The 144,179-nt window shown below is 39.4% G+C and overlaps 2 protein-coding genes across 4 annotated transcripts; both read left to right on the top strand.

Annotated features, from left to right (window-relative positions):
• The first annotated feature begins 777 nt into the window (after positions 1–777).
• LOC104607727 (cytochrome P450 94C1-like) lies at positions 778–3,138 on the top strand. Its single transcript, XM_010273429.3, has one exon. The coding sequence runs from the start codon at positions 986–988 to the stop codon at positions 2,495–2,497; it is 1,512 nt and encodes a 503-aa protein (XP_010271731.1). The 5' UTR covers positions 778–985; the 3' UTR covers positions 2,498–3,138.
• Positions 3,139–77,676: 74,538 nt separating this feature from the next.
• Positions 77,677–131,484, top strand: LOC104586906 (Transducin/WD40 repeat-like superfamily protein). Of its 3 annotated transcripts, XM_088898100.1 has the most exons (16): positions 77,677–78,393; positions 78,590–78,916; positions 80,933–81,059; positions 81,392–81,432; positions 98,038–98,158; positions 108,774–109,579; positions 112,200–112,331; positions 112,543–112,615; positions 113,003–113,042; positions 113,155–113,228; positions 117,306–117,370; positions 121,178–121,255; positions 121,391–121,563; positions 130,373–130,419; positions 130,683–130,908; positions 131,001–131,484. In XM_088898100.1, the coding sequence occupies exons 2-16, from the start codon at positions 78,606–78,608 to the stop codon at positions 131,360–131,362; spliced, it is 2,676 nt and encodes an 891-aa protein (XP_088754226.1). In that variant the 5' UTR covers positions 77,677–78,393; positions 78,590–78,605; the 3' UTR covers positions 131,363–131,484. The 3 variants fall into 3 exon arrangements, 2 of the variants coding, with proteins under 2 accessions (XP_088754226.1, XP_088754227.1); XM_088898101.1 differs by having other exon boundaries at positions 77,815–78,916; positions 98,065–98,158; XR_016082522.1 differs by lacking the exon at positions 130,373–130,419 and having other exon boundaries at positions 77,677–78,916.
• The last annotated feature ends 12,695 nt before the right edge of the window (positions 131,485–144,179 follow it).

Below are 144,179 nucleotides of genomic sequence, written 5' to 3'. Positions count from 1 at the left end.
TATCATCTCTAACTGGTTGTAATAGAGACTTAGAATCTAATCTCACTTTCATCAAGATTGAAGGGTTATGGATTTGGAAGATGGGCTATCCCGTCGTACGCATTGCCCCATAAACATAGGTTACATGAATCCTGTTTCACCATTCTGTTCTATTTAATGTCCCTACAAGGTTAATAATATATTTAATTATCTATATTGTTTTCCTTATCTAAATTCGTTTATCCTGTCACTTTCAAATATGAACGGCTTCGCCTAATACAATCACAGCCCCACTTCGTTACTATAGATGTATTTGAGCCACATGGATGTGGGGCCCACTAGCACAACTTATTTCATAAAATATATATTTAACATAAAACAAAATAAAAAACAAGGAACCTCAAGACAAACCACTACAATGAACATAAATTCTAATCAAAATCAATTAATCCAATCATAACAAAAAAAAAACAAAATTAGTAAAATATTAATCGGATGTGTTCCCTACCTTCCAGCCTATAACCTAAATCACATTCACCACAGGCCTCCTTCTTTCACACAAAACGAACAGACAATAGAGGACAAGGAGGAGAAAGGGGAGAAGAGAAGGAAAATAAAGAAAAACAAAAGAAAAGAAAAAAGAGACTCCTTGTTCAATACATTTCGAAAATAGCAGCACGTGAACAAATGTTGCCCTTGACGAATGGCAGAGACTTAAAAAGAGGAGTCAGATGACCGACCCTCGGTATTTAGCGCACGAGTTATCCGTGTTCTATTTATTTTTCTCTTCTGCTTTTTTTTTTTTTTCTACATTTGTTTTCTTCTTTTGCTTTCTATGTTTTTTATGTGTGGTTCTGAAATTTTCAGTTTGGGTGGAAAGTAAGAAAGAAAAAAAAATACTTAATAATATGTCAGACAAAGCAGAAATCGGAAACAATATAAAAGGACTCTTTCCTGCCTCCTTCCACTTGTGATTTTTTTTCATCGATCATCGTCATAACCATCAATGGAGTCCGAAAGTTCCTTCTCCTTACAGTCCCTCCAGACCTCTTTCTGCTATTTCTTCTTCTCCTTCGCCCTCTCCTTCTCTCTCTTCTCTCTCTTGCTCTTCGTACTGAGACTGAAGCTCTGGTGTAACTGTGACGTCTGTCGTAGTTATCTCACCGCGAGCTGGTCGATTGAATTCGACAATCTCTGCGACTGGTATACCCATCTCCTCAAGAAGTCTCCCAGCAAGACCATCCATGTCCATGTGCTCAGAAACACGATTACAGCCAATCCGGATAACGTCGAGTATATGCTGAAGACGAGGTTTGAAAATTACCCAAAAGGGAAGCCTTTCTCCGTGATCCTGGGTGACCTCTTGGGTCGTGGCATCTTCAACGTCGACGGAGATACATGGAAGTTTCAGCGGAAACTGGCGAGTCTGGAGCTGGGTAGCGTCTCGATAAGATCATTCGCCTTCGAGATAGTCACCACCGAGATCAAGCGTCGGCTTGTCCCGCTCTTATCGTCGGCTGCCGGCGAAGGACGCGTGCTAGATTTACAGGACGTGTTTCGAAGATTCACGTTCGATAACATTTGTCGATTTTCGTTCGGACTAGACCCCGGTTGCCTGGAGCTATCGCTTCCCATCTCGGAGTTCGCAATGGCCTTTGATTTGGCGTCCAGATTATCAGCTCAGCGAGCGTTGTCGCTATCTCCGCTTATCTGGAAGATAAAGCGGCTGTTGAATTTGGGGTCGGAGAAAAAGCTGAAGAAGGCTATCCGATTAATCAACGTCCTCGCAAAAGAGGTTATAAGACAGCGGCGTAAGATGGGATTCTCCGCCAGTCAAGACCTTCTCTCTAGGTTCATGGGCACCATCAACGACGACAAGTACCTGAGAGATATCGTGATAAGTTTTCTGTTAGCCGGACGTGACACAGTTGCTTCTGCGTTGACCAGCTTTTTCTGGCTATTGGCAAAGCACCCAGAAGTAGCGGCGACAATCCTCAACGAATCAGACCGAGTCATGGGACCAACTCAGGAACTCGCAAGTTTTGAACAAATCCGAGAGATGCATTATTTGCACTCGGCCGTTTACGAGAGCTTGCGGCTGTACCCACCCGTCCAATTTGACTCCAAATTCTCCCAGGAAGACGACGTACTCCCTGACGGCACGGCGGTGAAGAGAGGAACGAGGGTGACCTATCACCCTTACGCAATGGGCCGGATGGAAGAATTATGGGGTCCAGACTGCCTCGAATTCAAGCCAGAGAGATGGTTGAAGAACGGCATTTTTTCGCCTGAAAATCCATTCAAATACCCGGTGTTTCAGGCCGGACTCAGGGTCTGTCTCGGCAAGGAAATGTCACTGGTGGAGATTAAAAGCGTGGTACTAGCTGTGGTACGAAGTTTCGAAATCCAAGTAGTGGAAGACAACGATTCGCCGAGGTTCGCTCCGGGACTCACCGCAACCGTGAGCGGTGGTCTCCCCGCCCTGGTTCGTGAAAGAAGGCGGAGCTCGTCCTCATAAATCCCCATTGCCCATGCACGAGACAGTGGGCGCATGTTAGTCGGGACCCCTGACTGATGACACGAACGACCTCCAACCATGTGGGCGACGATAACGAGGAAGTGTGACGATCATTGATCCAACGGCTCACAGTGGATCTCGCATTTTGTTGCATGTCCGTCTCGTGTCAGTGGGGGTGGATTGATATATTTATCGTGGTGTACAGAAAAGATGGGCAACAGTACTTTTATATTGTCTGTTAGGAGTTTGAGAAAGAACATGAATCTAGAATTTGTACTTTCCCACTTCTCCTGCAGTCCTCCTTCAATGTTATTATGGCTTTTTCTTCTGGTTTTTCCCTCTAACCTGGCTCCATCTCTGAGACGACGACTGTGGAAGAAAAATCTGGGCCATCTATCTCTCGCTCTCTGTTTCTCTTTTTAATTTTTAGTTTTTTTACTCTCTGCAAGTAATTAGATGGTTAATGGCCGGACCCCCAGAGCACAGAGGTCATTGGCCTGATCACCCAGACTTTGTATTTAATTAATTAGCTAGCTTTCTTCTTTATCTCGAGCAAGATTCCGATAGAATGTGGTGTTACAGTGTGCTGAAGGATAAATAATCAGAAACTATTTCAATTGAATGGTACCCCAGAAAAGAAATGAGAATCCTGACTCCTGAGTAATAATAAAATATATTTAAACTATTGTATTCAACCTGCGATGATTGAGTAAAGAAAGCAGGAGGCGGTGTCCTTCACTGAGGGACCCGGTCTACTCACGGTAATCTACTAATCTGTTATGGATTAGTTTATGGGTGGGTATTGGCACGCTATTGGGTTTATGTTGCAAACAGAGGTTCTGTTTGGCACGGATGCGTTTTTCGGAGCATTCTCTTGCATCAATTTGTCACATCAAAAACTGGAAACACTATTCAATCACTTTTGGAAAACCATTGTAATGATTATGTCTTGGGTTTTGTGAGAGAGGGGATTCCTGGATCATAAAAACGGCATTTTGTTGAATCATCGATGTAACGTTGCGTATTGAAATTTGATACTGTTGAGAGATTTTGTGATATGAGTCAGATGAGGCTCTTATTTTATAATGAAAATACTTTTAAATGAAAGGGGAATTTTTATTGGTTTATAAAGTTGGAAACAATTATAATATGGGCTCCCCACATATTATCCATCCCACGTTCCATCCGAACTGGATTTTTCACGAGAGATGTTCCTAATACATGATAGGATGTGTGTAAGGCGTCCTGTGTGAGGAGTAGATTTGGTTTCAGTTTCATCCCTCCTATGTGAATTGAGAACATGTCCCTATGACAAGTCCAAATGGGGAATATCCCGTCTTGAATCTGAGTGTTGCATTTCAAATCTGATTTCTTGCTCACCATTCTCTATTCACACTCTATTCATCTTCTTGAATTGCAGTTATGCATCCCCATGTTATACTGTGAGATGTGCAGTTGCAGTGTATTGTAGTTAGAGAGTAGGTAGAGAAAGGGCTTGTTTGGCATGTCTTTTTACACAGTCTTTCGACTGTTTACAAGTCGAGTAGACCGATTTTCAGTCTATTTTCATTTGGTTCGAGGAAGATCTAGTCATTAAAAGCCAAAGCACCGAAAAGATGTAAGAAATCCATTTTGGGCTAATGAAACTTTTCGTATCTTTCACATTTTATTCTCACGTGGAAAGATGCACGGAAAGACGTGCATTGTATTGGGGATATCTCTGTACTTATACTTTTTTCATGAAAAAATATTCCAAATATAAGGGTGCAAGAGACTGTAGGGTGTAAGAAATCTTGTATGTGGCAGGATTGAAATTAATAGTGGGTTTGACTATGATATGAGAAAGAGATGATAGGGGAAAAACTTACATCCAATATAGACTAACTAATAACCACCCAAAGGAGGTTAGATGGTTAATATCAGTCCTACAGTTGTATCTCAGACACTGTAAAGTCATATGTTTTTGGTGGTAGTTAATATAGTTATTTTATTCACAAAAGAAAAGGATAATTGGGGAATCAATGTAAGACAGTAGTTGAACTGCTGCTAATTAATCAAGTTTCTCTCACATGGGCGAATTAAAACAATTCACATCAGACATTACTCGTAAGCTAACTGAGGGTGCAATTGGCTTAATGTGACTTCTGTTGGGAGAAGCGTCTCCATCAAAGGCACCCATAAACCTACCCTAATCACTCTCACTACCTAATTCTCCAATTTGTATGCATGTCTAACAGTCAAATACGAGTCCCAGTCCCAGTCCGAATCTGTTTCTCACAGAGCACGCTTCTCATACCGATCTCATGTATCTATCACACATAGGGAACGTCTCCTGTGCTTTTATATTATTATTCATGGGAAATGTTTTTATTACACGGTAGAATGTAGCTACTGTGAGGTTGGTATGATAAATGCTGTGAGGAACATATCCTAATTCGTTAAATACATACACACACAAAAAGAACTTCATTAGCTTCATTTGGAGCCCCTGAAATTCCCTCTGATCTGTCAACAATTGATGGTGAAACTTTCATGCCATCAACTTTAGAAAATTGGTGAAGCTTTAATGCCATCAACTTTTGAAAATTAAGGCACACACACAATAATGTCTGTGGGTTCTTTGGTTTTAAATTTCTCCAAGAATGTGTACTTACACCAACCTGGAGTGAGGGACCATCTTTCTGGGTTTTCTGTAGTTTTCCCCATAAGAGTTGAGTTCACCTACTCCACTTAATTAATTTTAAAAAGAGAAAAGGTGGGTCTCCAAAATTGATATTGAAAGCCTGTTGAAATGCTTCCCAAGCCATGGATGTGATCTACAAATTGTTGGATCAAAACAAGTAGGTGTTAAATAGCAGTGTCTCAACTCTCAAGTAGTGTTTGGTAGATGCATGTGCTAATGAAATGGAATTCACATCAGCACCCCAAAGCCCATCCCAGCCTCCTTACAGAGCGCTCCTCACAGGCACATCCCACTTCATGTATTGGAAACATCTCCCATACTTAAATGTTATTATTTATGGGAGATGTGTCTGTGAGGTTGGTTTGAAATGTGCTGTGTGAGGAGCAGATCCCAATTCATTCCAGTCATGTAATGAAAATACTTCTCGATGACAAATATGAGAGATGTTCTCAATGCACGATGAGATGTGTATTTGGGCATGAATCTGAACTTGTTGAAGTGCTGTAAAGTGTTATAGTTTTTGCCATTAAAAGATTGGGCTGCAATAAGAATGTGTCGATTCAGAAAAATCTTTTGCTTTTTCATTTTTTTTTAAATTTGCCACATCATACGAGTACAAAAACAAGAAAAAAAAAGTGTTTTGATGATCGTTCCATGCACAGACCCTTGCGTTGGTGGCTTTGTAGAAACAGGCATCAATAAATCTATGTTAAAAGGCAGGTTTGTTTTTGTTTTGTCATTTGCCAATGCAAAATTCTCTCATCTATATTTCTCCTACATATATGTTAAATTCAAAGGGGAGATGTTCCTAATTTGCTAACCCACATTTGCTATTGAAACAAGTAAATCAAAGCATTTGATTTGCTGTCATGACCCCACCTTGAATTAGATGAAATGACTTTTTGATGGGGCCACTGCAGTAGTTCCAAGGCCATGATTTTCTGTTTTAGCCCTGGGCTACAACTGTGTCGTAGCAAAAGTGAACAAATGCCACATTATTAAAAATATATCATTTTGCTGGTGTGGCCATTGTTTTGCTTTTAAAAAGGAAACAAATCATGTAACGGCCAAGAACTGCATTAATACCAAACACCCCCTTAAATTAATGACTATTGAAACACCAGAACAGGACTACATTAACCCTCCAACTACAACATGATTGAATTTGAAGTATGAAGATAAAGTTATTGATATAGCTCTTTTCAATATTCCCAAAGCAATTTGGACCGGAATATACTGTTTTAATGGAAAAGTTTGTGTGACGGTGGAATCTTGTATTGACAATAAAACAAAAAAACAAAAAAAAAAACAAACCTGCGGCAATATTATATGAATAAATGTTTCTTTGATTAAGAGTTAAAGACAATTTGAATTGATTTGTAAAGCCCAAGATTTCATCCTTATCAAGTAGATATATACATCATCTCCTGCTATTGATGTACAGGCACAAATATCTCATCACAAACTGAAGGATCAAAGTAGGGTCCAAATCATTTTAGAACAATGGTCAAGGTTGTATTCTCTTAATTAACTCTCTACCCACTTGATTTAAGCTGTTCTATGTTGATTAGCATCTGATAGGAGGTTAATTATATGCTTTATAATTGAAATTATTTATATATTCTTAATTAAGTCTTTACTGTGCAGGTGATACTATGCATATACTATGGTGCAATTAAATTTAAACAAAATATTAAATTGGTTTCCTAGATTTAAGATCTATTGATTTGATTGAAAAGTTGCTTGTGTTTCCTAACACTAAATTCTATAATCAATGTATGCTACCTTTTAAACTGGGGGGTCAGGGCCTTTATTTTTTAATAAAAATTTGTTACTAACTTTAATGAGGATGAAAGAATGTACATATTCTGTTGATCAAAGTTGATAGAAAGTTGGTTTCTGATTAATGCCATAATAAATGTTTAAAAATTCAAGAATTCCATGTGGTGTAATGTGTTAGGTAAGAGACTAATAATATGTTTATGTCGTTTTGTCTTAAGCTTTTGCTGGTATAGGCTGATAATTCTAACTTCTGCATTAATATGGTTTTCTGATAACTGTAGTACATGTGAGTAGAAAAGGAGAAGGATAGAAAAGATGAAAGTTTCTGCTTTTTCCAAATAATTAACAACGGTTGTTCATTTGTAATAAGCATCTGCATTCAACTAACTGATAGCCACTAGGATAGTATCAATTCATTGTTTATGAAAAGTTAGAGAGAGAGGAGAATCTAGACACCTTTATGAGTTAAGTGAGTAGAACAGTAGAAAAGGATGATTGGCATCAAGTGAAAGGATTTTAACTGGCAATGGTGCATGAACCCAAGTACAGAAGTTAAGTTGGTACTATAATTTGTTGTAGCGAGCTTAATTAATTTCTAGGCCTCCTGTAAGTTTGTCCCTTGTGTAGCTAGTATTGCATGTGGGTCGTCCACCAAAAGCTTTACATGCACATAGGCTCTATGTTCCTAATTCAGCTCTTTTTCTCAATGGATACATCTTTCATTCTCACTGTCATTTCCAACACTCAAGCACTATGTAATGGGTTGTTGCAAATGAACCTAGTTGCTTCACGTCTCTGTCCCTGTCCAGTGCTTTGTCTATGGAGGTTTGTTCTTGTCTTGAAGCCCTTACTAATTTTTGCTCAGGACCTAACCTCTCAGGGTATTGAATTTCAAGCTCTTTGGACTATTCACATTTCACACAGTGATTATTGATTACAGAAGCAGTTTTAGACACCTTTCTATTACCTCAGTTTCTTTTGTTCCTAAGACTCAGTTTGGGAGGGATATAAATACAAATATGTATACTGCAAAACCTTGTATTTTTGTATGTACATATTTGAATTGTAATTTTTCCAAAACTGAGCTTAAATGAAATTGCCTTATAAAAGCCATTACTGAATGTTGGTCCCAGTCCCAGTTATCTGGGTCTCGGGAAGCATATAGACTGGATGCAGTTCTAAACATTGGCTTTTGTTTCGCTTTTTGCATAAAGTGACCACGCTCATACTTGAACCCATAATTTCACTTTTACCATTTCACCAAGTTTACTTGACCTATAATGAAATTGCATTAATATGGCTTAATTTCAAGAAAAAGGGTCATACACATAAGAATACTTTAATTTATAGCTTAGCTAGATATTTCTCTTAGTGGGCTTTCTTTATTGGGCTTCAAAAGTAGTTCAATAGTCAGAGCATCAATCCTGGGCTTTGCGTTGGAGCTAGAACAGTGGAATCCATGAGGCCCACCATAATTCCAAAGAAAATTCCCTGACAAATTTAAGTGCGCCAATGAATATATGATATGGTTATACTAAAAGTTGTAAACAAATTAAAATAATTCATGTACCAACCAGGAAAATGATGGGAGAGGATAGGGTGACATTGTATTCGGTCAGGAGCTATATTGTTTCTGTTGGTGCAAGTTGTTAGATTCCTGCTCTTATACAATGAAGCCACCTGAACTGATCCTATCCAAATGAACATAGTGCCAAAAAGCTGCTCGTCCGGATTTGCAGTCTACCGTCGCAAATGGGCAGATGCTTGTGAATTATGATGATATTATTGTTTTTCGGTAATACTGTTCAACTGAAAATACTTGTCTCCTACTAGGTTGGACATACGCCCTAACCACATCAATTTGGCATCAATTCATGGTCACATGCATTTTCCCTGTACTTTGGGGCTATAAAATTCTGATTCAAATGATTTGATCGCCTAAATCAACAGTTTGCTGACCAAATCAACGGTTTTTGACAAAATAACGGTTTGGGGGTAAAATGGAATCAGCCACCTGACCGGTTCCTAGTTTTTCCGGTCCAACCATCTGGTTTTGAAAACCATGCTTTTGAGTGTCTATATACCTTCCATACTAAACCACATTGAAATGGATTTTGGTTTTAGTATAATTAAAATAAGAAATAAGAAAAGTTTGTTAATATTTATTTGATCAGAATATGCATTTGAATAAAATACATTTTTGAAACTTGAAATTCAAGAATATTACTCTCTATCTCTCTCTCTCAGTTTTGAAAACAATAAAAATCAATAACATGTTTCCTCACACCAACCTTACATCGTGTCTCAGACGAACATAGAGAACATCTTCTGTTCTTTATATTATTATTCATGAAGAGGTGTTTCAAATACACGGTGAAATGGGGCTGTGAGGTCGGTGTGAGATGCGGTCTGTGAGGAGCAAATCCCGATTCACTTCTTTTCCTTCATGTGAAGGTCACTAATTAGGTACAGTAGAAAATTTTCCCTGTATGACTCCATATTTTTGCCACTAGGAGGGATGATGTAACATATCTAAACTGTGCACCAAGTTGGGGGACTTTTTGGATTGATAACCTGTTAAATCATCCACTCAATATCAGTCCTACTCCACCTTTTGTTAGTATTCTTGGCAAGTTACATGGGCCATATAATAAGTTTTAATTAAATCATCCATTCAATATCAGTCCTAACTCTCCACCTTTTGTTAGTATTCTTGACAAGTTACATGGACCATATAATAAGTTATAATTTAATATGTTAATATCAAAATTGCCTAAAATGTACACTATATAGATTGGGATGACAAGGTTTTCTGTGGTCAAAAGTTCCCAATTGGTAGAACATAACAAGGTGAACCTTTAAAGCCATTTTGAGCACTAAACCAATTAGCCACATGTAATCTTTTGCTAAGGATATATTTGGTTCAAAGGAAAAGGTAGGGAAAGGAAGGGAAAGACAAAAAAACCAATATAAGGGATGTAAAGGTTTCTCTACCTTTCCCTATATTTTCCTTCAAACCAAACATAACCTAAATGATTCAACTAGCAATTTCATCCCTATATCGGAAAAGGGCCACTTAGGTACAGGTACCCACTTATTTCTAGATGGAAATTTGTGGCCAATTCAAACCATCCATAAGATCAAGAACCCTTTGATTAGGTGTGGATTGACAAATATAATGGATAATATCTGATTTGAATTTGAATACAAATGAATTAAATTTGAATCTACCTATATCCAATTTGATTCAATCTATTTACAGCCCTATCTTGAGTGCAATGCCATGTAAGTTTTTTAAATCAGGTATCCGTCTTCCACCCTTGGTCTTCATGAAATAACAGATGTATACCTTCCAAGGTGGGTGAGGGGCCCTTTTTAACTTAAACTCTATTCTTGTTAACACGAAAAGACGTAAGAGGCTTCGAGTGATTCCAGGGGTTCTGCGGGCTCTTGGCTCTTATTTATAGGCAATGCCATATCGAGGACTGCATTATGGGCTTCCTTGTAACGGCTTCGCATGATGTTAGGCTACAATAAAGGCGGAGCTCATTAAGAGGGAGACCATGTGGTCGAGTGTTACTGGCATTAATGAATCCAAGAGTTTGTGGTTTGGCCTAATACCTCCAAAGGGGTTCACCATTAAGGCCAGGGGTGAGATACGAAAAAATGTCCCAAGGCCTATGAAGTGGCGAAGTTGCCCTCCAAGTCTACCACATTTTCAGCGTGGACTGGATGGGTAATTTCTGCCATATCAAAAACATACAAGCAACATCCATCATCATGTCATTAAAATTATTTAGGTTGCCTTTGGATAAAGATCTAGGATTTGATTTTGTGTTATTAAGGCTCAGTTTGAAGGAGTATAAATACAAATATGTATAGAATAAATACATATAAAATAATGCAACATACAAGGTTTTCCACTTTACATATTTGTATTTGTATTTGTATTCCTTCCAAATGGACCCTAAAGCTCAAGAATACAAAGCCTAATTTTAGGCTTCGTGCTTTGCAGTTTAAAGCCCAAACACTTTGGGTCATTTTTGTTTTGTCTTTAAGTAGTTTTATTTTGGGAAAATTCCTGATTAGTACCCTGTATTTTTGTGCCTAGTGCTACTTTGGTCCCGAATTTTAAAATGCAATAATTCAACATCCGAACTTTCAAAACGTAACAATTCAATACTCGCCATTAATCGTAGTTAACCTACTGTTAAGCAACATTTGAAAAGGACACAAATGCCTTTTGAGTGTCATTCAATTTTCTTTATCAACCATCTAAATGTTGACAAAAAATTAACAGTTCCAAATCCTTACTTCTTCCATTTAAGAAAGTTGGGATTACCTTTGAGTGGACCTTATGGTGACTCAGCTTTCTTGAATAGAAGATACAAGTATTTGAGACCATTAATTTTTTTTTTTTATCAATGTTTAGATAGTTGATAAAGAAAATTAAATGACACTCGAAGGGCATTTGTATCTTTTAAAATGTCACTTATCAGATGATTAATAATTAGTTAATTGCAAATACTGGATTGTCACATTTTAAAAGTTTGAGTTCTGAATTGTTGCATTTTAAAGTTCGAGAACTAAAATAACACTAGGCCCAAAGTACCTGTGAAAAAAAAGAAAAAACGAAAGGTAGAGTAAGTTTTTTTTTCCTTTATTTTAAATATAATTAGAGAGGGCCAGTTAATTTGAGTAACATGGAAAATACCTTTTCACCTGTATGTTTAGAAACCACCGTATGAATTTGCTAGAACAGTCATTTAATGTGCTTCCCTAAACCACCAACGAATGATGCATATACAGTGGGCAAAGTAATTTTGAGTTTGGAGTTAAAAGGAGTATTTGAGTTCCTCTCTATACCATATATTCATGAAAAATATAAAAATTCATGGCATGGGTGCAAAATAAGTCCAGCCAATTTATAAGTTTATATTAAAAGTTAAAACATTGAATAATTTGTGTTAGCCGTAAAAATCACTATTACGCAGTTTTACATTTATCTATATTAGCAAGTGTGCACTTTTATGATGATGAATTGATGATAGTAAATAATATTTATTCATATTTTTTTATTCTTTTTTTGTATTTTTTACACTTTTGTGTATTTTCATTTTTTTAATTTTTATTATTATTTAATTATGACATCAAGGGTTAAGTTATACATTTGACTCCAAAAGTTGAATTGTTGATTTGCCGTTAAATATGAAAACAAATCCATTTTTGGATTGGTTTTAAATTTGTATTTTATTTAAGGCTGATTATTCTTGGCCTGACCCAGAAACCCAGCCCAGCCCAGCCCGCAAATTTCTAGGCTTGGGCCCAGATTTTTGTGTACAGCTCAGCCCGGGCCCAGCCATAAATAAACATTTATGAATTCAAATGTATTAACACATATGTCAACAATTGAGTCAAGTAAGAGTATTGTCCTCCTAAGTAAGCCTTATATAGGTGAAGGTAAAGCATTCATGTTTATTTGCACTAGTACAAATGCATAGGAGTGCAAAATGTAAAAAATGCAAATTCTTGTTTAATTTTATTTTGGATTTTACTTATTCTGTTTCATGTTTTAATTTAATTCATTTGTACTGCAATCAAACAAAATAAGCTAAAATTTGAAACAAAAATAAGTTAGAATTTACACTCAAATCATTTGCACTGCCATGATTTTGCACCAATGCAAATTTATTTGCATTGCAACCAAACGCAACCTAAGCAATGTGGGACTTGAAAAAACACTCAATAGCTGCAATGGTTATTTAGTGTTGTTCCAAGTCCCACATTGCTCAAGAATGAGAATGAAGGCCTTGCCTTCCCTTATAAAAGAATAAATAACCCAAGCCAAACACAGCCTTGTTTTTTGTGCCATAAGTCTAAAGCCTAGCCAACCCAAATTTTATTGTTTCTCTTTTGACTACAGACTTAAATGTTCAGAACTCCCTATACCTATGATTTACTATTGAAATCTCCTCTCATTTCTCACATATGATTATTTATTTTTAAATTATCAAAACTACAACAAGTCACAACAAAAACAACTTCTCATTCTATATACCCTTTGGTCCATGAGATACGTGTACCGACCAATAGAGTTTTGCCACGTTATCTTAATTTTTCAATTCAAAGTTATTGGGAGTCTAGACTTAGAGATAACTTTGGCGGTTGGGGACCAACAGCTTATACTGTTGAGAGCGTTTTTAGGGTGGACACTTCTCCTATTCACGCCCATGTCTTTTGATGTAACCGTTTCTGGTCACATACCAATTTTTTTGGCTAAGTACCTCGTTATTTGACCCGGTAGTGATGTGCCTTGGTGATGAGCTACTTGGTGACGAACTCCCTGGTGGAGAACTGCCTGGTGGCGAGCTACCTGGTCGCGAACTGCCTGGTGGCGAGCTACCTGGTGGCGAACTGCCTGGTGGCGAGCTACCTGGTGGCGAACTGCCTGGTGGCGAGCTCCTGGTGGCGAACTGCCTGGTGGCGAACTCCCTGGTGGAGAACTGCCTGGTGGCGAGCTCCCTGGTGGTGAACTACCTGGTGCCGAACTCCCTGGTGGCGTGCTCCCTGGTGGCGAACTGCCTGGTGGCGAACTCCCTGGTGGAGAACTGCCTGGTGGCGAGCTCCCTGGTGGCGAACTCCCTGGTGACAAACTCCCTGGTGGCGAATTGCCTGGTGGCGAGCTCCCTGGTGGCGAACTCCCTGTGGCGAGCTCCCTGGTGGTGAACTGCCTGGTGGAGAGCTACTTGGTGGCGAACTCCCTGGGGGAGAACTGCCTGGTGGACTCGTCATTTGACCTGCTCCTAGGCAGCCTACAACTCAGAGAATGGTGGAGCTCCCTGGTGCAACGCAACTCGACTGCCCTCTGCATGAGGTGATTTCCTCTCCTTTGTAGGCGGCGGGAGCTGAGGAACCTGTGAGAACTGAATCAGAGGACCCGGGGGTATTTTCCCGGCGAGGACTCTCCGATGCCTAAGTTAGCATTCTGATTACAGAGAGCTTGGGGAGAAATGAGAGAGCTAGAGAGCAGGGATTACCATCCTTTTTCCCTCCCCCTTGGCTTTGGGGGTCAGAGTCCTTATATAGTGGTGTCCTCGCGGGTTAGGTGGGTGAAAAGCCTTCAAACGGTAAGACTCGTCACATCCCGTCAGAACCGAGGTACGGTGGTGAACTCCTCGAGGTTGTCAGTCTGGCGCTTGTGTCAGGCGGCCAGGTCGGCGCCTGGGCCAGGTTGTCAGGTCGGCGTCTGTGTCAGTCGGCGGGTCGGTGTCTGGGTCAGGTTGTCAGGTCGGCACCTGTGTCAGTCAGCGGGTCGGTGTCTGGGCCAGGTTGTCAGGCAGGAGATCTTCCTGCGATACGCCAAACTACTCTTCTATACCGAGCTACCCTACAAGTAGCGAGCTGCCCGAAGGAGCTATGCCGAGCTCCTTGGGCTATGCCGAGATGCATGTGGCGTGCTTTGCCGAGCTGCCTGGCTCCTTGGTGGCGAGCTCCTTGGAGAGCTGCCTAGCTCCTTGGCGAGCTCTTTGGTGAGCTACCGAGCTCCTTAGTGAGCTACCGAGCTCGCGGGGTATGCCGTTATGGTTCATCGGTGGGCATCTTATGGGTTGCCAGGTCGGCCAGGTCGGATCATGTGCCGGGCTGATCCAGGTCAGCCAGGTCGCGCACAGGCCGCGCGCCAGGCCAGCCAGGTCGGTGCCCCAATGGGACACCGACTTGGTAAGTTGTTGCCTGGGTGTCGCCTAGTTGTCACGAGGTGCCACGTGTCGCAATTTCACTGGAGGACCAAATCTGCCCTCATCATCTTTCATTTTGGTCAAAATAAAATAGAAGGTAATTACTAATTTACCCACTCTCATGGTAATGTGGCATCCCCAGGAACGCTCTCAACAACATAGGTTGTTTTCCCCCAACAGGCAAAGTTTTTCCCTAGACTTCATGACAGTTGGACTCCAAAAAAAATCTTTAATTTTTAAAACTCTTTCCTTCTTTCTCACTCTTCATTTCTTTTCTCCTTTCTCCTACTACCACAGCAAGAACTGAATTAGAGGCCTTACCTTGAAGTATGAAACCAATTATGTGATCCAGAAGCAGAGAGTGAGTGATGATCAAGATGAGGAGGAGGCAAGCTTTCGTCTAGAAAAATGAAAGAAAAGGAAAAAGAAATGGAGAGTGAGAGACAATCAAACACGCAAAAGCTTGGTGCAAACAAAATCTAGATCCATCAAATTAAAGTTACTAAGGCTGCATTTGGCATTCCTTATTTTAAGGACTTATCTCCTTTTTTGCAATTAAAAATTCAGTGCTCATAGGGGCAAAAGGAGATAAGTTCTTAAAATAAGAAATGCTCCTTAATTAAAATAAGGAATGCCAAATGCAGCCTAAGAAAGAAAGGAAAAACAAAGGGGAAAAAAGAAGCTAATGAGTATTTTCCAATTCTCGTTTTGAGCTTTTGTGTTTGGAACAATGGTCATGTTCACTAGAAGCCACTTCTGCAAGTAAACAATCCAAGGCACTCATTAATTCTAGAAAAATAATACATTTGGTTGGCTTCACATTTCATTTTCGTATATCTAAGGACTCAATAAGCTTGCAAGACATGGTCAGATATAATAAAAAAGACAAAGGATCTCCAATTGAATGTTCTTCTTCTTCAAATGAGAAGTTAATGTGAGAATAATCTAATGCAAAGAAGCTGGAAATTAGATTAAATGATTTGATTAAGATATTAAATTAAGGGGGTGTTCGTTTTTTGGATTTTGAGAGAGGGAAAGTTGATCAATGGGATTCATTCATTGACCAATTCATATTCTTTTCTCATTTTAGAAAGAGTACAAATACAAATATGTACAGTATAAATATATACAAAATAATACAAAATACAAGGTTTTACACTCTATATATTTGCATTTGTACTCCTTCCAAACGACCTCAGCTTCTAGATAATGCATACATAATGGGAAAGAAAGATTTCCTTTTCTCTTATTGGTGCCACCTTTCAATATGCTGGAGGCACTTGTAAATGAGTTGAAAGTTTGGAAAGTTGTTTTCCTTTAGGTTATGTTTGGTTTGAAGGAAAAAAGTAGAGAAAGGAAAGGAAAGGCAAAGAAACCTTTACAAATTAACTTTAATTTGTATAGGTTTTCACACCTTTTTCTACATTTTCCTTCAAACCAAACATAGCTTTAGGAGAGGGGCTGGAGAGTTAGGGTTATTAATTACATATATGTAGGATGGATGTGCGGATTACATATATGTTGGTCCAAGTTGTGGTCATACCAATTCTAACCCATAGATCTGAACCCCAAACAACACTTGGTTTACCCCATGGAAAAGGTAGGGTGTCATGAAAAACTGATGCATATCAAGAACTGATGCAAAAGTTGCATGCACCACCTTCCACCTACCTCAATTCTCCCTTATACAATGTGGAGACCAAATTATCTAGCTTCCTACATCACTACTAAGCTTCTATCAAAAGAAAAATATCTCACTGCTAAACAAATAACCCCCTTCTACCTTTGTTCTCTTGCATATAAGGTGGGGACAACATCATCTTACTTCATAATTTACTTCTCACAAGCAAATAATACAAAGTCAAATCTGAAATAAAAGTAAACCAGAATTTTTACTTGTTAGAAAATATAAACCTATTCGGGGACCTCATCTAACAACTTAAGTTGTTAGATCAAATCGTTCTTTGAGATGATCAGAGTCTATTTGACCAAATGGTCTTGTGTTCAGTTCTCATTATCCTCATTTTCATTTATAAATTTTAGCATAAGGTATGGGTGGATCTATGCTTACTCACACTTGAAGTCCAATGGAATTTTGCATGAGGGCATGTTAGAGAATAAAACCTATTCCAAGCCCTCACCTAACAGCTTAAGCTTTTAGGTTGAACAGATCCTTGAAAACACTAATGTTGCAACCAAAATTAGCCTATGAGTTAACCCATGCCTTCACATAAATTCTAGTATCCATGTGTCCTCCATATGCAACTACCTTCTCATTTTTGTCTTCTTAATATATAGAGTACTTTTATTTATTGTTTGTCCTTGTATTTGCAATTTTGTATTTTTGTTGATCTCTTCCTGCTATTAGTCCATTGATAGCATGGTATGAATTTTGTCAACTTGTGCAAGAGATACTATATGTAGTTTTTAGACTATGAATTTTGTCAACTCGATAGCCTGGTATGAATCTTGGAGAGGCACGAGCTAACCTAATAGGGATATTCACATTAAATGTCAAACCAACCAAACCGACCTGACCTAACCTGAGTTGATCGGTTTTTCAAAACCACCGGTTGGTTTTGGTTTTTATACATGAAAACCGAAATCGAATGGATCTTGTATGTTTAAGTAATTATTAATTAGTCCCTATCCTATATGTTAAATATTGATATATTTTATTTGTGTTTTATTTAAACTTTGAAAAAATGGTTATTTATGATAAAAACTAAAAATGCAAAACCAATACAAATATAATATAATGGTACAATATTTAATTCAATTTTGTATAAATTTAAATATACATTGAAAAAAATCAGTTTTGCATAAAAAAACTAATCAATTTAAATATATGTATTATGGTTTTGCGTAAAAACTAAAAAGAAATAAATTTAAATATAAATAGATATTTAGATAAGATATTTCAGTTTAAAATATATATAAAAACTGACTAAAACCGATAAACTGACCCTTCATGTTTGGGTTGGTTTTGCTTCAGGATCATTCGGTTTCGATTTAGTTAATAAATAAACCAACTAGGTTGGATCGGTTGAAGAAAATGACTCAAACCGACCCAACCCAACCTGTGAACACCCCTAGACTATGCATTTTGACTATTTATGATTATTTTGAGTTCACTTTGAATTTGACTAGTTGGATGTATTTTGGATCTAAATCAGATTTTGGTATTATCATTTCTGGGTAAAATCAAGTAAAAATAGGTGATAGTGTTTACTTCAAACCTTTTTGGATGAGTGCAGCACCTGTTAACATACAATTCTAATAATGTTACACAAAAATACATAGCAAAAATATTAATCAATTGGTTATAGGAGGTCCAAATTATCTCTGGAAACCATTTCAGGTGATGAAGATATGGGTTTAAGTACCATTTTAGGGCATCATCATATTATAGTCCCTCAAAAATTACTAATAGCAGGACTATTTATAGCTTTGCATGGTTAGAATTTGGATATTCTTGTTTTTTCTCTTGACTAAACATGTGCCATTTTTGTATGAAATTGAAAAGAAATCTTTTTTATGAAGCCTCTCTACGAAAATATGCCTCTCCAATGACTTAATTGTGTATTGCAGGTTTAATGATTACACAATTTGCTTGAAGGTCTGATGACTTATCCTGATAACCTTCTATACTTAAATGAAATAATTTGTTCACTTGATTTGCATACATTTTTAATTTATACTTTTCTATTTAATTTTTATATATTCTAGTTTCATTTTTTTTCTTTTGAATGCATCCACTTTGTTCAAAAAAGTGCCAAAGTTTAGGTTCACATCTGGTCAACAACCTTTGTAGAAGCATCTCAGAAGGCTGGTAGGAGTGGTTGCATCTTCTCCTTTTCCTTCTTAGTTCCATGATTGGTGTAACCCTAGTATCTTGTGTTGGCTTAACTATAAGTTAGGAGATTTGAGGTTGATATACATATGTTTTGTTTATAATGACCTTTTATTGATTATTTTGAATCAATTAAGCAATTAGGATTGATCCAACACAGAATTTGTAATTCAAGGTTGTTCCAAATAGTCTTTAGAGAATTCTCTCAATGTTGTGATAGCAAATAGGCTGATTTGCCTTGCTGTTAATATATAGTTGTTGTTTTCATCCAAGTGGCTATCAAGGTATTTGTTTGGTTTGTAATAAAATAAATCCAAAGTTGAATACCCAAAAGGAAGACAACTATCATTACCAGTGGCTTGTATTGAACAATTTGTTTTGGATTTTTTAATATAATTAATTTTTAAATAATTGCGTTTTTTATTTATCAAAGATTTCATGTATGAATTGCCATAGGATTTCATAGGTATATTAAAATTCTGAATCATTAGAAAAATTTAGGTATTAAAATTGTTGAAATTAAGTAGACATATAATATTTTTTTTTTAAAAAAAAGGTCTATGCCAGCAGTCCATATCCACCAGCTTAGCGATGAACGAGATCGATGTTCGCATAACTTAGAACCCAAGGCGATGGTCATTGTCCGTCGGCTTATCTATTAACAAAACCAAAGGCGGCGGTCCACGCCACCGCCATAAGAAGGTTGAAATGTTTTACAATCTCTGAGTCGGTGGTCTGGACTGGCAGCTTAATCAGGCTAAGCCGGAGGTCTTGGAAAAACTGCCATTTTAGAAAACTTTGAACCACTTTGGACCAAGAAGCAAAGGCAGCAGTCTTGATCTAAGCAAAGGCATTAGAACATTTTTCTTGTAATGCAATGTGCAGCCATAATGGAGACAACAAAGTAAAAAAGAAAAAATCCTTATCCATCCTCCACTCTCTAAATGAACCAAACAAAATCTTTGAGGGGACAAAGAACATTATTGAAGTCCTCAATATTACATAATAAAATTGTTGAACACTTGCATGTACTGAGCAATATCTCGTAGAAATTACAAAGTATGACAACACCTAAAGTGACAAGTTGTTCTTTGTAGTGAATAAATCATGATGAAGATTGTGACCTCTTTTAATATGGTCATAGCTGAAGTTGGATCATCGATCACTAAATCCTTGAATATTTTGTCCACTAAAAAGCAAAACAATATAATTCATTAAGCTGAGCACTTCAGTCATTATCAAATGACCCCTACCCCTGAGACAAATAAAACAATATGAATTATCTATACATAAGAAACTAAGCAAGCCATAGCTTTTGTGTCCTGTCGCTCCATCTCCGCTCCAAACTAATTGTCATAAATCATAATGACTTAGATTTCACACGTCGAAGGATTTAGGAAGAAAACGTCATATCTGTTCGAGTCTTCTATCAGTAAAAAAATCAAATCAAATCAAGCGGGCCTTGTACAGTACCTAGCAGTAGCAAGCAAGTTGTATAAAAGAAATTGCCAAATTACAAAACTAATCAAGTATAGTTAGTGGGTGTCATGTCACTTGTCACACAGCCCAACACCATTAATGGTTTTCATTCGTCCAGGTAAACATTAATTGTCTAGACATTGGCCTGAATCAAGATCTCTCATTGGTGCAAATTTCAGGTCAAAATGTCTACTCGGGTGAAATAATGGGTCAAGCTGTTTGATTCTTCCCTTCCCTGTTTCATTATTTTATATTTATTGATAATGAAAACAAACAGGGAGGGAGCCATGAAACATGATCCCTCTAAAAGAAACATAAATAATGACTCTAAAATATATCAGGTGTCAAAAATGACTCATATATTAAGATGATAAATTGTTTTTAACTTTTCATTAACACCTAACGCCCTTGCTTAAGGAGTATAAATAAGGATATTTTTGTCCATTTAATATACAAAATGGTAACAAGGAATCTATTACTATATTCTAAAATACAGTTGTTTAATTATATCAGCCTATTCTCTCTTTCTTTCTTATTTCCTTAAAATTTTTAATTTTTTTCTTAAATATAAAGTAAATAAGGCATGCTCTAGTCACAACTGGTTTAATTTCCTTTTTATATTGGACCATGTAATATCACTCCCATATATATAGACCTGGCAAAAACATAGGAATGGAAACGAGGTGGGGCACCCTCTCCTTATCGTTACCTCATAGCCAAGATACCATACATATGATTTAAGATTAGTAATTTCATGGATGGATGACAACAATCCAGGAGCACAAAGGGATCAACTATTCTGGGAAAACTTGGGATAATCTCTATAAATTGGAAAAATGTTGTAGTTTTATTTTATCAAATCTATTATGAATTTGTAATATCTTTTTCTCTTAATGAAATGAAATACCTTTGATTACTAATAAAAAATGGTGGGGTTACTGCCCCTTCCGCTTTGAAGCTGCCTAGACCACTCGAATCTGGATCACTTGTCAACAAAAAAACATTCCAACATATATAATCTGACATCACAAATTTCAGCATGAAATGGGACTCACCATATATATATATATAAGATGTACAGTGTCAAATCATGTTGGGAGGGTGTGGGAACATCTTCTATTGGTAAGTGATCCCAACTCAGACCACTCACCCTCATTGTGAATTTGCAATTAAGGATACCCTAGGAGAATACCCAAGGTTTGAGCCAGTTGGATCACGAAGACTCGGTAGTTGCTTACGAATGCTAAAAATTTAGGACAAGAATGTCTTTGGATATATCTGGGTCAAAATCCAAAAGCTGAAGGTTGAGATGCAACAATTCCAATACACATAATAATCCAATGCTTTATGGCTGAGGAGCAAAGACTTTTCAATGAGCTTAAATTGGTTAGAGCGTAAAGAAATCATGTTGAAGCAAAAAGCCCCTATCACTTGGCTAAATGAAGGCAACTTTGATACTAAGGCATAGTTCGGAAAGAGTACAAATACAAAATAATACTAAATATAAGGTTTTGTACTGTACACATTCCAAACCAAGCCTCGGTGGTTTTTTCATCAGTTTGTAATCATGAAAAGACAAGCAAATAGAATTCTATGTATAAAAAATGATCAACAAATAATATGGGTAAACTCTTGAAAAAGGAAATTGAAGATGCTATTATTAGCTACTTAAGGGAGCTGCTTTCCTCTAGTTATCATAACATTCTAAATGGTAGTCTTGGTCCCCCTTGTCCTCCTTGGATCTCACTAGTAAGTGAAGACCTGAGCTATCCTCTTTCAAGAGAAGATGTTGAGTGTGCAATGTTTAAAATCGGTGCGTGCGTCCAAAGCTCTGAGACTTAATAGCTTCTCAGGCTTTTTCTTTCAAAAGTTGTGGGCTTTCTTTTTTGTTTTTGGTAAAACCGTAAAACGATGATTTCATTAATACAGACTAAGGAGGATAAGTTACATCATACCCAGACTAGTAAACGGACGGACCCAACTGACCCAGTCCATAAACTCAAAGAACTCCTCGACGAGAGATGACTTCTCCAGCCAACAGATGAGCTATATAATTTGCTTCGCGGTGAACAAAGGAATTAGAAACCGCTCTTCTTCACCTAGCAAGACACCTAATATCTGAAATTACATTAAAATGAGGGGAGAAACCAGAGGCCTTCAGCCCATTTATGAGATCAATTTCTCGCTTAGAATCCGACTCCACCACTACCTCCAATTGGTGGAGAACCTTGAGCACCTCCACCAAGCGAATGGCTCAGAGCTCTGGGTCTAAGCTTGACAAGCAGACAAATTTACTCCCATTTGTTGACACCATGACACTAGAATTTGATCGAGTGACACATGCTGACCCAACACCCGACGTACCTAGAGTTAAAACTAGCATCACAATTTATTTTGATCACCGATTCCGAGAGGGCTCTACATGTTCATTGTCGTTCAGCTGTCGAGGGGGGAGGGGCACATTAGCATTGGTGTCCTGCATCTCCTACCACATCTTGGCACTCTTTCATACCACCACCATTGGATCCGGAGATCGGCCTTGGAAGTGCATCTCATTCCTATCTCACTAGATTTCCCAACAGATAATTGCTAGAAGATCTCCCCAATCTGACTGGTGCTCTGAAAGAATGGTAGGATCCATCTAATGGACGCCATAAAGGTTGCGGAATGGGTGGGCGAATTTCAAAAATTTCCTACATTTTCCCAACTGGGAATCATATTCCCTAAATTTAGAATACAATATTCAAGGATTCACTTGAACCCTAATCAAACCAGATCTATACCAAAAGATAAATGGGAGGATTGTACCTGATCCGGAGAAACAGTATCTCCCAAAGTTGGTGTTCACGCCCAAAGAATGCTCCAAGATCTGTCCCTGCTGAAGATGACACAGCTGTGGATGGAACAGAACCAGCAGGGTGCGTCCTACACACTGGATCCTTCACAAGAATCCCTGGATGTACTAAACACTGAATTCTTTCAGTCTTTCTTGCAAAACTGTTGTCAAGAACTGATTTCTTGACTCTCTTTTCTGCAAAGATCGAATCTTGCAATGTTGCAGATGGCGGCAGCAGGGGGAGATCTCCAGAAAACGAAAAAGGCTGAACTGTTTTTCTTTTCTGGAGAGTATGAGATCTAATCTCAAATCGCAGGAACCCTTCTTGCGATCTTGCTTGGTTCGAAAACTCATATTTCTCCCTCTTAGTTGGTTCGAAATGTCCTCCTTTCTTCTTGATTAAGAAATCTCCTCCTTAGGAGTTATCCCAATCCAAATCAGTATTTGGATAGGGGATGATCTTAATCCCTTTCCCAGATAGAGTTAGCTTACTCCTGATCTTATCAGGAGGTTACCAAATTCAAATCTGATTTGAATTTGGTCTCTAAGAGTGGATAGAGCTAAGAGCCCAATCCTTTTACTAACTTCAATCTAAAATTCGCCCCCTGGATGGGTGATCATATCAGCCCACCTCGAAATGGGCTTTTGGCCCATTAAGTGTTCAGTGTTTAATTAGCTTCCAATCTGCTGCCTAGTTGGGCTTCTTTGTATGGCGTGGGACCCAAGCATTGATCTACACACCAGCCACATGGGTTCGGCCTAGCCTTTAATACAAGGCCCAGCCGAATTCACTGAAAAACTCAATGAACCCCTTGAGTCCATCGTATGGACCCTATGGGCCCAACACTTACATTAAGTGGTCCTTGGGCCAAGCCATCTTATAAAAACCCAGGGCCTGTGGGCAGGTGCAAGATTAGCCCATCAGGTATTATCCTAAATGGTCTTACACTTAACCTCTCAGCCCTTAATGATCAAGCACTGCCCGACAAGAGAGGACCTCTCCCTCGGCTACAAGGAACAGTGCCGCACTCTCCTCTCACATGGATCCCGGGAATTAAAACCATTTGCAAACATTTTGAAACCGTACATATATATGTAAATATATTAATTTTGCAAAACAAAATTCCAACGATTGAAATCAACTGCCGGCAGTTTGGTTTCCATCAGAGAGAGTGCATTCCCGATCATTACCCTTTGTCCGACAAAGTGGCTGATTCTGTCACTATGACCACCCATTCAGATGAATTCTCAAACTGCCCCAACATACCCAGGTTTTGATCCCCACTAAGGATCTCACTGATTGGCATATCAAAGGCAGCCTGATCCAGCACCTAGTGAAGTGTCATAATCGAGACTAGGGGTCAGGTGTAACTTTCCAGTTTTGCCCATCTATCTCCAAGGTCCAGGGCAAGACTGGAAATCTGGTCCGGTTCAAGGATTCAAGTAACCCATACTGCATGTGCCTCGGGTCTTACCCTGATGGCTGAGACAGGCCATCCCAACACTTGGTGGCACACCAACATCAGCCTTGGCAGGATAAATCTCCCCAGACTTATCCATCGGCTGTGAACATTTAAAACTAGCATGAGTCTCTACAAATGTCCAGTTTTAGGGTTTTACACAGAATTAAACCAAACAACATGAATCAAACATGCACTTTATTTATTTCCACTAAATAACAAAAGTACATCAAATTAGATTGAAGCTAAGGGCATACATAAACTGTCTAACAGCTCCCACTTGCACTTAGGTCCAATCTGGTACAAGCCGGAGTCCCATACTTTCCACGTGTTTCTCAAACACCTTCTGTGTCAGTGGCTTAGTCAATGGGTCTGCCACATTGTCCGCTGATGCTACCTTCTGAATTAGGACGTCCCCTCTACCAACGATCTCCCGTAGTACATGGTACTTCCTCTTGATGTGCTTTGACTTCGAGTGGGCCCGAGGCTCTTTAGCCTGGGCAATCGCTCCATTGTTGTCACACAACAACGGGATGGGTGATGTGCTGGATGGAATCGCTCCCAATTCGTGTATGAACTTCTTCATCCACACAGCTTCCTTGGCAGCTTCACTTGCGGCAATGTACTCGGCCTCGGTTGTGGAGTCTGCAATGGACCCCTGTTTGCTGCTTTTCCAGCAAACAGCACACGATCCTATCGTGAAAACATACCCAGATGTAGACTTTCTATCATCTGGATCCGACTGGAAATCGGCATCGGTATACCCTAGAACTTGCAGTGAACTACCATCGAATACCAGACAAAACTCTTTCGTCCTTCGAAGGTATTTGAGTATGTTCTTCACAGCAGTCCAATGCTCCTGTCCTGGGTTTGCCTGGAATCTGCTTACCACACTCACCGCCTGAGCTATGTCCGGGCGAGTGCACAACATGGCATACATGATGCTCCCTACGGCTGAGGCATAGGGAACGTCTCTCATGCTCTCAATCTCCTTAGAAGTCTTGGGAGACATCTTCTTGGAGAGAGTGACTCCGTGCCTGAAAGGAACGTTTCCTTTCTTGGAGTTTTCCATGCTGTATCTTTTGACAATCTTGTCAATATAAGCAGCCTGGGATAATCCAATTATCCGCTTCGATCTATCTCTATAGAGTCGAAGACCCAGTATGTATGAAACTTCTCCAAGATCTTTCATGGAGAACTACTGTGATAGCCATACCTTGACCGATGTCAACATTCCTACATCATTCCCAATGAGTAGGATATCGTCCACATACAAGACCAAAAAGGTGATCTTATCCCCACTGGATTTCCTGTAAACACAGGGCTCATCCGGATTCTGCTCAAAGTCAAACGTTTTGACTGCAGAATCAAAACGGATGTTCCAACTCCTAGAAGCCTGCTTAAGTCCATATATAGATCTATTAAGTTTACATACCATGTGTTCCTGACCAGCAGCAATGAAGCCTTGCGGCTGCTGCATGTAGATATCTTCACTAAGATCTCCATTCAGGAACGCTGTTTTGACATCCATTTGCCAAATCTCGTAATCATGGTACGCTGCTACAGCTAGCAGGATCCTAATGGATTTAAGCACGGCCACCGGCGAAAAGGTTTCCTCATAGTCGATGCCTTCTTTCTGAGTATACCCTTTCGCCACCAAACGAGCTTTAAAGGTCTCAATCCTACCATCGGGGCCCTTCTTCCTCTTGTAGATCCATTTGCAACCAATTGCTTTTACCCCGGAGGGCGGATCCACCAGAGTCCAGACTCCATTGGTCTCCATTGAATCCATTTCAGCTCTCATGGCCTCCACCCACTTCTAGGAGTCTATGTCTAACATAGCTTCCGCGTAAGTCACGGGATCATCTTCACTAGTCAAGGCTTCCACCAAGTAACTATCCTGGTCATAACCATATCGGACTGGTGGTCTGGATACCCGGGTGGACCTTCTAGGTTGGTCATTACCTGGAACTTGTGGGACATCTCCCACTGCTCCTGAGCTCTTCTCATCAAGAACTATTTCCTGACGATGGGTGTCCAGGATGTAATCAGTTTCTAAGAATTGGGCGTTTCGACTGCAGAACACTTTCTCCTCACTTGGGTCATAGAATAGATAACCCACCGAATCCTTTGGGTAGCCTATAAACAGGCAACGGCTGGTTTTAGATTCCAACTTGTCCGCACTTGTTCTTTTAACGTGTGCAGGACAACCCCAAATCTTCAAGTGTCTTACACTTGGCTTCCTTCCGGTCCAAAGCTCATATGGAGTTCTCGGAACTGATTTGGTTGGAACCCGATTCAGCACGTAGATAGCAGTCTCTAATGCGTATCCCCAAAAGGATGTGGGTAGTTCTGAGCGTACGAGAAGTGACCGGACCATGTCCAACAAGGTCCTATTCCTCCTCTCTGAAACACCGTTGAGTTGAGGTGTAGCAGGAGGAGCTAGTTGTGACACTATCCCATTGGCCTTTAAGTAGTCCCTGAATTCGTCAGAGAGATACTCGCCACCTCGATCTAATCGAAGGGCCTTAATTTCTCTCCCTAACTGTTTCTCGACTTCCTGTCTGAATTCTTTGAACTTTTCAAATGATTCAGACTTATGTCTCATTAGGTACACGTAACCATATCGTGAAAAATCATCTGTAAAGGTGATGAAGTACACGTGTTGATTCCGTGTCCTAACACTCAGGGAACCACATACATCAGTATGTATTAGGTCAAGTGTGCCTGCAGATCTTTCAGGCTTACCGTCAAATGGCCGCTTAGTCATCTTACCTTGGAGGCAAGGTTCACAAGTGGGAAGATTTTCTACGGTTAGAAAATCCAAAGGACCATCCTTTACCAGCCTTGTGATTCGGCCAATACCGATATGGCCAAGTCGGTAATGCCAGAGGCACGTGGGACTTACTGTATTACGATTCCTTTTCTTGGGATTTTCGACCGACGTAGTTTCGGTTAAGTTAGTTTCCAAAGAAGGATGCAGAACATAGAGACCGTTCTCTAGTTTCCCGCATGCGATGAATTTATTATTCCGTTTACAGTAATCATATTACTAAAGTAACAGTATATCCATCAGCACACAATTTTGAAACAGAAATTAAATTCCTTCTCAAGTTCTGTACATAAAGACAATCTTTAAGTACAAGGACTCCTTCTTTAAAAACTAATTCTACGGTTCCTATTGCCGCAGCTGCAACACTTGCAGTCGTTCCCAAGAAGAGTGTCACTTCACCTTCACTCAATCTTCTGCTAACTTTGAACCCCTGCAGTGAGTTACATGCATGAGTTGAAGCCCCGGAGTCAACACACCAGGACACAGAAGTAACTAACATATTAGTTTCTATGACACAAGTTTCGATATTACCTTTCTTAGATTCCAGGTAGGCAGGACAGTTCCTCTTCCAGTGGCCGGTCTGTTTGCAGAAGTGACAGACATCAGATGCCTTGTTCTTCTTCTGCTTCTTAGGTTTGGCAGCCTTCTTCTGAGGCTTCTTTGCCATTCTCTTTCTCTTGCCCGATTTGTTAGCTTCAGCAAGCATAACCACAGGCTCATCCTTCTTGAGTAAATCCTCGGCCCTCTGCAACATATTGCTGAGTTCCTGGACGCTGACATTCAGCTTATTCATATTGTAGTTCATAGTGAACGCATTGAAGGAAGAGGGCAAAGAATTTAGGATGGCATCCACTTGCGTGCCAAGATCTAGCCCGGATCCAAGAGCTTCAAGTTCGTTAATGTATCCCATCATTCGAAGACAATGGTCATGAACTTTCTGCCCTTTGGTCATCTGTGCGGTCATGAACAATTTCAGGACCTTCTGTCGAGTAGAACGGTTCTGCTCTTCATACATTGTCCTTAGACTGTCCAATATGTCCTTGGCTAGTTCGATCTGATCGAACTGCCTCTGTATTGAGTTGTCTAATGAGGCAATGACAAAGCAGCGGGCTAGGGAGTTCTTATCCTCCCAATCTTGGTAGTCCCTCCTACGAGCCTCAGAAGCCCTATCACCCGGACGTTCCGGGGCAGGATTTTTCACTACCTTGTCTAACTTTTCAGAAGTTAGGACCAGCATAAGATTTCTGTACCAGTCGGCATAGTTTGAGCCCTTAAGCTTGTTATCGTCTAGAAGCTTTGCAAATTGACCGTTTGCCATTTTCTGATAAAACAGCAAAATCATTAGTCCACAACCTTAGTTTGATTCATGTTTACCTACATAGATATGGCTTTTAATCTATGTTCCATTCCCATTTGCTCATCTCTGAGATTTCCCTCCTATCTCAGTGACGGAGATGACGAAATGTCTCTGGAAATGTGGGAAATCACATGGGGTGCGTGAAGCCAACTGTTTCAGCTGCATAACCCCACCACCTTTCTGTGACGGATCATATCCACTCATCAAATGAGTTTCCCTTTGGCCTCTGTCAGACAAGGTTCAGAGCCGTTTTCAGGTAAACCCTTCTGTCCAGTGAGTGCACACCCATCATATTCAGGTTACGCCAAGGTACCGTGAGAGAGTTCCCATTTTCTGGTGAAGCCCCTCCCACATCGGTCTATGACGCCCCTATCATCTTATGAAACACTCTAACAGATCCAACAGCAAATGGATAGCCCAATTTTATGGTGCGTTTCCTCATTACTGATGGACCCATCATTGTGCTAATGACGGAAGGCCTTTAGAGAGTCCATCATATGGATCTCCCTATCACTTGCATTCATATTTGCTGGAGGGAACAAAAATACGCCCTAGTTCTAATTTATGTCAAACCAAAGTGGCTCCCACTGACTTTCATAAAGTCAGATTTCTGGTGGGCCTTAATCGGCTAGGGGTTCCGTACGCATCCCTTTTTCAGGGTTGCGGGGCCCACCAGGCAAAGAGGGGGTCATCCAATGACCTTCAGGGACACCATGGCAATGATGTGCATTCAGCCATGGTGTGCGCAAGAGCCACTAACGAGTCATCACGGGCCAAGTACTTATGGCCCATAGTCGCAGCACATCAAACATCCAAACATCACATGTAAAGGAGGAATTGATCCAATCAATTAATTGCTGTAAAGCCCATTCAACGGCCCATTTAAAAAAAAACAAGTCATTAACGATTAATGTCCACTAGGTGTATGGGCTGAATCGCAGATAGCAGTTCGGCCCATACAGCTTATCTCACAATAATGGGCTTTTGCAGTTTTAACCCTTTAAAACTGGGCTTTACAGGTGGGCCGAATTAATCCCTGTAATTGAACATCAGATTTGGAACAAAAGGTGTGAGACAATTGGACTGAAAACAGCCCCCTTCGAACCCCAGATTCGGTCCAATCTAGTCCGAAGTGGTCCAAAACTGATTTTCAATTCAAGAATTAATTATTGAAAGATCTGAAATTAATAGTTTTGATTTCAAACACAAAACAATTATGGACTGTTCGCACCACCTGCAAAACAGAGGTTAATCACAAGGGTTGCAGTTTCACAAACTGCAAATCCTAGAAAGCGATTTCTCCAATTGCAAATCTCCTGCCGCCGCCTTCTTCTTTCTTCTTCTTTAATCAAGAAAAATAAAACAGAAAACCTATTTCTATTAATTACATCCTTGATCGAATCCTATACATTCAGTCTAAAATAAAAAAAAAATTATTTACAGACCGAATTAAATGAAATAAATAAAAAGAAAAGAAAAAAGGGTGCGCAGACCATCTGCGCTAAATCTGCACTGCGATCTCCAGGTTCGAACAGTCCATTAAATCAAAATATATAAAGAACAATTCTAAATAAATTTTGGATTTAATAAAAATTAATTTCAGATCAATCGCCCTAAACAAGAAACAATTTCTTGAAAAAAGAAAACAATCTGTGCAAATCTTGAAAGAACACCTTCTATCCATCTGCGCAGGGTCAGATCTGATTTTCTTTTGGTTCAAGATTCGAACCTGTGGCTCTGATACCACTGAAAGAATGGTAGGATCCATCTAATGGACGCCATAAAGGTTGCGGAATGGGTGGGCGAATTTCAAAAATTTCCTACCTTCTCCCAACTGGGAATCATATTCCCTAAATTTAGAATACAATATTCAAGGATCCACTTGAACCCTAATCAAACCAGATCTGTACCAAAAGATAAATGGGAGGATTGTACCTGATCCGGAGAAGTAGTATCTCCCAAAGTTGGTGTTCACGCCCAAAGAATGCTCCAAGATCTGTCCCTGCTGAAGATGACACAGCTGTCGATGGAACAGAACCAGCAGGGTGCGTCCTACACACTGAATCCTTCACAAGAATCCCCTGGATGTACTAAACACTGAATTCTTTTCAGTCTTTCTTGCAAGACTGTTGTCAAGAACTGATTTCTTGACTCTCTTTTCTGCAAAGATCGAATCTTGCAATGTTGCAGATGGCGGCAGCAGGGGGAGATCTCCAAAAAACGAAAAAGGCTGAATTGTTTTTCTTTTCTGGAGAGTATGAGATCTAATCTCAAATCGCAGGAACCCTTCTTGCGATCTTGCTTGGTTCGAAAACTGATATTTCTCCCTCTTAGTTGGTTAGAAATCTCCTCCTTTCTTCTTGATTAAGAAATCTCCTCCTTAGGAGTTATCCCAATCCAAATCAGTATTTGGATAGGGGATGATCTTAATCCCTTTCCCAGATAGAGTTAGCTTACTCCTGATCTTATCAGGAGGTTACCAGATTCAAATCTGATTTGAATTTGGTCTCTAAGAGTGGATAGAGCTAAGAGCCCAATCCTTTTACTAACTTCAATCTAAAATTCGCCCCCTGGATGGGTGATCATATCAGCCCACCTCGAAATGGGCTTTTGGCCCATTAAGTGTTCAGTGTTTAATTAGCTTCCAATCTGCTGCCCAGTTGGGCTTCTTTGTATGGCGTGGGACCCAAGCATTGATCTACACACCAGCCACATAGGTTCGGCCTAGCCTTTAATACAAGGCCCAGCCGAATTCACTGAAAAACTCAATGAACCCCTTGAGTCCATCGTATGGACCCTATGGGCCCAACACTTACATTAAGTGGTCCTTGGGCCAAGCCATCTTATAAAAACCCAGGGACTGTGGGCAGGTGCAAGATTAGCCCATCAGGTATTATCCTAAATGGTCTTACACTTAACCTCTCAGCCCTTAATGATCAAGCACTGCCCGACAAGAGAGGACCTCTCCCTCGGCTGCAAGGAACAGTGCCGCACTCTCCTCTCACATGGATCCCGGGAATTAAAACCATTTGCAAACATTTTGAAACCATACATATATATGTAAATATATTAATTTTGCAAAACAAAATTCCAACGATTGAAATCAACTGCCGGCAGTTTGGTTTCCATCAGAGAGAGTGCATTCCCGATCATTACCCTTTGTCCGACAAAGTGGCTGATTCTGTCACTATGACCACCCACTCAGATGAATTCTCAAACTGCCCCAACATACCCAGGTTTTGATCCCCACTAAGGATCTCACTGATTGGCATATCAAAGGCAGCCTGATCCAGCACCTAGTGAAGTGTCATAATCGAGTCTAGGGGTTAGGTGTAACTTTTCAGTTTTGCCCATCTATCTCCAAGGTCCAGGGCAAGACTGGAAATCTGGTCCGGTTCAAGGATTCAAGTAATCCCATACTGCATGTGCCTCGGGTCTTACCCTGATGGCTGAGACAGGCCATCCCAACACTTGGTGGCACACCAGCATCAGCCTTGGCAGGATAAATCTCCCCAGACTTATCCATCGGCTGTGAACATTTAAAACTAACATGAGTCTCTACAAATGTTCAGTTTTAGGGTTTTACACAGAATTAAACCAAACAAAATGAATCAAACATGCACTTTATTTATTTCCACTAAATAACAAAAGTACATCAAATTAGATTGAAGCTAAGGGCATACATAAACTGTCTGACATGCTCAATATTGGAAGGAAAAGACATCCCCCAAGAAGCTAGCCAATTTGAGATGCTTCTGACCTCCACGGTCCACGCTTTGGGGCTGCAAAGCTACACTGCTCTAGCGAAATGACAGTTAAATTAAAAACATGTGCTACAAGTCCTCCGGACACTCTTTGCATCTTGGGCAGTTCCCCCCACAAGGAATACCTCGAGCCTTAGGGAGAGAATTCACTGAGATTGCATTGGAGAAAACCCGCAACATAAAGAACTTAAATCTTTGGAGGTATATTTAAGTTCCAAATTTTCTTCCACACATTCTGGTTTGAGCCCTGATTATGGTCCATCAGCTGTCTGGCAGGCTCTTCATATAGAATAGAAAAAGCCAAGTGGTAAGCTTACTTGATCGTAAATTCCCCTGAGTTCGTCAACCCCAAAATGAGTTTGTCTTCTTGGTGGAAAATACTTAACGGAATGCCTTGAATTGTTGTACATTTAGAAGGTGAGAAGACCGATCTCAACTTAATCACATCCCAACATTTTGGGTTCAACAATATTAAGTCCTACACTTTAACCCACATGCAATTTTTTCGGGCTTCTGAGTTTGAACTCTATGTCTTGGAAGGTTAGGGACCCAAGGGTCTTTCTAGATGTCAATCGACACCCCATCCCCAACTCTTCAAACAATACCTTTAACAATTAAGGATATTCCATAATGAATACTCTTCCAACCCCACGAGGGGTTGGACCCAATATCAGCTTCCAACAAAGTTGAGTGAGGAAAGTACTTATGTTTAAGGACTTTAGCCCAATAACCGGATGGGTTTTGCAAGAGGTGACATGCCAAATTACCCAGTAAAACCCAATTGAAAGTTTTTTAGGTCTTAAAACCGAGCCACCCAGACCATTAGCAGTGCACTTTTTCCCTTAGCTGATCCACTTCATTCTATTTTGTATTTTCATCTCTTTTTTGACCCCCAAAAGAAGTTAGAGAAATCTGCATTGAGCTGGTTACAGAGTCTCACCAATATTTTAAAATGGCTCTTGTAGAAGGAAGGGATTGCAGTTTCTACAAGTTTAATCAAAGCCTTCCTTCCGGCTTGTGTTAGACACTTCATCTTTCAGCCCTGGACCTTGTTTGTTGACCTCTCCTTCATCTCCTGAAAAGTTGTCTCCTTATTCGGCCCAATAATTGTAGGAACGCCCAAATATTTGGCTTGGCCCGTGCTTTCTTTCATCTTGAGAATTTTGCATATCATCTGTTTGACTCTTTTCATATGGAAAGGCTCTAGCTTGCCATTTGATATTGCACTATCTATAAGAGCCGACAGAGTCTGGCTCGCCATTATGAAGAGGTAAGTGGAGAGGGGATCTCCTTGTCTGAGTCCCCTCGAAAATTTGATGCATAACTCCCTTCCCATTAAGTCTCCCTCACAAAGATGACTTCACGTGTTTGATTTAATTTCAAATATATCCAAAATACCCTTTTTGGCTTGCCCTACTCAAGAGTTCTGAATAAAAGTCTACAACCTGTGGAGGTAGCAGAAGTGGTGATTTTGCACGATTGAAAAACAGACAGAGGAGAATGGGGGCAGAGGAAGGAGGACCACCGCCATGAGAATTTCACGGTGTAGGAAGGAAGTTGGAGAGGAGAGAGAGAGAGAGAATGATGGAGAGAAATCGTTGTTTCAAATGACTGCAAATGTTGTTACTTGGCCCCCTCCACCTTAATATGTTCAAGAAATTGCCATTTCAATTTGGGCAACATGATGGGTTCTGTTCTCTATTAAGTGCATGTTGGTATAGTAGCCATAGGTCCTCGTTTTGATCCTCAACATGTTGGAACATCCAATGGCCATGTGACAAGCCACATGTTGATGGAAGATGATTATTTTATGGTTATCTCTATGCAACACTTTCACACACAATCATTCACTTGTTTTTCTCAAATTATTATCTATTTATTTATTTTCTATAAAAAGAAATTTATTTGATTGTTTACTTGAAAATGTTTTATGCATAGAGATACCAATATTGTTGGATTACTTGGATCCATATTCCAGCTCTTATTGGGTCAATGGATATCCATTTGACCCAGTGTAGACTGGATAACCAAGTGGTTATATCCTTGGTCAATATGAGACACTTGTCTCAAATCTGATGGAGCATGGATTCTAATGTTAAGGAACACTTATCTCAATTGGTTATGCTGCTAACAATTTGTTCCTAATGTCAAGGAACTTAACGTTGGAGAAGCAACCATATAAGGAATCTCTCCCAAGTGCTTCAACAACGGAATGAGACAGGCTCTTTACTGAGAAAGGAAATTTATCCTCTCAGCCTTAGCTCTAATCAGATTAAGCTATTCTCTCTTACACATTGTTTGAGAGTTGGTGTCTCGGATCCTATACTGTGAAGCTGTTATTATTCTCTTTGCATGTAGGTAAGACAGACAGAGATCTCAGTCGTTCGATTCTACATGCACTTGGACCAACACTGGTATCAAAGCGAGGTTACGAATGGCACAGTGCTTAAAGGATAGTCGCGCCTGATCGAATCGAGTCTCATCTTTTAAAATTCAAAAGAGAGGAGAGAAAACAAACCCGGTTCGAGGGTTTCCTCTCAACATCTCTGTCTCTCCCACTTGCTCGTCTCTCCCATCTGCTCGTCTCTCCCGTCTGCGCACTCTTCATGGCAAGAGCAAAACGGCAATGAGGGTTCCGTCTGATCTTCGAAAACACTGTTCGACTGCCCATCTCCAGCGGCTCCGGCAACTCCGAGACAACAGAACCCTCGGCTTCGATCCTGCGTTACTGCAACCTCCGAAGCAACTATTCGAATTTTTTCTTGAATGAACACGGGATCCAGTGACATCTTTTTGTGGCGGCAAACTCTTATTCCAAGTTTTCTCCAGCGAATCTACTGCTCAAAGAACTGCTGAAGCTTCATCCTCTCTTTTCTTTTTTTTTTGGAACCATCTGCAAGATTTGGATCGAACTCGCAACCTTCAGATTTTTATATCTTCAGAACTTCACAGAGCAGCAACGACCTCTCTCTCGTCGGTAGAAAGGTTACGAGTAAGAGCTCCCCTCATCCATCATTGTCTATCGATTGAGTGCCCAGATCTGAAGTTTGAGGCAAGAAACCCTAAACAAATTTAGGGCTCTTTACTGTTTTCTACCAGTGAGCCAAAAACCAAGCATTTCAAACCGGGTATTAGAATTTCATTTATTTATTTCTTTTTTTTTGTTGTTGTTGATTTTGTATTCATTGATTCTTACTGTCGTTCTTGAGGACATTTTCGAACTCCAAGCCACATAGAAGGATCTTTGCCGAATGCATGATCTACTCCTGAACTAATAGGAGCGGTGAGAGCTGGACAGAAAATCTGATAACTAACCACTTCAGCTGCGGATTGGCAATTTTTGCATATACAGCTAAGTGCTCTATCTTCGTTCATTTATTTTTTTCTCTGAACTTGAATGACAGTCTCGTAAAATACAGCCAACTGATATTGCACTTGCTTTATTTATTTCTGGAATACTGTTGCATTTTTTTTAATCATGCCTGTTACTGCCTTATCCCAAGAACTCAGTAAAACTGTGAAACTGAATGGGACAAATTATGCTCTCTGGAAACGTAGGATTAGCAGAATACTTGATGAGAAAATGTTGATTAATGTTTTAGATAAATCTGTTCCTGTTAAGCCTATTGATGATGATTCATTAACCGTGATTCATTAAATGTTTGTTAAGATACTCAGTAAAGAAGGCCAAATGAACAACTCAAATTAAATTTCGGTATGATTGTGATTAACCAGATTTTTAAGCCTGAAGCTAGTTCTTTAAATGCTTAAGGTTTTGAACTTGTTTTTGATACAATATACTAGGATTTGCTTCCCTGTATCTTCAAGTTGTAATTTAACGAACCAAAAGATGATTTACTTGTTCCATAGCATTTGAAGATAGTAGCCTACCTTTTCTTTTATTTGATAGTCCTAAATTTATGTGTTTTAGTTGGGACTTTGTGTTTAGGTATTGTGCAATTTAATAAGTCATCCTGTAGCAAACTTACCTAAGTTCTTAAGTTTTTCTATAACCACTGTCAAGTGGACTTAGTAGTATTTAATTAAAAATAAATAAATAAATCACTTTATATCGGCGGCTGCATCATACTACTGCTAGTACTTTCAACTTGAAAATTGTTGGATGCATATTTGTTGGAACACAGAATTTTTTTTTGCATCACTTTTAGTGAATAATTGGACTTAGATTGAATGTCTGTTTTATCCACAACATTTAAATGTTCTTTCTGATCACCACAAGTTCCACATTGTATTCTTATTTTTTTGTGATCAAAATAGTTTAAATAAACTATTTTTTTGAAAAGTTTCTTTTAGTGTTACACCTATTTAAAAAATTTGATTCTTGGAACTTTTATTTAATCTGTAAAATTTTTGTAGAGTGCCATATAAAAGAGGCCCAATGAGTTTTTTTTTATCTCTTTCATTGCTGTTTGAAATCAAACTTTTCTTGTTTGATTGATGCTCTATGATAATGTGTATGGCTCACATTCTTAGATTTTTTGAGAATTATGTGATGATTTTTACATCATTAAATTAATAAATAGTCATGTGTCTTTGTGAACCCTTTTTTTTATTACTACATGACTTTATGAACATTTGTTTAGTGATATTCAATTATGCTAAACTACAATACAGTCCCTGAATTGTTCAAACATATTACTGTTTAGTCTTTCTTTTCTTCCTGAAATCACTCTTTACCTTTCTAGATCATATGGAAACATTTTTTTCTTGCTCCCTAGAATTGCAAAATCAGGAGTAAAAGTAAAGCTCCTAAAAGCTTAGAACACAACAAAAATATCCATATTAGTTTAGGATGGACAAGCATAGTGGGAGTAAACCTTTTTTTGTCTATTAATAAAGTAGATGCTCATTGTTTTTGTGATATAGATGAGAATACCTATTGGGGCTCTTACATATAAAGATAAAATTAGAAAGAATGAGGTCTAATAATTGAATGCCCGAAATGGGGATGCATTATTAATTTTGTGAACCATGTCTTGGCGAAAATTAATTAAACTCCTTTTTTTTTTGGAAAGGAAAGATATTAAAGAATCATTAGCTATTATCCTTTCAGATAAATGTGGCCATTTGAATGTGAAAACACATAGGGAAAGGGAATGTGCTATGGATTCTAGACTTGGACATGTGTACTTGGTTAAGAGAAATAGGGGAGAGTGTATCTCCAACTTGTTTAATGACTTTTATATCAAATCAATAAAGAAGCAAGTTGGATAACAATGAGCATTGAGTGTACCTTTTATATACTATTCATATAGTAAAAATGGCAAAGTTTACATATTTATTAGTTATAAATCTGATGGAACTATTGTTTTAATGGAGAGTAAAAGATGTATCCCTGGAAAGCAAAATTCAGGTAGGGTGGACCATTTTTTGAAAGTCCTAGTTATGATCTTTTTCTGTACAAATTCTCATAATACTTAACCTTACACTTTTGAGCCTAATTACTTTACCTCTTCAAAGAAAAGGGTTCCCTTCATTGAGATTAATGGACTATTACATTTAAATAAGCAATCCCTTATGTTGATTTTATTGTTTTTTTATGATCCTACTATCTTTGTTGATGTTATGGAAAACACATGATATGGTGTGAAACCACAAATAAAATCAAATTTTGGAATTGATTGTTCTTATCAAAACAAAAACCTATAGTGTGTAAATAAATATTGAGGGATCCATAGAAAATTATAAAGCAAGTTTTGTATATCAAGAAGATATACTCAAATAGAAGCATTGATTATGAGGAGGTTTATTCTTAATTCCTTTCTTGGGCTTGCTCTTTGAATAGTGGGAGTATGTTTATTGTTCTTCCCTTATGTGTAGAGCACAACCCAATTATTATTAATGATGTGTCCATAATCAATATAATATTTGTTTGAAATCCAATTTGAAAAATGAAAGATGCTTCTCAAAGAGATAAGGGGGACCGGAACTTTATATCTTTTAAGAGCATTATTTAGAAAAGATTCTAAGATAGTTTATATCAAAGACTGCAATGGGAATGGCACTCAAATCTGCTAGATAATATCAAGATATGGCTTCCATAAATGAAGAAATACTGAAGATGAAAAGCAGATCTTGTGCTTAAATCTATAGGTGGCTTGATTTATGCAATATATTATATAAGACCCAATATATAATGTGTTGTTGGTCTTGTAAGTAGATACTTAAGGAGCCCATTGGAAAGCTATTAAAAGAGTGCTTGGATTTTTAAAGTTGGTAAAACACTTCAAACTCAAATTACTTGGAAGTGTTGGATTAGTGTCATGCTATTTTTTTGCAGGTGACCCAAATGATAGAAAAATCACCATTAGGTGTTGATTCCTCTTAGGATGATCAATTGTCTCATCGATGAGCAAGAAAGTAAAGCTATATACCTAAATTTGTCATGCATACTGAGTTCATTACTTGCAGATTTGTGGGTTCAAAAGCAGTGAAAATTCTTGATGTACTGATGAGAACTATGAAGATACTCAGTTATGCCACCATGGCATGCCTTCAAGTGAAACATATTGATGTCCGGTACCAGTACTTAAATGATGTCTACCAACGGAATAGATCCTAGTAGAATATGTGCCTACAAAATAAATGATTTCCGACCCATTGACTAAACCCATTACAATTACAAATTATGTAAGGCATGTCAAAGCAATGGGATTGCTTGGCACTTATTCATCTCGGGCCTAACTGGCCAAGTGGGAGATGTTGATAGAGTGGCCGTAGGCCCTTGTTTTGATCCTCAACATGTTGGAACATCCAATGGCCATGTGACAAGCCACATGTTGATGGAAGATGATTATTTTATGGTTATCTCTATGCAACACTTTCACACACAATCATTCACTTGTTTTTCTCAAATTATTATCTATTTATTTATTTTCTATAAAAAGAAATTTATTTGATTGTTTACTTGAAAATGTTTTATGCATAGAGATACCAATATTGGATTATTTGGATCCATATTCCAGCTCTTATTGGGTCAATGGATATCCATTTGACCCAGTGTAGACTGGATAACCAAGTGGTTATATCCTTAGTCAATATGAGACACTTGTCTTAAATTTGATGGAGCATGGATTCTAATGTTAAGGAACACTTATCTCAATTGGTTATACTACTAACAGATTGTTCCTAATGTCAAGGAACTTAACGTTGGAGAAGCAACCATATAAGGAATCTCTTCCAAGTGCTTCAACAACGGAATGAGATAGGCTCTTTATTGAGAAAGGAAAATTATCCTCTCAGCCTTAGCTCTAATCAGATTAAGCTATTCTCTCTTACACATTGTTTGAGAGTTGGTGTCTCGGATCCTATACTGTGAAGTTGCTATTATTCTCTTTGCACGCAGGTAAGACAGACAGAGATCTCAGCCGTTCGATTCTACATGCACTTGGACCAACAGTGCACAAACCAATTTTTCTATTGAACCAGTCATCGAATGTAGATGATGCTTGACAGAGTAAAGGTTCTCCGCCTCTAACGTCGGTAGTATCCCCTAAACGACCAATTTCAAAGCCCGTCGGGTAGTGGATCCCAAACATACTATTCTTAGCAGAAATCCAAATAGATAGAATTGGTGAAGCATCGATTTCAAAGCTCAACTAGCAAGAGATAAACCTTAGCAATTTCTTGATCTCTAAACTAGATAAGACTAAGTGGGGTAGGTCTCGATACTTGAAATAGCGGCAGCGGCGGAACACCAACAAGAACATCGGATCTTGTGATATTGTTAGATCTGAACTCCATGGTTAGCAACCTCCTGAACTCAATGGTACTCATTGTTGTCGTGTTCTCAAAGGGATTTTCAAGTGCAGAAATGATGGGGATGTAAGTGTCAAGATTGCCTACTTGGTGGTACGGGTGGATTCGAGTCGAGCCGAGCCGAGACGAATAGTACTAGGCTCGAGCTCATCTCGAGACTATTCTACAAGGCTCGAGCATGAGCTCGAGCTCAGTTCGAGCAAGAACCTTGAGCTCAAGCTCGAGCTCGGCTCGAGTCAAGAGTTCATAAGCTTGAGCTTGGCTCAGCTTGGCTCGTTTTATATTTTATAAAAATATTTTATAAAAATATTTTATAAAAATATTTTATAAAAATATTTTATTATATATTTTATTATAAAAATATTTAGAAAAAAATATCTTATAAAAATAAAAGTTATATAAAAAAATACTTTATAGTTAAAAATTAAGAATTATAATAATTAATAATTATAATATTTTTATTATATATATTATTTTCTATAATTTTATTATATATATTATATATTAAATATCAAATATATATATATATACAAGCCAGCTCGCGAGCCTCACGAGCCAAGCTCTAGTAGGCTTAAGCTTGGCTCGTTTAATAATCGCCCACTGAATTGGGCTCGAGCTCGAGCTTAGCTAAAACGGAGCTAAGACGAGCTTTTCACGAGCTGAGCTCGAGCAGCTCATGAAAAGCTCGGCTCGTTGCCACCCCTACTTGGTGGCACATGTTTGGGGGAGTTGGTGGCGCCACCGCTGGGGGAGGAGAGAAGCGTTTGGCCTTGGGGATTAGGCACATGAGGTGGGCCTCCAATTCAACAAAGATCATAGGGGCTATCCTATTGACCAAAAAGGATATGTCGGTCTGGCCTCCTCTCTCTCTCTCTTCTTGTAGCGTCGGCAGCATCGGGACCATCGTTGGTGACCCATTTGTAACTGGTGGTGGCTTTTGGAACTGTAGTGTGGGGGAAGAGAGAGGAGAATGGTGGTGACCCATGGCACTGTAGTGTGGGGAGGAGAGAGGAGAACGGCGGTCACCCATGGCATTGCGGTTTGAATAGATGTAGTCATTGACTGACATCTATTCGACGAAATGCCTAGCAATCCGCCCCTTGCCGCACGCAGCCCACCACCCCTCTACCTGTAAGCCCAGCCCCCCACCTCGCACGCCCAACCCCCCCCCCCCCCCCACCCACACACACACACACACTCAACCCCCACCGCCTCCACCCCGTTTGCCCAGTGACCCTTAAGTGATGTTTAATTTGGTCGTCCAATGATTTCAGGTACACCAATTGTGACCTGTCACCGAGAATGTGGTGTGTCCATGCGGTGGAGACTGCACCATTGTTGTAGCGAGGCATGGAAAGTTTGAGAACGTTGGCCGACAGTTCTATGGGTGCTACTATATATAGGTTAGCAGTTATGTAATTTTTTACATATTTGTTATATGTTAAATAACTGATGTGTATTTGTTGTAGTTTTCCCCCAATAAATGATGCAACTTTTTCGTATGGAAAGATGAAGCAAGGATGTGTCCCGGTGCCATTGGGTTATGCCGAGTGTTCACATAAAAAAAGCCTAGCAGCCAAGGGAAACGGTTCTAAGAGTGCACAAAGTCTTAGGTACAAAAAAAGAAATTGTTAATCCATAATTGTTTTGTTCAATGACTTATGGAACTTCAATTATTTCTGATGGAGGAAGATTTGACCCAACATCATGAGACAGTGACACATGGACCTGACTCAGCACGAGCAACAGCCTAGCACCGCAGCCTGGTTGCGACTAAGTAACGAGCCTGCAGGACAGCTCGCTACGTCATAGCTCGCTGTAAGGGGAACTCGCTACAACGCGAGCTCGAGGTCCCCCGAGCTACTGAGAGGCAATACTCCAAGACAAGTCTATCCCAATTCACGAGCTAGGATAACCAGCTCGCTCCAACACTTAGGCAAGAAAACTGCCCCAAAGACAACCTTGAAAAGGGTCACCTCGAAGTACTCCTAGGAGCTCGCTACAAAGTAGCTCGTGACAGGATAGCTCGCTATGCGATAGGATAGCTCGCTACAAGGTAGCTCGCGGCTAAGCGACGTGATGCTTTCAGGAAGCTTCTATCTGACAAGACCGTATCCGTCAGACTGCGCCACGTCTCCTGATCGATGGTGCAGTCCCTGCCAATTCAATAGACTGCACCCACGTCTCTCAACAGATGGTGGCATGCCTGTCCTCCCGGGACGTGTCACTCACTCGATTGGGTAGTACCCTGTAGCGGTCACCTGCGCAGCCCTGGCAGGTAATGGCTACGACAGAAGACCAGTGGCGGTTATGCCTGATTTGACAAGAATGCCTATATAAGAGCTCCCAAGTTAAAGGGAAGCTCTCTCTCTCTCGAACATCAGAGATCCCATCTGAAAACTTACTTGCTCTCGAGCTAATCTTAAGAACTTAGTGATCCAGCGCGACCTACACTCTTAGCCTCTTTACACTCTTTGCTTTCTCCCCAGCGTTCTAACTTAAGCTTCGGAGTATTCCCGCCAGGAAAATCCCCCGGGAGTCCTTCACCTTCTTCTTCTCAGGTGTCGTCCGTTGCCAGCTAGGAGCCAATCAGCAGCCAGCTAGGAGTGCCCGGATCGTGCCACATCATTTGGCACCGTCTGTGGGAATACGCTTCTAAAAGTCTTCCTCTAAGCTTTTACAGTTTCCTTTTCTAAAAACTCAACATTCATGGATTCCTCCAGCAACACCGGACGTGGTGCCAGCCAGAACGCTTCTGGGGAGTAGCCCCAGCTTCCTACTATCTGCATTGGGTAGTTTACCATCCCCCTCTCCGTGGATGGAGTTCCCAGTTTGAACGTGCCTCTCACAGTGGCACCCGCAGTCGCTCCACTCCCTTCCACAATTGGAGCAACCTTTGTTGAACCCTTGGTTGTGCCCCCAACGGCCAACCCGAACCAGTTGGAGGACTTGATGTAGTGCATGCGAGCCATTCAAGCTCAAATGCAACAATTTCAACAATTCCAACTCTATCAAGAACAAGTGCTACACCAGATTTCCCAATACCAGTATCAGCAGCAGTTTCCATCTTTGCCTTAGGCCCAGCCGTCGCTTCCCCCTCGGCATCTGGCCATGAAGCAGGCCAAGCCCTCCTGCCGGAGTGAACAACCTCGCCAGGGAGAGGCTTCCCAAGCCCAGGATCCCGCCAAGAGTCAAGTCTCTTCCCATAGCAAAAAGGAGAGGCCAACCACCCCCGCCTCACAGCCTGTGGGCAGGTCAGGGGCCTCCCAGCCAACCAAGCCCGTGTCACCCCGGCCTTCGCAGTTCGAGCTCCTGCTCTCAGAGAACCCGTTCGAGGTCCTGGCCGCAGACTCTAGAACGGGCCCTTCGGTTCAGAGCCACCACCAGCAATATGAGCCCGTCGAGCTCAGCAACACTAAAGCATCAAGCACCAACGCCGAGCCAGTAAAGCAGCAGCGAAGACGTCGGCGAGCTCGCCGAACTGCTACCCGAGTCTCTCCCGAGCTCAAAGGAAAAGAGGAGGTATACTCAGGTGAAGTGAAAGCTACCCCTCTCCTCTCAGTTCCTTCCCCATTATCTCCAGAACTCCTTGTTGTCCCCATGCCAAGGGACTTCAAGCTCCCTCCACTGGACAAGTATGACGGATCCTTCGATCCAAATTATCACGTGGATGCCTTCCAGTCCCAGATGCACCTGGCAAGAGCCAATGAATCCTACATGTGCGTGGCCTTTTCCACCACCTTTAAAGGGGTAGCCCGCACATGGTACCATAACCTCGCGCCTAGTTCGATAAGAAGTTGGGCGTAGTTCGTGCAAGTTTTCACCTCCCACTTCGTCACCAGCAAAAGGTGCCCGAGAACTCAGGAAAGCCTCCCTGGCATAGTCCAAAACGAAGGGGAGTCCATTCGGAATTACAACAAGCGGTTCAACGATGCTTGTTTACAGATACCTGACCTGGATCCCGCAGTTCGCCTCACCGCAGCCAAGCGAGGTATCACCCACAAAGAGTTCAAGTGGCACGTAGTTGTCAATCAACCCAAGACCGTGATTAAGTTCCTTAAGCTCGCAGATCGGTTCATAGGGACGAAGGAGGAAATAAACCAGAAAGGCAGGCAGACCCTTGAGAAAAGGAAGAGGGAACCAGAGCCCCCAGCCCAAAGCAACAACAAGAAGAAGAAGGACCAAGCTCGGGGGGCAAAGCCAAGTTAGCCTTTCCGAGCTCCAGCAGCAGAAAGGGACTATACACCCCTCAACGCGAAGCAGGCCGAGATCCTCTTGGCGATCAAGGACGCTCCGTACGTGAAGTGGCCACCTCGATTGAAGGCGGACCCTAATGTTAGAAATAAAAATCTGTACTGTAGCTTTCATAAAGATCACAGTCATAGCACCGAAAGTTGTAAAAATCTCCGCGATGAGATAGAAGAACTCATCCGTCGCAGATATTTGCGAAATTTTGTACAAAGTAATAATAATAATAAAGCAGGTCTGCAAGGGTTCAGAGTAGGGATGCTCCCAAGTGCAGCAGACAAGCGGAACAGCCACAGAAGCAGCCCCCCGAAAAGAGACCAGTTCGGGGGACCATCCACGTCATAGTTGGAGGCTCGATTGTGGCGATCTATGCCTCAGCCGTAGCTCGCGCATCAGCTCGCGAAGCTGCCAGGGAAGAGCAGAACCCCCCAAAGCGGCCAAGGTTGGAAGATCTCATATTCTAGACAGAAGATGGCATGCACGGGGTCCACTACTCCCATGATGACGCGTTCGTCATAAAGGTGAAGATCAACGACTTCGAAGTCAAGCGCGTCCTCATCGACTCAGGCAGCTCGGCGGACATCCTCTTCAAAGCAGCCTTCGACCAACTGCAGCTCCAGGAGAGCGACCTAAAGCCCGTGAACACTCCCCTGGTAGGCTTCAGACGAGAGGAAGTCAGGCCCTTGGGAAGGATTACAATACCCGTGGAGGTCGGTACTTGGCCTAGCATAGTGAGGTTCAACCACGATTTCTTAATATTCGCAACCCCCTCCCCGTATAACGCCATAGTAGGTCGGCTGATTACCCATGCCTTACGGGTTGTGGTGTCCACCTACTACTTGGACATGAAGTTCCCCATGAACTTCGGAATCGGGATAGCCAAGGCAGCCGATGACCTTGAGCTAGAGCGACCTACGGAGCAGAGCGAGGAGCGAGCTGCACCCACAGAAGAGACCGTCTCCATCCCAGCCTCGGCGGAGGATCCAGCCTGAACTCTCCAGATCGGTGCTTCCATGGAGGAGCCCCTGCGATCTAAACTGGTACGCTTTTTACTTAAAAATTTAGATGTTTTTGCATGGTCTACGGCGGAAATGCCCAACATAGACCCAAGCATCATAATTCATAAGCTCAATACTGATCCTGTAGTTAGGCTCGTTAGACAGAAGAAACGCAACCTAGCCCTAGAGCGTTGGAGGGCAGTCGACGAGGAGGTCAGGAAGCTCCTTGCAGCCGATTTTATTAGGGAAGTCCACTACCCGAGCTGGGTGGCCAACCCCGTTCTGGTGAAAAAGGCTAACGGTAAATGGCGCATGTGCGTCGACTACACCGACCTGAACCGAGCTTGCCCAAAGGACTGCTTCCCACTCCCCATAATCGACCGTCTGGTGGATGTGACCTCGGGGCATGAGTTGCTGAGCTTTCTAGACGCCTATTCGAGCTACAACCAGATCAGGATGGACCCAACAGATGAAGAAAAGACTGCCTTCGTAACCGAGCTTGGCCTGTACTGCTACAAGGTCATGCCCTTTGGGCTAAAAAATGCCGGGGCGACCTTTCAAAGACTTGTAAACAAACTGTTTGAGCCATTTATTGGACAAAAAGTAGAATTTTATGTAGACGAGGAGTCGGGATGAGGAGCCTTGGATCCTTTACGTAGATGGTTCCTCGAACCAACAGGGTAGCAGATCCGGAATAGTTCTACACAGCCCAAGTGGCACGAAACTGGAGTACGCACTACGCTTCGAGTTCGTGGCATCCAACAATGAGGTGGAGTACGAGGCGTTGATAGCCGGGCTAGCCCTAGCCAAAGAAATGAAAGCTAAGCACATTATCATCGGCAGCGACTCAAAGCTCGTGGTCAATCAGGTTACAGGCGAAAACGAAGCTCGTGAATTGACTATGATTGCCTACTTAGCCAAAGTAAGAGAAGCTCTACTCAACTTCTAGTCACACTTCATCAGGCAAGTCCCGAGGTCAGAGAACGCTGAGGCCGACGCCCTGTCCCGGTTAGCCACCACCAGTGATAACACCATGAGAACCGTGTACATAGAGAACCTACCTCGGCCTAGCATTCTCGGGGGGGCAGAGAAGGTTGCTCCTATCGTTCAAGCAGAGCCGAGCTATATTGACTCGCTCGCAAGCTTCCTACTACACGGGACCCTCCCTGCAAATCGCAAAGCTGCTAGAAGGGTAGAGCGTCAGGCAGCCAAATACGTCATGATAGACAAACAGTTGTACCGGAAATCCTACACGCTCCCCTACCTGCGCTGCTTGCGACCTTCCGAAGCTAACCTCGTACTCCACGACACTCATGAGGGCCTGTGCAGCGGACACTTGGGGGGTAGGGCCCTCACCCAAAAAGCATTACGACAGGGATACTACTGGCCGACAATGAAAGAAAATGCTATTGAGCTCATCAGAAAGTGTAAAAAGTGTCAGAAGCATGCCAATATCCACCATCACCCTGCTGCCGATATCAAGTATCTCACCAGCCCACTAGCAACAAGCCAGAGGAAGTTTCTAGTGGTAGCAATGGATTATTTCACCAAGTGGGTATAAGTCGAACCTCTTGTAACGATCACAACCCAAAACGTCTAGAACTTCTTTTGGAAGAACATAGTGTACCGCTTCGGGTTACCTCGGGTATTGATTTCTGATAACGGTAAGCAGTTCGAGGACATCAAATTCCAGAACTGGTGCCAAGACATAGGGATCCGACAGAACTTCACTTCGGTCGCTCACCCTCAAGCAAACGGTCAAGCAAACGAACTGAGCTATCCTCCGCGGACTGAAGGCACAATTAGACCGAGCTAAAGGACAATGGGCAGACGAGCTACCCAGTGTTCTGTGGGCCTACCAAACCATCGAGAAGACCGCCACAGGACAAACTCCCTTCAACCTCACCAACAACACCGAGGCAGTCATCCCAGTTGAGATCGAGGTTCCCTCGCTACGATTGGAAGCATATGACGACAAGACAACCAAAGATGAGCTATGCACCAACCTCGACCTACTCGACGAAAGTAAGGGACCTCGCATATATCAGGACTACAGCTTACCAGCAAAGAGTAGCTCAGTAATATAACGCTAGGGTCAAGAAGCGGAACATCCGCGTCGGCGACCTGGTCCTTCGTAAAGTTATGGTACCTGAGCCCAGCATTGGCAAGCTCGGACCGAATTGGCAAGGACCCTACCGAGCGAAACGGGTGCTCGTGGAAGGAACATACGAGCTCGAAACCATTGAAGGGAAACAAGTACCTCAGGCATGGAATATTGTCAACTTAAGGCAGTATTACCTGTAACTATTGAGTAGACCATGCGTCACTCTCAGAGCCTAAGGGCCAAAATGCCGAGCTAACACGACCTCGGCGCAGTGAAACCCAGTCGCCTCCATGGCATGGGCAAACTCTAAGGGTAGACTATATGTCACCCCCTCAGCCAAAGGGCTAAAACACCGAGTTAACTAAGACCTCGGCATCAAAAAAGACAGCCACTTCGGTGGTGAAGGCAAAGTATGAAGTATTAGAGATGTAAGCAGCTCGGGTCTGAACCCTATGAAGCATAGCTCGTCTCAGTACATCGGTTGGACCAAGTAAGGTACAACCTACAAAGAAATAGTTCGAGCATACATGGTAATCGCTTCGCGGTATTACCATAGAGATGCCTTAAACGCTAAGGGATAGCCCGGGATAACGATTACCAAAAAATCCTATTTCGAGTATGCAGCTCTAATAGCACGAGTGATGAGATCGCTTTGGCAAAAAATAAAAGAGCACACCATACTAAGAAGAAAAAGAGAAATTTCATTGCCATTCCAAAAGAAAAAAAAACCAAGCCAAATAGCTCGAGAAAGTTCAACAAGGGATAAAAAAGGGCACAACCGCCCACGAAGATCTTTGAAGACCAAGTTTTCGCACCCGGGAACCACCAGTGATCAGTCAGAAGAACAGAAAAACAGAGCCGCTAGCCTCAGGGGTCCACCTCCTCCACCTCGTCCTCGTCCTCCGGGGAGTCAGGCGCTTCCTCCCCCGCCTGGTCCATTGTCTCGGGAGCCAGGCCCTTCATGGTGATGCCGTCGATGTTGAGCCCAGAGAACTTCTTTCGGACCAACCAGTGGCATAGCTTGAATCCGGAGTGGTAGGAGCTCGAGTCATACTCCACTCGAAGGTCGTGATACTCTTGGAGTCCTTGAAGTCCTAGACTGCCTTCTCCCGCTCGGCCTCGACCATGGTGTCGAAGTTCCGAGTTCGGTCCAGAAGTGTAGACTACAAGTCCCGAACCTGTTGGCGAAGGAGCTCCCTCTTCACTGCCACCCTCGACGACTCCTCCCTATAGCGCGCGCTCTCCTCGGAAAGCCTGGCGATCTGCGCCTCCTGGTCGTGGACGAGCAGCTCCTGGGCCTCGCTCCCCTTGCGAGTGGGAAGGAGCTCACCCCAGGCCTAGTCGAGCTCGCCTTGGAGCTTCTGAACGAGGGCCCTCTGATTGCGAGCAACGCCAGAGTGGATGTTGGTCTGGAGGGCCATGGCGTGGATCGCGGTGTTCACCTGCCAACAAGAAACTAAGGTCAGAGAACAGCAAAAGAAGGGAGAAAAAAAAACAAGAAGAAAAAGAAAATACGACATACCACCATACAATGGGAGGCGGCAAACGCGGCGAATGCCTTGGGCTCCATCTCCCCCCATCTGGCGACCTCGTCGTGGTAGATTGCCCTTCGGCTCTTCTGCCCGACCACGATGTAGTCATTGACCCCCTTCTAGTTCCCTACCGAAAACTGCGGGTAGGGGAATGGGCGGGAAGGACCAGGAGAAATTACCCCTTGCCTCGGGAGCTCGCCCTCCTTGAGGCAACCCTCTCCTGCGCCTCCTTCAGATGAGGCCGGTGGAACTTCAGGCGGTGGAGAAACAAAGTCTAGCTCAGCAGACTCGAACTCAGTGCCCCCAGAAGTGGGAGTTCGGTCGGGACGCGACCTCTTCGCCTTACGCTTCTGGTTGCTGCAGAGAAGGCAGCGCGCGTCAACACTAGACATGATGGCTACCAAAAAACCACAAGGTATTAGTCCAGTAAAAAAGGAAATATGTGTATACACATGATATATTTACAGGGCACTACGCGACTTAAAAGGCAACCTACCCGGGCTCAAGCCAGCCTGCGCGAGCTTCTCCTCGGTCAAGTAATCTAAACAAATAAGGCCTACAGCTGCCTAGGACAATAGAATTTTTTGAGTTTCAGAGTCCAACTCAGCCCCGGGGTCATGGATGGCGCCCCTCTAAGAAGTTGGGAAGGGCCACCCCTCGGGGCTGTGGACCACAAAATAATCCCGCTTCCAGGCGGGAACCCTGTTCGGTAGGCCGTGCAGGAGCTTGTAGCCGCGGTGGGGAGAAAAGTAATAAGAATGCCTTTCCGGAGGCGATCTGGGAATGGCATTCTTGATGCAGAGAATGAAAGAAAAAATATCGAGGTCAATGGGGAGGCAATACTCATAGCACAAGGAAATGGTCCCAACTAAATTACGGATGGCGTTGGGATGGAGCTGGTCAATGGTGACATTAAAATGATTCAGCACCTCCACTATTAGGGGGTACAGGGGAAGACGCAGGCCAGCCTTAAGCTGTTCTTGGAAAATCACTATATCATTGGGACCATGCTCCCAAGGAAAGTTACCAGAGGGGAGACCATAGATAAGGTCCTCGGGAAGGTGAAAATGGTGGACTAGAAATCTGAGCCTCCCCATCGTCATAGAGGAGGGACCGAAGGTGTCGGGCTCTTTGCCCCGAGAGGTAGAAGCCACATCACTGGAGGCCTCCCGAGCCTCCGGAGCCGGCTCCCAAGCTCCCCCCGAGCTCGAGGGGGCATCGTCGTCCCGGGAATAAATGTGGTACGGATACCCAGACATGATTGACAGAATGAATGACTCACCGGAAAGATGAAACGGTGTGAACAGGAGAGCTCGGGCAGAATAGATGGATGCACGACCTCAGAATCCGAAGACAACAAGTTAGCGTAAAAGCAAATGAGGCCTGGGGGCCCACCTATTTATAACCACTATGCCCCTAGTCCAACGGCCCAGATTGGGGCAGATCTAACGGTTCGCAGTCAAGCTGACCGCACGTCTTCTGAAACCGAAATGTAACTAGCTGCACGTCTCCCATGATTGAGGTAATGGCAGTTGCATGACATCCAGAGTAAAGAGTCGCTTCAGTGCGTTTCTCGGCATTCGAAGAGTCAGAAATCTCCTGACTTCTGCGCACGCATTTAATGCGAGCAGTCAATCAAGTTTGAACTTCGGTCATTCCACCTGTCCCACCTCATGAACTCCTCACGCTAAGATAACACTCTTAGCCCGAGGAGTAGGGGGCAATTGATGGAGGAAGATTTGACCCAACCCCTTGAGACAGTGACACATGGACCTAACTCAGCACGAGCAACAACTCAGCACCGCAGCCTAGTTGCGACTAAGTAATGAGCCTACAGGACAGCTCGCTACGTCATAGCTCGCTGTAAGGGGAGCTCGCTACAATGCGAGCTCGAGGTCCCCCGAGCTACTGAGAGGGAATACTCCAAGACAAGTCTATCCCAGTTTGCGAGCTAGGATAACCAGCTCGCTCCAACACTTAGGCAGGAAAACTGCCCCAAAGACAACCTTGAGAAGGGTCACCTCGAAGTACTCCTAGGAGCTCGCTACAAAGTAGCTCGTGACAAGATAGCTCGCTACAAGGTAGCTCGCGGCTAAGTGACGCGATGCTTTCAAGAATCTTCTATTTGACAAGACCGTACCCGTCAGACTGTGCCACGTCTCCTGATCGACGGCGCACTCCCAGCCAATTCAACAGACTACACTCACGTCTCTCGACAGATGGTGGCTTGCCTATCCTCCTAGGATGTGTCACTCACTCGATTGGGTAGTACCCTGCAGCGGTCACCTGCGCAGCCCTGGCAGGTAATGGTTACGACAGAAGCCCAGTGGCAGTTACGCCCGATTTGACAAGAATGCCTATATAAGAGCTCCCTAGTTAAAGGGAAGCTCTCTCTCTCGAACATCAGAGATCCCTTCTGAAAACTTACTTGCTCTCAAGCTAATCTTGAGAACTTAGCGATCCAGCGCGACCTACACTCTTTGCTTTCTCCCCAGCGTTCTAACTTAAGCTTTGGAGTATTCCCGCCGGGCAAATCCCCCCAGAGTCCTTCACCTTCTTCTTCTCAGGTGTCATCCATTGCCAGTTAGGAGCCAATCAGCAGCCAACTAGGAGTGCCCGGATCGTGTCGCATCAATTTCTATAAGATGTAGATGGCTAAAATTTCTTTTCATGGGTAACACCGGTGGATAGTGTAACCATGAAAGCAAATGATGGTTTAGAATATTCCGGAATCAATAAAGGTCATCCTGGGACACGTTGGACGAAGTTGTAGTAGTTGTACAATTTGAGAAGGATAATCCGGATAGAATGTCAGATTTTTGTGATAAATTATTGAAGTGTATCAAGGATTTATGCATAAAAGATGTGTGATGTGGCTTCCTACTTTTGAATATTAGTGTTTGAAGGTGACTATTTAATATGTAGGGATGATTCTCATACCTCTTTCTCTCCCTCTCTTTCCTATGTTTGATCAATTAGTGTGAACCTCTTCCATATAGTTAAGTCCAATACTACAATACAATAGTATTATTATTGTCCAATTAGCATTTTGAACCAGTTGACTCATATAGTGTATTTGTCGAATCGGCATCACCAAGACCTAAAATGAATTGAGTTCTTTCTTTTCCAATCTTAAATTCTTAATGTGCATACATATAAAAGTTGTTAAAGAGAATTCTCTGTATCAACTCCAAATAATGTGGCACAGAAGATGAAAATTTTAACTCTTGAAAACATATTGGATTAGTTGCATCAAACATTTTAGACTATTCATACCATTAAAGGGTAAATCTTAAATTATCCAAGGGACCTTCAAAATCTTTATATGATTCATGTCCTATTTTAATAGGGTGGTCCCATTGGCAAGACCACTAACTCCAACATAATGGTGCATGCACGGGAGTTAACCCTAACCCAACACCCCACTCACATGGGATTGGTTAGATAAGTGGACTAAGGTGGAAGCCCTAATCCTAGGCTATAAATAGCCTTGCTTAGGAAGAAAGAGATTTTCTTTTTCATAAACACACTACAATAAGCTCTCAAACACCAACATTGAAGATTACAAGCAACCACAAGCTCCTGCAAACTCTAGCAACTACAAGATTAAGAGAGAAGAAAGAAGGGAAAAGTCTCTTCGTTCTCTACAACACACTTGGATTCAAGCTCTCCCAAGAATATCAAACCACCACAAAAGGGCCCTTCTTAGAGAAGCATTATTCACAGCCAATCAAGCATGAAGCCCAGAGTGAAGAAATCTACATCAAATCTCCAAAAGTACCAAAATCAAGGAAATTTACACCAACATTTCAAGAAGTACAAGAAACACGCCAACGACCCACGTCTTCACCAAATTTGACCATTAATCAGAGGTTGCTCATGTCATCAAGCAAAAACCAAAGAGAGTTCAAATCCCTTGTATTTTTCTTTATTACAAATTTATTTTTGTAATTTGTCTTCATATTTTGTGTTAATTGAAATACACAAAATTTGTATCGACAAATTTTTGGCATGCTCAGTGGGACACTCTGTTCCTCTCATCTTTCAATCAAAGTTCAACCTTCAACCAAGACAAAGCATGAAAGAACAAAGTGGATGGATAATTGAGGATGAAGACAATGCCTCAATTAATCACATCACCATTGAGGAGGAGGAGGAGGATGATATGTCAAACACTTATTCAGATGAAGAACTTGAGCCTACCCCACGTACCTTTGAATAGGAGGCCAAGCAACAATGGATGACTTGAAAGAGCTTAACCTTGGCACTGAAGAGGAACCTAGACCAATTGCTTCAAACAACTTTAAGAGCACAAGGATGTCTTTACTTGGACATACAAGGAAATGTCCGGCTTAAACCCAAAGGTTGTTGTCCACCACCTCTCTATTAGGCACGAGGTATGACCAATCAAGCAAGCACAACATCGATTCCGACCTGAGTTGATTCCACAAATTAAAGTAGAAATCAACAAGCTCATTGAAGTTGGTTTTATATGAGAGGCGAAATGCCCAACTTGGATTGCAAACATTGTCCCTGTGAGAAAGAAGAATGGCCAAATTTGGGTCTGTGTTGACTTCCAAGATCTAAATCAAGCATGCCCAAAAGACGACTTTCCTTTGCCTATCACTAAACTCATGGTAGATACGACTATAGGGTACAAGGCATTATCCTTCATGGATGGTTCATCTGGATACAATCAAATTCACATGGCACCGAAGGATGAAGAGTTCATGGCTTTCCGAACACCATAGGGGATTTACTATTACAAAGTGATGCCTTTTGAGCTTAAGAATGCCAGTGCTACGTACCAGCGCGCGATGCAACGAATTTTCGATGGCATTTTTCACAAGAAGGTCAAGTGCCATGTTGATGACTTGGTTGTCAAGTCTAAAAAGAGAGAAGACCATCTCGATGACTTGCATAACATCTTCAATAGGCTAACAAGATATCAACTAAAGATGAACCCTCTCAAGTGTGCATTTGGAGTCACCCCAGGAAAGTGTCTCGAGTTCATTGTTCGCCATCGAGGGGTTGAAATTAATCAGTCAAATATTGATTCCATCCAAAACATGCTTGAGCCACGGAACCTACAAGAGTTGAAGAGTCTTCAAAGATAGTTGCCTTACATTCGACGGTTCATCTCCAACCTATCAGGACATTGTCAACCATTCAACAAGCTAATGAAAAAGGATGTCCCATTTGAGTGGGAAGAAGCTTGCAAAAATGTCCTAAAGAACATAAAACGATACCGCTCAAACCCCCAGTACTTGTCGCACTAATTCCTGAGAAAATCCTATACATCGCAGTACAAGAATAGTCATTGGGAGCATTGTTGGCACAAGTCAATGAGGAAGGGAAAGAGAATGCACTCTACTACCTCAATCAGACACTAATAGGAGCCGAGTTAAACTATTCACCCATAGAGAAGGCTTGTCTTGCTCTCATCTTTTCCACGAAGAAGCTATTGAATTACATGTTGACACATATTGTCCACCTTATCTCAAGGATAGACTCCCTCAAGTACATCATGGCACGACCTATACTTTGAGGGAGACTGGCTAAATGGGCCCTCCTCTTGTCAAAATTTGACATCACCTATGTCCCATAGAAGGTCGTGAAAGGACAAACACTGACAGACTTCCTTGCAGATCACCCTATTCCAACAGATTGGGAACTCTTTAAAGACCTTCCTAATAAAGAGGTTTTCTACATAGGCATCTTACTAGCATGGATGATGTTTTTAATGATGATGCAAGTGTGGGTGTTGTATTTGTCTTGCCACAAAGAAAACTCCTTACCTACTCATTTGTCTTAACTAAGCTTTGCTTCAACAACATGGCAGAGTACCAAGCTTTAATCATTGGCTTAGAAATGGCCCTTGACTTGAAAATCCGCCTCCTCATGGCATATGGGGACTCAAAATTGGTAATCAACCAATTGAAGATAGTGTATGAGGTGCAGAAGGATGACCTAGTTTCCTACCACCACTATGCAATCCAATTACTAAAGGAGTTCAAGCATTCTACAATTGAGCACGTACCCAGAAATGAAAACAAGAAAGAAGATGCCCTTGCTAATCTAGCGGCAAGCTTACACTCATGAGTGAAGAAGCAACAACAATACCCATTTGTGCAAACTACCCCCTAAGTCACCTCAAGTAGAGATAAGATAGGAAAGTAATGTGGTTTCTATACTTACTATGGAGGTTGAGGATTGGAGACGACCCTTCATTGACTACTTGCAACACGAGAAGTTACCTGAAGATCCCAATCGTAGAGCTGAGATACGGTGTTGACGCCCCGATTTCTATACTACAATGATAACCTCTATAGATGTTCATTCAATGATGTCTACATGAGGTGTATCCACGAAGATGAAATCAAAAGCACACTCGACCAAGCACACTCTGGAGTTTGTGGTGCTTATCAATCAGAACCTAAGCTCCACAATCACCTTAAGCGGATAGGCATCTATTGGCCAACAATGATACAAGACTCAATTGAATAAGCCAAAAGATGCCAGGCATGCCAATTTCTTGGAGATTTTATTCACGAACCACCAGAACCTACATCCTATAGTTGCATCGTGGCCATTTGATGCATGGAGACTTGATGTGGTTGGTCCTTTGCTTAACTCTTCTAGCAACACCTCTTCATCCTAGCAGTAACAAATTACTTTTTCAAATAGGTTAATGTAGTTCCTCTTCGAGAAGTAAAGAAAAAAGATGTTTTCAACTTCCTCCAGACTCACATTGTCTATCGCTACGGTGTTCCACGTTACATAATCACAAACAATGGGAAGCCATTTTCAACAGCATTGGTGACACAATTTTGTGACAAGTTTGGCATTAATCAAATGTTTTGAACCATGTACAATGCAGCAACCAATGGACTTGCAAAGGCCTTTAACAAAACCCTCTGTAAATTACATGAGAAGATTGTATCCAAGTCCAAGAGAGATTGGCATGAACACTTGAATGAGGCCTAATGGGCATATTGGACATCTTACCGTACTGCTACAACTGCAACTCCTTTTGCTTTAGTATATGGTGTAAAGTCATTCTCCCCCTAGAGAGACAAATGAACCCCCTAAAGATGGTTATCTAGAGGGAATTACAAAAGATGAGAATGCAAAGCTACAACTAGCTGAGCTTGAACCGCTAGACGAGAAGAGGTTAGAAGCTCAACAAAGAATAGAGTTCTACCAAGCTCATTTGGCTCGTGCATTCAACAAGAATGTTCGCCCTCTCTCCTTTTAGAAAGGAGATCTTGTCCTTGTTGTTTGACGACCTATCATTCTCTCACACCGTTCAGGGAGGAAATTTGACCCTAAATGGGATGAGCCACATGTGGTGGAAGAAGTTTACACTAATGGTGCTTAGCTCCTTGTAACACTAGAGGGTCTACGTCTTGAGCCCATTAATGGAAAGTACCTTAAGAGGTACTACCCCTAGTCTTTTGCATTGTAACGCTCATGTCTCGCATGAGCCTAAACTGTGAATGAAAAAAAAAAAAACAAGTCTTTTGCATTGTAATGCTCCTGACCTACATGGGCCTAAACTGTGAACAACTTAAAATAAATGTCTAACTTTATTGCCTAAGTACACCATTTACAATGCGAAAAGGAATGGAGAATTGTTTCTCTTAAATATTTTATTTCTCCGGACCTTGGTGAATCCAATCTACTTTGGAGAGAGCCTTAAACGCCTCTTGGAGTTAAGCCCTCATCTTGTCTATGTCCCGCACTTCTTCTTCACTTGTAACCTTTGCTTGCTTTAGCTCATCATATCGAGCCTTTGCAGCCACAAGCGTCGCCTTAGCCTCTAGTTGGTTTTGGGCAAGAATACTATTTTGAGACATTAAGGAAGAACATTTCTCTTCTAGCTTTTACCTCTCATCTTCAAGTGCTTGTAACTTTACCTCGATTTGACACTGTGCATGTTCAACAATGGCAATGTCTGCCTTGATCTCATCCCTTTGACTACTGATGGAAGATGTATTCAACTTATATGCAGTCACTTTCGTAGATAAAATTGATAATTCCATCTCTTTTTGCTTTTCAGTTGGAATATTCTTGATTTTCTCTCTCCAAGTAAGGTATCCCTCTACACATGATAACAATAAATCAACTACTTGGATCAAGGGAGAAGTATCAAGGTGGAAGACATCATCTAAGGCCTCTACAATTGAAGGAATGTCTACCAACCTTTCATGTAATTGAAACCTCTCTTGCTAACAAGCTCCAACTCACCCTTTAGGAAGTTTTTTATTCCTTCCATGTTAAGGAATTGTTCATGTGCCGCATAATTTCCAATAGAACTAGTAGACCTCTTGGAATAATTTGAAAACTCTGCCACCGCTTGATCTGTGAAAGGACCTCTTGAACAATGAGAGGAAGAATTATGAGAGGTGGAAGATGTGACACTATGAGAATGGTGGGATGGAAGGGATTGTACTTCCTTAGTGTGCTCTCTGCCTTGCATGTTAGAAGATGCATGCCCGAATGCCTCACCATAAGGAAGAGAGAAGTCGTCAATGTTATCTCCTAGTACATCCACTATATTCTCTATGGCATCTATGCCAATAGTGTCGTTATGAGGTTTCTCAAAATACAAAGTATAGATCTTACCGTTAGCAATGATACGAGGCAACAGATCTGAGGGAGGAGCTGAAATTAGAGAAGGTGGACTAATCACTGATGACTGGTAAGTTACTACATCAATAGGCTCCTTACCCTTCTCTTGGGCTCCCTCAAGAATGTTAAAAAGAGTATGCTCTAATGACTTAGCTCGTTGGCGAGATCGATCAACATTTGCTTCAGCCTCCTTGTCATAGGTCACTAGTAGAGGAAGATCTTCTCTACTTCCTAGATTCTGAGAAGCATCAACATCCGTGATTATTTGTTGCTGGGATGTTCTTGAAGTTGGTACCTCTTCGGGATTGTTATCCAATTCAATTACATTTTGGAACCGCGAGAACAGTGCCTTAGGTCCATGTATCTTCACTAACTTCAAGCAAGGATATTCATTGTTAGGAAGGGAAGTGGCAATAGGGTCATCATCATGACTTCTCTTTAAAGGAGGACCTAGAGGCTGTTTACTTGGATTCATTGTCTTTCCTTTCCCTGGAATCTTTTTAGGCACCTGTACAACTTTACTTTGTTCTATTGTCCCACTTAATTCACTCAAATATATGGTCCTCACAACAATGTCCTCTAACACTTTTCATGCACCTTGCATCCACCAACTCAAATAACTAGGGTTGCATTGGCGATCAACAAGTCTAACAAGCCCTGGAATATAAAATGTAGCCCCGGTATTCACTTGAGTAAGGGATAACCACAAGCTATAAAGCTAGTGGGGATTGGCCTTATAAAATAAGTGCTTTAGAGACCTCAAAAGTCTTTGATGAAAACCTTGCTAACGAGCAAACCTATGTGGGCTATACATTTACAAGCTAGTGGGGACCCTTGACGCAACATTGAGACTCTTTCGGACGAGAATCATCATCTAAACGATTTCCAAGATTCTAAACATTATATTGCAATTTTCTAGGTCTCCATAACTTTCAATCTAACTTGGCTTCTGACTCAAAGAAGAAGTAAGCATTCAAAAGCCCTTGGAACATCTCAATGAGAGGTCGTCCGTAAGTCGACAGAACATCAGTGAAGACACCTCTAATAAAATATAGTCCAGCCCAAGCATACAATTAATGTCCATGAACCATTCGTGATGCTGCCTTGAATGTTCCAAGACGAAGAATGTTGAGGCCATTTGAGTAGAGGTGTAAATCGGGTCAAGCTACACATGGCCCGACACAAAGTTGGCCCGGCCTGGCTTGGCATGGCACGATAGCCTACAGGTCGTGCCAGGCCCGACACAATGGTCCATGTTGTGCTAGGCCAGGGGTTCGAGGTATATGAGCCGGCACGGAACGGCACGAATAGCCTGCACCATGGCCCGTCATGGGATGTCATAGCATGGCCCGCAGGGTCCGCAGTGGGCCATGCTCAGCCTGTCCGAAAACTAGCCATTGGTAGACCTGTTCATGGGCCAGGTCGAGCTTTTACTCTTCATAAACAGGATTTTGTTAGGCCCAAGCCTGAGCCCAGCTCGACGAACGGGCCTACAACATAGGGCCGAGCCTGGCCCTAATAAAAAGCCCGAAGCCCAACCTAATAGAAGAAAGGACTCACCACCGGTGACTGTGTTCGCCGGTGCTGAATTCGTGTCTGAGAGAGAAATAGAGAGAGAGAAAGGACTCACCGCCGCCACCGGTGCTTGTGTTCACCGCCTCGCCGATGCCTGAGTTCGCATCTGAGATTCTGATAGAGAAGAAGTGAGAAGAGGAATGAAAGAGAGAGAGGACTCACTGCTGCCGCCGGAGCCTGTGTTCGTCGCCTCACCGGTGCTTGAGTTCGCGTCTGAGATTTTGAGAGAGAAGAAGTGAGAAGATGAATGAGAAAGAGAGAGAGAGAGAGAGAGAGGACTTGTCGCCGATTAGTCGGAGTTCGCTAGTTGTGCTGGTGAATGTTCGCTTATTCTTTCTGCCTGAGAATGTGAGGTTGTGCCGGTGAGTGTTCGACTACTAAGATGAGAGGTTCGGCTAGAAAGAGATGAATGAGAAGAGAGGTGTTATGAACTTATGATATCTAGGGTTTTTGGTTTAACCTAAAAGTCGGGTCGGGCTTTTCTAACAAATCTTGAGCCTAGCTCGTAAAATAGTCAGGCTCGGGATTTTAGGCCCGAGGTCAGGCTTGTGGGCTCAAATTTGTGTTCAAGCACGTCTGGGAGTCGGGCCGGGCCGACCCGTCGGGCTACTTGGCCCATGAACAGGTCTAGCCGTTGCCCCCCCCCCCCCCCCCAAGCCCCAAGTTCCCCCAACGACTAGTATCAACTTTTTAGGGGGTTTTTTTAATTAAATTCCCCCTAGCAGTTGTTAGGGGTATTTATGTATTTTGCTTATGGAGGGGAGAAAAATGACACAAATGCCCCCCAATAGCTATATAACAACTAGTTTAGGGGGGCTTTTTGGGTAAAGTTTTAAATAACTTTACAATGACCAAAATACCCCTCCCAACAACTAAAAGACAGTTAATTTTTATGGTATTTTGAGCAATTGAATTATTTTCAATTCCTATAAATAGCCCTATGGCCCCTATCCTCCATTCTTCTCATCACACCAATTCAACAATCAACATTAAACAATTCTCTTATTCTCTTAATCTCTTCAGTCTTTCCTCTCTAAATCTCTCACTTTCTCAGTCTCTCATACATTCTCTGCAATCTGAATGAACTCTGATAGTCTCATAGTCTGATTGGTTGATTGTCTAATTCTCCAAGTTAGCAATTTGGGAGGCTTGGAGCCTTGGACGTTGTCACATCGAAAGGCTTTAACCATTGAAGTCAAGTTGGGATTCTAAACTAGCAATCTGGGGTAAGTCCAATTAAATTAATTTTATTTTTTAGAATTAAAAAAATGGCCAACTCTTCCCAAAACCCCAAATTTAGTAGCCCGATTTAGAAAATATTTAAAATAGAGGATGTTGAGGGGAAGGGAAAATAGCAGTTTGCCAAAAATGTAGAAAAAAACTTTAGCTATTGTAGCAACGGTGGTACTGACCATTTGACAAGACATTTTCTCACACATGAGAAGGAAGAAGAAATAACCCATAATTTAAATGAATTGTTGAAATAATGGAAAATAAATTTTTAAAATATTGGAAGAAGTCGGAGAACATTTCTCACCGCCAATCCTGCCATGGCACGTGATCTGTGATCTACTAACCCATCTGGTATCTACAGGCTATAGTTCCACTGGAGTCTTGTTTAGTTGTTTTAGTGTAGGACCTGCAAGTAGCACTGTACCAGGGTTGGCTAGATGCAGTCATGAATTATGATGCAGAATATAGATTACAACTTTACAATTACAAGACAACGGAGGGCATGATACTACTACATACACCAGATATTTAACATGAAGCAGATGATGAAAGTGTGTGTGAATGCTTTCATCAAATCATCAAAATGTATATGTAAATTTTGTTTAAATTGTAAATTTTAACATATAACCCACAATTTTTTATTTTTTTCAAATTATTATAAATTTTGTTTAAATTTTATTTAATTTATTTGCTATGAAATGTAATTTTGTATTCTCAATTTGTAACTATACTGTATTTTTTATATTTTATTAATTTATTCCATGTTCATATTTCATTCATCTAAGTATGAAGTATGAAGTATCCAACCATTGTATATTTCAATATTTGCATGCTTTGTAATTTGTATCATTATTCATTCAAATTTAAATGAAATAAAATTCCTATTTGAATTGTTTTATACTTTTATTTATTTATTTATTGGGTAATCGTAAATTCGTAATCCATAACCATTTCCAAATATCCATTTAGTCTAGCCCAAGGCCCACCCTGTGGCCCAGCCCAGCATGGCCTGTAACCTAGCTCGGCCCAGGCCTACTACATGGCACGAGCCCGCACTGGCCTGGGCTGTGGGCCGGGCCGGGCCGATCCCCAGAATTTTCACCGGGGAGGGCGACACGACCCACATGACACCTCTACATTTGAGGGAAAGACAAAGCGACACAACGACAAAGCTAAGTGGGCTGCTATCCAGGCTTCATTCTCAATTACTTAATCCCTAGGAAACAAGGAAATCCTAACCTGACAAATGGATTTTATTTGCACCCCTTAAAGCTAACCTACTTTCCCCTCATTTGCAAAGTCCTATTAATTTTCCTAATTACATAATGTTCCTTAGTCTTCTTGTTGAAATCATATCCAAACTTGGCGTCTTTGTAATCTTAGAGAGTGATGATTCGAAATCCTTTCATTTGTTGTATAGCAGAACTCGATCCAATCTGCATGAGTAACTCGATTAGATCCTTTTTCATAGGCAAGCTGAGCATAAGCTTTGAACAAATACTGGCATGAACAAGGCAAACCATCTGGACTAGAAGACATTAGCTCTTCTAAGCTAGGAATTACTTCCTTATGATATTCTCCACCAATGGAAAGGCTTGAGATCTGTCAGATGTCCCAAAGAGATATTTCAATCTCACCTTGACTAGTCACAAAGGTGTTCATATCAGGGCACCAAACCTCATAGAGGGCTCTATAAATGTTGTCAGGCAAACTATACACACGAGTAGCTACATGGTCCACTTAAGTCAATTCTTTCATGTTCTATATTGTGAGCGTTATAAGAACCGGGTTCACTTGCCACTTGGGCTGCAAATGGAGTCACCACCCATCATTTATGGAATTAGAGGTGATAGGACCTCTGAGAATGATTTTTAAAATGCTTTGTTAATAATGACTCCAAAACCCAAGGCACCAATCCAACCAGTCCAAGTAAGACTCTGATGGGAGAGGGGAGGGATTAGGCACCCCTCTCCCGAGTCCAATAGGTGGGGCTCACATACGATTATCAAACAAACACAATAGTAATTATTTAATCAAATGAAAACATGCTAACGACAAAAATAATCTATCTCACCAGAATCAAACAACTACTAAACTTGCATTAAAACAACTTAAGCACAAAGAAACTATGATCTAATTAATCCATACACATCAGGGATACTTGGAAACAGAGCAAATGATGAAACAAAATTAAAATTGCACTACTTTAACCCATCTAGACATAATCTACCAACAATGATCAAGAGAAGAACAAATTATATAAAATGACAAGGAAGGTAATGATTCAGATCCCTAAATAACTAGCAATTTTATAGTAAAAAATATGCAAGACTATTACAACATAGAAAAAATCTACGAAGGACTTGAGTGAGATTACAAAGCTTACAGGATCCGGTTCGGTGGAACCTCATCATTGACACCGTATTTTCCCTCTCCTCAAATCCATACAATAGCAGGATACAAGATAATGAAATAAAAAAAAAAAGCAAGAAGTAAATCAAACAAAGGGGAATTAATGGCAGGGTTACCTGATAATGTTCGGCCTGATGTTTTGAACACTACAACGGGGAGCTGCAGATTTACTAGGTTTAGATCATTCTAAAGTAAGATTAATACGAGCTTGCAATCAGGAAATAACCAAGGATAGTGCTACTTAGCATAGATCGCATTCAAGAGAAAGACAGAACACTTGAACCTCCACTACGACTGGAAACTCTGTTCAACTGACGTAGAGAACAGAGCGAGGGACTGATCTTTGGTTTCGAATCTGAGAGGATGTAACTGGTGATTGCCTATTCCACTACTTACGCTGGAGAAACAGTGCAAAGACGCCACTCTATGTTCAGAGACGAGAGGAGGAAGATGAGCTCACTGTGTTGAAAAGAGAATTTTGGGAGATTGCTAATAATGGAAAGTAACGGAAAGGGAAAGAGGGAAAGAATGAGAGAGAATGGGAAATTGGTTGCTGCTGGTCAATGGTTTGAATTCCGTTGTCACAAGAAGAAGATGGCGAGCTATGCGTGATACTAGATTATAATGGATTTGGAATAAGAAGAAGAGGAAGAAAAGGAAAGAGAAGCAAAAGGAAGGGAGAGAGGGAGGGAACGAGTGGCACAACCGCTGCTACTCAATGTTGCAGCGGCGGGGGAGTAGTAGGGGTGAAGCCGAAGAAGAAAGATGGAAAGAAGAAGAAGAAGAAGAGAGAAAGAGAGAAAGAGAAAAAGATTGGGAGAGAGAGAGAGTACTAAGAGAGGGAGAGATCAGTGAAGGGTGGGTTTTGTCGCCGAGTGGTGCCGCTCTGGTTCTGCGCTCGAAGGGGAAGACGATGAATAATCTCTCCTTCAATTATTTTCGGATCAGGGCGAATGAAAGCTTAGGTTGAACTTATATGGGAGGTAGGGGCATTTTTATAATTTTGGGGACTCTGAATGGTATTTTTGTAATTTTAGAAAAGAATGGTCAAATTGGGTCAAAGGGTGGTCAAACCGGGGTTATGGTCCAATGGTGGGTGGTTTTGGGTCAAAAGGGTGGAGGGTTAAGATGGGTCTGATCACAAAGAGGGGTCTTGTGTTTGTAGGCTAATGAGATTGGCCGAAACAGAACCTTTATTTGATTAAAGGGTAAATTGAGGAATCTTGAGTTCAAATTTGATGGGGTGGGGTTTTTGGAGGTCCTGAGTTGTTTGGTGGGGATGGATCAGGACAAATAGACCCAGATCAGACAGATTTGGAAAAGGATTCATTCAATTAATATAGGGGCTCAGAAAGAAATCTAGGTATGATCAAGGGGCAAACATGGTCTGTTTTGGATGAAATTTTATAGGTGGGTGTTTGGAGGCATCCAGGATATGATGATGATGTCTGATTAATTTTGGAGAGTCAAGGTCAGATGAATTTGGGTAAACGGGATGTTTCGAGATAGAATTTTGGTTCAATGGAAGGGCAAATGGGGAAATCTAGGGTTGAAACTTTATGGGAAGGTGTTATGTTATGTATGGAGTATAAAGATGTGGTTTGATCGGTTTGGATGTGTCTAAGGGAATCTGGGTTCTGAGTGCTTAGGCTAACGAGAAGAGTCGAAAAAGAATATTTGTTTAATAAAAGGGTAAATAGAGGAATCTTGAGTTGAAATTTTATGGGTAGGTGTTTTGGGAGGCCCTGGGTCTGGTGGTTGTGTTTGATTTAATGGTTAAGGTGTAAGTGGGGGTTGATCGAAGCCATCGGATAGGTATCGGGCAGGTTCAACGATGAATTTAAGGGCTCTAAGGCTAAATGTCGGGTTTTTCTGGGTTTTTGAGTGTTTCGAAGAGGTCAAATGAGTCTGATTAGGTGTTTAGGGTGAATTGGGGGTAAAGGTGGCAGACTGAGCAAAAATCGGGTGCTGACACATGTGTCTCGAAGACAGTTGTATACTTTGTGACCCCAATCCCAAAATCCGCTAAGATACTGAATCTCCCCTCTTGGGCTCAGAATAAAACCCCACTTCGTAGACGGCTATTTGTTGTATCTTCTCTGCAATATAAGGAAATGGACGACTATTTGTAACGGTATGGTGGAAGGGATGTTTTAAGCATGGTTGCTAGGGGTGTTAACGGTATTCGAAAATCCGATTTCGAATTTGATATTCGACCTAATCGAATCGAATTCAGATAATTCGAATATCTAATCTGTCAAATTCGGATATCCTACTTGGATTCGAATTCGGATATGACCTTATTCGATTCAATAAATATCCGAATTCGATCGATTATTTAATTCTTATATAAAATATTTTATATAATATATATAATAATTAAGTTATATAAATAATTTATATATTTATATACTTTATATCAATAAAATATTTATTTTATATATTTATTAATTATCTAAAATAATTAATTAATTGAATTTGAATCAAATTGAATATTTCAAATATTTAATCGGATTCGAATTCGGATATTAATTTTCAATATCCGTAAGATATCGAATCGAATTCGGATATCGGATTTTCTAATCAGATCCGAATTTGGATATTGCCTTATCCAATTTGAATTCGATCCGTTTACACCTCTAATGGTTGCCTAAGTGTAGTAATATGATCCCCTTGGTGCATTTCATGGTTCCTAGGGTACCAACTAATCTTTTGTCATCCTTGAAAATGGATCTAGCTCCACTCCACCTCAACCATAAGGACCTGACATCAGCTCATCAATGACAAGTACGAGCTCAGTGTAATGAGCACTCTTTGACCCATGGGGTTTTACCAATACGCTTGGAAAGCGAAGGAACCGCCCCTTCAAAGCGGGATCCATGTGCACCATCACCCACCCTTCTTGACGAAAGCTCCTTAGCAGAGAGGGGGTAGGAGATGATGAAGAGACATCGTGACAAGGTGAACTAAAGGAAGTCATTACCTACATAAGCAAAATAAGAGTGTTAGTACCATATGACATATTTACCTTAAACTGAAGAAGCAAGATATTTGTGGCACTCTTTGGCGAAGAAGCTCTATGCAACTTAATCCTTAAATCCAAGAGACTTCGGATCCGAAAGTCTACGAAGCTTTAGACCTAGGGACCCTATACCATTGAAGGTTAGTGAGGGCCTGCTACTGATGAAGCTCCACATGTTGTGACTCTCTGGTGAAGAATCTCTATGCAAGCTAATTACTAAATCCAAGAGACCTTGGACCCGAAAGTCTATGAAGCTCTAGACCTAGGGACCCCAAACCATTGAAGATATGCAAGGGCCTGTTGCTGATGAAGCCATATAAATGTGCCAAGCTATGAAGTTCTTACTCAACATGTTCTATAGAAGTAAATGGATCTCATGATACATGGAATAAATTGCTTCTCCACTAAAGGGAACTTTCTAGGAGTACCTATGCAACCAAAACACCATGTTAGTTACAATTACGACATGGCAAAAATTTGTGAGATACCAAGTTTCAAGGTTCATAGGTTAAGAGTAACTATTTGAACAATGATCATTAAAAACATAAGCACTTTTAGCCCATGATGCGTTTCAATCATCCTTGTTCGATAAAAAGACAAATGAAAAGTAAAGGAAGAAGAGAAGCGTAGAATGGGAGATGATATTATGTTTATGTATTACAAACTTCACTTAACTGTCTACATATTTGTAATTGTGGCAATTGAGTAGTCCACAAAAGACATACAGTCCAATCGTGTTTTGCATTCTTAAAGCATAAGATGACATTAGTGATCATGGGGATAAGGAAATAGTTGGACCCTTGGCTTCTATTAGTACAAAAAGACCTGCCATGGTGAAGCTAGTTGAAAGATAAGGATTTGCAAAATCTAGAATCACGATTTGTAAGCCAAGGTCCATCGTTCACTCACAAAAGAAAAAAAAAAAATCAGAATGAAATGAGGGCCATCTAAGCGGATTGTTACACGTTGGGATGCATAGCTTCAAGACCATTAATTAAGGGGAATTGAAAATCGGAATGTAACCGACAATTATTAAATGAGGGTCATCTAAGCGGATTGTTACACGTTGGGAGGCATAACTTCACGCCAGTTGTCCTCATCAGTTCATCCAAATCATGTGTTGACCCAGTTTCCATGGAAAGCACCGAGACTGTCTAATCATTGTTTCAAAGTGGATCAAATTAGAATGTGAAGAGCTCACTTCCTGTTTTCGGGTAAAGAATTGACTAGATGACCGAAGTAAATTTTTTAAACTACCATTATCGTTTAGCTAATTGATTAAGTGTACTTTTGTTTGAAAATTGACTAACTCTACTCTTATTGTTTATGGCAATTGACTAATACTTCCTTACTGTAAACTCCATTCAAATAAAAATGAAAAAGACTTTTTTATCCTTTATTCTTCTTCAAATTTTAAAAATAAAACAGATAAACCTTTTGATTAAAGAAGAGAAGATAAATAAATCTTCCGCTCTAGGAGCCTTGTTAGCACTTCTCTCTATTCTTTTGTAATCATCCATGTGCTTCTCTCCTACCTCTCAACCGAAACAAAGGCGGCAATGATTCTTTCCCACTGATTTCTTCCCTTATTCTCATCTATTTTCTTTAACTAGAACTGTTAATATTTTCCCAACTCTAGAAGGGCATTTGGCAACAACCTGTGCGATCGTAATATCTACAAACTAGACCCTCCAAATCCAAGATTCAGTCCTTTCAGTTTCAAAGGTTGAGTGGTAATACACTATCATTCCCGCACAGAATCTTTAGTACCTCCATAAGCTACGCGTTCAGATGTTTCCGCCTGCATATCAGAAAAAGGAATTGGAAAATTTAAACAATAATTGAATCTGAAGAGAAGCCTAGAGAATTTGAGAGCAGAAGACATGAAAAAAAGTATGAGAAATAAAAATAGACCCAGAATATTCAGAGCTCTAATGGTGGAAATAGGACTTTTTTTTCTACAATTTGTGAGAGGGACGGAACTAGAAACGACTTTGGTGCATAAACCGCCTCCCCCATCCCTCTTCACACCTCTCTTTCTCTCTCTCTCTCATGAAACAACGGCTAACTAGCACTTAAGACCAGGCGGAGCAGAGGCTCTAAGAGAAGTACTCTCCCTAAAGTCTGCAACTTGGTTCCTTTGTTTATCTGCTACCAGATGCAATCGGCTATATTTGTACAACCTATAGAGGGATTTCGAGATCCAACGAACGGAGGTGACGAAGGAGCTGGTGCCAGAGGGGACAATAAGATATTCTGTTAGAGCCGGTGCCGGTGTTGGAAGTTATAATAAGGGCAAGTTGGGTATTTTTGAAAATTATAACAATTATGTGACAGACATTTAAATGGTTTATGATGGAACATTAACGGTAAGGGAAGAATTAGTCAATTGTCAAAAACAATAGGGACAGCATTAATCAATTTTTAAACAGTAAGGATACATTTAGACAATTAACTAAACCACAAGGGTAGTTTAAGAAATTTACCCTAGATCAACCCATTAGAATATGCCCATGGTGGTGAATAGGAAAAGGATGATGTTGGTACCATGAAGAGGGTTAAAAGGAAAAGGTGCAACAAAGAAAAGAAGTATTGGTGACTTTGATGGTGGGCATGAAAAGGAAAAAAGAAAATTACATGTGGGTTTGCCCAATTGTTGAATTAAAATACCATGAGACAGCAAAGAATCAATCAAAAGAAAGAAATTCGGCATCAATTAAACTTAAGCACATGGATGCCTTTGCAAATTAAGTATTCATGTAGCAATGTTGGAAAGTGTGCAAATCATAAAGTCATGTGATACAACATCAATAGAAGAAGGAGAAAATAACCACTAACCTTAAGAGGTAAACTGTAACTTGCAGAAGAAAGAACACTCGCCTGGTTCTCCTACTTTGGTATCAACAACGAAACTAAAGAAAAAGAACCTGCTATAAAGCTGTAATTTTCGATGATAGCTTACAGTCTCAACCAAAAGAATTCATATGATAAAGATTTGGTGGCTTCCAATATTACATCAACAAAAAAGAAAACCCTACTAATGTGGTAAGGTTTCTTTATACAAAAGTTGTGGGGAAGTGTTTGTATTGTACTAAAAGTTCGAGACTTCAAGAGTGATACTTTCCAACAATTACGTAATATTGGGGCTCTCAAATCAATGTAGCAGTTTAGAGCCACAAGATAGATGATAACTTAACACCATCTCTCTGCACAAAGTTTAATAGCGACTCCTTATCAACATAGTGACAGGTCTTAGTGTCTTTATACATCAAGGATGCATTGAGCGTGGAAGATCAATCCATCCAAGGCATAATAAGAAACTAGTTGGTATGGAAGGCATGAGTTATTGAATGATTGACACATTCTCCTCGGATATCTGATCATAACAAACTTCAAGCTCGGGGAAACTCATTTACTTTACAAAGAATAAGGAGTGTAAATTTTCAAAGAACTCTCCAAAATTTGATGTGATATATACATACTCCTATTACCGAACATTGACATGTGTAGCAAGGCTTTTGTGTTCTTGATTCAAAGGCATCACCTAAAGGACTAGAGGTTGAACGAGATCTCCACAAACATTCAAGTCAAGTTGCCATACAACATCAAAATCAACATCATCGAAGACATTGGCACTACACTGAACTCTGTTACCTCGTACTCGAGGGGGCATTTGTAGACATGTGAATTTTTAAGCCAAATAAATGGGCTTAATTTACATGATAGCCTCTAAATTAATATGGGCCTCCATGGGCCCAAGGCCCTATTTTACATACATATGACTTAGTGGCCCAAGGATCCAAATGTACCAAGTCCAATATGGTCCATGTCCTATTTTAATAGGGTGGTCCCATTGGCAAGACCACTAACTCCTATATAATGGTGCATGCATGGGAGTTAACCCTAATCCAACACCCCACTCACATGGGATTGGTTAGCTAAATAGACTAAAGTGGAAGCCCTAATCCTAAGTTATAAATAGCCTTGCTTAGAAAGAAAGAGCTTTTCTTTTTCACAAACACACTACAAGAAGCTCTTAGACACCAACACTGAAAATTACAAGCAACCACAAACTCCTGCAAACTCCAGCAACTACAAGATTAAGAGAGAAGAAAGAAGGGAAAAGTCTCTTCGTTCTCTACAACACACTTGGATTCAAGTTCTCCCAAGAATATCAAACCACCACAAAAGTGTCCTTCTTAGAGAAGCATTCTTCACATCCAATCAAGTGCGAAGCCCGGAGTGAAGAAATCTACATCAAATCTCCAAAAGCACTAAAATCAAGAAAATCTACATCAACACTTCAAGAAATACGAGAAACACGCCAACAACCATCATTTTCACTGATTTCGACCATTAATCAGAGGTTGCTCACGTCATCGAGTAGAAATCAAAGAGAGTTCAAATCCCTTGTATTTTTCTTTATTACAAATTTATTTTTGTAATTTGTCTTCATATTTTGTGTTAATTGAAATACACGAAATTTGTGTCAACACCTGCATTCTGCTAAACCATTCCAAGCCCTTATCCTAGCATCCAGAAGACCCATAAACTTTTAAGTTCGAGCTTAATTCATCAAAATAGAACAACAACTCAAGTTAGACATACATGGGTACATCGTAGGCTTGATATGTTTCTTTCCTTCTACTGCTTTTAAGGTATAGGAATAGAAACAAGAGATGACTAGACTAGAGATTGAGATGTAATAACAAAGGAGATGACTAAACTAGAGATCTAGAGATGGATGAAACAAGTATAAGTTTAAATAAGTATCCAATGAGGCCATCACATCAAGTATAAATTTAAATATACATCATTATAAATATCACAACCCTAATTGAGTGTGTCTTCCACTTCCATTGTCTTCTAACCAATTCAATTGTCTTTCCACTGTCATATTTCAGTCTATCCATGGGTATGTCAAAATATATCAAAGTTCAAAAAATAGCATGGGTGTGTCAAATATATCAAAGTTCAAAGAATAACACAACTGTAAGTTAAATGTCTGAAATAACCCATGTCATTGTATGGGCTCTGACGACTATGAGTATCTTGAATCCTGACTACTTTGTTCTTCTGCCTACACACACCAATTGGAATGAAGGTCAATACAAACGTCAATTGAATTAATAAATTGTTATGATAACTAAAATCAGTGTCTTCACTTGTCTTCCTATTGAAGCAATGTCTATGTGTTAGAGGTTCCCATGCCAACTCTACCACTTCTACCACTCCTAACAGACTTCCCCCTCCCTCTTGTTCTACCATTCCTACCGGACCTTCCACTTGTACTACCAACTGTTGATCCTGATGATAACCCAACTTCATAAGTTGTTGGAGTTTGATGGGGCATGTATGAATTAGCAACAACTTGTGTAAATATAGCCTTTCTCTTAGCTAGCAACAAGTCTTTGTACCTACAATTCAAATACCCTACTTAGTACACTATACACAATACACAAAAAAATAGATGGTGGTAATAAGTTCATTTGGGTTGAGGCTTATGTGATTTTACCTCTGGAGTCTTTCTATTCATATTTGGAGGAGGGCTCTGTAATACCTTCTGTTGTGCCCTAATATACCACAAATAGAACACCTAATTGTCTTACGTTCCAATGAGGCACGGTATAATGGGGTTGCTTTATCCTCTTCTCTTCTTCTACTGGTTAGGGGTCGACCTAGCCTCCTCCTTACCATGGGAGGTTTAATTGGGTGGTGTTGCACTTGTCGCCAATATTTTTGCCCCAAGAGAGCATGAATAAAATGATTGTGCACCTTTGCATAGGTGGCCTTGTGGAAGGCTTTGTCGTATAGGTACTCCACCCTACCTCTTGTATAAGTAATCATTGCAAGTGCATGAGCACAATGTAGGCCACTTATATCCCAAACCTTACATGTGCATGACATTACATCCATCTTGGTGGCATTGTCAACTAAGTCAGCTCCTAGTGTTTGATATTAGGTGTAAATCAGTCCTCTAATATCAAGATTAAATTTAGTGATTAACAGAATAGAACAGATCTGAATAACTGTATAAGAGAGCAAGATGGCGAAAAGAAGAGGTAAGAGAAGAAGAAGTCGAATTAATCACCCTTCTCCTCTAACCCTATTTTTTATTAATCTCTAAAAAATTGATGATGACAAGTATACCCTTAAGTGGGCGGCCAGCATGGCAGTAACATAAAGAAAGTAAAATAAGAACAAATAACATGCCCATTAAGTGAGGCCCATCAACATAAAATAAAAGATAAAATAAAGGATATCACATGAGAGGCTGATAGGGACCATTCGGCCCAGTCTCTTTACACTCCCCCTCAAGCTGAGCATAGATGTCAATCATGCCCAGTTTGCTTATATAGTGTGTCAATTTCCCCCTGGGAACTCCCTTGGTCAAGATATCAGCTAGTTGCTCTTCTGATGTGATAAATGGTAAACAAACTTCTCTTGAAGAGACTCTTTCCCTTATGAAATGCCTATCAACCTCAATGTGCTTAGTTCTGTCATGCTGAATAGGATTATGTGCAATGTTGATAGCAGCTTGGTTGTCACAATAGAGCATCATTGGTTTTTCGTAGTCCACCCCAAACTCCTCTAGAAGGGATCGTAGCCATAGTAATTCTGACACACCATGAGTCATTGCCATGTATTATGCTTCAGTTGAATATCTAGCAACTACTGATTGTTTCTTACTCCTCCAAGACAGAATATTCCCAGCAACCAGAGCACAATAAGCAGATGTGGACCTTCTATAATCAATACATCCTGCCCAATCTGCACCAGTAAAGGCTTCCAGCTTCATGTGACCATGCTTAGCAAATAGAATACCTTTCCCTGGAGTACCTTTCAAGTAGCATAGAAGCCTTTCTGCAGCAACTAGTTGAGTATCTCTAGGAGAATGCATAAACTGACTGAGAACATTTACTGCATAGGAAATATCTGACCGAGTCATGCAAAGGTATAATAACTTCCCAAGCAGTCTCTGAAACACTCCTTTATCAGGGTTGAGTCCAGTGAGAAACTCAAACACCCTATTTCTCTCCACTAGCTTTCTATACATTTCAGCATCATTTTTACTCTCCCATACCACTGTTTCCATAACATCAATTTTCTGCCATAAGGACTTTAGTATAGAGTAGTAAATTGCCACACTCTTCTCCCCCTGCCTCAAGTTCTTCACATCACTTTTCAATTTGTATGCTCTGGCTACATTCAGTTTCCGTAAATAGGTTTCAGTTACAATATCCCATATCTCCTTAGCCAAAGACATCCAGAGATAGTGTTGGCTTATATGAGGTTGCATAGAGTTGACTAACCATTATATAATAGTATAGTTCTCATGCATCCATCTTTCAAATTCAGGGTTTGTCTCTTTTGGTTTCACCTTGCTGCCTGTGAGATACTCGAGTTTTCCTCTACTACAAACATAGATTTTTATAGACTGGGCCCAAGCAAGATAGTTCGTCCCATCTAGCTTAATTGTGGTAACACCCGTCAAAATGGAATCTACTGGAGCAGGTCCAGAAGCTGGCACCTGCTTGAACTCACTTCCGCTTGTCTCCATTAATTAAATGAAAAACAAAGAACAGAAACTATGTAAACTTACTTGAAGTCAAACAAGAACTTGGGTGCTTGAAAAACTAGGGTTTTGCTCCGTCCAACAGATGGGCGAGAGAGAGAAGACACTGTCGCACCTACCAGAGTAACCCAAACTCTTCCAAACCTGAACCGCCCTCCTTTAGCAGTCACAAGACACCTTCCAAGCACAGAGCGCCGCACCCAAGCTTCACCTTTCCTGGTAACTCGAAAATCTCCAATTGGCTAGGGTTTTGGGCAGTAGCAAAACAACATCACTTCTTGGCAAAATCTGGCCAGAACTAAACTCTTCAAACCCTTCTACCAACTAGGCAAGTGATTCTCTATACTATAGAGAACCTATCTCTCCATACAATCTCTTGATTTTAGAGTGTACAGGAACAAAAAAAAAAGAAGGAAGAGGAACTGAACCCACTCTGATACTAAGATGTAAATCAGTCATCTAATATCAAGATTAAATTTAGTGATTAGCATAATAGAATAGATCTAAAAAATTGTATAAGAGAGGAAGATGGCGAAGAGAAGAGGTCAGAGAAGAAGAAGTCGAATTAATCACCCTTCTCCTCTAACCCTATTTTTTATTAATCTCTAAAAAATTGATGATGATAAGTATACCCTTAAGTGGGCGGCTAGCATGGCAGTTACATAAAGAAAGTAAAATAAGAACAAATAACAGGCCCATTAAGTGAGGCCCATTAACATAAAATAAAGGATATTACATGAGAGGCTGTTAGGGCCCATTCGGCCTAGTCTCTTTACAATATTCATATTGTCCTAAATGGAATACCCTAACAGACCTATTAATGTAATACAATAAGTAAGTACATGTACAATGAACTGCTCAAGCCAACAACACAACAAAATGGATCTAAAGTACATGGGCAATAAATATCACCTAGCTTCCCTTCTTCTCTTGTCAATGATTGCTTGCACCTTCATCAACAATTCAGACCCAGGTGCAATGAATGCCTTGTGTCCATCATATATCTTCTACATCCATCTTTTCTTATGTCATCAAACATCTTAACAATAGATATTGCTCTGGCCTTCCCAATCCATGCATTAAATGACTCTGTCTAATTGTTTGTTATGTCATTAGACTTAACTATTAGGTCAAACCCATGCTTGGACCATTTGTTAGGGAGGACATTGTTAAGCCATTCATGTGCATCTCTAGATAGGCTTTTGATTATTTCCATGTAATGAACAAAGTTAGTATGGCTATATGATTTCCCAACAACTCATATGGCATCCTTCAATGCCTTCCCCTTGATGATTTTTTTGAAGTTATTATATAGATGTCATAGATAGAATTAGTTTGCACTAGGCATGCAACATGATACTGCTTTAACAATGCCCTGCAAACAAGCATCACATTTAGTAGTGCTATTTGTACTCAAAATAAAGGAAATTAGGCATTAACTACAAACAAATATATACATACCTTTTGCCTATCAACATAAATGTCCATCTGTGTGAGTCACCAATACCTAGAGCATCTCTTAACTCAACCAAAAACCATGTCCAATTGTCCCTGTTTTCAGCTTCTACCACAAAATATGCAATAGGAAAGATGCCATTATTGTCATCAATCCATATAGCTGAGAGTATTATACCCCCTATTGCACTAGTCTTGGTATGGCAACCATCCAGTCCAATAATCTTTCTACGGCCATCCAAGAACGTATTCCTTGGACCTGCAAGGCATATGAAGACTTTCTTGAAAACCTCAAATGTGTCTTCTTCTGAGGCAAGTGAGGAATGTAGTTTCACAACTGACCCAAGGTTACTTGCAAGCAAGGTTGTACAGTACAGGGGGAGTACTGCATATGATTTGGCCAATAACCCATTGATCCTATCAACAACTGTAAATTTAGCCTTGTGTATTTTCCTCCAAGAGACATTTATCCCATACATCCTCCTGATTTTAGACCTAAGCACATGGCTTGACATGTTAGGATCAACCCTTACTAGCCCTTCAATCTTTGTTGACAACCATGTATTTGTTGCCTCCCTATTTGTAGTCACCCTCAAACAACTATGTGTATCATTGAGGGTCTTCCCTATGAAGCTGTCCCCATCATGGCTAAGGGATGCACAAATCCTCTAACCATAGTCAATTGCAGAACAAACCCTAGTAAACCTACTCTTCTCATTTTTTTTTTCTTTTGATTTCTATACCCTTCACCACACAATACTATCTCAATGCTTGTTTAAACTCTTTCACAACGGCAAATTTCATACCAACCCGAAATCTTAGATTGGAAAAGTCAAAATCCCTTGTATTGCCCCGGTACGTTGGATTGTCATACTCATTGAGTGGCTCATAGTCAGACAAATCAACACCACCACCATCATGCACACTCTCATTACCACCATGTACACCCTTATTATCAACAACTTGATCATTCCCACTTGCATGGTCTACACCCTCATGATCCTCACCATCATCATCCAAATCCTCATGATCCTCACCATCATCATCCGAACCCTCATGAGCCCCAACATCATCATGTTCATAATCCTAACCTTCATCATATAAACCCTCAAATTCCCCATCATCAACATCATGATGACCATATACATCATCGTTACATTCAATCCCCTCATCATGGCCATGGTTATCATCAATTACACCTCCTTCAACATCAACCACGTACCGGTCAACATTATCATCATCTTGCAATTGGTCATTTCCTTTGCTACTGCACCCATCATCCATACTAACACACTTTGCCTTGGTATAAGTAATGTATAATATTATCTCACATAGGTCCCCATGGGTGACAAACATTACCGTCACATCATTTTCACAACCAAGAACACTAAATGCTCATCTAACTCCCATCCTGATATCTTGTAGTTGATTGTCACCACACTTCCAAGAGATACACTACCCAATGAACAGAGGTTATTCAAGATGTCTAGATAGCATATTCTATCACTGTCCACATTATCCATATATCCAACTTGACCATTTACATATGATAATTTCCCATTTGTGGTATTCTAATGACTACCATAATTGATGATGAACATATATCTACTCCCATCCATCACCTACATCATAGATATGGACAAATATAGTTACAATATGCTGATTATAAGCTACAACTATTGTAGTTTATAATCTATACTATAAGACATGCTGATTATAAACTACTATTTTCACATGATTATATATATTCTTGGTCTGTATACAACATAAGCAACATCATAAGCTATATAGTAAGCTACACTATAACCTACACCATAAGCAACACTATGAGCTAGACTATAAACCACATTATAACATACATTGTAAGTTCTATAAGCTACAATTTTAAGATACACCAACTATATTATAAGTATACACAAGCTAAATTCCCCATTTCTAACATTCAATCATGGGCCCTATATTTATTTACTGGTATTGGCAGTTTCATGTGGAAACAATGCTTCTAGCATTTTGTCAAGCACTTAGATCCACGTGTGGATCCCATGTGTACGAATTAAAATAGACACATGGGCCCAACACACCACATATACCTAGATCTATGAGTGGTCCCCCAAAAGCTAACTATCTACCTCAATTCCAAATGCCGTTTTACCCGGACCGAATGAGGGATTTGTCAATAAATCTCTATGAGTGGTCTCCCAAAATCTAGCTAAAAATCACATAAAAAGCTGGACCATACCTTTGTGATGACAAAAAATGCAGGTTTTTAAACAAGTCCTTTTGGAATCCCATTGCAAAAGAGTGAATCAGTTGTAAGAAAAAGCTCTAAGAACAAGCATAGGAAGAGGATAAATGCTGTCCTTCCATCGGAAAAAAATGATGGAAAGTAGGTTTTTCCATACAAATCTGCCGTGCACCATCGTACCACCTGCCGGAGTTTGCACTGAAAATCGGGCAAATGATTGTGGTTTCTTCTCCGCTCGAACGACGATAAAACAACTTTCGCAAAATGTAATATCGGTTTATGCCTTTAATCAATTCTTCACTAACGAAGGGTAAAAAAATAATTTGCAAAATGTAAAATCAACTTTTCTGTCCCAATTTAACGACAATGACAACATAAGACAATATTTAAACAGTTAGGGTACGATGGGTTTAATTTAAGAGATTTACCCTTCAATTTTCCCTGCTGTGGTCGAACCCACCCAATCACATAACAACAACTGTCCAAACTCGTGTGGCTACCTTCTACGATACGCTCGTATCTGATATCTCTGTTTTCGAGTCAGGAAAGGACTCCGCTGCCCGCTGGTAATCGGGCGGATTAGTCCTAGCAGCGTCGACCGAAAGAGTCGTAACGCTTTGAAGTGATGAACTTGCGTTGTATGCCTTCTGAGACTTGAATTAACGTCTGGTGCAGATTTATATGAAATTTCTTCGACCATAATCAGGATCGCAGGAGGTGCACAGTTTCTACCAAAAAAAAAAAAAAGTAACTTTTCTGCCCAAAATCTACAGAAGTTGAACCCTCCACACAGAAGAAAAAAAATTGCTATTTTTCCCTTTCCTTTACCAAAATAAAAAGGATGAATGATATTCTAATTATGAGGAGGTTGTCGTTATCCTCGGACTAGGTATTTCCATAGACACCATCAGGCGGTGTCGAAGGAGCAGAGATCGGCGATGTGGCCTGTATGAGGTCGAGGACGTGGACGCAGGCGCTGCCGCTGCCGCTGCCGTGGATACCGAAGTTCTGTGAAGTTGCATGGAGAGAGGTTCTCGTAGAAGGGGCTTAACTTGACGGCGTAGCCGTTGAAAGGGGGTTTCGAGACCGGTATTTGTTTCTCAAGGGTTTTAGCTGTCTGGTTGAGGCCGGAGGTGGAGAAGAGGTGTTGCGGTGACCAGAGAGATGAGAGAGGGAGGGAGCTAGTTGTCGCACGCGGGGGGAGTGTCACACGAGGTTGGGACAGCTGTAACTTTTCTATTGGGTTAGCTGCAAGATTTGCAGCTCGACGATTGGGATTCGTAATTGGATAGGAATCGAGGTGAGACAGTAAAAGGCAGGAGGAAGACTGAAATTTTGCAACTCTCAAGCCCTAAAATTCTACACTTTTTCTCTTTTATACCTCTTTGTTTGGGTTACTTTGATCTCTTCTAATTCCCACCTGTTGTATCTCTATTTCTCCGACATCCTTGTTCTAAGCTGAAACCTTCAATATACAGCTTTTGGTTTGATTGCAGTAGTTTTGGCGGGAAAATGGAAAATGACTCTTTAATGGGAGAAAAATCAGCTGGCAATAAGGGAACAAAAAGGGGGGTAGGGGCGGGAGCCAAAAAAAGCAAGGGAGGAAAGAAGAGGAAGGCAGGAGTGGCCGCGACAGAGGGAGAGGCTTCGACAGATTTTATTGCGGATCAAGATACTCCGCGTGTAACGGTTTCGACGTTCGATTATAATGTTGACAATTACTTCAGAGCCGTGGATACGATTTCTAAGCTTTGTGGAGAGGAGGGGGAAGCTGTCAATGCGAGTGAGGTCGAACGTTTATCCACGATGATCATTTTCTTAAGGTTAGCTTTTGCTTTGTTTTTAGAAGGTTTCTTGTTGCAGCATTGTCATATACTGTGAGTTTTTATGTGGAAAGGGATTTTGTTTCGTTATATGTGAATGGGGTGCTTATGAATTGTAGTGTAGAAAGAAATTAAGTACCCCAAGTGCGGCTACCTGCCTCTAGATATCTGCTTATTAAAATTCAAGCATTCAAACGACAATAGAGATAAGACATTAGGCACTGTGACTTAGATTAATTTAACGTTGCTTCTTTGGTATGTGGAGGGCATCCTGTATGACATTTGATCTTCTCTGGTATAGCTAAATTAGCTAATTTGTTTCTTTTGAAATGAGGGGGTAGATTGATGTGGAGATGTACTTCTCTTGCTACACTAAGATTTTAACCAACTGTAGAGGCTCTCTCTTTTCCTGTATCTTGGGTTTTAGTGGTTGGTAGTTGAAGGTGACTCCTTTACCATGATGAGTTGATGAAGATTGGGAGGAGACTTTCTTGGACACTTAACATCATTAGGTCTCTTTAGCATGTCCAAGGTTGCCTGCTTTTCTTTTAGCTTGTTATATGTTTTTCAATTCTTCCTTTGACGATGTTTTAAAACCTTCAAGACATGAAGCATACACCTCATGAACTTTTTTGATAAATGGAGACCTACTTGAGGGTCTTGAGAAGATCTAGATTCATCTTTAGAGTGCTTCCCCTTTTGCGAGCCAACTAGACAGTTTTCATGTGAATCAACAATGTTCAAAATTGGGTAAGCTTTTGGTGTCCGGAGAATGGACTGAACATTGGATAGATATATCTCACAATAAATTACCTATGCTCATATCATACCATTGCCCATTATTGCTGTTAGAACTGTTATATATGTAGGCAGCAGGGTATATCAATCATTGTTTTATATTTTGCTTAAGGAAGGGTAAATCTTACACCCCCATTAAGTTATAATAAATAACAGATGGGCGGCAGAAAGAAGATTCATGATTTGAACTTCTTTGTGCTTTGTCCTATTCTTTTCTTATCTATTTGTTTTTATTCCTTGTTCTCTTTCTTATTCTTATTTTCTTTTTAGTTTTACCTTCAATCTAAGATCAAGCCCAGGCTATTTTCATGGTAATAGAGTAGTCAACACCCTATATTTGGTTGGGTGCATAGTTTTCAAGGCACCAAGGTGAGGCTAGGCGATAGGGGGCACCTTGTCACCTAGTTGTCTAGGTGTTGCCTAGGCGATGGATTTTTTTAAGTACAAAGCATATACCCTAAGGTAATTCCCTAGGTTCCATAACTATATTTCCTTAATAATAATCCATAATTTTCATAAGAAAAGTATAAACTTCATGTTGAAGTATAGAAAATCAACATATTCATGAGAAGAAAAGGAAGAAAGAAAAGAAAATTCAAAAAAATATAGGGGCTGATAAAGGGGTTATATATATATATATCTTTATTCAATATTAATAAAATCGACTATTATTAATACCAATAAAAATATTTAAAAATGGCTTTAATGTCACTCTTCTCTACATTGCCCCTGTCGTGGAGCATAGATGTTTGCTATGTTCAAATTGCTGAATACATTAAAACAATTGGTTCTTTCAACTTCCTTGGTTAAATGTCAGCCAATTGGTTTTCAGTCTTCACATAGGGCAAGCACACCTCTTGTGAGTCATTTTTTTTTCCAAAGTGTCTATTCACTTTGACATGTTTAGTGCAATCATGTTGTACTGGGTTGTGAGCTATGCTAGTCGCAGATCTGTTGTCACAATATAATTTCATCAGTCCATCAGCTTGTATCCCAAGTTCAGTTAATAACAACTTCAACTATAATAACTCATACTCCATGAGTCATACTTTAAATGCTACTTTTGCATTAGATTTTGTCACAATAGGTTGCTTCTTCTCCATGTAACTAGTTTTCCATTGACTATTATGAAATATCAAGAAGTGTACTGATTGTTTAGGAATTTTTAGCTTTCATTAGTTTTATTGGCTTTTTAATTGAATTCTTGCATGTATACAGAGAGTGGAAGCATTATTATTACAAACCAAGAATCATTAAGTTCACTTGTGGAACTGAAAAACTGCAACAAAAAGATGTTGTTAATGGGATAAACTTACCTCAATTCTCTTCTGCAACTGTTCCAAAGGTACTAGATTTGATATTTTCTTATTGGCATGCCATCATTTATTCTTTTTTGTATTTATTTAATAGAAAAAAGGGAGCTTATGGTTCCTTAAGCTTCTGGTACATCTCGTCAAACACAGCCTATAGGTCATGATGTTTTCTCTCTTTTGATATGCTATTTTTTTTTTTTTTTATTGATACTCTTTTCTGATATGCGAGTTGGAATCTTGAACACTTCAAAAGTGGAGTTGCCAAGTTGCCCTCTAACTCTTAACATTTAAGTAGAAATTTCTGCACAAAAATTACATCCTTGAGAATATTGTTTTTAACTACTGAATTTGCATACTGATGCAGATGGAGAGACTATCTGATGACATGAATTTTATAGAGTCAAGGTATTTTGATTGTTTTTTGTTTTAAATTTTAATGATAATTTATTGAATGATGTACCAGTAGCAATTCCCATAAATTATTGTTTGTATTTCTATTTGAAGATGCAGGTAATGCTTACATCTTGTAAATGATAACTGGAAATTCTTATTTTACTCCATTGATGCTTTCATGCTATTATACTTGTAATGCTAGTCAAGTCTAGGTTTTTCCTTGTCAACAATTTTTGTGTTTTGGCGGGTGTGGGTGCTGGACCACTTGGCTTTGGGGTGTTTTTGTAGGTTGCAGTTGGCCGGGTGTGCCACCATTCTACTGCCACTCTTTTCTCAATGTTGATACCATTTTTTGGTTTTCTTTCGCTTAGACTGCAAAGCCTAAATAGGGGTTATGGCTTTGGAGGTTTAGTTTAGGGAGAGAGGAGAACTCTCTGTGGAGGAGGGTTGTGGTTGGGAAGTATGGAGTGGTGAGATTCGGCTGGGAATCAAGGGAGGTGAGGGCTTCATATGGGGTGAGTGTGTGGAAGGAGATCGTGACTTTTAACAAGGAATTCAGAGACCTAACTAGCTTTGCAGTTGGGGATGGGTCTAAAATCAGATTTTGGGAGGATGACTGGTGTGGGGTGGGTAAGCTGTGTGAGTTATGCCCGAGATTGTATAGGTTAACAGAGGCTGAAGTTTCTATCAGTGATTGTTATCAAAGAAGGGGGGATTGGTTGATTTGGAGTCTGAAATTCAGAAGGCCTTTGCTGAATAGGGAAGTCGAAGAATGTATCTCTCTTTTAGAGAAACTAGAGGGTGTAAAACCTGCATTTCATCAGAGAGATGAGCTCTGGTGGAATGAATGCAGGAATGGAAAATTCACAGTCAAATCGTGCTATATGGCTATCAGCAGGTCTAACTCAGATTCAAGTCATCTTAAGGGAATCTGGGGAAACCCAGTCCCTCCAAGAGTTGAGACTTTGGCTTGGCTGGTAGCAATGGACAACATTTTTTTTTTTGAAGAGGTAAGGTAATTTTATTCAAAAAGTGAGAACATACAACAGAGCTCAGGCCAAGATAAACAGCCTGAGAACAACACAAGTTATAAGCTCCAACAAGACTGATACCGAAATAAAAGAGGCAAATTCAGGTGTCTGAACTCCTCAGTAACAGACACCTAAGAAATCAGCTTGCCCACTGCTCTCTACACTGGCTCTTCAGGACTTTTAACTCTATTACAGAAAATTCTATTGTTCCTTTCAGTCCAAATGGACCACAAGACTGCTATAGGGATGGTCCTCCACACTAATTTTCCTTTCTTAGGCCTTTTACTTTCCAACAGCACAGCAGTCCTTGACTGACCTAGGCATAACCCAGCTGATGTCCATGGAATTCAGGAAATGCTCCCACACCTGAGAGGAGAGCGAGCAGTGAAGACAGAGATGATCTGTAGATTCTGGGAGGGGAACCACAAAGACCACAAGAAGGATCCAAAATTTGAATGCCACGCTTCTCAAGATTAGATATGGATAGGCATTTGTCTAGGGCCATTGTCCACACCAGAAAGTTGGATCTAGATGGGCTTGTTGGATTCCAGATCTGAGTAGCAGGGAAGTCTGTAGGGCCTGAGGTGCACATTTTGGAAGCTAGAGACTTAACAGAAAAACAACCATTAGGGTTCCATTTCCAGCACCATTCATCTTCCGAGGATAGGTCTATCTTCTGCTTCTATAGAAGCTCCATCAGCTCCATAATCTCATCTATCTCCCAGTCAAATAAGTTCCTCCTAAAGAGGGGTGTCCAAATAATAGAGTTTGCAGAAGAATATTAACTCTCAGCCACTGAGGAATCTTGGTTAGAAGCACACTGGAAAGGGAGAGGAAAAGTATCAGCCAGTGGACCTTCCAAACACCAAGGGTCCTTCCAAAATATAGTTTTATCCCCTTTGCCTATCTTGACTGAAACTCCTTCCAAGAAAACAGAGAAATTCTTCATGATGCCTTTCCAAAGGGAGTTACCCCAAATTGGAGGAGGATCCCTAGATCTCCAATTGCCCCACTCCACCCCATATTTTCCAGCTATAAGGGTTCTCCACCAAGCATTCCTTTTAGAAGAAAACCTCCAAATCCACTTACTGAGAAGGGCTGAATTAAAATTCTTCAGTTTCTTTATACCCAATCCACCTTCTGCCTTAGGAAGGCACATTTGGTCCCACTTAACTAGGTGAATTTTGTTTTCATCTTCCCAACCCCTCCAAAGAAAGTTTCTCTGAAGCTGCTCCAATCTTTTTGCTACTTTGTTTGGGATAGGGAATAGAAACAGGAAATAAGTGGGCAGATTAGAAAGGGTACTTTTTATCAGAGTTACCCTGCCCCCCAAACAGAGGTATTTTGCCTTCCAAGAAGCTATTTTTTTCTCCAATCTTTCAATGACTATGTTCCAAACCGAGGAAGAAGACCAATTTGCCCCCAAGGGCAGACCCAAATATTTCACAGGGAGGAATTCAATCTGACAAGCCAGCATCTCATCACAATCTTCTAAATTGGCAACTTGACCCGCTGGAATAATTTAACTTTTGTTCAAATTAACTTTAAACCTAGAAACCACCTCAAACCAGGTTAAGATCCCAAGGACTAGATCAAACTGAACAGGGGAAGCATCCACAAAGCATAGTGTATCATCTGCAAATTGGAGAATATTGACCTTTTCCCCCTCAGGGGATATTGCAAATCCTTCCTAACAACCAGAATCAGCTGCCTTCTTGTAAAAAAAAAAAAAAAAGAAAGAATTTCCATAACACAAATAAAGAGCAAGGGGGAGAGGGGATCACCCTGTTTCAAACCCCTTAAACTGTCAAAAAACCCCGTTGATTGACCATTTATCAACACTGAATTTAGGAGAGGTTATATACATACTTTGATCCAATTCCTTCATTTTTGCCCAAAATTCATCTGCTGCAACACAAAATCAATACATCTCCAATTGACATGGTCGTAGGCCTTTCCAATGTCTAATTTACAAACCAGGTGGGGACTCCCTCTCTTCTTCTTGAATGAATAAGCTCATTAGCAATAAGTACTGAGTCAAGAATCTACCTTCCCGGGGCGAAAGCACTTTGATTGTTTGAAATTACACTACCTAAAGACCCCTTTCATTCTCTCAGCTAGAACTTTAGCCAAGATCTTGTAAAAACTGTAAGAGACTGATTGGCCTGAAATCTTTGATATTTACAGTCCCTTCAATTTTTGGAATGAGAGTGATAAAGGTAGTATTTAGACTTCTTTGCAGAGAAGCATTTACATAAAACTCCCGGAAGACATTCATCAAATCTTGTTTCACTATATCCCAACATTTTACATAAAAGAGATTGGTGAGATCATCCCACCCTGGGGATTTATCATCTTCCAACTTGTTAATGGAAGTCTTGATTTCCTCCTCCGTAAAGGGTCTCTCAAGGAAAGATTTCTGATCTTCACTCAACTGCTTGAAAGGAAGGTTCTTGGGAAAAGGTCTAAGAGTCCAATTTTCTTTATAAAGATTTTTATAGAAAGTAGTTGCCACCACTTCATTTCTGCTGCTGATTCCCCAGTTCTTCTTTCCCACTACAGCTTGCTGATTGAGGAAACTCTAGCTCTGGCATTTATCATTTTATGAAAAAAATGAGTGTTTTTATCCCCCTCATCCAACCAAGCCACCTTAGCTCTTTGCCTCCACTTGATTTCTTCCTTGACAGTCAATTTATCAAAATTAATTTTTGCCTGGGATCTCTTCAACCTCAAGTCTTCTGATAAGGAACCTACCTCTTCCGCTGAATCAATTTCCTCAATGATGCTCAATAAAGCTCTCTTTTCTGTTTCTGAACTCAAGTTTTTCTCCAACTTTCAAAATTTTAATTTCTCTTTAATTGCACCTAGTTTTTTTTTTTTGCCAAAATAAAGGAGCTAGTACCCTCCACCTGAAGGTCTCTCCATACAGTCTTCAACAAGGGAATAAGCTTTTCATCTTTAAACCAAGCATTTTGAAGCTTGAACAGAGTTCTGATTTTTTCTCGATTGCCACAAACAAGCTGAATTGGGATATGATCTGAGAGTGGCCTAGGGAGGGCAATCTGCCTAAAATCAGGAAAAACCTCCTCCTAATTTGAAGAGACCAAAAACCTATCCAGTCTCACCAGAGTGGGATTGCCTTGATTATTGGTCTAGGTAAATTGATTGCCCTGAGAGCCATGTTCTCAGGTCCAATTGGAGTGGGGGATTCTCTTAGAGCTGAGATCCTGGCAATTATGGAAGGAGTTCAGAAAGCTAACGAAATGGATGTCAGAAAACTCATAATTGAAGGGGACTCGGAGATGGTGATGGGGTGGCAGAGGAAAGACAATTGTGGATTATGGAAATACAACAATGAGAGGAGAAATATCAAGTGGCTGGTGCAGGATATGGAATCAGGATGAGTTGGGTCAAAAGAACAGCTAACTCTATAGCTGATGGGCTAGCTAAACTGGGGATCGAAAGGGATGTAATGTTTTGGGTTAAGTTGTAACAAATTGCTTCTTCTTTTCCTCTTCTTTCTTTGAGGACTAAATGTTGTTCTGGAAGATAAGAGTGTTTGTCTTCCTTGCTGTAACTATTCTTGTATTCTTGTGATATTTTAATAAAATTGCTGAAATTATTATTGATAAAAAAAAAAAGAAAATCTGTTAATAAAATCAGCGAACTGAAACATTGCTCTTGTTCTTCTACCTCTGGTATTCTTTTCTTCAACAGACAAGGTAACATTGAAATCACCTCCAATGACCTAGGGATATGTCAATGTGCTCCTCACCTCTACCAATTCCTCCCAAAAATCATCCTGAAGATTCAGATCTGTAGGACCATAAACATTTTTTTTTTGATAATTGGACCATAAACATTTGTTACTTGGTAGATATTCCCATCTGAGAATTTCAGCACTAAAGAAATTGAGAAATTCCCAATATGGTAAGAGATTAAGCAGTTAAAAGAGGGATCCCAAAGGCTCAACAAACCCCCTGCACTGCCCATTGCAGATTTTGATTTCCATCTAACCTGCCCCTCACCCCAATTACTCCTAACAATGGCAGCACCCAAGCATTCCAGTTTAGTTTCATGAAACAGAACAATCTTTGAATTAGATCACTTCAGAGAATCACACATCACCAATCTTCTTCTACCCGAACCCAAACCTCTTACATTCCAAGATAATATTTTTAAATCCATGACAACACTGCAAAAACAGATCAGAAGCAACCCTCAAAATCAGACTTTCTTGGCTCCCCTTGACGTCCCCTCACTACTACTACCTGCTTTATCATTTAGCCCCCAAGTAAGCCTCATCATCTCTTTGCTTCTCTTCGAATTTGTTCCTCCTTTCTTTGCTGCAAGCTTCCCTCTCTCCATAATGACTCTTTGTTCGACCCCCTCTAGAAATTTAATCGTTTCATCCTCCATCCCCTCCATTGAAACTCCTAAGAATTTTCCCAAACCCAAAAGTTTCGAAGAGACCCAAGAAGAGGAGGCGGAAATATTGGAGGACTTACCTCCTTGGATTGTCGAACTGGGTGCCTTGCCTTTGCTATTTCTTGAATGAACTGTACCTCCAATTGGCTCTCACAAATCCATTTTTCTCCTCCATCTTTCCTGTGAGTTGGACTGATGAAGATCCTCTCCCCTGTCTTTGAACTGTTCATCAGTTCCCACCACAACAATAGGAGTAGCTTCTATCAGGTTCTCTTCCACCCGCACCAAACAAAGGTGTTGCACCTCTGACCTTGTAGCCTCCATGGTTGGTGACACTGTCGAACAAAAAGAACTAGGAGACTAAAGAGGTGTTGTCTGTGTGCAGGCTCGATCTCCCAAATCTACCGGCGGAGTGACCTGTCTATGAACATGCTCATCGCCAACAATCCCAATTTTCTTTGAAGGCTGGTTGGACCAAGCTAGCCCCCTTTAGACTGGATGGGTTCATTTCTGCGAAGTAGGACCTTGGGTTCACTAGTTACTTTTGACCTTTGTCCACTTTTAATCACTTGTGAAGAAAGGCTTGCCAGATTGGATTAGTTTGGTGGGGACTCCTGAGCCCGTAATAGATTCTCCTGGTTCGAGCGAAGCTTGAGGTATGGCATTTGTCGGGTCTCCCTACAACTCTTCGACAAGGTTTCCTCCATGGGTGCCATGTGCATCTCCACCAGACATCGCTTTATAAATATTTTTAACTCTTTGACTCCTAAACTCCCCCAAACTTCCCAGGGTTTAAAATTTGAACGCCTCCCTCGGGATTATTCCTTGAGGGGGCATCCTGATCCTCCAAAGCTTCCATGATCAGACGACTCAGATTATTACTGGTTCTATCTCCTCCTTCCTCGCTTCCACCATATGCCAAAGAGGTCAACGGTGGTCGGTAACAGAGATGAACAATACTAAGCTGTTTTTTAGGCAGGAGGTTCTCGCCAACATCCTCCAGAAAAAGAGTTTTTGAGAGCTCCGAATCCACCCTTCTCTTCTTTTGGGAATTTTCATTCTTCGGGTCTCCCCATTTCCATCTACGAACAGACGACAAAACCTCAGGCCAAATACAGACAGGGAACAAAACTTCCCCAACGGCTATCTCCACCTTTTCCGGCATGGACTCTACCCTTCGAGCCTTCATTTTGATCCATTCACATGTAGCTAGTTCCGAAGGGGAATCATCAGTCTCTACAAAGCCTCCATAGACATCTCCTATGGCTTTGATCACACTTGGGCACCAGAGGAGCAAGGGAAGGCCGAATACCCTTATCCACATTGAGTTAGATCGATTAATATCAGACTCAGGCTCCAGATACAAGCACCCCGCACTCGCACCCCACCAATCCAGCAGAAGAGGGTTTCTCCCCATCTGCCACGACCCGTTACTCAGAATCCACCCCTTCTCATCTCTCGAGGGGCAGATGAACAAGAACAAGTCATCTGCCATTTTCTTCACCCTTACTCCACCCACCTCCCTCCACATTCTATTCGCCTAGACCTCCACTTCTCTAGCATCCACCCCCACCAAAATCTCCCCACCAAGCAGTTCTGCAGAAACCCCCTTCTTGCTTCAACTGACTGAGCCTCTGTTACTATCACCAGTTTGTCCTCCATCTTCTTCAGCTCCGAGAAGCCAAAATCCGGCCATGCTCCTGCGGCCACAGCTTTACTGTAAGAGAAATTTGCTCTTGTCCTTGTGCCCACGTCTCCTCTTCGGTACCAGTTATTCACTTCCCATCTCCTCTTCCCTCCAAAAGGTTTCCTAGAAAGGTTTTTACGAAACATTGGAGCCAAGTATCTGCCTCTGTAAGACTCCTGTTATCTCCGGTTATCTCCTTATCCTATGAAGTTTGATTTTGAGAAGCATTTCTTCATTTAAAACTTTGACAACTGATCACTTGAAATCCAGAGGTTTCCATATGGCTAGAAGATGCTGTCTTTGCGAGGAGCAGGAGGAGAATTGCTAAGCACTTATTTATATCTTGCAAGTTTTCAGGCTTCTTGCGGAAAGTGTTTACATCGATGTTTGGGGTCTCTGGTTTTCATCTAACTTCAACAGTAGAGATTTTTTCTACTTGGCCTAGGCTGAGTGGTAGTAAGAAGGTGAAGGTGTTATCGATTTGCATCCCATTTGTAGTATGCTGGAACATATGGAAGGGGGGAGGAACAGAAGGATTTTTGAAGACAAAGTCTGCAGTATGGACAAGATGGTTGTGGCTGTAAGCAGATAAGTGACAGACTAGGTGCTGATTCTCCCAGATTTCAGACAGTTAGAAAAGGAGGACTTTGGAAATAGGTTAGGGGAGGTCCTGGGTTTTCAAATGTGTAATGTGGGGTTTGTTCATTAGTCTTAAGATGGCCTTTTTATTCGGGTGGTAATTTGCCACCCTTATTTGTAATCTCTTTTTTCTTTAATAAAATTTTTTATTTACTTATCAAATAAAAACCATGGGCCAGTCCTGGACCCTGGGCCTGAAATATAAACATGGGCTTCTGGGTCCGGGCCCAGCCTTGACCTTGGGCCTGAAATATAAACCTGGGATTCTGGGCCCAGCCTTGACCTTTTGGTTTATTCTTCATAGTGAGAGGAAATGAAGTCCTTTTTCCTAGCTGGGCCATCTGGGGGACAGTGGCGTCCTCAAAAGTTAAATTTTTTGTATGGGTGGCAGCTTTAGAGAAATGCGTTTACAAAGAGATGTTGGTGAGGAGGGACTTTATCTGCAATGTCCTGAGGTGCAGCCTTTGTAGTGTGGACTGTGGAGACGGAATCAGTTAATCATCTGTTTCTACACTGCAAGTTTGTCTCAGAGATTTGGAACTTCTAGCTACTTTATAAAGATTCTAAAGTTAAGTTGGTGCATGCCTGCCTGAAAGGAGAATGGATGACAAAGAAAGGAAAGGTTTGCTGGTTCTCTATTCCTTTCGCAATTCTCTGGGCTGTGTGGCTTGAAAGGAACAGTAGGATTTTTGATCACAAAGTCTCCTCTGAAGCTGAGGTCATCAACATGGCCATAGGGTTTGTTAAGAGTTGGTTGTCTATACATACATATTCTAAAGATGATACATCTGATTGTACTTTTTTGAGGTCCTTCTGGTTTGTTTTTGTACAGCATCTCATTGTGCAAAGGACCTTTTGATATGATAGAAATATACTTTACCATTGCTCAAAAAAGAATTTGGAGGAAAAGGAGAGAGCAGAAAAGGAGCTTCTCCGTGATTGGGAGGGTTTCAATGTTGGGGTAGAGGAGATGCAAGTTAAATTTGGGATGGGGTGGCTGACAGGGTAGGAGGTAAGGGAGTGGAATTGAAGACCTTCTAAAATAATTCTTTGGTGGAATTGGAGAGAATTAGCGATGGTTCTAATGAAGTTAAAGATCTTAAGAAGAATGTTAATGCAGTGAAGCGATTTAGAAGGTCAAGGTGTTGACAAATTTTTTGGTTCTGAAGGCTTTTTGCAAGATTGAGTGGAAGTGTGTTTGGTTTGGGGCCGGTCAAAAAGGTGAAGAAAATCAAAAGCTTTCACAATAGAGGGAATAAGTCTGAAGTAATTGTTACTTTAAGATCCAAGTAACCAAGTTAGAGTTGATTTTGGAGGATGATGTGATTGAAAGTGTTTGTTGTGGTGCTGATAAAAAAAGTGTTTGTTGTGGTCCAATAATGGAAGGTTTTGGGGTTTTCTTTTGTTTCTTCTTGGTTTGGGTGGTTTTTTGTCTAGGAAGGGGGTTTGTGGTTGCTTGTTTAAGGTGTGGGGTGGGTTTTGGGGGTCTTGTTTTTTGTTGGTTGGCTGTGGATTCCTAGGGATCTTTGTCATGTTCTTCTTTTGGCTTACTACTTGTCACCATTCTTGTATCCTTCTCTTCTCTATTAATTTTATTTTATCTTCAAAAAAAGGTTGTGAAAGATTATGTTTTACCTTTTGTATGCACAACGATTATGCCTCTTTTTATACATTTGAAAACTGAATTATATATTATTGTGGTGCCAATTAACAGTATTTAATTGCTTTTGTATGCACAAAATTGGAGATATAGAGAGTAGTTCGAGCAAAAATTTCTGGTTCAAAGAAAATGGAATGATGGGGGGTGACTTGGGGAGAGAAACAGCCTCAGGGGGGCCATGGTTCAAATATAAACGATTAATAAATTGTTTAGTGAGCTTTTTTTCTAAATGATCAGTTTTTCTCCCTATACTACAAATAATATGCAACATGTAACAGAGCAAATTACATGCTGTTTCGTGGTTGAGACCATAGATAAGAGCCAGTCTCAGCAAGATCAGGTAGTTTAAATAATTATGTCATGGTAACAATTTTGGGTTTAAGACTCTACGTGGTCTTAAAAGTTGAGCTACAACTCCTAAAAATGAGTAGAAGTGGTAGAATCTTCACTGCCTAATGGAAGCCTCAAAGACATTGTTAGAGATAGTATTACCTTGGCAAATGGCACAAGTGTCAAGATTTAGGTCATTGGGTGTCGAATAGTTCTTTGGCTCATCAACTTTTTGGGAACAAGGAACATGAAAAAACCTAAATAAGTATTGGATTACATAAATAAGTATTGGATTACCCAAGGTGCAGGGTGAGGTGTGTGCCTTTTTGAAGCAAGGCGCAAAAATACAAAAAAAATGCTAAAAATAAAAAGAAGTCAGAAAATTCAAAAAAATGCCAAAAAATTAAAGAAAATATTAAACACAATATTAATAAAAATATAAACTTAAATTTTAAAATAAATGTTTTATAAAACTTATGATCTAAAATTAAAATACGTAAACATAACATGTAAAGAGTATTCAAATGAATATTTAAAAATAAAATCAAATATGTAAAGCATTTTCAAGCATGTAAAACCCACAATCTCTTTTTTCCTTCAATAGCATTACTTCAAATAGCTAAAGTTATGTAAAACATATCGCATTCTTGATTCTATGAGCCACCTTTGTACTACGCCCCTCAAGGAAAACCCAAATAAGTCCATGTTAGGGTCTTAAATTCTTAATTCTTACATAAAAAACAATGATTTTATAACTTTAATTGCCTTTTAATAAGATATTTTATTAGAATGGATGAATGAACAACATTAGCAAATATAGGATTCTTGGAGCTCTCGGCCCAACCCAACCGCTAGGTTGGTCGGGGTCTGGTGGCGGAGCCCTTGACTTAGCCGCTAGGTTTAAAAAAAGCAAAAAAGCGTGAATTTTTCAAAAGGCACACACCTGGGTTGAGGTGCAAGGCACATTAGGCGCATAAGGCGTACACCTTTTGAAAGGGCTGTGCCTAGCAATGTTTTAAAACGCGGAGGCATGATGCGAGGCGTTCCACTACCTAGAGGCATGAGGCATAGTTCAGAACGTAAGAGGTGTAAGCCTCCCGACAAGGAGGTATAAGCCTCCTTAAGAGAGGGTTAGGAGGAAGGAGGAGGAAGAAGAGGAAGGGGGGATCTCATTTTTTTCTTTATTTTTAATAAAAAATATTTTATATTAAGAAGAACGAAGATGCATAGCACTAGTTGAAACGGGGGGGGGGGTCTGGGGGGTGAAGCCCCAGCCAAAGGGGCCGAGGGTAGGTCACTTTCTTTCCCCTTATCTTTTCTTCCCTTCCCTTTCTTTTCCTTTCCTTTCCTTTTTTTCCTTCTTCTTCTTCTTTTTTTTTTTTTTTTTTTTTTCTGTCTTTTTGTATGAGATGTGTATGGGGCATGAGGCGTATGCCTTTAGCATGCCTCATGAAAAAAGCATATGATACGTACGCCTTAGAGGTGTCAGCACCTCTGGCATACGCCTCAGGACGTTTTGGGAGCGCCTCGCCTCCAGGCGTACACCTCCCACGCCTTTTAAAACACTGGCACCTAGTACCTAGAGAGGCACATACCCTAAAATGCGCCTTGCCTGTGTGCCTAGGCATGCCTTTTAAATCACTGGTTGGACATTGTTGATGTGACACTTGATGGACTCTCCTCTTTGTCACATCTGTAATATGAGTAAAGAACCTCAAACTCTTACACTCTAATCTCTCTCAACGTGCTGGTCAAAGTGGCAAGGAAATTGAAGACGTATATAAGTGACTTTTTGTGGGAACTAGGTGAGGGGAAGTAATGCTGCAAAAATATAAAACCAGTAGAAACAACAACAAGAAGTGTTAAGATTGTGAGATGAAACAGTATACTTGAGGCTGGAACGAAGAACGCCCCACTTTTAGGGATGAAATCACCACTTCAGTGGATAGTATAAGACTTTAGGGTTTGAAAACAGTGAAAAGATCCTTCTACAAACATGATATGAGGCTTATATAGCTGCCTCTAAGCAAAGTGACGCCCTAACACAGTTTGACAGAAATACCCCCCCTCCCACTTAAGTGACTCACATGACAGTCACATGACTCAACTTAAAAATTAACAAGCAACTGTAAGCCCTTATAAGTTAGACAACTGAAGAAAATAAGAAAAGAATGATGAATAGCTTAGCTTGGCCTCCTAGGAACCCAACTGCTAGCGGGGTTACATGTGGTCCCCATAGTTTTCAAGGCGCCAAGGTGAGGCTAGGAGACAAGGGGGTGCCTTGTTGCCTAGTCGCCTAGGCGGGCACCTAGGTGATGGATTTTTTTTTTTTTGTATGTAAAACCATATATCCTAGGGTAGTTCACTAGGTTCCATAACCGTGTTTCCTTAATAATTATCCATAATTTTCATAGGAGTACACCTTTCATGTTTAAGTCTAGAAAAATCAACATTTTATGAGAAGAAAAAGAAGAAAGGAAAGAAAATTAAAAAAATATAGGGGCTGAATCCCTACTTTTGTTATAGGGAAAAAAAGAAAAGAAAAGGTGAAAGAAGAAAATGTGTTGATTAGACAAAATTTTAAGTTCTTCCCTTGCCTATTGGTTCAGGTTTTGAAATCTTTGAGGGTTCAATCAAGGATCAAAATTTTGATACGATACGCCCCGTATCGGGCATATTGTATTGTATCATTAGGGTCTTGATACACTTTTTTATAGGTGTTTTCGGGAACCATTTTTTTAAATAATATATAATTATATTTAAAAATGAAATTGAAAACCAAAAAGATAAAAAATAGGGGGAGTATCATTATAAGTACTGATACACCTCTGCCGATACTGAGGTGTATCGATACTTTGAACCATGGGTTCAATGCAGCAGTTAGCATTGTTTGTGTTGAATAAACCCTAACAAATAAGAAAATAATGTCTATTTTATAATTATAATGTCAAAATAAAAAATATAAAAGTATTTTATAACACAGTACATAAAACTGCTTGGCGATTGGGCAAGGCAAGCCTCCAAGGGTGCCTTGTTGCCTAGGTGTCGCCTTGACAACTATGGTGGGCCCCACATTCTCCTGTATCAGGAAGAAGGATCACCTAGTGAGATGGGACATGGTTTGTAGAAGTAGGGATCAAGGTGGCTATGCACGGGTAATATGGTGGAGAGGAATATGGGGAAATTTAGAAGGGTCCTTAGGGATGGGGAAATTTTGCTGTTATTGAGCTGCTCTCAAGGATTGATCTTGTTGTTTTCCTGGATCAATCTTTTGTTGATAACTGTATTTGGTCAGCTTCTCCTTCTGGGTTCTTTTCCTTTTTTGATGAATAATAATAAATTTATTAATTCAAAAGCTGATTTAGAGTTGTGAATTCATACAACATTCGAGGAAGAGGCGCGAGCTGCAGCCCCTCCTTGAATCTTACAAGTAAACTAGGAAAGAAATACAGGAATCGCAGCTGAGCCCAAAACAATTCTTCCCTATTTACCCCGTGCTTTGGCTAACACACCTGACAAAGTATTTGCTGATCTCCCCACCCACTGTACAGTGACCAACATATTCCTTGTCAACCAACTGAATTTCTTCATTTCATTCTTGTAGCACCATATAGCCTCTTCGGGATTTTTCAACCAACCCACCACCACTTTGGAATCCCCTTCGATTATTAGGTGCTTTACCCCCAGCTGGTTTGCAAATTGCACCCCTTGTACAACAGCTAATAGCTCTGCCATGATAGAGTCCCCAACTCCTAAGGGGCCCGAGTAGAGCAACAGAATCTCTCCCTTTTCATTTCTCAAAGCACCCCCCATTCCGGATAATCCTGGATTACCCATGCTACTCCCATCAAAGTTCAACTTCAGTGAGCCTTCAGATGGAGGAAACCAACTTGTAATTGCTTTGTCCTTTAGGGATGAACACCTCGCTATTGCTGACCAATTTCTCCAGAGATCATTAAAAGAGAATTGATGAAAGATTTCCAAGGTCTTCAGCCAAGGTATTGCTCTATTCAGCACACAGTCTTTCAATTCCTGATTGTTCCTATCCCTTTCTTGAAAAATTCTAGCATTCCTTTCTTCCCAAGGAGTCCAAATCAGGGCAGCGCGGGCACATCTCCACATAAGTCTCCCTCTTTTTGTAGGCCAAGAGAAAGTAGAATGGTTGAAGAGCATGCGAACTTCTGCTGGTAGACTCCAACTACTCCCAAACAACGAAAGTAGCCAAGCCCAAAGGTCTATAGAAAAGGGACAAGATATTAGTAGGTGGTAACAATCCTCACCGTGAGCTCTGCAGAGGATACACCAATTGGGAGAAATACAGAGGAATGGTCTTCTCTTTTGTAGGTTATTTAGAGTGTTTACTTTCCCATGGAATACTTCCCAACAAAACGCCATAATCTTTGGGGGAACTGGCCTGTACCAAATTTCCTTTGATGGAAAGGGTTGTTGAGTAGAATGTTGAGAGATGGACTTGAAGAAAGAAGCACAAGTAAAGGTTCCATTGGGTCTAGGAGTCCACACCCTTTTATCTGCAGACCTTTGCGCTTTTCTTGTGCATCCTTCTTTAATTCTCTGATCCAAACCCTTAGTACGGGTTCTGCCTTTCCAGTGAAAGAGGTATGGTGCATACTGGTGCGCCCTATGATAAAGGCTTTCAGCTGGGAAGTGGTGCTAGGAAAGATCAATACTTGTGATATACTTCAAAAAAAAAAAAAAAGGAGACCCAATTGGTGTCTCTCAACCAGTGTTTTAAGACTCTGACCAGAGTAAAAACCGGAATGCTCTCAGGGTCCTGATTAATCGGGTGCTTTCCACATCCAACCCGCCAAAACCATCATTTAACTGGGACTCGGAAAGGCCACTGGTTCCTGTTTTTCAGGGTCTGACTATCCAGTCTGGGCTGAGTCTTAAAACACTGCTCTTAACCATGTTTGTATTCTTTGTGAAGCTAATGATGAGTCTGTTTTCCATTTACTAATCTCCTGCCGTTTTGTGAAATGCATGTGTGTGGGGTTTTGCTCCCTCTTTGGTTGTAGGTTGGTTCTCCTGCTGGGTGTGGCTAGACTTTTCAGCCCTGGATTCCTTGGACAGTCTAAGAAAAGAGGCAGAGTAATGCGGAGAGGCACTAAAAAGTAACAATATTATTTTTAAAGAGACTAGCAGGTCTAAGGAAGCACTCATAGAAAGTATAAGTGTAAAAGTGGTGCATTGGGTAAAGACAATCGAGGGGATTTCAAGGATTATTTGGTGGATTATATCCTGAGAGCTTGGGGAGCGGTTGCAGCCTCTTCCACTTTGACTAGCCAAACCCATGAAGTTTGGAAACCTTCAAGCACCAATAGATTGAAGCTAAACTTTGATGGTAGCTCACATGGCAAACCAGGCTCTTCTGGGATGAGATGTGTCATAAGGGATGGGAATGGACTAATTGAGGTCATGTACTCAAGACCTTTAGGGATGGGTGACTCCCTAAATGCAGAAATAACAGCCCTTTTATATGGGATGAGACTAATAAAGTAATTAAGTTTCAGAAGGATGGAGGTTGAAGGGGACTCTATTGTGGTAATATCTTGGCTGAAAAACAGAAATCAAGGTGTGTGGACTCATAGACATACTTTGAGGGAGATTGGATGCATTACTAGAGGGGTTGAAGCAACTTTTTCTTGGATCAGAAGATCTGCAATTGGCTTGGCAGATTTGTTACCCAAGCAAAGGGTAACTAGAAATCAGGTGTTTTGGATTGCAAAGTAATATACTTTGTGGGGCCAGGCTGGTAACTAGTCTGGTGTGTAATGTTATGCTAATTTATTAATGAAATCTTCTGTTATGAATAAAAAGAATATTAGTGTTTGCACTTGTTTTAGTTGTAGTTCATAATATATTCTGTCCCTCCCCAGACTCTGCATTGGCAGGAGCTTCGTGCACTGGGCTGCCCTTTTTTATTCAATATTTTTTAATAACTCAACAATTATTACATTGTTTATGTCATGCATATCATTATAAAATGTAACTTAAAACTAAATTATAGCACCCATGTCACTAAATCCTTTTTTTCCAGGCTAGCTGAGTTTGGTACCTTGTACTTGTGTTAGATTCTCATACTTGTACCTCCATGTAACATAAGCAGTTTGTTGGGCCAAAGTGTTTTGTTTAGCATCCCAGTTCTTATTTCCTTGGTGAGTTGTGAAATATGGTTCAATGTTTATAATTTCTTGTCTAAAGCTTCTGGATCTAAGAGCATTATAGTGTATGACGACCTGGTAGTTTCTGTAGTGCTTTTTGCTGTTTTCTTCACTCTTTCTTTTGGCTCCCTGGAACCTCTGTCAATTAGTCATTCTATCTTGTTGTCCTTTATGAGTTTGTGCTGTGATAAAGAAGTGGGGGAGGACTGACCATGGAACCGTGAGCGTTAGTCTATTAGACGTGAAATCATCAGTTAAATATTGGACATTGACTTATCACTCTTTGGCTTCCACAACATGGTTGACATAATTCGACATAGACTCAAAGTCATTTTTTTGATCAATTAGTGGTGAAATTTTATTGAAGAACAGGAATATGTATACAAGATTTACATAATTGGACATAGACTCAAGAGTCGTTTTTTTAATCAATAAGTGGTGAACCTTTATTGAAGAACAAGAATATGTAAGCAAGTTACACAAGCAGTATATAGACTCAAGGTTCATGACCACTCTTGCAAACATAATTATCTCCACCAATACATCAATAGATTTGGCACATCAGTAGAAACTATGAACTTTATTTGCTCACTCTCTCTCTCTCTCCAGAAAAAAAGTATTGTAGATTTTAGTAGTTAAGTGTTTGATCTTGACTTTCAGAATATCCCTTCTTAAATCTTGTTGCAGCAAAGATTTTATCTTGTATGTTGGAGGCCCTGTCTGGGCATTGGATTGGTGTCCGAGGCTACATAGGAGTTCCGATTGTCATATTAACTGTGAGGTACTTAAAGATATCTACCTTGGAACTGTCTGAATAATCTATTTCTTGTTGTAACTTTTAAATAATTGACTCATTTTGTTTGTAATGACTGGTATTGCAGTCAGTTCTAATCATTTCCATTTCTTTGGACATGAAACACCATTTTTTCTTTTCTGATTGGTAGGATAAAATTTATTAAACAAAGGAAAAGTGCATATGAAATGTATAAATAGAAAGATGAAGAGTCAACCAGCCAAAATGTATAAATAAAAATGTACTTTTTATAATTTTAAATATAATTATATAAACCTTATATATTAAAATCAATAAATATTATAATATAGTTGAATTCAGATTTTGGTCAAACCAGATGGAGTCAAGTCCGAATCTCATCTGATTATTAATTGGATGCAGATTGCAAAATCCAAATTCGATTGGATTAGATAAATATGGGCCCGTTTGGCAAGTCTTTCTGAGAAGATCTTCTTGTGGCTCTAACAGTCAATAGACGCACTGAGCTTTTGACATAAGATCTGGGCAGCCCGAAGACCATTTGGCAGAAGCGCATCGTTCCGTGCGTTGTTTCGGGTCTTTCCGCGCGAGATTAAAATGTGGAAGACGCGGGAAGCTTCATTTGGAGCTTCCCGAAATCAGCCCGAAATGGGCTTCCCACGTCTTTTCGGCACCCCGTTTTTTGGCGGCGAGATCTTCCGCATGCCAAACGCGAATAGACCGATTTTTGGTCTTCCCGGCTTGTAAGCAGCCGAAATACCGCGCGGAAAGATGCGCCAACCGGGGCCTACATCATCTGAATCTTAGATAATCGGATCAGATGTGAGATCGGGCCGTGGAGTTTTGGTTATCATTGAGAGGCCTACTTGGAGTTACTTTAAAGTCCTTATTTGCATACTATGAGTTTGTTTTGGTTTTAAAGCAAGTAGAAAAAGGAGGCCTCTCAAAAAAAGAAAAAGAAGGGGCGGAGCCCCTGTTTTTTGTTCCAGAAGTAGAAGACGAAGAGAAGAGAAGAGAAGAGGAGGAGGAAAGAAGGGGCGGAGCCCCTGTTTTTGTTCCAAAAAAAAAAAAAAAAGGAGGGGCGGAGCCCCTGTTTTTGCTCAAAAAAAGAAAAAGAAGAAGGAGAGGAACCCCTGTTTTTGCTCAAAAAAAAGAAAAAGAAGAAGGGGCGGAGCCCCTGTTTTTTGTTCTAGAAGTAGAAGACGAAGAGAAGAGGAGGAAAGAAGGGGTGGGGCCCTGTTTTTGTTCCAAAAAAAAAGAGAAAAAGGAGGGGCAGAGCCCCTGTTTTTGCTCAAAAAAAAAAAAAAGAAAAAGAAGGGGTGGAGCCCCTGTAAGAAGACGAGGAGGAGGAGGAGGCATACCTTGAATGTGATTGATTTCCCTTTCTAAGACATATAACTTGGAACCTTGATGAGGATATCTCTCGAACTCTCTTCGAATATCATATCTCTCAATTAAGAAGATTAGAAATTAATAAAAAATTTATTATAATATGAAAAAATAAAAACAATGATTTGGTGCATCAGGTTTATGATTATATTATAAACTTATGATATAAAAAGAATATTAAAACAGGTAACAGGTAACATGTTATATATAATCGCTTGAAACCGTATGGCGTTTGTGCGAGACGAGCCCCAAAAAGTGCCTACACGCCTAGGCCTTGACAACTACGATGGACACATGCACATTTTAAAAAGTTCAAAACTTTGGGATGATAGATCCCATTCCTATAATTGTTATAAAATGAAAAAAGTAATTGAACAAAAGCAGTGCCAGTCATTATTGATACACACTGTTAAAAAGACTGCTTTATGTTTAGTTTAGTGCAGCAGGGGTAATTTTGTAATTTTAATATCCTTGGGATGCTTGTAAATGTTACTTATCTATTTTTATGATTGCCCTAATACAAAAGCTGGCGCCGCCAGCACATTTTTTGAGCTCTCAAACTTCTCTCTTCCTCTCTTCTCTCCTCTTCTTCTCCCCTCAGCCCTTGTCTTAATTCTTTTCTGTTTAATATGGTATCAGAGCGGGTTTATTAGACCTGAAAGCAAGATCGGCCAAGCTTTTTCCTTAAACTAGTTACAGTTTTTTTCTTGGAGAAGCCAGATAAAAAGCATTGGAGAACCTTTTTCAACCTTTTTTCTTTTTTTCTTGGTTGTGTACCAAGACAGAACGTGTACCAGGTTCGTGTGACTGATGTGAGGTGAACAGAACTTATTTTCTGCCCTTTTTCTGTGGATTGTGTGATCCTTGTGGTGTGTTTGTAGGTCGTGATGACCTGTATGTGCTGTAACAGCAGTAAAGTGAAAAGTTTGGTGACTGTAGGGCTGTATTGTGGTGTTGTTTTACTGTTCTTAGGTGCAGTACAGATATTTCCAGCAATAGTAGATAGTGTGAAAGGGAGAAATTGACCTTCTCTGTGTGAGATTGTGTGTGGACTTAGGAGTGTTGTCGGACTGCATGCCCCTTGATTTTTCGTGGTTGGTTAGGTGTGACCTGAAGCAGTTATCATGAATATTGAATACTCTGCCACCTCTAGTGTCTCCTCAATGCAGAATGGGATGAGTGGGGGTATAGATTTATCCTTTCCTATGGTTGTCATTCCTCTAGATGGATCAATTACCTAGAATGGTTGAAGGGGATCAGATTATACATTACTACAAGGGGAAATATAGGGTATATAAATGGGAAAATTAAAGAACCCAATTTTGGGAGTGCAGAGCATGATAGGTGGAACCAAGAAAACAACATGGTAATGTCATGGCTCTTAGTGTCTATGCTACCTCAAGTGAGAAGAAGTTTTATGTGGGCTGAAACAGCCTATGAAATCTGGGAACAAGTTAAATTAACCTATTTTGAACTGTGTCACTATACAAAGATTTATCAGTTGTAGGCAGAGCCATCTACTTGTAAACAAGGGAAGAGAAGTCTTTTTGTATACTATTTGGACCTGACTTCCATCTGGAAGGAGTTGGATCATTACTAGAGTGTGGACTGGTAGTGTGATGAAGATGCTAAGGCTTACAAGTCCCTTGTTTCATATCAACAAGTGTTTGCCTTCCTCCTAGGCCTGAATCTTGTGTATGAGTCTATTAGGGTGCAAAACCTAGGAAGCAAGGATCTCCCATATGTTCAAGAAGTGTATGCCCTAGTATAGTTAGAGGAAAGTAGAAGAAATTTGATGAACAACTTTGAGAGAGAATCAATTGCTTTGGCAGCTAAAGGAAGTGTAGTTGTAGGTGAGGAAAATTCCTTTAAGAAGGGGGGTTTCCAGAAGAAAGTAGATGACAAGGACAAATTATGGTGCACTCATTGTTAGAGATCTCGGCACACTCGTAATATTTGTTGGGATCTTCATGGGAAGTCGAAGTGGGCTCAAGAGTTGAACAAGAAACAAGGTTTAGATCAGAATAAGAAACCATGACAACAAGGTCCAAGGAAGTTCAATGCAGCAAATATGGCTTCTCAAGACACTCAAACCCTCTAGTACTATTGTGGCTCAGGCATGTCCTTTTGGTTCTGCCCCGAGGGAGGATATCCTTAATTCCTTCTGTGATTATCTGGAGCTGTATGGTAGGGCAATTCATTAGATGGATACTGCCTCTCCTCCCTTAACTTCATTTGCTCCTACATCAGGTAACTTTGCCATAGCTTTCCATGTGGCATCTCATTCCCCGGACTCCCCTTGGATAATTGATTCTGGACCATTAAACCATATGACTAATAAGTCATTGTTTTCAGGCCTATCATCTTCTCTCTAGCAATGACAAGGTGTGACTAGTTAATGGCTCGTTCTCCACCGTTGTTGGTCAAGGAACCATCTCCCTTCCTTTTGGTCAAGGAACATGCAAAACATTAAAAAGAGGAAGTATGGTGGAGGGGCTCTTCATGCTGGAAAATAAGGCTGCCTTGCGGTCATAGGGTCCAAGAGTTGATCTAGTAAGAGTTAGGCTTATATGTAGCACATTCGTCTTGGTCATTTATCTTTTGAGTCATTAAACATTTTGTTTTTGGAGTTGTTTTAGTCGGTGTCAGTCAGAGTTCATATTGTCAAACTTATCAATTGAGTAAAATTGTAGATCTCATTGATGATTATTCTAGATATAGATGGATGTATGCAATGAGATCTAGTGATGAAGTTCCCAAAATTGTAAAATATTTCCAATGCATGATCTTCACCCAATTTCAAACTGAAATCCAAGTTTTCCAATACGGTAATGCCAAAGAATATTTTCATAGTGACCTCATGGATTTTTTTTTGCTTTGTGTGTGGGTCCCTTCATTGTAGCTCATGTGCTTGAACACCCCAACAAAATGGCATTATTGAAAGGAATTGCAGGAAAAATATAACATAAATTACAAAAACAAGTATCAAAAAGACAAATTATAAAAACAGAAATTGCAGGAAAATATAACAGAAATTATAAAAACACAGAAAATGAAGATAAATAGCAAAAATTACAGAAAAATGCTAACAAAAAACATGGAAGATGAAAAAAATAGAAATTGCAGAGAAAATACAGAAATTATAAAAAACACAGTAAATGAAAAAAACTAACATAAATTACAAAGAAAGAAATTCATAGACCGACACCCATTCAACAGGAGGTTTTGATCTGATACTTCTGATTCTGATCATAATTTTGCTTTGTTTAGATCTAATAAAAACTTTCGTTCTCCACGGTAAAAATTACAGAAACCTCTTGTATGTTGACATTGGCACCAGATTGATGGTCTTCTTGAAGCAATTCACAGCGAGGTCATGTTTATGGAAATCATACCAGATCAAGCCTGTTTTGTAGAAGGAAGATGTGGATTTGAATTAGTGAGATCTGACGGAAACAGCAAATCAGTTGAGATCTTACAGAGTTTAACCAGGTCTTTGTTGACCTTCACTTGGGCTGCTGAGGATTGTATTCCTATGGCATTTGAGAGATCAAACCAGGCGTTCCACAGACAATAGCATAGCTTCTATCTTTGAAGCTTACTGGAATTGACAACAGAGTGACAGTGCTTAATCCACAGACATTACTTTTCTGCAACTTCACATAGACCTTCTCTGGCAATGGTTATTCAAGGGAGAGACATTGGGTTTATTTGATCAAAACTTTGATTTCTTTGAGTATTTGAAATTGAGATTCATGACCACTAAGCCTAATCTCCAGCAAAAGTTTAAAGATCTTCATTATTGATGCTGAACTAAAACAAGAGGCCAATGGGTCACCCATTGGATAACCATGACCCAACCCACCCAAAGCATTAAATTTTCTTTTATTGGGTTACCCAACCCGCAAATGATCCAGATTAAATGGATACAACCTAACCCATCAATTAATGGTTGGGTTAGATGGGTTAGTGGGTTGGGTTAAAAAATTGCCACCCCTAACCCCCGGCATCTAACTTCCTAAATCTCAACTTTGATGGAAGCTTCATAGGCAATATGGGGTTGGTTGGGGTAGGGGGTGTCTTCAGAATGAAGAGTGGTGGCTTTGTATTCTGGACCATTGGAGCACAGTGATGCACTGATTGCAGAAATGGTCAGCTTATTGCAGGGGTTAAAGTTGGTTAAACAATTTGGTTTCCACAATCTAGAAGTGGAAGGGGAATCTCAGGTGATCATCTTTTGGACAAGATGCAGTACCCAAATCCCTTGGGTTTTCCGGCACAACTTTAGGGAGATTGAAAACTTAATAAGGGTGCTAAATGTTTCTTTTAAATGGGTGAGAAGAACAGCAAATGGAATGGCAAACATGCTAGCCAAACAAGGGGCTTTAAGACAGGCAGTATTTTATTTTGTGCAAATTTGTGAACTCTTGTTGTTTGGGGTGGATCGTACATCCACCTTATTTCTTGTAATTTTTAAGTTTGCATTAATAAAATTACTTTATGATGATGAAAGAAATCAAAGTGGGATTTTTCTTACTATTCTACATTTTTTGGTGACGAGAAATCTAGCTTCCTAGGTTTGTTATTTATTTTTTCTATTTTTTCCATGAGAAGATAATCTCTACCCTATTTTGCCTCTCACTTCTCTTCCTAGATTTCTTTTCTTTTTGTTGTTGTTGTTGTTTTTTTTTTTTTTTTGCATAGACTAAAGCAACCGTGTTGTTTCTTTTCTTCTAAACTGTTGGATAACCAGAAATCTAGTATCAATTATATGGATAATTCATTAGATGATCCTATTAGTGAAAAATTTTGATGATGGAAATTTTTGATAATCTAAAACATTATGGGTCATCTCCAAGGTTTAGCACTTGGTCCATACTTATTTGCACTAGTCAAAGTTGAATTGACTAAACATATTCAAGAGGAGGTCCTGTGGTGTTTGACGTTTGCTGATGACATAATATTAATTATTGAAACTAATGAGGAGTTAAATACAAAATTTGGTTTATGAACAAATACATTGGAAAGAAGAGGCTTTAAAATAAGTAGGGCTTTGAACATATGCAATGTAAAGTTATCAATAATAGGAGTACAAACCAGGATAAAATTATGATTAGTCCAATTGGAGATCAAGAGAGATCTCAATGTGACCTCTTCCACTACCTGGTTCAATAATTCTTAACAAAGGAGAGATTGGAGAGGATGTTGCTCATATAACCAGAGCAGGATGGGCAAAATGGAAGGGTGCATCCGGAGCCTTATGCTATAGTCAAATGGCATTTTGGCTAAAAGAAAATTCTTTAAAATAGTTGTAAGGCTAGCTAGGTTGGACAGTTAAAGAAATGGCATCTTCAAAAAATGAGTGTGGAAAATTATCAAAGAAATAGCACCTCTTCCACTACCTGGTTCAATAATTCTTAACAAAGGAGAGATTGGAGAGGATGTTGCTCATATAACTAGAGCAGGATGGGCAAAATGGAAGGGTGCATCCGGAGCCTTATGCTATGGGAAAATAGCATTTTGGCTAAAAGAATATTCTATAAAATGGTTGTAAGGCTAGCTATGTTGGACAGTTAAAGAAATGGCATCTCCAAAAAATGGGTGTGGAAAATTATCAAAGAAATGAGTGGCAAAAATTAGTATGCTTGGATGAATGGTAAAACTAAAAAAGATTGGGTTAGAAATGAAGTCATATGAAGGAACTAGGAGTAGCTCCAATAGGCAATGCAATGAGAGAAAGTAGACTGAAGTGTTCTGTTCGCATGCATAGAAGATGTCAACAACACCCATAAGAAGAAATGATCTGTTGCAACTTGAAGGGTCTAGAAGGGCTAGGGGTAGATCAAAAAGGACATGGGTCTAAGTGGTAAGAAATGGTTTAATTGCCTATAATTTGATGATGGATATGGAACTAAACAGAATGGAATGGTAAAACAGTATTTTTTTTTTGATAATGGTAAAACAGTATTCATCTAGCCAACCCTATATAGTTGGGACGAGGCTTGGATGGTGATGGGTTTAGTTATTATTTTGTTGGATTATAACAACCTAGAACCTAGAACTTATTGCTGATAGACTTCTATTTTATGAAAGGTTGTTCCTTCTATTATTGTATTTTGATTTGTCATATGTTCATGTTATCATTATAGTCTCTTTCTTTCTTTTTGTTACTTTTTGAGGCTTATGCCTCACTTTCTTGTGCCATTAAGCCCCAACTATGCCCTTATCCATTGAAACCTTGGCCCTTAATGCTATTACAAAGGCAACTAGGCTATCTTAGTGGAAGGGAACTATGGCTTAAGAGTTGGATTCTTCATTAAAAACCAGAATGGGAGCTAGTTTGTCTATTCAAATACAAGGAGCCAATCAGTCGTAAGTGACTTCTCATACATGGTGGAATATGGCTGATGGCTCAGTTGAAAGGCATAAAGTTTGATTTGTAGTTAAGGGTATACTAAGACCTATCTCGTTGATTATAGGAGAAGCTCACTCTAGTTGCCGGATTGAACTTTATATGGGCTATTTTTTGTCCAGATGTCAATTACTCTTGGCCGTTGCAGTAATTCAGAGTGGTTTCCTCAATGGTGATTTGCAAGAACAGGTGTATACGGAGTTGGCACTTGGGGCATGTATTCCAAATAGTCAAGGGATGTTCATGGTAGTGACACATTTTGAGAGAGTCTCCAGTCTGAAACTCAAAAAAGCCATTGCTACCTTCCGGTGTATTCCAAAATGGTAGTGACACATTTTGAGGGGGTAGAATCACTTTAATCAAGTCCACTTTGACCAACCTTCCGGTGTATTTTTTGTCTACCTTCAAGTTACCTATCAAAGTTGCCACTAAGATAGAGAGATCATGAGAGATTTTTTGTGGGAACCGGGAAACTCAAAAAAGGACCATCTAGTGAAGTGGGAAGTAGTTTCTAGGAAAAAGGACGTTGGGGGTTTAGACATTGGCAATATTAGATTAAGAAATGTAGCACTGTTAGGGAAGTGGTTGTGGAGGCTTCCCCTAGAGTAGGACAGTTTGTGGCACTTGGTGGTGGAAGGTATTCACTAGATGGAAGCTAATGGATGGGATGCTGGTGTCGACCCTAGGGCTACTCACTTCTCCCCTTGGAAAGCCATTGCTAGAGTCTTGCCTTCCTTTTGCCGTTTCATCGGACTTGATTTGTGCTCAGGTAATAAAATTCTGTTTTGGGAGGATCTTTAGTTTGGGAACACCCCCCTTAAGGACAAATTCCTGGTTATGTATTCTCTTTCCCTAAATAAATTCAAAGTCATTTCCTCTTTCTGTGTATCTGAGGGGAACTGGGACTTGGCTTTGAGAAGAGGATTAAGGGATTCAGAATTGGTTTGTGCAGATGAATTGTTCTCTTTGTTGAATTCAGCTTTCCTAGATCATTCTTGCCCAGACAGTAGAATTTGGACAGAATCCTCTTCAGGGGTTTTCTTTTGCTCCTCTGTTTTCAATGCCCTAATTCAGCCTTCTATTGTGTGTATCTCCTTTCCTGTTAGAGAAGTGTGGTGTGCTCTTGTTCCACAAAAGGTTAGGGCTTTTTGCTGGGAAGTGGCTCTCCAAAAGGTCAACACTATGGATGTACTTCAAAGAAAAAGGCCAGATTGGTGCTTTTCCCCACATGTCTGTTGCCTTTGCTTAAGAAATGGTGAGATGGTGACTCATCTTTTGATTTCTTTTCCTGCTTCTTATTTGTGGGATTGGTTCTCTTCTCTTTTTGGTTGCAGATGGAATCTCCCTTCGTGTGTGCTGAATGTCTTTGACTCTAGCTTCTTCTAGCAACCAAAGAAAAGAGGCAGGGTAATGTGGAGAATAACAAGAGCAGCTGTCCTTTGGTTGATTTAGGAAGAGAGAAACAATAGAATTTTCCAAGGACAAGAAAAATCCAAACAAGCACTATTTGAGGTCATTACCATCAAGATTCTTCATTGGTTGAAATTGCAGCAACTTTTCAAGGACTTCTCCGCATCTGACTTAGTTAGAAGTTGGAGTTCTATAGCTGTATCCTCTCCCTTTTCCGTGTAATTCAAGAGGTTTGGTCACCACCATCTCAGTTTAGGGTGAAATTAAACTTTGATGGAAGCTCCTAGGTAATCCAGGCCCGTTGGGAGTTGGGGGTGTCTTCAGAAATGAGGAAGGAAGAGTTTTGGCCCTTTACTCAGGCCCAATTGGGGTGGGAGATTCTTTGAGGGAAGAAGTCATGGCCTTACTCTAAGGACTGAAATTGGTGAAACAATGGGGTATGCAGCACTTAGAAGTGGAAGGAGACTCCAAGCTGGTAATAGGGTGGATGCAATCTAGAAACTTGGGAGTATGGTCACTTGGAAAGCCTCTAAGAGAGATTATTAGCTTAGCAAGGGAACTTGTGGTGCAATTTAATTGGGTAAGAAGGTCAGCAAATGGAAGGGCTGACACATTAGCTAAGCAAGGAATTATTAAGGAGACTTTGTTTTGGGCTTGTTGGTAAGAATTTCGTTCTGATTTTCCGCCCATCCTTTGGGTGGTGATAACTGTACTCTCCTTTTAATACTGTTGATGAAAGTTACCATTTCTTATAAAAAAATGTTTATGGTCTCAACTATCAAGTAGTCACTCACCATGGCTTGGTAGATTCAAAGTGGCTCTCCAAAGTATTGGATTTGTACAATTGCATGCTGATTGCACTTTCGTTATATGATTATGCTTTTTTTTTTATGGTAATAGCAGAATTTTATTAAATTAAAAAGATCACCCCAAGCTGTCTAAAAAGTGGAACTTCAAATTTGAAAATTTGAACTTGTATTGCATTCATTGTATTGGTGTGTATCAGTCCCAATGTACACTGCGATACCTTACGATACAGTACCTGCTTGCTACAAAAAAGTCTAAAAAGTGCCCATTTGTAGTGCCCCACTTACTCATCCTTATGGAAGCTGAAACAATATCCCCGTATTAGGTGCATCTTATGGATATTTTGAACCTTGACTAGGATAACTCTCCACTCCATATCCTTAGCAATGTCCATATTCTATCAACTGTTGGAGTCCCTAGCTATGTTGGTTTACACAGTAGATGCTGAATATCAAGAGTTGGTGTGATGTAACCTGTACTTTTGGTACTAAATAAATTTTTTCCTATGGCGTTCTGTTGTTGTTCCTATAGGATTTCTTTCTTGGATAATCAATATGCATTTTGCATGTTTAATGTGCTAATGTTTTTCCTGATTGTTTCATTCAGTATCTTGCTGTAGCTGCACATCCTCCTGAAGCTTCTTATCACAAGATAGGAGTCCCATTAACTGGTAGAGGTGTCATTCAAATATGGTGCATTTTAAACCAAAACGTGAAAGATGAAGTGGTGACTCCATTAAACAAGGCAAAAGGAAGACCAGGAAAACCAAATGTCCTGAAGGATGAATCATCTGCATTGAAGAAGCCAAAAGGGAGACCTAGGAAAACAAATGTCACAAAGGATGAGTCACCTGCATTGAATAAGTCAAGAGGAAGGCATAGAAAGAAGGAAGCTGAAAAGGAACTAGATGATTTAGAGAGCAACAGCCAATTTATTCCAGCCCTTGCTGTTGAATTCCCAGAAGATTCACATGAGTTTCATGCTGTGAATAAGGTGAACAAGAGTAATGATGAACAACCTCTGCTGGACAACTGTATTGCAGATTCTGGGTTGGAGGCTGAAACAAGAGAACACTTCAGTTCTGGAATTTCAGCTTGTAAATCAGGGTTCAGTACTTCACAGAGGAGAAGAAAGAAAGATAAGGCAAGGGCTGGAGAAAATTTGGTTGCAGTTGTGGAAGAAAATAATAGCTCTGAGCAGGGTCTGTTAGCATCAGATAAGAACACAACTAATAATGGTCTTGGCAATAATTCTCATCTTCCAAAGGATGTTACTCTGCCTAGGGTTGTTTTGTGTCTGGCCCACAATGGAAAAGTTGCATGGGATGTGAAGTGGCGTCCTTTAAATGATTCAGGATACAAGAATTCAATGGGTTATCTTGCTGTACTGCTGGGAAATGGCTCTTTGGAAGTGTATGCTTTTCTCGTACTCTTCTCTGTCGATTTTATGCCATTTTTTTTAACATAGTCTAGTAGTTTTCTCCTTTTTCTTCATTTAGAGAAAGTTTTGTTATGTATGCACATTAATGGCAATAATTTGGTGTGTTATGGGAGCTATGACTGCCATCCTCAATGAAATTTATACAATCACATTCAATGCTTAAATGTTGGTGTAGGTGGAAATATCAGTCATTCAAATATAGGAAAGATGTAAGTGATGTTGGAAATGTCATATTGGAAATACTGTAAAAATTATGGACATGGTGGATACATTATGAAATATGTGGAAATATGCATTGATATTTTATGATATGACATGGACGCATAGTACACTCTTTGGTTGAAACATTGTGAAGTATGTGGAAATATATGAGGCCATGAGGCCATTACCCAATATTGGTCCAACTGTCGCAGCTATTAGGGGTAGACTGGGTATGGTCCTAACCTTTGGCAGTTTTTTTGCACCAAGTGGCTGCCATCGGACTCAAACCCTTGTTTTCATGCTTGCCAGCCTGAGTTTTACCATTATGTGGAAATATAAAATGTTATTTTATAAAATGATAAAAGAAGCATAGGCACACTTAAATTTTTATTTGTTCCAAACCATAAAAAATGCCAAGAAACTAAGGCTAATAGACAAAATAATACACTGTGAAGTTGTGTTATAGTTGTAGACTTGTATGAATTCTCATTTATCAACCAAAAAATCTAAGATTTAATTTCATTCTAAAGAGAATTTTGAGTCAAAGAGGTCATTGTATTTGTTAGGTGGGTGATAATACTGCAACTATCTATGATATAAGTTGCCGATTCATCATGCTATAATACCTTCTTGTGTACTCCGCATAGCACCAGTAGTTTTCATTGGAGTATATGTTAATTTCAGTAATATTTTATGCTGATATCCATGGAAATGGAAATTTGTGCTGGATATATTAGGAAATATGTTGACATTTTAAAATATATTTACAATTCACTTTGTATGGTACTTGGAAATTAAAAACATGTTGACAAACTAACAAGCATGTTAGCTTGATTTTTGTCCCAACTTTAGCATTGTTATTATTTTAGCTTGATCTTTGTCCCAACTTTAGCATTAAAATATATTTACAATTCACTTTGTATGGTAATTGAAAATTAAAAACATGTTGACAAACTAACAAGCATGTTAGCTTGATCTTTGTCCCAACTTTAGCATTATTATTTTAGATTTTCTTTGATTTAGCTCTGAAATGTAGAGAGCCTTGGGCATATAATGATATCTACTTTTGAGGGGTATTTTGTCATTGTATCCAGACATATTAATAACTATTGACTGGGTAGTGGGTATGACCATATGAGAAGATCTTGTCACATGTAAGAAGGTTTACGAAGGTTTGCTTTAAAACCACATGGTGGGTTGGGTTTCAGAAAAATGGGTCCATGAATAAAGCTATTCTCCACTAGTAGTAATTAGATCTAGTGAATAATGAGCTTTGGTGAAAAAGGTGGTTGTTAAATCTGGTGAAATGCCTTTTGGTTGGTCACCTAGGGTCATGGATTTTTATGGAATTAAAAAGTTGTGGATGGGATGAATATCAGATTTTGTTCTTGGTGGAGTGGCATCATCAAGTTTATTGGGCATGTTTCATGATTTTATCCAGTTCTCACTCGTGGAAAGGCCTATTCATTATTTGTACCTTGTACATGGTACTTGTGTTCTAATTTTTAAGGTCCTATATTTTGGAGGCTAGTCTTGAGTAGAGAGGGCTACAAATTCTCATATCTTTCTTTAAACGCTTGAAGATACTTTCCACCTTGCTGTGCCCAAAGCTTGAAGATCCTTTTGTTTAGCTTTACCTAGAGGGTTGAATGAACTCACTGAGGCTGGTTTCATTTCAGGTAGGAATGTCCTTCGTAGGATAAAGTTTATAGGTTGCTGGAATATTTTGTCAAGGTACAAACAATTGATCAGTTAAACCATACAAGTCTTCAAATTCCAAATAGATGTTTGATGTAGAAAGCTGTTGAAGAATCTGTGGACTACTTGTTCCTATTGTGCCCCTCCACCTCACCTCTTTGGCTGTTTTTGGTTTCTTATTCAACTCCTATTGGACTCCCCCTTCTGCATTTTGGTGTCATTGATTCCATTGATCCTTGCTTCATTCAGTTCTTACAGTGCTTCCACTTAAATTATGGTAAGGTAAGGTATAAATTCTATTATATCCCAATTTGGTACCAGGTTGGTCGCAATTTCAAACCAAAAATATATCACTCATAGGATCTACAAGAGGGACCGCAGATCTAGAAAATATCAAAGGGAGCACCCTGTTCAATAATGATCTAGTTGCCTTGACAAATAATATTGTAGAATACTTGCACTAAGGACATACAGGATGACAAGATACATGAATTATGATATGATTTAACATATCTATAATATAGGTTGCTTGCTCAGAAGGTATTTTTTATTATAATAAATTATTGCATAAAAGAATGATGTGCATGCTTGATCTGGTCTGATATTTTACATTGTATAAAGTCTGGCTTATACATTCTTGTTTCCATATTGGTGGACATTTACATTCTCATGATCTAAAATTTTCAAATGCAGGTGGGATGTTCCTCTACCAAACACAATCAAAGTCTTGTATTCTTCTTGTCGCAAGGATGGTACTGATCCTCGTTTTGTTAAATTGGAGCCTGTGTTCAGATGCTCAAAGTTGAAGTGTGGGGACAGACAAAGGTAGTCTTTATGATTGGTTTTGTGGCAGGGAAGCTCAAATAATACAGGAAGTCTTTATTATTATTCCGACAATGGAGGGCCTGACAAAAAGGGGAGAATGAAAATGGTAAAGTGAGTATTATTTGGGCTTCCCTGCCAAAGCTTTGGTGACTAATGTACTATTTCTTTTCCTAATTCTTAGTGATTAACTAGTTATTGTTTTGTTAAGCAGCATTCCTCTTACAATGGAGTGGTCACCTTCAGCTCCGCATGATCTAATACTAGCAGGGTGCCACGATGGAACGGTAATGTTTTCTTTAGTTTCATTGTGTTTATATCTGTTTATTTCTTCCTGTTTAATAGAATATAATATTCGTAACACTTTTGATAAAAATTGCCAATAATTGCAATTTATTGATTGCATTTTTTCCAAAACAAGTTGCCTCATAATGTGGTACAAGATTTTGACATTTTTTTCCTACTTCATGGTCTCTTCAGTCAACAGTTCCTTTTTTTTTTGGCAGAACATCTACACTATTTTAATTAATCTTCAGTCCCTACCCCCAGCAAGCATTCTGTTGTATAGATTATCTTAATTGATGCACTTTCTGCTTGTCTTTGCTCTTTACTCCATTGGGAGATAGAGTGTAACGTTTAACTAGAATGAGAACTTGATACATCTGTTCGTTCAGGTTGCTTTATGGAAGTTTTTTCCAGGAGGTTCTTCTCAAGGTATTGGCACCAAATTTGCATCCTCTATCAATTATATTGTTTCTCTTGATAAAGACTAATATTTTGGAGTCCATGTGATAATAGAGTAATTTCGTTGCCTGCTTCTTTGCAGATACACGACCTTTGCTTTGCTTTAGTGCAGATACTGTTCCCATTCGAGCACTTTCTTGGGCTCCAGATGAAAGTTGAGTAATCATATTTGATTTTGAATTATTCATTGTCATTCGACTCATTCCATATCATATCCTGTTTAATGATCTCCATACACAACTTTTACTGGTTGTATTGATGTGATGATGAATTACAGTTTAAATTTACTTATAAGAAATTGCTTCCTACTTTAATATATATTATAAAAACTTCTTACTTTATGCTGCTCCAGTTGTGAACTTGTGATGTGTTTCCATTATGCTTTAATGCTCTAATGATCATTTATCAGAAATTTACTTTATGCTTTATATTAAAAAAGCATCATTTTTTATGCTTTTCACATCACTATCTTCCAAATGTTTTTTTTATAAACTGTTTCTCACGTTAATCTCAATTTTAAACTAGATTCAGTTGAGGATATTATGCCTGGTTCTTGTTGAAGAAACTTATTAGAACTTCATTGTTTTTTAATTTAGTGCTCGGATTGGAGCACTGCAGATATATTTATACTTTGCCTTTTACTTTAGAAGTTATGGATATTCGTATTTTATTCTTTTTATTGTGTTTTATAATAAGCAAAGAAATAGCTTACATAAAAAATAGTTCTGAGGTAACCTTCACGTTGGTTCATGAAAGTGGTTAGTGGGAAAAAATTTGGTTGGTGACATAAGGTGCAGATGATGGTACCTTCAGGTGGAGGAACCTAGATAATGGATCAAGTGATATGTTTTAATGGGGAGAGCTAAGGATCTTAAATTGCTGCATGATGGTTCATGTTCTCTCTCTCTCTCTCTCTCTCTCTTTCTCTCTCTTCTTTTTGCATATAACATATATTATATATCTATGTAATATAATTTAAATTTGAATTTTGAATTTCGAAATTTGAAATTTGAAGAATTTGGTCAGTTCATACAATCTGAATTGATAGGATTTTAGAACTTAGTGGGTTTGAGCCATTGAGGTCAGACAGATCAGTCATTGCCTCTGGGTGATGGGTTGACCAGTCCTTACTATCCAAGTCAATAAGGAGTTGCAAACATTGGTGGAAGGTGATTTTGATGTGGTGATAAAAGAAGTGAAGGTTGAATATGTCAATATCACTCTGAGGCTACCACCATTAGAGAAGCTAGATCCTGGGATCTTGTTCAAATGATCCAAATATCATCAACTCAATTGCTGATTCCCTAGCTGAGAAGTAATCAAGTAACATGAATAGAACTCTATTGGGTGCTGGCCATAGCCTTGGATTTTCATACTTGGGAATGTTGATCTTCATGTGCAATTGTTCTTTTGTACTTGAAATTATTTTATAGTTTTCTTTGATCTTGTTATTGATTATATAAAAGAATGTCATGGAGCTAGTGAGTGTCTTAGTTGAACCAAGAGCACTACTAGGGGTGATCATAGACCAGCTGGGCTTTGGACCTAAGTCACTAATTAATTTTATTATAATCTAATAATTTATATTATAGATGATATAATATATGTGTAGAATATATGATATAATTTATGCAGTATAAAATATTATATAGAATATATATTATATGTGCTATTTTATAATATTTATACCATCATCATCATTCATGCCTTATCCCAACCTGCAATATTTTATAATATTTTTATACATATTGTAGGTACATAGTGGTCGCTAAGACCATCAAAGTACAGAGGGTGTCAAACCAACACTACATGGATGCATGCGATGAATCCATAATCCATCGCACGTTTGTGATGAGTTCAACGCAGATCTGCGATTGCAACGAACTCATACTCGAAACGGGTCGCGATGAACATCGGCTAGCGTGAATCCGCGATAAACCTTAGACATACATAAACTTGCGATAAAGCTTAGACACACACGAATCTGCAATGATCTATAAAGACGCACGCAGATTCGCGATGAACTTTAGACGCGTGCAGAGTTGCGATGAACCTAAGACCATTATAGAACTATGGAATCACAGTAGATCGGGAATAAATACTGGTTACACGTGCATCTTTAAATTACGCATGCGGGTTTAATGAAAGTACGCCCGTCGAACGATGACATCACCCGCGCCACATCAATATAATAGGGTCACATACAAAGAGAATCCGAAAGGGATAGGATCCTCTAATAGTGCTCCCTTAATAGTCAAACAAAAGGAAATATCTCATTTCCTAACAGGAAAGATCCTCTTTCCTAACATGAAAGATCCTCTTTCCTAACAGGAAAGAACTCCTTTCTTGATAGCCTTAACTTTCTCTCTATAAAAGGAGGAGAGCAATTCTTTGCCAGGAGACAACAGTAATACAACTTTGACCTAGGGTTTCTGGGGGAGAGGCAACTCCCTTCTCTCCTTTCTTCCCCACATCCTCTCTCTTTCCCGCCTCCATCTCCGGACCTTTGGAGACTGACCAACCTCCACCTTACCATGGTGCCTACACATATATAATATAAAATGATATAAAACATGCATATATACGAAAATATTTAATATATAAATAATATATTGCAGGTCGGGCCAGGCTTGAAGTGATGGGCCCAAGTCCTGAACTAAAACTTATGGGTCCGATTTGAGCCTGGGCCGGGCCGAGCTGGAAATATCACCCATAAGCACTAGGTTGCATATTTTGATGGCATATTCATAACCTCATCTGGTGATTTGTCTTGAACATAAGGCATAAAAATATATTGTTTTGGTTTTGGAGCTCATCATGAAGTTTTGATGTAAATACTCCAACCTCCCCCACCCCCAAAACAGTGTAAACATTAGGAAAAGGAAAATGCTTGCATGTGCTTGTATATTCAGCTGACATCCTGTAGTGTGTGATCATAGAAACATTCTCGGAGTACTAATATAGCTTTCCTTGGCAAGTGGTTTTCGAGATTTGGTTCAACAAGGACAGCCTATGGAAGCAGGTGATGAGGGCTGATTATGGTGGTAGGAATTCTAACTGGGATTCAGGGAGATGAGCACCCCTTATGGTTGTAGCCTGTGGAGAGGTATTTAGAAAGCTATAAACCATATGTTAGAGGTATTAGATACAACATTAGGAAGGGATCAAGGGTGAGCTTTTGGTCAGATGTTTGGTGTGGAGACACCAAGACAGGCCTTTAACAGACTTGCTTCTCCAACTGTACTGTATTGATAGCAACAAGGAAGCAAAGGTGGTGACTGTAATGGATCAGTGGTTGGAAACCTTAGCTTTGAAGTGATTTAAATGATTAGGAGAGGTGGCACATGTATTGGATTTGCTTCAGATGTTGCAGGGTGTTGTCCCAAAGCCAGAGAAAGAGGAGGAGATAAGGATGTGGAGATAGGAGGTGCCCAGGGAGTTCAAAGTAAAGTCCTGTAAGAATTTGGTTGGCATGGGCACTAGAAATTTTCCTGGTGTTGACTGCTGCTTTAAACAGGTGTTTAACAAAGAACAATATGCTTAGAAAGGAAATGGTGGTGGATTGTAGCAGGTGTGTTTTGTGCAATGAACAGATTGAATCAGTGAATAAAATATTCTTGCGTTGTAGATTTTTCCATGATGGCCTGGGCCTGGATTTGGGGTGGCTCATGCTGCCTAGAGTCTGTTGAGGCCTTCTTTTCGAGCTTGCACTTGAGGGGTTTAAGCAGAAGAGGGGCGGTTGTGTGGAGGGTTTCTCTCTTTGCTGTCTTCTGGGCAATTTGAACTGAGAGAAATGCTAGGTTCTTTGAGAACACATCTCAACTGGAACAGATGGTGTTCAGGAAAATACAAGGCATGAGAATTCATGCCTAGGAGTACAAAAACATTTAGGGGAATACCATATTCTTCCTCTTTTACGATAGAGATGTTTTTGTGTGTAAATGGGATGAAAAGTGTACAGTATTTTTGTATATCCACAGTGTGCAAACACGTGGCACTCATGGGGCTGCTGTAATTATGCTCTTTTCAGCTGATTAATACTAATCTATATTTGTTGCTGGTAAAAAAAAACACTAATCTATATTTGTCCAAAAGAAGAAAGAAAAGATCTTTCTCCATGCTCATTTTATTTTTCTGGGCATGATTTTTTATTTTCTTGATCAATAAAGCTCTTCATATGTTCCTATATTTTTTTAAATGAGATGTCTGAAATGCAATTATATGGTATTCAGTGATGCGGAGGGTGCAAATGTAATAGTAACTGCTGGACACGGAAGCCTAAGATTTTGGGACTTGCGGTAAGGGTGTATGCTTTTCCTCTGTTATGATTCCAAATTAAAGAAAAGATAATCTCTGAAATTGGTGGCATTAGGGTAGGTAAGGAGACTGTAAGATAAGAAATAATAACTAAAGAATGTATGATTGATGGTTTACTGGAAAAAGAACGTATGATTGATCATCTTTGTCATGCTTTATGTTGGTTAAGGCTTTTCTTTGAAGATCTTTGTTTCCTGCAATTGGGTTGTCAATCAACTGTTTAATGGACTGATTCTTATCCAAATAAGCTGGTTATGGATCATACATGGTTGATCTGTTTATAGTCATATGAGATTTGTATCAATCTGGATTAATCTGATTATGGTCTGTAAATGGGTCTTGTCTGCATGGTAGAACCGAACCAAACCAAACTAATTACAGTGGTTATGGTTCTGTGTTTTGTGTTCTACTTATAATTGGCTCAGGACCAGTTTTTGCTATTCTGAACTGATTAAGAGCTGAACCAGTTATGTAATTAATAATACATAAATGTTTCTTGGTTTCCTGTAAATTTTGTTATATTTTGTCTAAAAGGGAAAACTTCATATGATATGTAAGTAACAACACTTGTTTTATCAAGATATAAACAACTAACTATTTATTTTTAGTTTTATTAAGGTTATATTATCTAGGGTCTTGTGCTAAAACATCCCTTGTAGTTAATGGATTACTAAACCTACCCTATAGTTTGCATTTTACTAAAACACCCCCTATAGTTTGCAACCAATTTACTTTATTGACCTTCCATTAGATGAAAGTGGAAAATGACAGTTTTGGCCTTAAGTCTTGATATCCCTTCAAAGGAATTTAATCTACAGAAAACAAAAATGGAAATGTCATTCTTGTCCCCAGTAAAAAAAACACTGGCAACAACTCTATTTGGTAAAATTTGCTCTCTATTTGAAGAAGGAAGATGAACCATTCAACCATTGCTGACGAAGAACCTTAGATGCTATTGTTCTCTCTTCCTCATTCTACTGAAGCCAAACAGTTTTTGATAGATCTGAAAATCAAACCTTATGTCTCTCCACAAGTTTGATATTAAGTTTTGAGGGTACTTTTGGAATAAAAAAAGCTTGGGCTCATGCCTTTAAAAATTTTACTCTGTTTATATGGTCACATTACCATTTTTAGACAGAAAAACAAAGGATTCTTAACAGAAGGTTGATTAAGTAAATTGTTTGTAAAGTATAGGGGGTGTTTTAGTAAATGACCCTATTATCTAAAATGAAGTTCCATGTAGTCATATTCTAGCTAATTAGAGATGTCAATTAAAACTGACTTTTATTGGGGCAGAGTCAGACACCCAACTATCCCAATTGATAATTGGTTTGGTTTTGGTTTTGAGCAATATTTTAAAATGCGGAGGCGTTCCACTACCTAGAGGCGTGAGGTATAGTTCAGAATGTAAGAGGCATAAGCCTCTTTAAGAGGGGGATGAGGAGGAAGAAGTAGATGGGAGGAGGAAGAAGAGGAAGGAGGATCTCGTTTTTCTTTATTTTTAATAAAAGTCTTTTATATTAAGGAGGAGGATCTCGGCTAGTGTTATGCATCTTCATGCTTGCAGAGGAAGGAAATTGACCAGAACAACCAGGTAGAGTCTTCCCATTCCTCTTCACAGACTGAACCCATTGACAGATGAAAGGAGGGAATTTCTATCTCTTGACAGACCTGGTTGTTCTGGTCAGATTTCCTCCTTCCTCCCTCTTGACCAGAACAACCAGGTAGAGTCTTCTTCGTTCTATCTCTGTTTCTCTCTCTATTTTCTCATTTCTTTGTATCTTCCATTTCTCTCTCTTTTGTTTCTTCTTTTTCTCCCTTTTGTTCTCTCTTCCCCATTTGAGTTCTTATTTTCCTTCTGTCTTGCGGCCACTTCTTGGTTGAGAAAGGAGTGCAAAAATGTTGAATCTGTTTGAGTATGTCATGAAGCTCAATAAAACAATATGTAAATGTGTGTGTTCATTTTGTGTTGGATCTTCTCAATATTTTTTTTTCATCTCTATTTAACTTTGGAAGTTTAGGATTCATTTTTCAGGTATATCTTTGAAAAAAGGAAAAAACAATTGAGTACAAGGAATTGAACTAGCAGTTTGATTCAAGTTCTACAGGGTGTTATGATTTATATAGTTCTTTGTGATGGTTTTTTAAGCCTTAAATGTGCAATCAGTGTTTTAAAAGTGCAAGGCGCAAAAAAAGCGCAAGGAGCATTTTGCACCTGAGGCGCAAGTCACAAGGCGAGCCGTGTGCCTTTTTGATGCAAGATACAAAAATTCAAACAAATGCCAAAAAATACAAAAAAAAAACTTAAATTCAAAAAATTATATTTAAAAAACCTATTATCTCAAATAAAAACACATAAATATAACATGGAAAACATATTTAAAATGAAAATTTAAAAATAAAATCAAATATGACATATAAAACATACAAAACGCTCACTCACTTTATTCTTTTCCCAATTGCATTGCTTCAAATAGTTAGTGTGGTGTTAAACATTATGCATTCTTGATTCTACGAGCCGCCTTTGTACCAAGCCCCTTGAGGCAATCCAAAAAAAAGTCCATATTAGGGTCTTAAATTCTTAATACCTACAAAAAAGTAATTTTATAATTTTAATTGTCTTTCAAAAATAATTTATTAGGATGAATGAATGAGCAACCTTAGGAAATAGGGGGTTCTACTCTGCTTCGGCTTGCTCCAAGACCCCCATATTTTCTAATGTTGCTCATTCATTCATCCTAATAAAATATATTTTTAAAAGACAATTAAAAATATAAAATTATTTTTGTAGGGTTTAAGAACTTATGACCCTAATATGGACTTTGTTAAGGCTTGCTCCAAGGGGCTTGGTTGGGGGTTCGGGGATGCCCCTAGCCCATTTTCTGGCATAAAATAACAGAGAAATGCACAAATTTCAAAAGGCGCACGCCTGGGCTGAAGCACAATGTACACCAGACACACCTTTTGAAAGTGCTGTGCCTGGGGCCTAGGCAAGGAGCATACCTTAAAATGCGCCTCACTTGTGTGCTAGCCTTTTAAATCACTATGTGCAATTATCCTTGTTCAAACGATTCCTTGAAGGTTTTTTAACTAATTCCGTGTGCAATTATGTTTCTTCAAAAAGATGTTAATTTCACAAAATGTCTTGGTGAAATTAACAAAATATCTCTGAAATTGCTCCATTTCTACATGGTGAAATGTCCATTTATATCAAAATTGTAAGTTGTACTTATGAGATTGCGTCGATATTCTAAATTTACATCTTTTTTTATTGACTAGTTGGTGACATCAACCTGAGAGTCTTTTAGTCACTTGATAATGACCAGTCTACCCCTTACAACAACCCTGACAGCCAGGACAAAGATAATGACCCCTTTTTGATAATATGGAATTTCAATTAGTGTCACTCTGTGACTGTGAAAGGTTGTACTTATAGTCACTTGTTATCCTTTGGGTTTTATCCAGTCACTTCTCTCATTTTCTTAATGGTTGGCAAAACTACTTCTAGGTTATGCAAAGCACCTTAGAGTCTACTCTTTCTTCTCTCTATGCCTTTACCTTATTTACTTATACAAATTGTTTGTTTACTTTTTCATTCAATTCACACCATTTCCTTGGTGTTGATTCTTGCATTACTGTTGGAGTTTTCTTACGGAGACTTTGCTTTGACAGTTATTCTTCTATGTTTTGAGTAGTTCATTGTGCGAGGATGGTTGAACTGAGTTGTATACAATTGTAGAATGACTTTATGATGTTTACCAAATAAATAAAGTTATTTTCCCTTGCAGTGATCCATACCGTCCTTTATGGGAAATTAATTCAGTGAGAAGAGTGGTTTATAGTCTGGATTGGCTGCTAGATCCTAGGTATGGTCTTATTCTTTTTACCAGTGTAATTACGTAAAAGGTTAGTCTACTGTTTCGGGTGTATCGATACATTGAACCTTGGGTTTGTCCTTTTCTATTCCTGTTTCCTGATTTATTGTTTACTTATTTCTCTAGGTGTATCATTTTGGCCTATGACGATGGTACACTAAGGATCCTCAGCTTGTCAAAAGCTGCATATGATGTCCCTGTGACAGGGAAACCTTTTTCTGGGACACAACAACAAGGGTTGCACAGCTATTACTGTTCATCATTTACAATCTGGAGTGTTCATGTATCACGACTTACAGGTGCCTCATGCTTAAGGATGCTAATTATTTATGCAAGTACATAAACAGAATCATGGGAATACATGTTTGAAATTAATCTTTTTGATAGTTAAATGACTTGAGATTTTTATGTTTCCCATTTGTCTTCCATTTGTTTCTTGAGGATATACATTGCTTGGTGTAAGGGTAAAATCTTGGGTTGAAAAGTGTGAGAATGTGGGTTGGAGTTTGGGGGGGTGGGAGCAGCAACTTTGTGCACAATAAATAAATAAATAATTGCCAAAGGCTAGGGCCTCATCCAGTCCAACCCTCCCATGACTTCAGATAGATGGGCATACACTGCATAATGGCTCTTTTTTAGATGTTTACATTGCAAATCAATAAATCCATCAATAATAATGGGGAACAGAATGAGATGATGCTAGGTATTTGTGGAGAAATAAGGCTGTGTTTGGTTTGAAATAGGTTTCCCTACCTTTCCCTTTTTTTTTTTTCTTTCAAACCAAAAGCAGCCTAAGGGTATGATTGGATTTCTTGGTACATAAAGATTCTTAAAACATTACGAGTAGGTTGTAGTGAGAATGGGCTGAATGGGCCGTAGTGTTTTTTATTTCTTTTAAGTAGTGTTTAAGGTTATGTTTGTTGATTATGGGCTTTTTTTTTTGATTTCTTTAATTATTTCTTTAGTGCTAGCTGCCTCATTAAGGGCATCCAAGTAATTGTACTTAAATTTAGAATTAAGTTAATAAAAGAGATCAAGGGGGCTAGAGAGAGAGGTTCAAACTCTTCTTTTTTCTCTTCCCTTCTCTTCTTCTTCCACAACCTACTACCTAAATCTCTTTCTTCTCCTTTCTCTTCCTTTCTTTCTTCTTTTTCCTATATTTTCTGAATTATTGTAGGTGTATTTCTCAACTTGGTATCAGAGCTAGGTTCCCACTTTCGACTTTTTTCTCTTTTTTTGCCCATACACAATGTGTATGAACTGATCGGTTGATCAATCAGCAACTTATGCAGCCCAGTTAGGAAGGTTTTTGTGGGGGTTTTCATCCTTAGTTGAAGCCTAAGGCAGGTTCTTGGAAAAAATTTCCCCAAAACCCTAGATAACTGGAGAAATCTTGTTATAGGTCGTAGAGACAGTTTGAACCAGGCACTTGGGGATCAGAGGTAAGCCTTTTGATTTCTATTGAGGGTGGTTTTGGTTGGACTGAGTTCTAGAACCTCTGGTAAGAGTGGTTGAAGTTTTCTTTTTTTCCCCATCCTACCGGGTCTTGTGAAACCCTATTTTTGGGAGGTTAAAGGGTTGTTCTTTGCTTAAAACAATAAATTTAGCCTAATAAAACCCTAATTTGATTTCGTTTGCATCTATTCACTCGATGGAACAAACTGGAAGAGAGACCAAATATTCCACAAATTTTGGGTTTGAACATGGGGGGTCAGTGGAGAATCTTTTTGGGGTTGTGACTATTATGAAGTTAGATGGGACCAATTATTTAGCCTGGTCTCACTCTATTAAGATACATGTGTGTAGTAGAGGAAAATAGGGTTACATTACCGAGAGCAAGAAGAAACCGGAGGAGGATAATCCCACCTATGAAAGGTGGATGCAGGAAAACGACATGGTAGTGGGTTGGTTAGTGAATTCTATGGAACCACACATTATTTAGCATTACCTGTGGATGGAAACTACAGAAGTGTTGGATAGTGTTACGGAGACCTATTCCCAAAAGCTTAATGTTGCTCGGGCCTACAAATTGAAGCATGATGTGAATAACCTAAGACAGGGGGAGAAGCCCTTAGGCATCTATTTCTCTATGCTGAAATCTCTTTGGCAAGAGATTGATCTGATCGAGACTGTTTTCGGTTGCATAAAGGATGCAAAAACATATAGGAAGTTGGTGGAGAGAAATCGTGTCTTTGAGTTCCTCACTGGACTCAACTCAGAGTATGATATTGTGAGGAAGAATGTTTTAGCAAAGGATGAGATGACTTTGTCTTAGGCGTATGCTATGGTGATTAATGAGGAGAGTAGAGGTTCAGTCTGCCAAGCCATAGGTTGACCACTATGCCAATGTCGGAATGAAGCCAAAGGATAAACATTGTGAAGAAAGATATTATCTATGAATATTGCAAGAAGCCTAAACACACTAAAGACACCTGTTGGAAGTTGCATCCAGAGCTCATTCTTTCCTGACTCAAGAAAGAAAATGGTGGAAATGCAAATGTAGCCACCTCCTTACAAGGTGAACACGGACAGGGTGGAGAGAAATTAGTAGGAGAACAACTTGTAGCTGCCAAGGCTGAGTATGAGAAGTATGGCCGAATAATATGTTATTTGGAGTCCACTGCTATAGCTCCTATAGAGACTATTCCTTCCTATGCATATGCTCACTCAGGCATTTGTGCCATTGCACATCATGCTTCTGTCTCAAGTGCTCATAAACCCCCCCCCCCTCCCCATTGATTCTGGTGCTTCTGACCATATATGACTAGTGTTTCACAGCTATTCACCTTTTACCAACTCCTATTTGGTCGAGATAAGATATCCCTTGTTGATGGCTCTCTTGCCCCTATCACGGGAAAGGGAGACATTAAGACCTCTAATGCCCTGACCTTATCATTTGTTCTTCATGTACCTTAACTTAATACCAATTTGCTTTCAGTTAGTAATTGACTAAATTCCTGAATTGTAGTGTGACATTTTTTTCCTTCAAATTGTGTTTTTTAGGACATAAATCTTAGAAGGTGATTGGGAGTGGCCATGAGGCGGATCTATCTGTTAGACATGCTTGAACAGAGCCAAGTACAACCTAAGAGAATTGCATTTGTTTCAGAGTCCACTAGTTGTATTATATTATATCATAGTCGTTTGGGTCATTTGTCTTTTTCTTCATTGAGTCTGTTGTTTCCGGAGCATAGTTTTTAAGGTGCCAAGGCGAGGCTAAGTGACAGGGGGCGCCTTGTCGCCTAGTTGCCTAGGTGATGGATTTTTTTTTAAGTGAAACCATATATCCTAGGGTAATTCCCTAGGTTCCATAACCATCTTTCCTTAATAATTATCCATAGTTTTCATGAGAGAAGTATAAATTTCATGTTTTAAGTTTAGAAAATCACCATTTTAAGAGAAGAAAAGGAACAAAGGAAAGAAAATTGAAAAAATATAGGGGCTGAATCCCCTACTTTTCTTATAGGAAAAGAAGAAAAGAAAAGGTGGAAGAAGAAGAAGGTCTGTAAGAAGAAAATGTGTTGATTAGACAAAATTTTAAGTTCTTCCCTTGCTTATTGGTTCAGGTTCTGAAATCTTTGAGGGTTCAATCAAGGATCAAAACTTCGATATGATACGCCCTGTATCGGGTGTATTGTATTGTATCTTTGGCGCCCCAATACACATGTTTACAAGTGTTTTCGTGAACCCATTTTTTAAAATAATATATATGTTTAAAAATGAAATTGAAAACCAAAGAAATAAAAAAATAGGGGGAGTCGTTATAAGTTCTGATACACCTCTATCGATACACAGAGGTGTATCGATACTTTGAACCATGGTTCAAAATAACAGTTAGCAATGTTTGTGTTGACTAAACCCTAACAAATAAGAAACTAATAAAAAGAAATTAGTACATAAACACACAAAATGAGTATTCTAGTTTAATAATGCCTATTTTATAATTATAATGTCAAAAAATTAAAAATATAAAAGTATTTTATAACATAGTGCACAAATGCATTGGATCCCATTAGAACTCCGAAGACATTCATAAAAAAAAAACTACTTGGCAACTGGGCGAGATGAGCCTCCAAGGGTGCCTTGTCGCCTAGGTGTCGCCTTGACAACTATGTTCTAGAGTTATTTAAAGGAACCAGTCTATCAAGTCTACATTGTGAGTCCTGTGAGCTTTCAAAGCATTGTAATAACACTTATCCTTCAAGAAATATTCTCTTTAATATTGTTCACTCTGATGTGTGGGGGGCCTTACCATTTACTGTGTATGGGTGGCTATAGATATTTCATCATGTTTATTGATGATTTTTTGCAATATACTTGGATTTACCTTAGGCTCTCTTGTGCTGAAGTGCATAAACTTGTGCAACAGTTCCATGAATACATACTCAGTTTAACACTGCATCAAAATATTCTGACCAAATAATGCTAAGGAATATTTTGAGGACCTTACCTCCTATCTTGAGAAGTTTGGGGTTGTTCATCAGAGTTCTTGCACCCGTACTCCACAACAAAATGGAGTAGCGAAGAGGAAAAATAGACATATTGTGGAAGTTGCAAGGAGCATCCTTTTTGTTACCCATGTTCCTGTGAAGTTTTGGGGTGATGCAGTTTTAATAGCTACCTACCTTATTAATTGCATGCCTTCTTGAGTCTTGGGGTTAAAATCTCCTTTTGGAGTCATCTTTCCTAGTGTTTAGATTTTCTCCATTCCTCTACGGGTCTTTGGTTGTACTTGTTATGTTCACATTCCTAGTTCTAAGAGACATAAGTTTGACCCATTAGTGGCACCCGATTATGTTCACATTCCTGGGTTATGCCTCCACACAAAAAGGGTATTGTTGTTTTAATCCCATTAGTGGCACTTGGTTTGTTTCCATGGATGTCACGTTTGCAGAGTCGGTTCCTTTTTATAATCCTCCTTCTGAAGGGGAGAGATTTCTTGAGTTGTTTTCTTTATCCCTTCCTTTGCCAACTCCAGATGAGTCTTGTGTTGAGCCTTCCACAATTACCCCTATTCCCATGGAGGGATCTTCTCCTTTGAGGTCTTCCGTTCCTGCTCCTCCCCCTTCTCTTGCTAGTCCTCCAGTTTTTACCACTCATCGTATTCTCTAGAGGTGGTACTAGTGGCAAAGGCTAAGGAAAACATAGGCTGATCCCACATTTGCAGTTGAGTCTCAAGCGCTTCCAATTACTGAAGAGAGGACATGCCCATAACCTCCTTCACCAGCACCTTCATATTCAGACCTTGACCTACCCATTGCTTTGAGAAAAGGTAGGAGGAAATGCACAATTCATTGTATTTCCAAACACCTTTCCTATAGCTTGTTCCCATCCTACTATGCCTTTCTAGCCTCCATTTCCTCTCAATGATTGAATGGTTGGTTTACTATTTTAATATGATTCACTTACAAATAGGCTTGTCAATGATACTTGAAACTCCGTGGCCTGATTTAACATCCAATCCGATTATCCCAAATTTGGATGATGTGTTTACGTAATCGGATTGGATTCAGATTTTGCAATCTGGATCCAATTAAAAATTGGATTAGCTTTGGATTTGACTCTATCCGGTCCGGTTTAAATCCAAATCCTATTACATTATAATATTTATTGATTTTAATATATAAAATTTATATAGGTATATTTAAAATTATAAAAAAATAATTTTTTATATATTATATTATATATGAATTATATATAATAAATTCAGTATGTTATATTTACATTAATTATATATATATATATATATTAATTTCTTCAACAGAAACACTAATTTCGCTTCCAATTCTTTGAATGTCTTTCTGGAGAATTCATCTCTTCCTAAGAAAAATAATTGCAAAAACTTGCTTACTTTGACCTTTATGTTCACTGCCTTTTCCAAATCAACTGACCTTTCAATAGGATGAGTTTCATCCAAGCAAATGTCATCGTCACTTAGCTCATTTGAATTACCTTCAACCTTGTGTGCTTTACCATTGATTCTTGTTATATTACGTTCTTGCAGTGGCCTTGTCCGATACTTCCTTTTTCTTTTGAAAACTTTGGAGCAAGCCATGCCCGAAAGCTCTGCTTCACCCCTTTCCTTGTTTCCTCCCTCTATTCGTTCTTCTGGTTCTTTACTGTATTTGTTCCTCTCAACCCTTTCTTCTGAAATTTTCTCATGCCCTCTTTCTCCACCACGATCATGGTTCAACCTCACCTTCTACATCTACTCTGCTTTTAGTGATTGTTAGCCTCCTTTCATTTTTTCAAGTGAAATAATATCAACTTCCCTTAATTATCTACCCCTTTCTTTTTCTAATTCTATTGATGATATCCTTTCCAATACTTTGCTATCATCATTTGCCATACCTAATTTTGTGCAAGAAGCTCTTGCATCACCTAATTAGAAACAGGCCATGGAAGAGGAAAATTCATGCTTTTAATATTAATCATACATGAGATCTTACTTTTTGTCCTCTTTGGAAGCATGTTGTTGATTGTAGGTGGGTATATACTATATACAATTAAACCTTTACCTTAAGGGAGTGCAGAATGATTAAGGCACACTTGGTTGCTAAAGGTTATAAAAATGTGGACTATTCTGATCTTTTCTCCAGTTGCCGAATTTGGATTTTTTTCATGTTACTATCTCTTTAGCTTCTAGTTTGTGTTGGTCTTCTTTATCACCTTGACATAAAAATGCTTTCCTTTTATGGTGATTTGCAAGATGTATATATGGGGCAATTTCTTGGTTGTTGCTCAGGGGGAGTCTACACAGGTTTGTGGATTGAGGAAAAAATGTATGGGCAGAAACAGTTCCCCTAGGTATGGTTTGGTTGTTTTAATAGTGTTGTTCAGGAGTTCAGTTTGTAGTACAATGTAGAACATCTAATTTAGTCGTGACTGTAGAGGAAAAGATCATGTTGTCATAATAGATGATACTGGTGGTATTGAGGAGCTCAATGACTTCATACAACAATGCTTTGACACTAAGGATCATGGACAACTCAAGACATAGCATTAATGTTTCTTAAAGGAAGTATGTACTTGATCTACCAGAAATAGGACTAATAGAAGCAAAGCCTGTGGAGACTCCTATGGATCCCAATGCAAAGTTAAAGTGATCGGGGGGGAGCTATTTGAAAACCTTGGGAGGTATAGAAGATTAGTTGGGAAGCTAATCTTAGCTTCCCGTACTCCCTTAGCAAGGCAGCCATAAGGGTATTGTGATATGCTGTTGGTAGGAATCTAAAGTTGGAAGGGTACATAGATATAAACTGGGCCGGTTCATCAAATAGGAGGCCTACAACGTGCTACTTTATGTTCTTAGAGGCAACTTGGTAACCTGGGGAAGAAGAAAAGTGTTGGATCAAAATATAGATTATGGCTTATACAACATGTGACTTGATACGGCTGAAGTACTTAGTAGGTGAGATTGGCACTCCTATCACAGAGCCTGTGGAGTTATTCTGTTATAACCAAGCAATTCGTTTGCATTGTTTCTTACTCTTTCATGAAAGAACCAAGTATATTGATATGGATTGTTACACTCGAGAAATTTCTACACCATATATTAAGATTGAAAATCAGCTTGCTGGACTTATTTACTAAGAGTTTGAGTAGTGCAGAATGGGATACAACTATAACCAGTTGAAGCTTTATGACATTTGTACCCCAACTTGAGAGGGAGTGTTAGAATAAATTGATGTCATAGGCATGTGCACAGGGGTATGCTTGTCTTTGTGCTGGTTTAAAGAGGGCAGATCTGTAATTTAAACATAAACGAAATTATATATACCACATGCTTGACTCGGTAGAGTCTCCACAGAACAGGTGATGAAGTTCTCTTCTCCCCTACCTTTGGTCTCTACTCTTGTATTTCTCTGTAAGTCTGAATTATATCCACACTAATGGTGTACCTTCTAAAGAAAACAACTGGTTTTAAAACATAAAAGTAGAAACTATTAAATTCTGAATAATGATAAAAAAAAAACTTCCAAATCTGAGTGCACTATCAACTTTCAAACCTTGGTGCAGTCAAGCTTCAAAATACCAATATATAGAACATTGCATCATGTGTCTCGTATCGGTACCGAAGGTCATGAAACAGTAAATAATGAGAGTTAGGGGCTTTAACAGTTTCAGATGTTAATAGACAACCTAATGTATCGAAACAGTGTTTTCAACCCGGCTGCTTGAACCGTTCGAACCATCACCTGGCCAGGATTCCGGGTCCGGTTCAGTCAAGACCCGTCAGATGGTCAAAACCATTGACTTGGTCAAGAACCGTTCGACCCGGTCACCGGGTCGCGGGTTGTACACTCAATACATGCAAACATTCGGAGGCCATAACTTTGCACTCCGATGTCTGATTGGGGTGATTTTTTTATTTTTTTTATTATTATTTTATTTTGGGTAACTTTTCGAGACCTATGCGTCCCAATAGGTGCCTTGCCCCGCTATTTTCACGAAAAAAAACCCTTGTTTGGCCTTTAATTGCAAATTTTAATATTTTTTATAAATAAAAAAATCAAAAGCTGAATTAAAAAACATAAATTAAATATAAAAATACATATTACATATCTACAACATATTTATACATTATTTATTGATAAAATATATATTTAAACACACACACACACACACACACATATATACGTCTTAAATACATGTCGGGCGGTCTGACCCGTTTGATCTGGATGGTCGAACCGGTAACCCACGACCCGGAGCCAATAACGGTTTGGCCTCCAGGTTGGTTTTTAAAACATTGTATCAAACTATGAAATATCAAACAGAAAAAAATAGGAGTGCTGATATTTTAAACCTTGGGTGCAGTCTATGGAACCCCCTTTGATATATTTTAGTAACTCTGATATGCTCAGATCTCTCCAGAAATTGATATGTTAGATCCTATCCTCCATTGCTCTAGAAGGCTGAACTACATTTATTATGAAACTGTCAATAATCAAAATTAAGCATTTCTTGGAGAAAATAAAGTTGTGCAAAGTAATTTTATTGGTAATGTGTTTTTTTTTCGGTATTGAGATTTTATTTGTTTCATTCAACTTGTTATTGTCTCCTCAAATCCTTATGCAATTATTCTGGTTGTTATTCATCAAATATTAGGTATGGTTGCATATTGCAATGCAGACGGAACGGTTCTCCATTTTCAGGTCTCTTTAATTCTTTCTTTCTGTTTCTTATAATGTGGAAATGATTTTTATCTTTTGTAATTTTCTGTTAAATATCTGCTTATTATTCTTTTGCTTTCTTATCTCCACAATTACTCAGAATCTAAGATACTCATGAAGTCCATGGACTTGACTATATCTTTGCATTCTCTAATCTGACACTAGTTTAAGACTACTTTTAGATTGAAAAGATTCTATCAAGCTGCTTATAATGCTACTCCAACGTCTTTATGTTATCATGACAGCTTACAGCCAAAGCAGTGGACAAAGACCCTTCTCGTAATAAGACCCCACATTTTCTTTGTGGCTCACTGACTGAGGATGACTCCACCCTTTCAGTGAATACTCCTTTGCCTTGCACTCCCTTCCCTATGAAAAAGTCCCTGAATGAATGGGGAGACACCCCAAGATCCATCCGTGGGATCTTGTCAGGCTCCAATCAGGCGAAGAAAGCAAATGATGAAGTTCTAGGTAAGTTTAACAATTCCTTCCTATAAATTTATTTATGATGTTTTCTTATCAACCCCTTTTTGTGTAATTTGTAACACCTTATCTTGCTACAGCTTTGTGCTATGGTGATGATCCGGAACCTGGTTTTGGATATGACAACTCACCAGCTAATCCAAATCGAAGAACACAAAAACCAAACACATGTAAGAAGAAAAAGCTTGGTTCAGACTTAGCATGCTCAGCCGAGGAAGAGTTGGGGAATTTACAGAGGGGTGGGAATGAGAAGAGTGCAGCAATGAGTGAGATCGAAATATTTCCTCCGAAGATTATAGCAATGCATAGAGTGAGATGGAATATGAACAAGGGAAGTGGAAGATTGTTATGTTATGGAGGAGCTGCTGGAATTGTACGATGCCAAGATATTGCTGCATCTTGTATTGCAGAGAGATCAAACAATAAATTCAAGAGACCATGATCCTTGTAATATGTTTCTTGTTTTTGTTGTATATCTGTATATAACTTATTTATGTCAAACCATGAGATGTTTGATACATGTTATAGTTATAACATTTGTATTTAAGAAATGGGTTGTGATAACATCGCCACTAACGAAGATGAGATTGTTGTCAAGGCTGGAACCGTTGGACTGGAAATTTACTGCGATTTAATAAAGCTGCCATATCATAATAACCAAGAAATGGGTTGTGATAACATCGCACCTTTGTTTTTTCTTCTTTTAGATGGATGAACCATTATCATATATTGGTCCCAGCTATAAGGTGTATTGGGAGGGGTTTGGACGACACATTTCAAGTATCTCGAGCGTAACTCAGAACTGACTATATCTAACAGTCCATCTCCCGACTCCCGTACTTCAGCTCCAAGTACTCCATTGCAACATGCAAGGTGCCAAACTGGTTGCTTGGTAACTAACTGGTAAAGTCCTTGGCTGGCTGTAGTGGAGAATTGGGATCAAAGGGGTGATCGTGGGCCGGGTGGGCCGGGCTGGGCTTAGCACTATTGATAAGGGCATCTGAGGTCCAGGCTTGGTCCAGCCAACACCTCGGGCCTAGATTGCAAGCTTGGGCCCAGTGCTGGGTTACGGGCTTTGTAGGCCTAATAGCTTTGAGCCCATGGTATCTTGAGATTAATATTTAATTATTTATATATTTATATATTTATAAATAAATTAAATAACATATAATAATATACAATGAAAATATTTCACTAGTCCAATCTAGGTTGGGCTTGACTAGGCTTTGGGCCTATGGCATAAAATATAAGTCATGGACATTATTTAAATCCTAGGATTGGTTTGGCTTGGCTTACCTACCGATCCTACCCTTTTATAGATGAAGACAAAACATTCATTCTTCTTCTTTAGCAATGTGTAAAGCAAGGTTCAAAGTATCAACACATATCGGCCGATATATATCGTTCTGGGACCTCTCCGATACGCCCCTATAGTGGGTGTATCGGGGATCCGACCAGTTCAGGTGGAGTCCTAAACCGGCCCCCCTGAACTGGTTTTGAAAAAAAAAAAGTATCAATTTGCCCTATACACCCGGGCGTATCGATATTTCGAACCTTGGTTTAAAGTATCACATAATATGCTCTACGTCGGCAAGCCATTGATACTCTAAATGTATAGTGTTTGGGATTTTGGGCATTTTTGGGGGGTAGGTAAGCCTAAAACCGTCCCTTGGCCAATTTTAGGTAAAAAAAAACTAAAAAAATAAGGGTAAAATACAAAAACCTCCCTGAATGTTCTGATTATCATAAAAAAACTTCCCTTCCGTCATTGATCCATACTAGAAATGTAATAAACTTATGAAATTACCCTTGACTAATCTGCACGGTGTCATTTAAAAATATTTGTAAAGTCCCAAATTGCCCTCATTTGAGCGACAAAACTTCCACAACTGGTTACTGTTCTTTTTCAGAGCAAAAGAAAATAACACCACTAAACACTTGCAGCGGCGCCATTGCTCCGAATGCCAAGAATTGCTAAAATTTAAAACAGACACGCAAATGATTAAGAAAAAACATATCGCTAGGTGTTTCAATATAACGCAAACAGGATCGTGTCAATGAATCGCTGTGGCTATGGTTATGGCAGATGTGAAAGAGTTCGATCATCTCTTTCTCTCTCCCCCGCTCTCTCTATCTCCCTCCGTCGATCGGCTACTGGTAGAATTTTGTTCTGTTAAATGGAAGTAGTCAGTGTCTCTGAAGTTCTTTCATTTGAATACAAGGATAAAAAGCCTATCATAGGATTTGTATTGGGAGGTTTTGAAAAGCCAAAGAGGAAGAGTCCGACCAACGCTGCATTTTGGATGATAAGTTGAAAAAATGCCCTTTACCATTTGTTTCGTCTTCCTGAAAGCAATAACGGTGCTCTTTTAAACACACGTATTGAGTGTCGATTGGGCCAAAATTCTTTCTCAATTCAGGGCTTGCCCATTACAGTTTACATGCCATTTTCAAATTAACTTCCTGAATAGAAGCTCTTGCTCCTCTCTTTGTCTATTTAATTGCACCACTAATCTGTAATCTGTAGTTTCCCTTTCACTTGGGGCTGGGTGAAACCTAAGATGCATGGACTCCCATGTAATTCTTTCTGAGTTTACGAGCGAGCAAACAAACGAGAGACAACAGATAGACAAGTAGACAAATAACCAATGGCCATGTATGTGAAAGGCCCCATCTTTATTGGCTTGGTGTTGCTTCTGTTTATGGGGATCGCCATCTACTTCAAGCTTTGACTTATTGATTACAATTTCTCTTTTGAAGACAAAGATTGGATGAGATTCGATTTCATCAGTTTAGTACTGGCATATATCGCATCTTTTCTTTAATTTCCTACTTTTTTCCTTGTTTAATGGAGACTATGGTTGTTGATATTTAATGGACAGGCTCTTGTTCTTTTTTCTTCTTTCTAGGTTTAGAAGTGTATCATCGGCAAAAGAGCGCCATTCCCTTTTTCTTGAATTCTTTTCGTACATAGGATGCCCTGATGATTAATTAGGGATAGTTTTGTAATTTTATACGTTTTCTGTTTAATCAATGATAGAAGGGAGTTTTTTGTTGAATTTTTTAAAAATTTCAGGGAGGTTTTTATTGAAATAAAATTAAAGGGAAGGTTTTTATGATTGTCAGAAATTTCAGGGGAGGTTTTTATATTTTACCCAAAAAAAATAATGTTTTGCAGGATCAATACCTATGTTCGTATGATACTTTAAACCATGCTTGAAACAACACTCAATATTGAGTATTATCCCAAGTTCCCCATTTCTTAAGAATGAGAATGAAGGCTTTGCCTTCATCTAATATTTTCCCTAACTCATACATGTCTTGACTCATTTGTTGACACGTGTTAATTTATTAATATGTTAAAAGTTTTATATTTTATATAAATAATAAACATTTAATATAAAATAAAATATATTTGCATGTATAAAATATTAAATATAACTTAATAATATAATATTTTGATATAAAAATATTGACTATATTATATATAACATATTTAATAATATTGGTATATTCTATTCTGGGCCAAGCCTGAAGTTAAGGCCGAAGCTGAGATCGGAATTTTTTGGTCTTAGTGTGGCCTCAGGCTGGCCAGACCAAGTTTCCAGGCCTGGCCAAGAATGATCACCCCTCTTCCACCGGCCACCGGCACTGGGTTGGGACGGGATTATAGGTTTGGGGATGAGTACACTATTGTGTAGCCCATGGAGCAAAAAATCCAACTAATCCATTTATCATTAATTTTTTCATAGTTAATTCAATCAATTCCATTTAATTTCTATACAAAATTCTATGCTGTTGGTAAGTTTAGAACATGTAAAATCTATTTTGGAAAAAAGAATAAAAGAGATTTCTCACCACAATCATTTGAGGATAACATGCTAATTAAAATTACAACAGTAGCTTGTTTATTCTTTCCATGTTTTTTTTTTATTTTTTTCTATTAGGATATATAAATTTAGGGAAAATCTATGATATAGGAAAGACATCGTATCCAAAGATCTAGTTTTGACCAAGATAAACCCACCAATGAATTTTGATAAATAACACCTGATTGGGTACTATGTTTATGATTCCAATTGATTGGCCAAACGTTTCTCGGATATCATATCTTTTTCATATCATAGTCGAACCCATATATTCATCTTCAATTGTCATGGTTCAAACCTTGGCTATCCGTTTTAAAGATTATAACTTTACTACTACACCACATCACTAGTTAAATTTATGTAAATTTTAATTTTCATAACTTAGGAAATGTTTGATTGTTAATATTGGTTATTTTCAAGGCATCAATGGAATTTATATTGGTCTCTAAGTTTTGCATTCATATTTTGGCTATGCATGATTGAACGAGACAGTTGACGCAGTTGTTTCAACCCTCAGTGGGGTCAAGTGACAATTATCCCCCGAACTTTCACTTTGCAGAAAATGCCCCCCTTTATTAGAGTTTCGTTAGTTAACTTCAAAAATATTTTTTATTCAGCTGTTTAAAAATTTTCAACCCCCCAAATTACACTTTTCTTGTTTATTTGAACGATTTATGATTTAATTAGTTTTATAAATATAATATTGAAGTTCTCAAAATTGCTCTAATAGATCCTTGTAGATTTTTGGCTGGATCCAATATTTAAATGAAAATGGTAGATGTTTCTTTTTTATAGATATAACTTTAAGGTTTTGTTTAGTTTTTCTTACTTTATTGGAGGAAGGAGTGGATAACTTTTATATTTTAAGATGAAGAGAAACATTCATGTTGGTGAAATGAAACAAGAATTTAAAGAAACCTGTTTTCTATGTCAGTGAAATGACTCTTGTTCTCTTTTAGAGAAAATAGAGGTATTTTTGGGTCTATTAGGGTTTAAAAGAAATGGGCAAGGAAAAGAAAATAAAGAAAATTTAGGTAGATATTTAATAATTTAATGCATTCAATGATCTAACTTAATGGCCAGGGGGTCTTTGCTCAAATAAAAGTTCAAGTAGTAATTGTCACTGATCACATAGTACACGGACGTCTTTATAATTTACCCAATCTTTTTACTAGTCCAGTTTTGTATCTGGCATAATGACAAGTGTCTCAAAGTGTAGTTCTATTGTTCTTTTTCCTTAATTGTTTGAGGGTATTTATTTTAGTTGTTTTGTTTTATGTTGTGTTTTGGTTAATCAATATAAATGTATGATAAATATTTGTTGTATTTATCATACATGAGTATGAGTATCACATCATGTTGCCATTTATTGATCAACCTACTTAGGAGTGTCAATTGGACTAGATTTGGTCCAATCCAATCTAATGTGAGTCCATTAAAAATGGACTAGGTCCAATTCAATCCAATGAATAATTTAGACCTTTTTGGACTGGTCCAATTCAATGTCTGGATCATCTATTCTATTCAAATTTATTTTAATTTAGATTAATTCTAATCCAAACCTGGTCCATTGACACCTATATTTTTATCTTATATCAATGGACCAGATATTGGCTCAATCCAACCCAATCCAATATAAATTCATTATGGATGGATCAATTCCAATCCAATAGATACTTTGGACCATTGAGTTTGGATTGGTCCAATTCAATATGTCTTGTTGGTCCGTCCAATCCGTCCAAATTAGTTTTGGTTTGGACAAGGTCCAATCCAAAAGCAGTCCATTGACACCCCTAAACCCACTTACCATCTGGTGATGGTGATGTAATGGGAACATCTTGCAGTTGTGTATTGGTCAAAGCATTGTTTTGACCTTCATCCATTCTCACAAAATTGGTCCTCACAACCCTTGCAGTTGTGTATTGGGAACTTCTTCCCATGAATAAAAACGTACAAGTACAGAGATCTTCCTGATGTGCAGCTACAAGGGCTGTGTGGTGGGTGTGAAGACCAATTTTGTGAGGAATCTCATGAATAAAAGCATACCAGTGAAGAGATGTTTCTAGTGTGTGATTGCAAGTGTTGTGGAGTGGGTGTGAAGACCATTTTGTGAGGAATCCCATGAATAAAAATAGACAAGTACAGAGATGTTCCCTATGTGTGGCTACAAGGGCTGTGAGGTGGGTGTGAAGACCAATTTTGTGAGGAATCCCATAAATAAAAACATACAAGTGCAAAGATGTTCCCAATGTGTGACTGCAAGTGCTGTGGGGTGGGTGTGAAGACTAAATTTGTGAGGAATCCCATGAATAAAAACATTAAAGTACAGAGGTGTTCTCGATGTAAAGCTGCAAGGGCTGTGAGGTGGGTGTGAAGACCAATTTTGTGAGAAAATCTGAACTCATTCATTAGTGGTTGTTGTGAAATAGAATGAAATGGGTTGAAGTGCTAGGTTGAGTATACCGCAGCCAGCTTTTTCTAGGCACCTTGGAATTATCATGCATCAACACATAGATGAGATAATCACCCCAAGAAAGAAAGTCAGTCAGGGATGGCAACGGGGTGGGGTTCAGGGATGGCTTTCTAAATTTTAGACCCTACCACCTCTCTAGACCTCTCAGCCTACCCTCATTGAAACCCATAGCAGGTTGGATTTTCAAAATCCAAACCCTCCCCAAACATGAAAATGCAATACTCTCCGACTGTACCCTCCCCACAATATTTGAGGGAGGGGTGGGTGTGGTTTCGATCTAGAACTTGCATCTAATATCTTATTATTTTCTATTATAAATAAGCAATAAACAAGCAAAATAGCATGAATAACTATCAAAGTTTTCAATTATTTGATTAAACATGTAAAAAACACATAAACTATCAATTATCCTTCACACAAAATTCAAAATGTTATTACATTCAACACTTAATACATAAGTTCATATCCCTTCCGACTATATGTGGGTCGGGGGGGATCGAATTTAACCTAATACTATACGCTAACCTTACCCATATGGGTTGTGAAATCCCAAAACTCATCCTTGCCCCAAAATCCATTTTTCAAGGGGAAAAAAATCCTCCATTGGGATGGGTACCTGCTAGGTAGGATAAAAATTGCCATCCTATCAGTCTTTCTTGAGAATCCTAATTACATTGCTTTTTCTAAGTTTAACAACGGAACCTAAAATCAGCATGGAATTTCAATAGCTACCCTTCTTGTAAGGATATTGTAGTAAAACGCACGAGATAGATGTTAGTGTTTAGTGACATAAAAGAAAAGTTGTAGATGTGAGTCAAGGATTAGAATATGGTTTGAGAAGAGGAGACAGGGAGAAGGAAAGTGGCTGTTATAATTGTCAAATGCAACCAACTTCATAATCCATATAGATTGAATTCCAAATATAAAGTATTCTTGTTGATGGAGATCTTGAGTTCTTGATACATTTGATTTAGCATTTCTAATATGCTTTTATAATTGCAAAAACGACACCTAAGAGGGTTAAAAATGTGCTTATTTTAATTTCCAGTTTAAGGATGTTTTCTGTCTCTTGTCTCATTGAAGGAGTAGTTGGTGGATAGGAAGAAATGAATAGGATTTCTACAACCTAGTTTCAACAAGTTGCAACATGATATGTGTCCATACATCTCAGACATGTAGGGATGACAATTTTCCTTGTCCCAACTGGGTATTCGGCCTCCTCGATCCAATTAGATTGGGGTTGGAGACTTTCTTGGCAAGGATGAGGATGAGGATGAGGATAGAGTTAGAGAGTAAAGTCCACAACCTCGAATATATATACATACGTACATATATCTATATATATATGTATCAAAATACATTTAAAATATTATTTTATTTTTTTCTTTATTTGAAGTAAATATTTTTTTTCAAAAAAACTTTTAATTAAAAAAATTGGGGATCTGGGTACCCGATGGGCAACCCATCTCCATAGGGGATTGGGTTGGGGAGTATGATCCCCACCCCAAACCCATCCCATTGCCATTCCCACAAACATGATGGGTCTCAGTCTTTTAATGAAAAAGAAGGTGGGGGGATTTGATACTAGATGGGGAACCTTCCTCTCCACATGGGATTGAGGATGGATGTTAGTTTCAACCCCCCCCCCCCCCCCCCCCCACCACACCATTCCTACAGATATGATGGGCCCCAATTGCTGTAGGTGCATGTGGCAAGGCCTAGGATGGCACCATGTGGCATCGATCAGATGTAATCCTAGCAATTCATCTCCAACCTCCTCCAGCTACTCCCAAGGCAAGGTCAAGTATAAATAGGAGTCCCCCTTTCCTGGTAAGACCATCTTGCTCCTCATTGCTCTCGAGTGACCTTGTCTGAGTACTCTCCTCAGGTTTCGTCCGACCCCTCCAGTGCACTTGACTAACTTGACCATCGGAGTCTCCAGCCCTGTGATAACACCTAGGGCCTCTGACTTACTCTCTTATCTTCAGGTCAGACACGTCAGCCCTCGGCTAAGAAAGTGGATTTACCTTGTTGCCCTCAGCCCATCTTTGGCAGCAACACTAGTCTTTCAATTACAAAAATCAAGGATTTGGGCACCTAATGGTTAACCCATCTTCATCTAGGGTCAGGGATGGATGTTAATTTTTACTTTGACAGGACCAAGGATGGGAAGTATGCTCCCCACCCCGAACCCGTTTCATTACCACTCCTTATATATATGATGGGTCCCGGTTTCATGGTGAGATGTGTGGCCAAAGATCATATTGGAAGGTGCTGGGATAGTTTTTATTGGAAGTTACAATTGTATCATAGATCCTACCTGGATTAATAGGCTGACATGGGAGAACAAAAGAGAAACCATTTAATTTGTGGAAATTTATATTTTACTCTCCCTAGGCTCAGTTTGGAAGGAGTACAAATACAAATATGTACAGTGCAAATGCATACAAAACACATGGTTTTGCACTCTACAAATTTGTATTTGTATTCCTTCCAAACTGAGCTCTAATGTTTTTTTGAATGTAATGTTCCAAACCCTTTAATTTTTATAGAAACGAAAGTCAACTCCTTTATCACTGTTTTAGGCAAAAAAAAAAGATATTTTAAAGCCAAGAAACGAAAGTCAACTCCTTGGTAAATAGAGATAGTTTTAACACAGTTAGTGTTTCAGTTGCAAAACCAATACACTTGAGTTATCTTGGTATCAAAGCCATCTATGCCCATGGCCTCATCTTCTTCCTCATCATAGATTACTTCTATTTCTTCTCCCTTTGGTAAACCTCTTAAATTTGATTTCTATCAAACTAGATAAGCACAACTTTCTGTGTTGGAGGGCACAGCATGATCCTCTATTACTATTACGAGGTCATCACCACAGTTTCTCACTACTAATAAAGATGGAACTCTGAAGTTTGGATTACTCTTTGTTGGCAGACTTATGATAAACTTCTACTAAGTTGGGTTCTTGCAACTCTTACTAAGGGAGCACTTGCTCAAGTCGTAGGTTGCAAGACCACACATGAAGTTTGGACTACTCTTGTTTGTCTCAACGCATTTCCTTCCCATGCACGTATCATGCAACTTAAACATGATTTACATCATGTTCAAAAGGGTTCTAAATCTATGACTGAATATATCTTCAACAGGTTAAATCCCTCACGGATGCTTTGGCTACAGTTGGTCATGATCTTTCTACTGATGATATCCTACTCTAAACTATTGGTGGTTTGAGTTCTGATTATGACTCTATTGTTACTGCTAGTATTGCCCGATCTTATCCTTTTACTATCGAAGAACTTCATGGTCTTCTCCTGCAACACGAACTTCGTCTTGATCGTCAACTCAGTACTATCTCTTACTCACAACTCTCTGCAAGTGTTTTTTCATAAGCTTGTATTTTCACATCATAATACCACCCCTAGTCATGGTCGTGGCAGCCAAGCTCGTGGTCATGGACGTGGTTGCGGAATTCCTCATTTGTCAACAAAATAATTACCAGGTTTGTGGACGCATTGGACATTTGGCCATCTTATGCTTTCATCACTTTGACCTTACATTTCAAGCATCCAACTCCAACTCGTCATCTAGGGCAATGATCGCTTCCTCCACCCCTGATATTATTGATTCAGACTGGTATCATGGCAATGACAAAATTTCTGTAGGAAACGAGACAGGTTTAGCTATTCACCATGTTGTTGGGAATTCCTCTCTTCATACTCCTAATTGCATCTTTCAATTGTTTAATATATATAGGCCCTGTTTGGAGTGTCTTTTATGCTCAGCTTTTTAGAAGTTTGGCAGCCCGCATTTTCGTCTCTTCCTGTTTGGTTTGCCAAAATACGTTGTGTCAAAAAGATGTGGGAAACCTATTTTGGGTGATCTTTGGGAAGCTCCAAATGGAGTTTTTTGGTTTTTTTTTTCAACTCGACTTTGTATAGAAAGATGCGCAAAAAGATATACTTTAACCAAATGGTTTTTAGGCTATTAAAATTTTAATGCAAAAGCCCACTACGTCTTTTAATTGTTAGAGCTTCCAAAAGATCTTTTAAAAAAGACTTGCTAAACAGCCGCATAATTTTCTCGCCATTACACAGAATCTACTATCCATTTGATAATTCTGCCATGGTAATCATGTTGTTTTTGAATTTGATGATGTTTCACTATGAAGGGCAAAAATCTGGGGACTTGTACTTTGCGAGACGAATAAAGATGGTCTCCATCATCTCTTCACTACAACTCAAAACTCCTCAAATTAGGGACTTGTTGCTCTCATGGGGGTTACACACCATTGATGGTTGGCACTAAAGCTGCAACTTCGGCCGGGTTAGCATGAACCCAACCTGAAAAAGTCGGGTTGGTACTTGGGTTGACCCAACCCAAACCCGACTCTAGTACATATCATATATATCTATACTACTTTAAAAAGCACGAATGACCTCAAGATTATTTCTGTAATTTTCTAAGGACAAAATTTACCCCTCTATATTTAAATTCATTAATAAAAAATGAGGGCAAATAGGGTAATCGGTTCTTGATATTAAATGAGTTGAAAAGATGTAATTTAAAGATATTCAATGCATTCAATTCTCTCTCATTAAATCCAAAATTTAAGTTATTAACTTGCATTCATGTTCATTGAATTATATATTTAAGTTAATTTTGTTTCTTCTCATCATTAAGTTCTATTAATTAAATCTATACTTAATAAATTAATAATTCCAATAACATAAAAGATTAATCTACCTAGCAAAAATAGTGTTTTAATCTAGGTGGTGGTAAGAAATTAAATCATTTTGGGTCAAATGGGTTAATCCATGTTGCCACACTTAAATAATAAAATTACAAAAATAGATAAAATGAAAAAATAGAAATTAAAAAATTGAGAACATTTTTAGCATACATATTAAACAATAATAAGTATGATAAATAAGAAATGTTTTTATTAATGATGGAAATGGAATATAAAATTTAAAACCATTTGGAAAACAAAATATTTTCCTATTCTCTCTCATTAAATCCTATATTTAAGATATATTTTTCTTATCAATAAATTATTGTAATTAAATCCATAATATCAATTTTAAGAGTATAAAAATAAATATTTTTGAAAATTAATTTGAAAACAAAACCATTTTCCTCCCTCCCGGCGGTGAGCAAGTAATTCGACCATTTGGGGTCAAATGAATTAATAAATAATGCCATAATTAAATAATAAAAAATAAAATAAATAACAAGTAAATGTAAAAAGTATTTTTATTAATGATGAAAATGGAATGTGAAATTCAAAATCTACTTAGAAATGAAATAATGTCATAATCAAATAATAAAATTTTAATAATAGAAAATACAAAGAATCACAAAAATAAAAAAAAAGATAGAGACAATTTTGGGCACATATCTAATGTTATATATTTATAAAAAATAAAATATTAGGTACATCTCTAATATTGCGCATATTATATTGAGAAAAAATAAGTTTTATACATAAGAAATAATTTTATCGATGATGGAAATGTAATACAAAATTTAATGTCAACTTAGAAATCAAACAATTTTTATTTTTAGATGGTGGGTTAGTGGTTTGAGTCAAATGATACCATAGACAAACAAAAATTAAGTGTGATAAGTAAAAATTATATTTTATATAATGTAAATGAAATATATAATTTAAAGGGAAAATTATAGTCAAAGTTAGTTGTACATTTAAAATTAGGTTGCAAGTTGGTCCAAAAACCAACAAAACTCTAACAACCGGCTCTACATTTCAAATTATAAAAACCCTTGCCATGTCATCGGAGGCTTATGTGGCTGTTGCCAAGATGGGACTCTTAATCCATATTAAACACAACAAAAAACCTATACCAAAAATAGGCTTTCAGTTTCTCTCCCACTTCCTCTATCTCTCAATCTCCCTCCCTTCTCTTTCACTCTCACAATCATTTTTCGATCTCCCGCTTCCTCTGTCTCTCCCACTCTCTCAGATTTGTGTTGTAGCCATATCAAAACCTCTTTCTCTCTCTTTTGTTCTCCCTCGATCTTTCTCATTCTTCTCCCTCACTCTCTCTCTCTCTCTCTCGGTTGATATCTCTTTCTCCTTCAATCTCTATCATTCTCTAGCTGGTGTAAATTTTATAGCCAAGAGTTTCTTGTGAATTTTTATCAAATTGGTGTAATGATTTTTGAACCATACCAAGTTGGTCTCATGTTCTTTTATACGATCTGGTTAATACCATATAAGCGTGTAAGAAAAAAAAAGTTGAGAGAGGGAGCAGGAGAGAAACTGAGGGAGAACGATAGAAATTAAGGGAGAATGAGAGATTGACTAAGAAATAAAATGAGAAAGATTGACAGAGAACGATAGGTAGAGAGAATGAGAGAAATTGATATAGAGAACGTAAATACAGAAACCAAAAACCATTTTTTATTTATTTTCAAATCACATAGTCGTTGAGTAGATAAAGATGACTGTGATTGAGAGAGAGTGTGAGGGAGATTGTGAGATAGATAGATAGATAGATAGACAGGCAGATAGATAGATAGAGAGAGAGAGAGAGAGAGAGAGAGAAACTAAAAACCCTTTCTTTTTTATTTTCCAATCACCCAACATTAAAGGGCAATTTCAGTATAAGCTTTTTGTTGTGTGTAACATGGATTAAGAGTCTCATATTGACAACAACCACATAAGCCTCTGATGACATGGTGAGGGTTTTTATAATTTAAATGTAGAGCCAGTTGTCAGAGTTTTGTTGGTTTATGAACCAACTTGTAGCCTAACTTTAAATGTACAGCTGGCTCCGACTATAATTTTCCCTATTTTAAAACTAATCCAAAAGCAAAGCTATTTTCTTATCTAGATGGTGGGTCAATGATCCAACTTTTCAAAGAAACCCATGATGTCATAATTGAATAATAAATAT

The sequence above is a fragment of the Nelumbo nucifera genome, chromosome 2 (genome assembly GCF_055504915.1).
Source record: "Nelumbo nucifera cultivar China Antique chromosome 2, China Antique-T2T, whole genome shotgun sequence".
NCBI lineage: Eukaryota > Viridiplantae > Streptophyta > Magnoliopsida > Proteales > Nelumbonaceae > Nelumbo > Nelumbo nucifera.
This window is presented reverse-complemented; position numbering and strand designations above follow the sequence as displayed.

Excerpts from the sequence above, each read along its gene's own strand:
- LOC104607727 (XM_010273429.3), top strand. The coding sequence starts at position 986 with ATGGAGTCCGAAAGTTCCTTCTCCTTACAGTCCCTCCAGACCTCTTTC.
- LOC104586906 (XM_088898100.1), top strand. The coding sequence starts at position 78,606 with ATGGAAAATGACTCTTTAATGGGAGAAAAATCAGCTGGCAATAAGGGA. Across the intron at positions 112,332-112,542 it reads AAGTGTGGGGACAGACAAAG|CATTCCTCTTACAATGGAGT; the intron begins GTAGTCTTTATG and ends TTTGTTAAGCAG. Across the intron at positions 130,909-131,000 it reads AGCAAATGATGAAGTTCTAG|CTTTGTGCTATGGTGATGAT; the intron begins GTAAGTTTAACA and ends ATCTTGCTACAG.